This window comes from Macaca mulatta, chromosome 9 (assembly GCF_049350105.2).
Source record: "Macaca mulatta isolate MMU2019108-1 chromosome 9, T2T-MMU8v2.0, whole genome shotgun sequence".
Taxonomy (NCBI): domain Eukaryota; kingdom Metazoa; phylum Chordata; class Mammalia; order Primates; family Cercopithecidae; genus Macaca; species Macaca mulatta.
Window position 1 is genome coordinate 66,182,993 of NC_133414.1, and position 144,179 is coordinate 66,327,171.

The following is a 144,179-nucleotide window of genomic DNA, read 5'->3' on the forward strand; positions in this document are numbered from 1 at the left end:
CTGACAAGTGTAGACTAAAATACCTCTTACTAGGACTTGAACGAACTTTATTCAATCTTTGTTTCTTTCCCAACATCCCTGAACTTTGATTTACCCTTAATCTGAGCCAGCATACCGTCCCTCCTCCTGGCCCCTCCTGAGACTATGCTACTCTAGGTAAAACCTCTCTGATCACCTGTCAGATCATGACAGCTGCCACCTCAATCCATTCATCCTATTTCTTTCTATCTTTGTTTATTCCTCTGTATACAGGAAAAGCCCTTTTCTGCCTAACCTTTGAGGCACTTGCAGATCTCATGGTGGGACCCTTCTCCCTACTGCAGTAGTTGCTCTCCCCCAGTTGCAATAATATGTCTCCCCCAATTCAACAATCCTTTAAATAAAATCCTTCCTTACTTACGACTTGATTTGTTTTATTCTATGTAAGTGATAGAACAGTGATTTAACCATATGCTTGTCTGAATCAAGATATCATACACAACACTACATAGGAATTAAAACTCTGGAAAGCCTATGCAGACTTCTCTCATCCCCTAGAACTAGTTTTTCCAAGGCACTCAATCAATACGTACATCACATCTTAGTTGCTTTCTCTCTCCCCAACTGCACTGTGAGCTCCTCAATGGCAGGGTTTGGTTTTGAAACTATATCAAGAATCTATCAAAACAAGTGTTTTCTGAAAGAATATGTAGTAAATATTATTTAGAATTAAACGACAGCTATTGCAGAGAAGGGGAAAAAAAACCACTTTTTTTTCTACTTTTCTAAGTTTTCCAGCTATGAATTTGCAAATCAGACTCACAAAAGACAGATTAACAGCAGAAACTCCATGATGAGTCACTCAGAAGGGTGGTCAGAACCTGAACTAATGTATTAGTAGCATCTTAATTAAAAACAATACATTTGCAGAGAAATAATAAGACAAAACAAACAAACAAACAAAAAACAAAGATTTTGGGATTCCAAAGGTGGCAAACTGTGGGAAGGGACATATATGGAGGGACAAATGGAGTAAGACTTGTTTGCAAAGGTCCATCTCAAGGCTGACTTTCATCTTCTTCATGGTCATAAAACTTCCCCAGGAGAGAAGATTGGTGGCTGCCTTCATATTTCAAAAGTTTCTGCTTTCAATCAGAAAAGAGAAGCCCTAGGAAGGCTTTTTTATTACATCTATTGAATCTTAAATATTTTAGTTCAAAATAATCCTTATGCCAAAGTGGCAGGTTTGGGGGTGGCATATTTTAATCTCTTACACTATGCTGAGAATGTCTTTCTTTGATCCTCAGATTCTTATTCCTATAATAAACCCCAGACTCCAGGTGGCCAGTCCTCATTGTTCTCACAGTGCTGTGTAAGTCAGCCTTCAAAAGTGCCCTCTGGATACTGGCAAATCTGACCACATCTTCTAGATAAATAGGGGTGCGGAAGTGTGCCAACATGCAGCTGTTCCTGCCAGCAAATCCAAGAGACTATTACTGCTGCACTAGGCTGTCCAAAGAAATGCTTGTGATCATGTACCTGCCACCGGAGTCGGGAAATGCTGTGAATCACGTGCCATGCTCAAAGAACCAGGTTTGGTGATTCTTTTTCTTATAGTTAGAATACAGATCCCTGTGCTTACTTCTAGCTGGAGAATTCCTCAACTGACTGATTCATCCACAAATTGGCTCCAATGCCCAATGCTATGGTACTTTACTGTCACTATGGTACTTTAGTGCCACTGGCCAGGAGAGGCTTGGGATGGGTAAGGAGACCACAGAGTATCAGAGCATCATGGCTGAAGACAATGGCAATATCTGTAGTCATCAGAAGTGCACATAGCATGACATTCAACAGCTTGGAAAAACACAGATTGACCTGAGTATACACAAGTACAGAAAGCCTGGTCGTCAGGCAGAACAAGAGACTGAGAGGCCAGTGAGGACTTTGAGGGCAACTGGGGACAAGTCACTGAAGCGGAGTCATTTTCTGGGGTAAATACTGAAGGATTGTTGTCTCACACCAAGGGAATCAATGACGTGTACGCACAGGTAGTGGTTTTAAAAGCAGAAGCTTAATAGACGAAAGAAAGAGAACAAAGAATAGCTCTCTCTCCTGCAGAGAGAGAGGAGCTCCCAAGTGGGTCTTCTGGTTTCATGGTGAAACGCATGGGGTTTTATAGACAAGCTTGAGGAAGTAATGTCTGATTAATATAGGGCCTGAGAGATTGGTTGAACCAGTTGTGACATTTGCATAGCATGTGAAGAAGCTGGCCATCCTACCGTAATCTTTTATTATGCAGATGAGATCTCTACCTTCCCCGGACCATGTTGCCTGTTCCTTACTGTACACGTGGTTGACAAAGAAAAGGGAAGATGGAGCCATCATGTTGAACATGCTGGCCCCCAGGTAGCCTTCTATGGGCATAGATGCCGGTTTTAACCCGTAGAAGCTTCCAACTTGATTATCTATGTCTGCAGCTTGATTTTTAAGGCTGCTCTTAAACCCTGTCTCTACTAAAAATACAAAAATTAGCTGGGCATGGTGGCACATGCCTGTAATCCCAGCTACTCAGGAGGCTGAGGCAGGAGAATCATTTGAACCCGGTAAGCAGAGGTTGCAGTGAGCTGAGATCACGCTATTGAACTCCAGCCTGTGCAACAAGAGCGAAACTCTGTCTCAAGAAAAAAAAAAAAAAAAAGAAAAAAAATAATTTCATTAAAAGGAAAACCTTACCAAGGACTTTCTTCCACTCATTATCTGCCTAAATAATTTCTTTTTAACCTGATAACATCACCTTTCGGGTATCTTTGTTCCTTGGGGACATGTAAACCTTCTTCTACCTCTAAACACCTTATTAGGTAGAGGTCGGGGGAGGAGGGAATAAATTTAGGAGAGAAGAAAAAGACCTAATAAAAACGTATGTAATTTGAAAGTCATCCAAAAGAAGAGCGGGATGGGTAAATAGTAGAAAAGAGCTTAATTGATGATACCAGTTTGCAGGCTGGGAAGGGACAGTTTCCATTGTGTATCAAAGGTATTCCTTCTTCAAAGAAGGGAAGGACAGTTTGGGTTTCATGGCTCATGAGTTGGTATTATATGTATTCAATTGGTTTGGGGGAAAAGCTGTACATATTTATGAGGGGAGCAGAGCACATGCACAGTGGGTAAACATGCATGTAACATACATCCCATGTTCACTTTGGAGCAGGGTTTTAGCATTAAAATAGGGTGGAATTCTTTATGACACAAAGACCATTTGTGCACAGCCTCTATATGCTGGTGAAACTGGTTTAAAGTCTGCAATTGCTTATCAGAAAAGAATGTTTGTAAGGCTGGTCCTCTGTCCAGTTAGAATTGTAGTGACCTGGGTCTTAAGTCAGAGTTAGGAGGGGTGTGATAACTCCTATTGGTAGGGAATTTAAAGCCCTAAGAATGTAGAAATTTGCCTTGCCAGCTGGGCCCTGAACCCTCAACCTGTAGGTAATCTTGTTTTCTCAACCTTAGGGTCCATCTTAGTCGATAAAGAGTTATCTATTTTGGTCTTTCAGATCACGTGACTTTAAGTTTATTAGAAAGAGAATGTTCAAAACTTAAAGGAACCAAGATAATTTTAGTCACATTTTAAACTCCACCTTCAATCAGCTGGAGTGAGATCTTCAGCACAAGAAAATAAACAAGCTTACACACATAAAGAAGCTGTACAGATCTGAATATCAGTCCAGAAATTCTGATATCGTCACACCACAAATGAATGAGTTCTCGGCAGGAGGATGTATGCTAAAGAAATGTGCAGAGGTCAATAGTCAGCTAAGAAAGTAGAGAGAGGAGATCATTCCAGGCAGATAGAAGAGTGACAGCAAGGTCCCTGAGAAAGGAGGGTGCGGGACATATCTATGGAGTAAAAAAAAGACCAGTGTGGCCCAGAGCAGTGATAAGTGTGTGCCTGTGGGTGTGTGGGGTGGAGGCAAGGAGGAGAAAGAGGCAGGGACATGCAAGGATGCGTCTCCGAGAGCAGTTGTGGATAAGCTTACATTTATAATTGTCTGTGATCAGACATTTTATGTTTTCTCATTCCTTTTTATTTAAATAAAAGTATTTATACATTTAAATAGAGACAATTTCTTGTTTTCCAGATTCGTGAATTTTCAACTGATTTGATATTTTAGCTGAATTTTCCTGGAAATGTCCGTAGCTTTTTAATTTTAACATTTGTGATTAACAAAGAAAATCAGGATATGTCTTCAGGGTCTCTCTAAAATTTGAACTAGGGAAGTGAACTACAGTTGCTGCATCCACTGCCCCTTAAGTGACTCCAAACATGTGTCCAGAAAGAATTGAAATGAGTCCTGCTGAGGCACAGAGAGGACAGAAGCGTGTCTGAGAGGTTGCTTTCCCTTTATCCCCACATCCACCAGGGAGTGGGATAAAGTGCTGCCAAACAACTTGAAAAATATTTGTTTTTCACTCGCTGTCCCTTGGCGACTCCTGCAAATGCCAGGGTGCTGGTAATTTTCTAATCTCCCACCATCTCTTGAATCACCAGTAATTGCTTCTGATATGTTTCTTTCTGTCCGACAAGTACTTTCTGATCAGGAACATCCATAGCTGGCTGTCAGGCCTCCAGCCCTGGCCCTCCTTCCCTAGTCTCACCAGCTTCCTGCATTTTAGGTGTTGGTGCCACAAGCTTCCCAAGGAGCTTCTCCGAGATTGACCAAGTAATGCTGATGAAAAGTTGGTCAAGGATTCACCCACTCTCTCTGTCTTCCCTACCTCTGCACAGGGGCACACAAACACACTCTTATGTATGTGTGCACACATGTATGCACTCAGACACACATGTACACTTATACATGCACACACACGCAAGTATGCATCCATTTTACATACGCATGCATATTCACATGCTTGCATACATATACACATATACATGAACACACTGGTAGAATGACTGCCTTGAGGAGAGCCATAAAGGTCAGGAACCCTTGTTTCTATGACTGGACACACCATAGGGGTCCTTTTAGCGAGGTTGCTTCAGGGAAGTCAGTGCTTCTTACCAAAGGTTGGCAATCGATTATGCCCAAACACAAGTAGTGGGGGAGAAATCCATGGAGAACAGCATAGAAAGGAGGGAGCTGAGGGATGGGAAGTAAAGGGTCAGCCTCCTGCCTGTAGTGAGCTTGTCATAAAATAATGCTGGAAGGTCCAGCCATAGAAAGAAAGAAATGGTAACTTAAAGGCCCAGTCAGAAGGTGTTAGAGAGAAAAACAGGCAGCAAGGAGTCAGCATGGAATAGGTAGCTATGTAGACCTGAGGAGCCGAGGTCTTAGGAAGGACCTAGGTAAGGTGTAAAGGACCTAGACACTCCCCAGGCATGTCTTAGGGAACCAAGCATTCCTCAGGGTGATCTTAAGGTACAGTTGACAACTACTCTGGAAGAGAAGGGACATTACCAGATATTGTAAAGGTGAACAGAGGGCTCACAAGATCCTAGTTGGTCTGAATCAAGTTTGACATTCTCCTGTTTTTGCTTTTCTCTACAGGGATTCTCTTAGAAAAAGCATTCCATTCACAATACATATCCATTTACTACTCAGCCTTCTGTGGTCAATGGAGCCTCCACAGCTTATGAAATTGCAAAGACTGAGAAAACCCCCAAGCTTAATGGTCTGCACAATAATTCCAGAATAAATGCCTGCAAGAACTGAGAGTGTACACTAGCATTTCAGCCCGGAAGGAGGGATTTTAACCAGTCAGAGCACAATGACACAATTTTCCATTCATTTTTCAAGTTACCAGCCAGTCCCATTTCAGAGCAAGAAGTACAGTAATAAATAGCAAACCTAAACAGGTTTATCTGGAGATCTTAATAAATAAAAGTTGCCTGCTTCAAAATATATTAGTGCAGGGCTGGAGTTAGTTATCAGAGATTGTTTGTTTTCATGAATTATAAGATGTGCATTACAATCTTGAGGCTGTTGAAAACAGCAAAGAATAACCGTGGCTTAGTGCTCAAATGTATCTGGATTCAAATCCCAACTCTATCCTTTGTGAGATGTGTGACTTTGAAAAAATCTTTTAATCTATTTATTCCTCAGTGTATTGATTTGTAAAGTGCATACAGAAATGATGCTTATATCTCAGATTGGCTTTACAAGGGAAAGTCTATGTCCCTGGGTGAAGAGCAAGTCATGCCTGCAGAGAGAGCTCATTCAAAGAATGTGGGTCATGGGTCATGGCAAAAAGGCATGTCCTTACAACCAGAAGTGGGATTTGAGGGCGAGACTCTAAGGGTGAATTGGACATCAGGATTGGAATGTTCTTTTGGCTATGAGGGAAATCAGAATGCTAGGAAAACAATCTTATGTGTTAGCTGGGTGTCTGCTCATGCAAGTTAGGCTGGAAGCCAGAGGGAAAGAACACGGGAAGTACAAGTGATTCTGGGGGTCGAGGTTTATGTTTTAGAAGACAGAACAAAATCATCTACGACTGTGAGCCTCGGGTAGGAGCAAGATGAGACAGCACTGAGGAGCTTTGTCTGATGAACCAGAGGGATGGAGCACCTTGTCCTTTCTCCATTATTGATCACCTCCAGAATTCAAGAAAGCCTTGTGAAAACAACAGATCATCTCATCTATGCTAAGGAGTTCCTGAGTCCCTGAGTCAGAGCTCTGGAGACAAAGCACGTATTCAGGGAGCAAAGGGTGGTGGGGAGCCTTACTTTGTAAGAAGAGATCCCTCCTCACAAGCAGAAGATAAGAACCATAAGGATGGACAGAGATCATCCCTCACTTCTTCTTCTTCCCCAGAGATTCTCTTTCTAGGGCTCAGACATGGAAGTTCTGAAGCTTATTCACTGGATAACATTTACACAGAGCAGAAAATCAGGAAGTTTCTAATGAGGGCCTTCATCTCAAATCACATTGCATGCCTCCATTGAATCAACTCTGTTATTGCCCTTCAATTCCAGGATGCTCTTTAGAAAACCAAAACCAAACTTCCACCCAAAAAAACCCTTCAACCAAAAAAAAGGTTTGTTTGGAAGAAACAAACCTTTCTTCCAAAATAGGATTTGGACCAACTTCTTTACTGTTGCTCTAGATCTTGCAAATACTTCTAATAATAGACCGGTTAGGTAGTCCTCTAACAACTCTTTGATAAGGGTGATTTAAACAACTCAGTCAAGTAACTGGTTCCAAACTGGCATTTTTCACAATTAATCAGGACTGAATTTGCCAGGCAAACAAATAATGATTTCCAGTTCCAATTTTAAGATGTCATATTACCTCCAGTCTATTCCTCAGAAATGTTAAACTGTTTCATTATTCTCATTTTTTTTTCACATTCTTCTTTCTTGATTCTCAGATAATTGTTGAATCAGAGGAGTCTTAATTTCAGGAGATCCTAAGTCTCCCCAAGCCACCTGCCCATGAAAAATAAAATCTAGGGATTTCTAGTTGTTTTATTAGGGGATTAAAACATCATGGGCAAGTATTGGGAAAAACTGGTAACTACCAGAACTATCTAATGATCAAGGTGAGTTGTAAAAGGCACGTATTTAGGCACCCAATGCTTTGAGAAACCTTAGTAGGTATTCTAGGCAACCTGGGCTGAGATAAACTAGCTGAGGAGTGATGCTCTTCAGAAAACCAAACCAAAATTAAGAGATGAGGGGAAAGCTGAGGTGAGGGAAGAGAGAAGAAATTGAGAATGAACCATGAACCATAGAACATTCTGCCCTAGGAGAGAATTTTGGCTGAAGGATGCATGACAGAAGCAAAGCCACTCAGGTGTATTTATCATCCCACAGCTAAGGACTGGGCAGGGACAGCCTTTGGGGTGGCAAGAATATAAGCATGGCCTATGAAGTGGTCACTCTCCCCTGTCCAAGAAATTCTCCAAAATGGACAGTTTACAAAGATTTGGCAGATGCTAAATCATCTGTGATGGGATGATGCTGGGAAGTGTGGTCAAAAGATTCTGAGATTTGGAACCCAAACCAGTGTTAGCTCTGCCCCTACTCCTTGGGTTCATTCATGGATATGAATGCAGTCAAAATACAGATTTCTCCTCTCACATAGAAAAGAAGTTCAGAAAGTCATGAGGCCTGGACAGGGACACAGAGTGGCACAGAGGAAGGGCACCATGGGCTCTGATACAAGCCAGTGCTCCCTCTAGAGCAGATGCACTGATGTGAGGATGCTTCACTCCTCCTGCTGTCTGGGAGAGCCCTGGTACCTGAGTATCTTTCCTGCACGCAGAGCTAGCACTGCAGATGTTCTTATGCACCCAAGCATTCATTGTTGGGGCTTGGACACATTTGCTATCCATGATCTCAGCCGACCATGAACTGATTTGTTCTATTTGTTGTTCCTGCCTGCTGACCATGTTTGTCCACTTGCTGTCCCTTATGCCAGGTCTCCTTTCTGCTCCTCAGGTTACACTTGGTTCTGTGGTTCTCTGATAGTCTTTGCCTAGACCTCAGGGGTGAAGACTTGGCAGGTGCCTCATAGTCAGAAGAATGATAACAACAACAACAACAACAAAAACAGTTCACAGTGTGCTCTCAAACTCTGAGCACTGGAATCAGACTGCCTGTGTTAGGTCCTAGTTTTGACACGTGGACTCTGCAACTTAACTTTCCTGAATCGCAGTTTTCTCATCAATAAGATAAGGTGATAATAATGATACCTTTCCTTATAGTTGTGCTAATAATAAATATATCACCATGAGTGGCACACATTAAGTGAAAAAATGCTCACTGACTTTTATTAAGGTTACTATTATTTATGACATGCTTTTCCTTATTCTTTTCCTGCTTAAACTTAACTACAAAAATTAAGGTCTCAAAACACTTGCAGATGCCAGGTGGCCCAAGATCCATCTATAATCTTCTGGCCAACCATTGTTTCCCGAAAAAGATTTTCTGAGGAACATACATGTCTATATCTATTTGCATTTCCCTGGACAAGAGCCTGAAGGGATTTGCTCCACTACTAACTATTCTGCTGAGGTCAATGTAAATTTAGCTGCATCGATTCCCCCGTGAATGTGTAATTGCTGCCTGGCGGATCGATCTACATCACATCAGCACGGTTTGGGAGGCAAGTCTGCACATAATGTGCACACTTCCTCCACTGCTGTCTGGAATGCCCACAAAAGAGTCTCTGCTTCCTTCTGCCAAGGGAAAGTGGCCCAGAATGCTTGCTCTTTTGGGAATAAGAATTACTGGAAGATCTTCACAGTAAATATTAGAAAAATGACTTGGTGCTACTTTCTCTCCCCATCTGTAGCATAAGATGCAGTCAAGTGAAAGCATTAACAAATTGCAAGAAGATAAAAGTCAATGAGCCAAAAATTACAATTTTCAGCATCTTGAAGGACAATCATGAAACAAAACTAAATAACTGCCTTTGTCTCCTTTGGTCCCAGAGGCGAACTGCAAAACAGAGACGATAAACTAGTCTTAGCATTTTCATGTAAGAAAAAGAGGTCTTTGAGATGGGGAAAAAACTCTACTTGAACCTAAGCTATAGATTTAAAGGAGCAGATATTTTGAATCGGCATAGGTAATGCTCATGCTAAGAGTACCTACCCACTTGTTTTTCAGTGTGATAATATTTCTATTTATTTACTCTCTTTCATAATAAATAAAAACATCTCACATTACCTCAATCAGCATAAATGAGAGAATTTCTTCTAATAATGAAAGAGGGGTGTCTCTTGAAGTCCAAGGGCAGGAATATAGTACTAGAATTGAGGCTTGCAGTTTTTCTGTATATATATTTCTTATTTATCTCCTTCTCTGCAGAGCAAGTTTCTTCACTTGCAAGTCTACATCATTAAAAAAAAAAGAGTGGCCCACACTTTCTGCATTTTAAATATCAGTATTATCTAAACATAGAGGCATGACATCTCACTCAGTCTTAAATTTCAATACTCACAGACAAGCTTCTGATTGGCCTATCTTGGTTATGAGGACTCTAAACTAAAAATAAAATCCTAAGCCCTCATCGACTGAATGGATGCCCTGTGGCCAAGGGGACCCCGGAAAAACCTAAAAACTGAGTTTCTAACTATGACAGGATGGGAGGTCAGACACAGCTCATTATACCCCCTCCCTTTATGGTTTAGACACAAAAACTGACCAGCATTAATGTTAAACTAGAGATCATAAGACTGACAAAATGGACTCATTGTTGCATTAAGACACCAAAATTAGAAATAGGACGTAAGGCCATGGCAGGCAAGGGTTAAGTCACTCACTCCTGCACTTAAAGGATAAACTGTGTTCTAACTGCCACACATTTTTTTCTTTCTTTTTTTTTTTTTTTTCCCTAGCAGCTAAATAAGCATTGGCCTTGAGATAGGCAATTACAACTCATCCAGCTCATAGACGCTGACTAACTGATGCCCTGGCCCACCAGCCATAGCTGCAGCTTTGATTGGAGAAGAGATTGATTTTAGTAAGTTTCTCCAGGTAAGAAGACTACTAACCATGGCTGGTTGTGGTTAATTTACAGAGGTTGTACATTGCATGCCTTCTTGTCCTGAAAATGCCTTTGGATGTAGAGTGCCTAATTGTAATACATTTAAATATTAAGTCTCCACCCCAAAATGAACATGAGTTTTGTTATATGCATGTTTGTTCAATACACATGTGTCAGGACTACTTCCGTGATTATTCACAGTTCCTCTTGTTACCTGTTGAATATGTATGTTCAGTCAACCCGTTCAGAATAAAGCTGTAAGCCCTCATCTTTTGAACCCAACTCCTCCTCTTTTGAAGTGCTTGTCTCTGGTCTTGGCTGGAGGCTGTGCTTCCAGGCCTGGGAGATGGCCAACTTGCAGGTTGTAACCCCTTATATGAAATAAAGCCTCCTTTCCTTTTCTACCTTTATACGTCTCTCTTTTTTAAGTTGACAAGCCCAATTAACAGCAGACGGGGCAGGACTGGGGCATGGTTACATTGCACAAAATGCCCCAGTAATTCATTATTGTGACCTAGAAATGGAGGAATGGAGGATACAGCTAACATGGTAACACTCTGCACTGGGAAGATGCTATGATAGCTATCCATGATAACTCCACTGCAGAGCCAAGACATTCAAGGAGGGGCATTTTTCATACAATCTTTTGGTTAAATCAAGCAACGTATGAGTCAAAATTGATCAGGTCAAGAAGAGCATTTATTAGTACTTGCAACACTTTAGATTGACCTGTGGTTCATTTTACGCTAACATGAGAAAAATGAGACTCAGGAATGAGTCTCCAGATGTTGACATTTAGGTCTCCAGGCCACCTGGAGAAGTGACTCAGATCCCTGAAGGCATCTACACAGAAAATTACAACCTGGTCAGGTCAACGTCTCTGTAGGTATTCTTTCTATAGTTCTTACAGTCTTCCTGTGGAAATCTCTCCTCCTCACCTGGATTTGCTGCTTTCCAAGTGGTCACACTTAACCCTTTGGGAATCAAGAGTTTATGACTGTGGGAGGCTGCACCTCTCTACTTTCCGGCCCTAGGAAACTGAGATGGACACAGCACAAGCAATCTCATGATGGAAGTAAATCCCAGTGGCAGAGTCTCCCTGCAGTTAGCCTTATTCCCTTTCCTCAGGGCTCGTCTTAGGCTTCCTTTAATTATTAAAGAGAGAATAGATCACCCAAGTAAAAGGTGCCCCGGGCCAGTGAAGCCCTCCTCAAGTCTGACTACCCAAGTTGTTACTGCAGAAGGAGGAGGGTAACGTCTAGAGTTCCTTCACCCCCATAGCTCCACTCTGTAATCCTATAAAATGTTTCCCTACAGAAAGAGGCCAAGAGCTGACTGGTGGAGAGTAATCATGGAGAGTAGGACATTGCAGTTTTGCATGTGGAGCTTGACACTCAACAGGGCAAAACCAAGAGGAAAGGGAAGAGTGGGGAGAAGGGTGGTTTTAAGGTGGTCCCCAAATCCCCAGATCTCCCGTCATTTATCAGAACATGACTTGAAGAAAGAATTTAGAAATACATAAAAGTTACTGACAAAATTTTATCAAATCACTTACATTTTGGCCCAAGTGTTTTTCCTTTATAAACTTTTAAATTATACACACAGAAAAACAAAACATGAATGTATAGCTAAATTAATTTTCAAAAATAAAATCACGGATGCCTCTCTCAGTAGCTTCCTGCCAAAGGTCATTACTATTCTAACACTATTAGGTAGTTCTGTCTGTTAACTGAAATTTGTATAGTATGTACTCTCTTAGGTCTGGTTTTTTTACTCAGAATTTTCCAAGGCCAATTTGTGTTGTTCGTATGTTTGTTATGTAAGTTTAATTGATTTGCAATTCTGTATAGGATCACAGTATGAATAAGACACAATATATTTATTCATTCAAACATTGATGGACATTTGTGTTGTTACCATTACAACTTAGCGTTACAAATAATGCTGCTAAAACGTACATAGATTTATATTGACAATATACTAAAGAGTAGACTTTCTGTGTCAGGAATATATATGTGAAATGAACTTTAAGATACTGCCAACGTACCTAAGTGATTGCACGGATATGACATACACTTCTAACAGAAAACTATGAAACTTTCCATTTTTCCACACTTCCCCAACAAATATTATTGTTATTTTTAAAAATCTGACAATTATATTTTCTATTGGTTTTTATTTGCCTGTCTGATAATTGATAGGATAAGCACCTTTTCAAATGTTTATTGGACTTTTGGATATGTTAACTGTGATATGCCAGTTCAGGCATTTTACCATTTTCTATTTGGTTCTTACTGTTTGGGGGAGACCTTCTTACATAAAATATTTTGTTAGCTGGGTATACAGCAAGTATCTTTCATACTGTAACTTGGCTTAATGGTGTCTGTTGATGAACATAAGTGTTAATTTAACATAGTTCAAATTATTAATCAGCTATTTATATTTATTAATTTTTTGCATTATTTTTAATATGTCTTTTTTTTTTTTTGAGACAGAGTTTCAAGTGCAGTGGCATGACCTCAGTTCATTTCAACCTCCACCTTGTAGCTGGGATTATAGTCACATGCCACCACTGGCTAATTTTTGTAAAGGCATCATTCCTACCATAAGTTTATGGAAATATTTTCCTATGTTATTGTGTAAAAGCTTTACTATTTGCCTTTCACATTTTGATTATAACCCACCTGCACTGAATTTTTGCGTATTTGTGAATTAAGGATAAAGATTAATTTTTACATGGCTATCTAAATGCCTCATGTTGATTTAAAAAAAACCTTTCTCCATTGCTCTGAAGTCTCCTTTATCATAAAGCAAGTTATCACCTATATGTGGATCTATTTCTGAGCTTTCCATTCTGTTTCCATTTTTTCTGCTTGGTACATGTACAACACTAGCTTTAGCATTATAAAAATCTTGGTACTCAGTAGAACATTTTGTCCAACTTTGTTCTTCATGGTTAATTTTAAGATGTATGAAATTTCCACTGTCCATTTGTTATCACTCTCTAGCTAAATTCTACTGTTCTCAGGGAATATATAAGATTTTAATTCTTTTGAATTTCTTTATGATATAGTATTAATACATACCACTGAATACTCATAATTAAAAAGGATGCTTACTCTGGTAGAGTTTTTATGCAATATTGTATACATATCATTTAAGTCAAGTTTGAAAAGGTATTCCATCTAGATCCTTTTTGATATTTTGTCTTCTTGCTCTATCAGTTTCTGAGGGAGATGTGTTACTGTCTTCCACAATAATTGGATATTGTTTATTGCTCCATTATAGTTTTTGCTTTGTGTAATCTTGAGGATGTACTATTAGGCATATGCATTTAGAACTGGGAAATTGTCTTTGTGGATTTTATCCTTTAGTCATTTTGAAACATTCCTCTTTAACTCTTGTAAAGCTTCCTGTTTTAATAACTACTTTTAAATAACATTAGTGTAGTTATGCCTGATATTTTTTAGTTAGCTTGTGCATTGCACACCTTTTCTATTCAATTGCTCTCAGAAATTTTTGTTCTAACATTTAAGATTTATCTCTTTTGGCTGGATGTGGTGGCTCATGCCTGTAATCCCAGCACTTTGGGAGGCCAAGGTGGGCAGATCACGAGGTCAGGAGATCGAGACCATCCTGGTTAACATGGTGAAACCCCATCTCTCCAAAAAAAAAAAAAAAAAAAAAAAATTAGCCGGACGTGGTGGCGGGCGCCTGTACTCCCAGCTACTCAGGAGGCTGAGGCAGGAGAATGGCGTGAACCCGGGAGGCGGAGGTTGCAGTGAGCTGAGATCGCGCCACTGCATTCCAGCCTGGGCTACAGAGCAGGACTCAGTCACAAAAAAAAAAAAAAAAAAGAAAAAGAAAAAATTATCCCTCTTAAGATAATACAGTTTTAATGGTCTAATATTTTTTCTTTTAATTAAAATGGTTAGTTCACTTCAATTTAGATTAATTCATGATATGTTAGAGTTTAAATATATCATTAAGCCGGGCGCAGTGGCTCACGCCTGTAATCCCAGCACTTTGGGAGGCCGAGGCGGGCAGATCACAAGGTCGGGAGATCAAGACCATCCTGGCTAACAGGTGAAACCTTGTCTCTACTAAAACCACAAAAAATTAGCCGGGCATGGTGGTGGGCACCTGCAGTCCCAGCTACTCGGGAGACTGAGGCAGGAGATTCCATGAACCTGGGAGGCAGAGCTTGCAGTCAGCCGAGATCCCGCCACTGCACTCTAGCCTGGGCGACAGAGCTAGACTTAGTCTCAAAAAAAAAAAAAAAAGAAAAAAAAATATATATATACATATATATATATAATTATATGTTCTTTCAGTGTGTCACAACTGATGTACTTGTTGTTAGCATTCCTTTCTAGTATTTTCTTAGTAATCAAGTTTTTAAAAATTGTATAGTCTCTTCCTTTAGACATTATTTTGTTAAACATGCTTTTACTATCTCGTTGGTGGTTAGCTGAGAGAACACAATGTCTCTTTAAAAAAATTTACTTGTGCCTAATTAAAATGATTACTTTTACCACTTTCCAGATAGTGGAAACATTAGAGCATTTTTCTATATTTATAGGCCACCATATTCTTTGCTATTTTTGTCATATATTTTAGTTTTACATATTTTTAAAAAATGTTTCAGATATTATTATAGTTTTATAATATTAAAATGTTAGTATTCGTTGAGAGTTACTAACATGCAAACCCATTGACTTGTTCTTCATTTCTTTCTGTATTTGTATGTGTTATTCTGAGATTATTTTCCTTCTTTGATAACTTTATTTTCTTTTTTAAATGATGGTTTTCTAGAAATTTTCATTCTCTCCCTCTGGATGTGTGTGTGTGGCAAATATTTCTATCTCTTCTTCTTCTTCTTCTTCTTTTTTTTTTTTTTTTGAGATGGAGTTTTGTTTTTGTTGCTCAGGCTTGAGTGTAGTGGTGTGATCTCTGCTGACTGCAACCTCCCCTTCCTGGGTTCAAGTGACTCTCTTGCCACAGCTTCCCGGGTAGCTGGGATTACAGGAACTCACCACCACATCCAGCTAATTTTTGTATTTTTAGTAGAGACGGGGTTTCACCATGTTGTCCAGGCTGGTCTCAAATTCCTGACCTCAGGTGTTCCACCCGCCTCATCCTCCCAAAGTGCTGGGGTTACAGATGTGAGCCACCATGCAGGCATCATCATGCAGCCACCATGCAGGCTTTCATCTTCTCTTTCAAAGGATGAGTCCAATGTGAATTGAATTCTAGTTTGACAGTTATATTATTCCGTTCTTTATAGATACCTTTTCAATATCTTCTGCCTTCCATCACTTCTTTTGAGGAGTCAGTCATCTGTTTTATTTTTGCTCTTTTGAATTTAATGTGTCTTTTGAATTGACTGATTTTAAGTGTTTCCCATTCTCAAAATGTTTTGGATTCACTTTTGGGTGTACACTTGGTCCATACTTTCTAGCCTCCACCTTTCTAGACTTCAACTACCGGACAAGCCAATTAAATAATTCTATATACTGCAGATGACCTTCTAGAAGCAGTTTCAAGTGATAACTTCTTGTCGCATGATCGCTTAATTCTGATCAAACACATAGTTGACTTCTGCTCATTCTTGTGTAATAGGCTCAAAGCTTTTCTCTGACACTCTTGGGAAAAGTAGAAGTGAGGAATCATGTACTTAGACAAATGAATCTGGGTTCCAATTCTGACCAGTGTGTAACACAAATGTTTTAACTGAGTCCTTGTGGAAACACAAAGGAAGGATCTTGTCTGAATCATGATTCAGAGGAATGAATGTCACTAAAGAAATGATAAATAGCCAGACTTTTAAATATCAGGTGCTGCATTTTGTGTTTTACTTTCATTATTTATTTTATTTTTAGAAGATTTTTGTAAAGTTGCTTATATTGCAGATGACAAAACATTCTCAAAATCATAAAGTAGTTTATAATTTTATAAGGATAACTAAGCATCAAGTGATGAAATTAGGATGTCATCACCATAGTTTTTATTTTATTTTGTAAAGTGTACAGAACCTAGTAGAGCAGATCGTTCATGGATAAACAAGAAATATACATGAGGTACAAACCCATCATGACAAGATGTTATTTGGAAATATTAACCAATGCCTTTTAAAAAATTTGTTCCTTAAAACTCCCATCTCCAACTTCCCTTCTAATATTTTAATATCTTAAATTATCTTGAGCCCTGTCCGTTGTTTCCACTACCTCAGAGATGGGCTGTTACAGTGGACACAGGAGACACCTGATTCTATTTTTTATTTGATAATTTTTTGATAATTAGACATCTAGTTCCTGAGGAGAAAGGAAGGTATTTATGACTTACTCAAAAGATTTAGGTGGATATATTGAGAATAAAATTTCCCTCAGTGTGTAACAGGTTATTCCAAGTGTAATCAAAGAAGAAATGATTATACTATAGGTATCAGTAAATCCCAACCACAAACGATCCCAATCTTCCATTCACAGCCAATCAGGCCAGAAAGGGAACAAAATCCCCAGAAAAGCTGGTGAGGTATAGAGTAAGGGACAAAGTTAAACAAGTGTGAGGAGTAAACAGTCCTCCTAAGAGATAATGTCTGTACTACTGTGTCTAAGCATTTAGGACCTTAGAAAGCCTCAATATGCTCTTTATTGCCGAGAAGTAGCATGGGAGTTTTAGAATGTTTATATGCTCAATAGGGTTAAAAACTACTAGAGAATGCTACTGAACTAAAGGAAGCTTGATATCAAAACAGTAGTAAACTTTGTCTGGATCTGCTTGGCTTTTCAATGAAAGACATCATGAGAGATGTCATGGCACATTATGGGATAAATGACTTCCCTATTATCCCCCAACCTAAGGCACAATAACACTACTCAAGGGAATGCAGGTAAAAACCTCAAAGATTTTTATTAACCCAGCCAGTATCTGTATATATGCACCCCCCCACCCCCCCCACACATACACTCATATCATATATACACACACACAATGTAGAGAGAAAAACTTTTTAGAAAATGGTTTACTATAAAAAATTGTTTATAATCCTGGTATGCAAAAATATTTTTCTAGATAACTATGAATATAAACTATACACATATATATGCATTTAAATATGTAAATGTGTATACATTTATATGGACATATATATACACATACACATATGTGTATACTATTTTCCCAAAGGTTATTCTGCCTATTGTGTGGAGCTTCTGTCAACAGAATTGATTAGAACTAGATAATCTTAAACTGTATACATTTCATTAGTATAAAAAGCTGCTTTAAACACAAAATCAAATAATTTAGTGTTTCTCAATAGTTTGCACGTGTTTTTTCACGTTTGTCATTCTTTAGATAAGGGAAAGAATTGCCCCTCCAGAAAAAGGGGTCAGAGACTGTCAGAAGAACCACTAACCTCTCAAGGATTAAGTGGAGGCTCTCTCTAATTTAAGGTTACAGACATTCTATCTCAGGGCAGAGTCCAGAGCCATTTCTGTTGTTGGATGTCCAAACAGCACTTAATAACTCATTCTTTGTTACAGGTTCTGCAGGTATTTTTCATAAGATGCCTTCATGATTTTGAGTGGTTAAGCAAATGCCAAGTGAACCAACGATAGGCCACCCCTTCTTTCCAACTCTTCCAAACTGCAGATTAGTGAGCAAAATGAATGTGGCAGTTACTTTAAGCCATTAAGCTTGGGAATGGTTTGTTACTCTCTACTGGATAACCAAAACACTCTCCTATTTTTGACTATTTAAACTTACACTCTGACTCCCTGTCCTCATCTGTTAATAAGGTGAGCATGTCAGAGTTAGAATAATTTGTAGATTTCGTTTTGTCTGTATTTAGTGCATACATAAGGTTGGATGTGGCTGCTTAAATGAGTTGGGCAGGTTTGGCCAAGAGCAAGGCATGGACAGTGAGACAGTGGTGTCATTATGTTTGTGCTGTCCTCAAGGCATGACCCAATTCTGAGGTATGGAGCATTTCTCAGCATAATTTCCCAACACTGACCTACATTTGTGCTCCATCAGCTGTTTAAAAAACTGCCAGTCTCTGAAATAAACAATGTTATTAACAGGGTTTGCAGGCATTTGAACTCTTCAATGACACTGAAGTTGTGCCTTTAAGAGCAATATGCATTCCTTTCTGACAGTCTATTTGCTTAAAATCTTAATTGTATTTCTTCGTGGTGGACAGCAAATGGTGTATATGACCTGTTGAGTAATATTAACCTTGCATTTCATGACATCACAATAAAATACTCTCCTGAACACTAGGGGCAAATGAAAGACGGACCTAATACTTACCAGCCACCACATATGAATCATGAGTAGAAACAACACATACGAATATAAGGAAAATTTTCTATAGAATTAAACTGTAGGAAAAGACTTAATCTTCCTTTGGCAATTTAATACTGCCTGAAGTGTATGATCCCATAACAATCCTATATATTTTGGAGGTAATGACTGGAAGTGTCATTCAACAAACTGATGTCTTAAGCAATAAATAACTCTAAAAATATATTAAAAAGATAAAGAGAGAATAGAAGAAAGCTAATGATGCTTGTAATTTGATGGTTAGGCATATATAATGTTTGTTTCTAACTTTTCAGTGAAAGCTTTCCCCCTAGATAGGAATTTGACTTTATTGGAAAATGATGTGCAGTGAGAAATATAAACCAATGTCAACAAGCACGACCTCTATGCCACACAAATATCATCAAGAGCGAGGGTAAGAAATGAAATACAAAGGAGGTAGAGAAAACAAAGAAAGATAGAGAAGGAGATAAAAAAGGAAGGTAAGAGAAACAAAGAGAGGAACTGCTAATCTTGTCGTTTCAGGAGGTGCAATGTGGTAGAATAAAAAAATCTTGTAAGTTTTTTTTCAGTCATGAGTTTGAATCGGATCTCCACCCTTTACCAGCTCAGTAACCTTGGGAAAGTCACTTTAACTCCGTGATTCTAATCTCTGCAGCTGCTCAGTAGAGTTAATGGTGTCTAGCACAGTTGGAGATAAGCACACAGAACAGTGTCTGACCCCAAATGTGGGCTGAATGAATGTTTACTCCTTTTTTTTTTGTTTTGTTTTCCAATGTTTGTTTTCTCTAAACTTCAGACAGTGGAGAGGAAACACAAACTAGCCAAGATACCTCATATTTTCAGCAGGATTCCTAAGGGAAGACGTTGCCTGGGTCTCTCTAGTAGCACAGAACTTCCCTTATTGAGGAAGGCTCTGGAAGTGAAGGTGAATCGTCCTTTCCTCTAACAGTTGGTGTAGACTGTTGGGGCAGCCTGCTCAGCCCAATACTTGAAAGTTGGCTTGGTTTCTCAAATGACTCAGAGATTTGTCTAATTTCTGTCTTAAACTGGACGTTGTCAATGCAGCTTAAGAGTATAGATGAAGCTTCTCTGCTCCCATGTATTACACAGAGATCCTAATGCTCACATCTAATACTGAACTAAAATTCACTAGGAACTAATATTTTTAATCAGCTAACTCCTGGAAATGGTTGTCTTTGGTTGCAGCCTCTAGAGAGCAAGGTGATTGCTGCCAGGCTTCCCTGGTAAAGATTTGGTCCTATCTTTAGGGGTGGAGGGTTTATATCATCTTGAAACCTGGAAGAACTACTGGTCTTTAACGCTTGTGGAGAGTTCAATTCCATCATCATCTCTTCACTTGACTGCGGTTAGAGAGACTTCCCACACTCTTTATGACTCTGTGGTTCTAATCTGGAGTCCCCCAGTTAGATGCAGCATTTCTTATCCCACAGTCACCACTCTTTCTTGGGTCATTCTGTCCCCAGCCAGGCTGTGAGTTTTTCAAAGTCCAACTCCCTGATTTGTTCTATTTGCTCCCTTTCATATATGGTGGGTATTTGTAAGCTTATTAAATAATTAAACCCCACAGGGAAATGATATCAGAGTGCCATTTTGTTGAGTAAATGCTGATTTTCCTGAACTTCTCACAGACCTGTTGCCTGTGGATAATGGATTTGTCAAAAAACAAGAGTAGCCTGTACCCAAACCAGAGAAGTGGGTTGTTCTCCTTTTTGAAATGGAAAAGGACAAGGACAAGGAAATTCATTCTGTTGAGCATCTACTCTGTGCCAGATAAATTACTAGGAACTTTAAATATGCATTTTCACTGAATTGTTTAAATAGTAATAGGGTTATATGGTTGGAAATAGGGATTAGACTGAAAATAGAGACAAAAATACTAGAAAAATGAATTTGTGCTTGAGACTCCAGAACATAATTATTGCCTGTTTGGATAAGCCTGATATTACAGAGAACATATCACGTAGGGCAGTCCTGATACGCACAGACATCACATCACAAGCATGACTTCCACCCTTGCAAGGAGAGAGCCATGGCCACCTCTTATAAAGATAAATAATTGCATGAGGTTGCTGAAAGTATCTAGGATTCATACCCTGATTATTCATGATCTAAAGGTCATTTTCTTTCTATCATGCCTTTGCCTCCTTATTTCATAATGGAAAAGTAGAGCAATAGATTGGAAAAGGATAACATGTACATTTTCTTAGTTATGTGAATAGTGACCAAACCTTCTAAGAAGTGAGAAAAAGATAGGAATTCATTTTCTGGGAGCTGAGGGGTACAGTACTATGCATTAGACATGAAATGCCATAGGCAACATCAGTTCTTTGCTTTCCTCTGCTTCCCTAGATATATATTTTCCAAAGACTAGTAATTCTGAAAATAGGTTACATTGATGAATACTGTACTGACTTAAAAAAAATTTCAGAAACATTACTGGTCAGTTATAACTGGTAGCTTTTAATGCTGTGTATACTTTTACATAGGTGTAATATTTTGTGCTGAATGTACTATGTCTATGTCACTATAAGGCAACTAAACAGAAAGAATGAGGACTGACTTTGCAATTATAGAGTATTAGGCACTATATCAGTATATAGTGACTCAGATACTTACTTACTCTGTGACCTCAGGCAAAGTACTTATCTCTGTAAAATGAGGAAATGTCAGCTATTTTGTAGAATAGTTAGGAAGATGAAATGATGTGTATGTTAAATGACAAGTCCAAAGCTTGGAGAAGTAATTCATGCATAATTTTTGACTTTGATGTTGAGGATTTTGACTGGACTGATAAATACATTCTGTTCAAACTGTAGACTGATGTGGTCTCAGGTTAGAATGACAATGGCAATGGCCACGCTAACAGGTATGAGGTAATATCTCAATGTAGTTTTGAATTGCATTTCCCCAAAGATGCAGAGAAAAGGAACCCTTATATGTTGTTGGTGGGAATGTAAATTAGTATGGCCATTATGGAAAATGGTACAGAGGTTCCTCAAAAAATTAAAAATAGAATTATCATATGATCCAGTCATTCACCTTCTAGGCATGTATCCAAGGGAAGTGGAATCAGTATCTTGAGGAGACATCTGCACTCCTAAGTTCATTGCAGCATTACTTACAACAGCCAAGATTTGAAAATAGCCTAAGTGTCCACTGACAGATAAATGGATAAATAAACTTTGGTGTGCATAGGCCAGGCGAGGTGGCTCATGCCTGTAATGCCAGCACTTTGGGAGACCAAGGCAGGTGGATCACGAGGTCAGGAGATCGAGACCATCCTGGCTAACACAGTGAAACCCCGTCTCTACTAAAAATGCAAAAAAAAAAAAAAAAATTAGCTGGGCGTGGTGGCGGGCACCTGTACTCCCAGCTACTCAGGAGGCTGAGGCAGGAGAATGGCGTGAACCCAGGAGGCAGAGCTTGCAGTGAGCCCAGATCAGACCACTGCACTCCAGCTTGGGAGACAGAGCAAGACTCCGTCTCAAAAAAAACAAACAAGCAAACAAACAAACAAAAAAACAACTTTGGTGTGTGTATTCACAATAGAATACTATTCAATATTCAAAAAGAAGGAAGTACTGCCATTTGTGACAGCATAGATGAACCCGGAAGACATTAGCTTAAGTGAAATAAGTTGGACACAGAAAGACAAATACTGCATGATATCACTTATATGGGGAATGTAAAAAAGCTGAACTCATAGGAACAGTAAACCAGCGGTTTTCAGGGGTCGAGGACTGATGTTGGTTAAAGAGTACAAACTTTTAGTTCTAAGATAAATTCTGGAGACCTAATGTATAGCATGGTGACTACAGCTAATACTAATGTTTTGTATACTTGAAATTTACTAAGAGAGTAGCTCTTGAGTATTCTCATCATACATGCAAAAAATGGTAACTATGTGAGGTGACAGATATGCTAATTAGCTCAATTGTGGAAATCATTTCACAATGTGTATATATATACACATCAAAACATCACATTGTACACCTCAAATATGCACACTGTTTATTTGTCAATTATACCTTAGTAAAGCTAAAAAAAGAAAAAATGCCAAAGATATCTAGACAAAAAGGGAGGGATCAATACCTCATGATGGTGTGGGAGAATGGCAATGTGCCTGGATGTTGTTGCCTTCTGTAAACTGAATCAATTCAATAAGCAAGTTTAGTTAAAGGAAAAAGGGCATTTACCTTTTTTTTTTCTTTTTTTTTTCTGGGAGTAAAATCAGGGAGAATCTGTTTTAAAGGAAGGAAGAAAGGATATCTAGTTGGAAATAGAAAAGAGATTGACAAAAGAGACAAAAGATCAGGGAAATGGGAATTTGTGTTTGAGTCTGGAATGAGGCACTTGCTCATTCGCAGGGGCCTGGTGTTGCAGGGAGGATGTTGTCTGTGTCTGACATGCCCAGAACCTCACATCGCAGGTGTGACTCCAACTCTTGCCCACTGCCTATCTAGAATTTCATACCAAGCACCTTCACAAGGCTCACCCTTCTTTCTTTGCAGTTTTGAGGACATCTGCATGAAAGCACAGACTCTGCCTCCTGCAGCTTTCTCACCACCTAAAGTGGCAGTATAGCGGTAGCCATAGCAACACCTTCGGTATTGCTAACCTGGAGTTACAAACTCTCAGGTAGGAAATGGGAGGCAGACACATATTGAACTAAAAAAAAAGAAAAAAAAAACTGAGGAAAAAAATGATTTCAAAAGTAACCTTTCCTCAACGCCAGACCCCACTAGATTATAAATCAGCAGCAAGGGAGAAGAGACACGAGAACAGTGCTTATCAAGTATCTCCTGTGTTTCAGCACCAGGGGTTGCCTAGATTTTTAATAATGAGTAGTAGTTCTGAAAATAATCCATGAGGAACGTATGCTTAACAAACTTCATCACTTATGCACAAACAAAGGTAACAAGTTGTTAGGTAACTTGCTCAGGTGTACAAGGCTGATCAGTGGTGAAGCAGGAATTTGTGCCAGCTGTGACAGATTGTCTGGCCCCATAAAAGTTTGGTCTCCAGACCATGAACACGTTTCTGATGGCATTTTGTTTCATTAACTGCTATTCCTCTATTCTGCAGTGTAGTCCTCCTTCACTGAGCCTTTTGTCTGTGCCTGCCTGCTTCCTTATCAAGAACCTCATCTGGAAAACTCGCTTCGTGGCCATTTTGCTTCAATGCCCTGGAGGAAATCAAAGGCCCTTACTTTGTCCTGCAATGAATATCTAAAGACATCTTCATCCAACAAGCATATGAAAAAAAATTCAACTCATCCCTTATATATGCAGAAAAGACATGGAGATTCAGATGTTAAGACAGAAGTTAAAAATTAAGAGATGAGATTTTAAATTATTAAATCTTGGCTTAAACTTGGGAAGAGTTGAATGCATTACAGAGAAGTGAGAAAGATCAAAGGACACAAAAACATGGAGATATGTATGACCCTCATCTCCTTTTCCTGTTTCTCATCAAAATTGTGAATTTCCGTACTTGGAGACCTCTCAAATGAAATTCTGTTCAAGGTGGGACTTTAATCTTCTCTTTTTGTTGTTCTATATTTCTTTAAGTGTTTATGATCATGATACGCTATCTTTATAATTGTAGAAAAAAGTTATATTTAAAAAGAACAAAATCCTAAATTTCTAATAAAATTGGGCACACACACACATAGATAAATGCTTAGCAAACCAGCCCCATGATTGGCTTCAGTTTAAAGAGGCAGCAGAAAGGGGCTTGACTGGCATTTTAATTAGTTATCCCTGAGATCCTTATCAACATTTGACAGGTCGATATGATTTCAATGTGATTTATTTTCAAGACATGTAGAGAGGAAGGCTAACTCTGGAACTTGGCACATTCAAGATTTTCTTCACTCGTAGGACCCTCTGTGGGGCAGCTGAGATTTCTCCATTCATCACTTGATAACACCTGTTCCTATGCAGAACAAAGCTTGAGACTGATGTTACTTCCTGCTTCTAGGGCCCTTGGTAGCTCCAACCAGAACATCATCTGCAATACGCAGGTGACAATATGGAGTTCTAGCAGAGGAAGAAAAAAATGCATTCAATATACACTGCTTCCATTTATCGTGTCTGTGCTTCTCTGTCCTCTAAAGTCAAATCGCCAAAATACTAGGCATCATTTTCCCTATCCTTGTGAAACAAGGGACTGTGGCACTGATGATACTTTTCTCTGCCTCAGCTAATCTGTTTAAGGAAGGTGACTGAACAACTAACATGGAAAGCAGGAAATTTTTCATGAGAAGCAATGAGGAAATACACTCAATTATTTTCAGTTCGGCTTGGTGTCAGCTATTGTTTCTAACTTTGAAACTAACTTCTCAATGTTCCAGCTTTTCCCCTTCTATTCTCTGTCCATGTCATTTTTTATCCTTCCTCCTTATCTTGATAATGAGTTTATTTAAAAATTAAAGTCATAAACAAGAATTTAAAGAAAAAAATATCTAAACCCTTTGCACATTTGTCTTCACTGGCTTTGTGGGGCCCTCTAGAGTTTCTTTCTCAGGTGTCTGGGGCCTTAGTTCTTTCTCAGACTTGCAGAGCCCCACAATGTTTGCAAATAACACTGGCCCAATGGAACTGCAGCCTGGAGACTATCATGCTTTGCCTAACTTCTCCAGTCAGCACCTGCTCAGTGTCCGTCCACACTGGATATTATGATGAATTCCAGTTTACCTAAAGTAAACATGGTTCAGTGAATTTCTCCCCATTTTAGAGTCTGTGGAATCAAAGAATACAAAGGAAGTGTCTGGAGAAAACTCTTCCAAGGTCAGAGACCCACAGCTGGAGTCCAGTTCCAGTGGTAAGACAGGAACACAAGGGGAAGTCGGAGTACAGGTTGGAAATCAGAGGAAAACCCAGATGCTTGGCCAGTCTCGCACAGTGGGGACTCTGGGGACAACACACAAAGAACAATTGATGTGTACAGTAATGGCGGGTTCCACAAACATTCTGCAATCCCTTTGTTCCCCAGACAGAAGAACATAGGAACAGTCAGACATGCTGTCTCCCTCAAAGAGCTTAAATGTTATCTATTTATGGTATCTCAGCTTCTAATTCACTCTTTTAGCTTGCTCTATGAAAGTGGATCTGAGGTCTTTAAGTACTTTTTCTCTACTAGCAAACAAAATGCTAAATTTTGATAGTAGAGAGTGCTTGAGAGATATTTCAGAAGAAAGGGAAGAGTTTTGCTTCCTGCTTCCAGTGTGCTCCTTGTGCAGACTCCTGCTGAGTTATGCAGCTTCTCTAGGTTGAGCTCCTGTCGCACACAGGACTTCCCCAGCAGGGCCTGCACTTTCTCCGGTGTCCAGGTTCTGCGGTGCACAGCAGCCACAACTCCTGGTGGCCAGCAACTTCCTCTAACAACCTCCTCAAGCCGTTTTGTAGCAGAGTGCTTCTGATGAGACATTTCTCTGTGAACAGCTTTCTGGCAACTTCTGTAATTCCAGCAAGTCCTTTGGGTGTGTCAACAAAGAGATCTCGCTGTCCTTCAGTGAACTATGGCCATGCATCCCCAACAAAAGAAGCAATAAGGTACTCTAATTCTTTGCCATCTCTGCTTTTAAGATAAAAACCAGGCACTTGAGTTGTTTCATTTTTTTAAAAAAATCAAAATTTAATGAATGAAAATATATTAAAAATTAAAGTCATTTTTCCATCTTGGAATCGAGACATGACATTTCCTTCTTGGGGAAAAAATGTGGAAGAGAACAGAATTATAGAACATCTGAGCTAAAAGGAAGCTTTGAGATCATATATTCCAGTGACTTCATTTTGTAATAAGAAACTGGAATGAAGTGGCTTACACAAGGGCACACCGTGGAGAAGGTCAAGGCCTCCAGACTCACCACAGTGCTCTTTGGGTGGTTATATAAAACTCCTAGGTGTTTCTAATATGCACCCAGGATTAGAAACCATAGGTCTAGGTGGAAAAATGAAACCATATATGCAAGTGCACAGAAGAGGGAATGTTCACAGGATTCCACGTATCTCATTAACTTTAAGTCTAGTGTCCAATTTCTTTGGGCTTTAAAAAAAATCCACCTTTCTTGGGCTTCACAGACCAGGAGATACTCACTTGGAATAAGGCTGTAGTCATGGTAATAAACAGAATTGTTTGAGAACTACCCTTTTAGCAAAATCACTGAAACTCTGGCCCCCAGATTCCTCCTTCTGTTTGTGAGCTCCTAAGGTGACCGTTTGGCTCCTGAGCAACCGTGACACCCTTGGCCACACCAAAGCTCATTGTAGGGCCTGTGATCATTCTTTCTTGGCCTTACCTGTGGCTTCTGTATGGCTTCCTGGTTCAGCACATGGTTATTTTTCCAGCAGGTCTTGATTCTACTTCAGTAGTCTCTATGCTGATTTTTTTAGTAAAATTTAAAATGTATGTTTGGATTAACATATGGTGGCCAGTATTTTACCAGGCCAAGATGAGATCTTGAGAAAGAAACACTATTTAATATTATCTTCTGACAGAAGAAAGGATATTTGAATATATCCTTTCTCCAGTGAGATACTCCAGAATATAGAAAGGAGGAGATGTTTACATGAAGAACATATTTTTAAATTTAATAAATATTTTATATAAAAGTAACTACAGAATTTTTTTTTTTCATTTGTAGAAAAATCATTACAGGTGGACTCTGGTCCATGAACCAGTGTTTAGAATGCACTGCTATACGTTTTTAGGAATATGTAGGCATTTGGTAGGAAGGTTACATAAGTACATCTGTGCCATAGTGCTTTATCATCCACTCCCTTCTGATCCTCAGCCAGGTCAGGTGAGGGTCTCCCACAAACAAGAGAATTCCATACACTCCTGTCAATGTTAAAGATATTCAGGATTTCTCAATTTACTAGGGCATGTTTTAGTTTAATTCTTTGGTTGTGAGAAACAAGTCATCTGCATTTTTTTTCCCAAAAGAGGATGTTGATTTTGAGGAAACATGTGAGCTAAAATTCTGTTTATTTTTTGGGCCCTTACTCATGATCTTTGTACTAAAAAAAGTAAACAAAAAAAATTTGGAGCAGGAAAAAAATTAAAATATGTTTACTTGAAATGTTTGCTATGGAAAGAGTCCATCCATAAGATGAACTTGGCTTTCAGAATAAAAAGTACACTGTGATTCTAATGAAGAAGAAAGTTATAAATGGCCTGATCACTGGTAGAAAAACAGAAGTTGTGATTTATAATTATAATTATTATATCTATAAGGATTGCTATGTGTTATATTTCTGATTAAGGACTCAGAAATGTATAGAAAAGGGGCTCAAGACACTATTTATTTGGGAGGATAGTATTAGATAGGGTGTCCTTGTATTTTGAGGTTTATTCCTGAATTCAAATTATATCTTTTATGATTACATGAAATAATAAACATACTTATTCATATGGAAGAGGGCAGGGTGTCAGTTTTGTATTTTCATATGTTTGTTGATCTCCCCACATGCGAACTAATTCTTTCAAAATTTTTTACTTCAAATTTCTGGAAGAAAACTGTGATTAACCATATTTGCTTCTTCATGTCAAGTCAAAAATCACCATTCAGGCTTTATTTTACTTCTTTTGCATGAAGTGCTCATCTTTGGTTCAAATAGCTGTAAAAAGTGAAGAACATGGGTTATATAGTAAAAGAAAGGCCATCTGCTGGCTGAAGGACTGGTAGATTCCTTAGAAGCAGGTGTGATGAGAAAAGCAGCTTAAATATGACAGTCTAGTACAATGGTCTTGGCCTTTGTTTTCAGTCATTGGCTTAAACTCATTCAGCCATTAAGTATTCATGAAACCCATTATACCCTTAGGCAAATAAAAAATCTGTTAACCTACCCGTCAGTCTGCCCAGGCATATTCGGAGCCTCATGGAGGTATCTGTGAAGAAGATGAGCCCAAGAAAGCCTAAGTTCGGTACACACAGTAGGACTGAATCAGGTATGCTTGACAGATTACATCAGAAAGACTTTTAACTGATCAATTTCCTTAAAGCAATTTTGATTAATCTAGGCTAATCAAGGTAGTGATTGGTAAATGAAGACATAAAGAAACTCAGTAAATGAGATTTTCAAAGAATATGTAAATTGAGAAGGATGTGCTAATGATGCGATGTCTGTTCATTTATGTGTCAGTAGTTGTGGAAAATATACTTTCATGCTTTTTAAAATTAGGATAGTAATTATTTTATGAGGCATCACAATAGTATTTCTCCCTTGTAAATGTTGAAACTAGTTGCCATAACATCCCATCAGTGAAATTTGTGTGAGCTCCTCTGAGCTCCTCTTTTAAAATCTTAGAAGTTTGAAGAAGCAAGTTCTAAAGACTTTTATGAGTTTATGTAGGTATTGAAGAAAGAACAGTGCTGTCATGCTACCAATAATATGAAGGTCATGGTCCACTAATGTTAACTATATTGAAAGAAAATGGGCTGGGCGTGGTAGGCAGCTCAAGCCTGTAATCCCAACACTTTAGGAGGCTGAGGTGGATAGATTGCTTGAGCCCAGGAGTTCAAGATCAGCCTGGGCAACAAGGCAAACCGCAGTCTCTACAAAAAATACAAAAATTAGCTGCGCATGGTGGCATACGAATGTATTCCCAGCTTCTTGGGAGGCTGAAGTGGAAAGATTTGTTGAACTGGGAAGGTTGAAGCTGCTGTGAGCCACAGTCACACCACTGCACTCCAGCCTGGGCGACAGAGCCAGACTCTGTCTCAAAAACAAAAATAAACAAACAAAAAACCAGAAAAGAACAAGAAAGAAAATTATTAAATTATGAATTGAATTGGATAATAAAGAAATGAAAGAGGAACAAAAACAAAAGGAAAGGAGAGAAAAATAGAGAACTGGTACTTTATATGTGTTTGACTTTTACCAGACACAAGAGTGGGGAAGCTCAAGTCCAGGCATCATGGGGCAGATCCAGGCTTCTGTACTCGTCAGCTTTGTGACCACAACCAAGTTCCACTGGTGCCCCTGAGACATCAGTCATCTCATTTACAAAAATAGTAGATGAGATGATTTGCAAGGTACCTTCCCAATTTAGAACTTAGCTTTATATAATTGTAAAAGGAAAGGATTTCATTTTGCTTGCTTTAAACCGCCAGATACCAACCGTGCCTCTGCAGTACTGAGAGACAAATAAACCCAAAATGCTTTCATGACATAAATATGCATGTGCTCATGGATTGCCTTCAATATCTCGTGCAAGCTCATTCATTAATAAAATATCAAAATGGTAAATTATGTAATTACCCAGAATTTGCTTAACTGAAAAACACATTTGCCATGAAGGTAGTGCCTAGACCTAGACATCAGGTGGACTATGTAGGCAGTCCCTAAGTTCATCCTGACCAAAGCTAGACCCTTGCCCCAGCAGCGTGTGGCTTACGTGTTAAAGCAACTTCAGTGGAGTCACATGGCTGTGCCTCCTAGGGCTTTGGGGACTTTTGTGCCATATGGAAGGTCCTCCCTGTTGCTCCTAGTGCCTGGGGCAGGCGAGCAGACTATGCATCAGCAGCAGCGCTGAGACAGCAATTTGGCACTCATAGACAGATCTGGCTCAGCCTCCGGCAAACAACATCTGTCCTGCTGTTCAGTTTTATGGGGGTTACCACCTCCATGTTTGAATATCTAACATGTTCCTTATATAGCACGTGGCAGAATGGAATGGGAGTTCATTTAGGGAAAATGACTGGGTTTAAACCTTAGTCATCACTCATGAGCTAGGGGACTATGAACTAATCTCTAGATATCTCCAAACCTCTCTCCTCATCTATCAAGTGGAAGTAACAATTTTAATGGCTTGATTTGTCTTTCAAAATTCTTACGGTCACAAAAGCCTCTCCTGCGGGCAAGAAATCAGCAAAAACTCCAAATCAGCAAAGGAAACAGACTTAAAATACATGCTCATTTCCAAAAGGTTTATACAGAATCAACAATCCAGCCATGGCTGACCCTGTGAACACGAACATAATGTTTATGCATTATGTTCCTTTTCTCTCTATACTTCCAGTTTTTCATTCCCGTGCTTCTTTTAGTGTCTTCAAATCCACATTTACTCTTTTGTAATTTATATTGCCTTAAGGCCTGTGCCAGGTATGGCTGAATGTTAACTGTGTGGAAGGTGTCCATAACCTACCCAACACCATCATCATAATATAATAATAGCTGACCTTGGCCAGGTCTACTCTCTGTCTGCCATTGTGGTGAATGTTCATGTGGCTGGTTCCTTATTTAATCTTACTGTCATTCCCAGGAGCAGTGTTTTATTAATCAGATTTATTCATTTATAGATGAGGAAACTTGCCTATAATCACAAGTGCCTGACAATTTCCTCAGACCTTTATCTATTCCTCCCTTCCTGTTCACTATTATTCTTTTATCTCCATGGTTCCCAGACTCCTCATTCTATTCCAGCTCTATTACTTTTTCTTCTTTTCTTTGGGTTGGTTAATATCCGCAATCTTCTTTGCTTCTTGGCTTTGCTTTCAGGTCTGACTCCATTTTTTTTCTCACCGATTTCTGGATCCCATATAATCTTGGATAGAAAAATGATCTATACTGCATCAGAATCATGGGACCTATTAGCAAAGCTTTTGCATTCTATCCCTTCAATTGCAGCTTCAACCTCATTGTCTAATAAATAATAACCACCACTTTTTGAGGGATCAATGTATATCAGGCAATTTGCTGAGAGGACTTAAACCTGCACCATTTCATTCAGACATTATAATAGCAATTAAACATTGCTGGCTCTAATAGCAAGGTACTAGCATTTTAATGAAGCCCTAACTCCAGTACACTCAGTATATGACAGAGCCAGAACCTCAGTCAAGGTCCATTTGTTGACACCAGATTCTACTGATAACCCTTATAATATGTTAACTTTAACTGTGCTCATTCTGACTGCTTATTTTATACCATCCCATGGTTCCTTGATTTTATTCTAGATCCCATCTAGAATTGAAGCCCATCTAGAATTATTACCTTCATACTAATCCTTCCACCTATGCATATTAAAACCCTAAGAAGTGCAGCTCCAAAAAGTGCCTAGTAACAAAAACAATTATTTCCTAATATTCTGCAATATGAATGACGTCCCCTTGAGTTGTGCAGCAACTCGACAGGGCAGACCTGAGAGCGTAAGCTGTGTGTCTGAAGTGACACATTATAATACAGTGCTATCCTAGTGTACTAGGAATAGGGGAAAACTACATAAAAAGCTTTCATTAGGAAAATTCTCAAGGTTAGGCAGCTGCCTTTCTTCATAGAATGAAGGAACCATCTGCTACTGCTCATGCTGCCATGTTGCCTGATGAATTCTTATTGCCCACTGGTTGAGACCTCTGGTGTTTCTGTCATGATAGACCAAGTAAGTGTGATATATAATTTATAAAGTCTTTTAATTTGGGATAAATCCAATGGATTTTGTATTACAATGTTGCCAAAATCAAAAATTTAACTTTTTGAACTTTTGAACTTTGATTGTTGAAGGTTTGATAAAAATTTTACAACCACCTATTAAAAAAGATCAACAAACCCAAGACATAGAACATATGAACTAACCTGTACCCAGAAACATAATAATTAAAGTGCTTAAAACCAGTGGTAAAGATAAAATCTTAAGATAAGCTAGAAAAAAAAAGACATTTGTACACAGAGAAACAGATATAAGGATTACTGCAGATTTCTTGCCAGAAAAAAAATGCAAGTGAGAAGACTGTGTAACATTATCTTTAAATTATCTTTATTATCCTTTTTAGCATCGTCTTTTAAAAACATCACTTTTTAAATGTCATCTTTCAAAACATCCTTAAATGAACATAGAATTCTATCCCCAGTGAAGATAGAATTCTGTCTTCTAGGCTGTCGCCCAGGCTGGAGTGTAGTGGCGTGATCTCGGTTCACTGCAAGCTCCACCTCCCAGGTTCATGCCATTCTCCTGCATCAGCCTCCCAAGTAGCTGGGACTACAGGTGCCTGCCAACATGTCTGGCTAATTTTTTGTATTTTTAGTAGAGACGGGGTTGCACCGTGTTAGCCAGGATGGTCTCAATCTCCTGACCTCGTGATCCGCCTGCCTCGGCCTCCTAAAGTGCTGGGATTACCAGGAAGATGACTTTTAAAAACAAAGATGATTATTCACACCTATTAGAATGACTGAAATCCAAAATACTTACAATACCAATTTTGGGTCACAATGTGGAGCAGTGGATGAGACCTTCATTCATTGCTGGTGCAAGTGCAAATAGAGTTTGCCAGTCTTTTACAAAGCTAAACATACTCTTGCAATATGATCCAACATCTAGATATACTCAACTGATTTGAACACTCAAGTTTACCAAAAAATCTTCTTGGAGATGTTGAATTTTTGTAGCCCTCAAAACTGGAAACAACCAAAACTGGAAACAACCAAGATGTCCTTCATTAGGTGAATGGATAAACAGTTTCACATGCCTACAATATAATACGATTCAGTGATAAATAGAAATAAGTTTTCTAGCCACACAGAGACATAGATGAATCTTAAATGCATGTTGCTGGCTGGGCATGGTGGCTTCTGCCTGTTAATCTCAGCATTTTGGGAGTCTGAAGCAGGAGAATCTCTTGATGCCAAGAGTTTGAGACCAGCATGGAAAACATAGTGAGATCACGTTCCTCTAAAACAATTAAATGAAAAAGCATATTCCTAAGTGAAATAAACCAGTATGAGAAGGCTACGTACTATATGATTGAATTTGTATGACATTCTGGAAGAAGCGTAATTATACAGATGGCAAAGAGCCAGGGGTATGAGGGAAAAGTTGAACAGGCAGAACACAGGATTTTAGGAAAGTAAAACTACTGTGTATAATACTGTAATGGTATATACATGATGATACACATTTGTCAAAACCCATAGATCTTTAAAACAAAAAATTTAATGTATGTCATTACAACATTAATGTGAAAAGAATTGTTATTTCTAAATAAAATTTTGTTTTTTATTTTTGATGGAATTAACAACAAAGAAATGCATGTTTCTGCAAAAACCATGATCTCATTCCTTTTTATGGCAGCATAGTGTTCCATGGTGTATATGTACCACATTTTATTTATCCAGTCTGTGACTGATGGGCATTTAGTTTGATTCCATGTCTTTGCTATTGTGATAGTGCTGCAGTGAACACACACGTCCATGTATCTTTATAATAGAATGATTTATATTCCTTTCAGTATCTACTTAGCAATGGGATTGCTGGGTCAAATGGTATTTCTGCCTCTTGGTCTTGAGGAATCACCACACTGTTTTCCACAATGGTTGAATTTATACCTCGAGCAACAGTGCAAAGCGTTCCTCTTTCTCTGCAACCTCGCCAGCATCTGTTGTCCTCAGCAAACTAAAACAAGAACAGAAAACCAAATACTGCATGTTTTCACTTATAAATGGGAGCCGAATGATGAGAATGTATGGATACATGGATGGAGGGGAACAACACACACTGGGATCGGAGGAGGGAGAACATCAGGAAGAATAGCTGATGGATGCTGGGCTTAATGGTGATGGGATGATCGGTGCAGCAAACCACCATGGCACATGTTTACCTATGTAACAAACCTGCACATTCTGCACTTGTACCACTGAACTTAAAACAAAAGTTGGAAAAAAATCCAACAACAACAGCAACAAGGACATATCTTTTGAGAGCTTATTCTAAGAATATCCCTGACCTAAGACTATCCCTTATGTCAAGCACTACATCAGAATTTGATTTGGCATGCAGCATTTTCTTTTTATGAGCTCATTACAAACTTATCAGTTGACTTTAAGTTCAACGAACAAAGATGATCCTGGGTGGGTCTGGCCTAATTAGGTGAGTCATTTCTTCTGTATCTACCACAGCACTTAGCAAATTGATAAATCTAAATGGTTTGCAATATGAATAAAAAATGAATGAGCATAATTCATTATTTATTAAGGATGAATTAGGTGAGTCCTTTAAAAGAAGACGAAGCCTCAGAAAGAAATTCCCATGTTTGCATGAAGGATGAAGTAATTACCCTGTTGTGAACAGAGGGTACCACATGGCAAGGGCCTTAGGACAGCCTGTAGGCCCCAAGAGCAGGCCCTGGTGGACAGTTAGCATGAAAATAAGAACAGCAGTCATACAGACACAATTATGTTCTGGATTATTTAAGAGGCCTTAAATAGTCACCTTGCTATGTATATGATAATTAATGTATAGTATTCCTTCTAAGCCAGATCCAGTTCAAAATCTTCTTACTCCCAGAAAGTATTATTGATTCTGCCAATTTGAAAAGTACTTTTTTTCCCTCTGAAACACCAAAGCATTATCTATTCTTTTATTATTAAAATAATAGCTAACAAAGGATAAATGCTTGAGGTGATGGATAGCCCATTAACCCTGATGTGATTATTAGACATTGAATGCCTATATCAAAATATCTCAGATACCCCATAATTATATACACCTACTATGTACCCCCCAAAATTAAAAATTAAAAAAATTTTTTAAAGTTGCTAAGTTACTTTAGGTAAAGTCACTTAAACTTCAGTTCAAATGACAATTCCTCCATTGTGTGAATTTATTCAATTTACTAGCCTCTTTGAGCCTACTTTACTCAAAGAGTGGAAGGAGTGGAAGGGTGCAGTGAGGTAATATATGAACCATGTGACAACCATGTTTTTCTTAGTCAGCTCGGGCCACTATAACAAAATACCATAAAATGGGTGGCTTATAAAGAACAGAAATTTATTTCTGATAGCTCTGGAAGCTGGGAAGATCAAGATCAAGGTGCTGGCAGATGCAGTGTCCAGTGAGGGCCAACTGGTTCATAGATGGTCACCTTCTCGCTACTATCTCACATGGTGGAAGGCAGGAGGGAGCTCTCTGAGATCTTTTTGTTTGGGCACTTAAGAAAAAGTGCCCTTATAAATAAATAAAAATCCTATTTATGAGGGCTCCCTCCCATGACATAATCTCTTATCAAAGGCCTCACCTCCTAATACCATCACATAGAGAGTTAGAATTTCAACATACAAATTTTGGGAGGGGGCACAATCATTCAGTCTATAGCACATGACTATCAGAGCAAGTGTTCAGTAAACATTAGTTGTTATTATCTCTCCAAAGTGGATTTCAAATGCCTGTGGGCCAGCATATTATCTTCTACCTCTTCTGTTTCTACCACAGTGCTTAGCAAATTGAGGAACTTAAATGATTCTCAATATGAATAAAATAATGAATGAACATAAGTGTATTAGTTTCCTTTCAGAGCTGTTAATAATTATCACACAGTAACTTAATACAACACAAACCTTTTATCTTACAGTTCTGGAAGTCAGAAGTCTAAAATGGATCACACAGGGTTAAAAACCAAGACATTGGCGGGGGTATATTCTTTCTGGAGTCCCTAAGAAAGACTCCATTTTCTCGCCTTTTCAGCTTCTGGAGGCTGCTCATATTCTTGGGCTCATGGCCTCTTTCATCTTCAAAGCCACAATGACCAATTGTGAGTTTTCACATTTTATCACTGACCTTCTGCCTCCCTCTTCCATGTTAAAGGACTTTTGTGATTACATAAGGCCCTCTGGATAATCCAGGATAAGATTAAGGGCAACTGTATTCCTGAGCAACTTTAATTCCTTCTGCAACCTTAATTCTCTCTCACCAAAGATTATGTTTATTCTACCTACCACAATAACTAATGGGGCTGGGGTTTAAAGGCATTGGAGACAGGAAAGTTTAGGAAGGCCACTACTGCGAGAGGGAATGCCGAAGATTCATTTAGCAATGGTGGGTAGTATAATTATGGAGCTTGCCCGGGAGTCAGAGAGGGTGTTGACCAGAGATGAAGCTGGAGCAACAAATCAGGACTGGAGCATAGTCAGATGGTAAGGTGGCCATCAACTGTTTTTGTAGAATTATCAGATCCATGAAATAAATGCATTGTTGGTATTGTGGAAAAACCATGAGTCATGGACATGTGGGCAGGGAATGCTGAAATATTTTCACAGTAAGAAATGATGAGACACAGCCTTTGGATGATGATAGCTAAAAGGGAGACAAGAAAAAGAATTAGAAATCCTTTTTGTTGATGAATGAGCAGACACTGCTGATCCTCTCTTTATGCTTTTCATGTATCTAGCTGCCAAGTAACATGTCTGAGATTTCCAGGATAAGTCATTAAAGGCAGGAGCTTAGGGATGAGAAGGCTGGGACACTGAGCAAGCAGTAGGATAGCTAGCTGGTGGTTGTAACAATCAGGGCTATTCTCAACTCCCACCACATCACACCTCTCCAAGCTCCACAGACAGTTCCAGAGACAACTGTCTGTTTCTTTGATTAAACCTTTGAAGTAAGGTGCTTGTTTTTTAACATATCAGAATATTTTGCTAAATGTCCATTGCATTCTGTATTCAACAGCTTTATGCCACTGTCAGATAAAAACTAAAATTAATTTTTCAGAGGGAAGAACCTAGAACGAAGATTTTAGACATAGTTCTAATGGTTGCTTTCTTAGTCTGCCCAGGCTGCCATAACAAAATACCACAATAGAAATTTATTTCTCAGAATTCTGGAGGGTGAAAGACCAAGGTCAAGGTCCTGGTAGGGTAAATTTCAATCTGATGCCTCATCTCTTGATTTGTAGGTGACTGCCATCCCACTCTGTGCTCGCATGACCTCTTCTCTATGTGTGCATGGGGGCAGAGAGAGAATCTCTGGTGTCTCTTCTTGTAAGGGTACTAATCCCATCATAAGAACCCCACCCTCATAACCTCATCTAACCTTAACTACCTTCTAAAGACTCCATCTCCAAATACAATCATATTGGGAGTTAAGGCTTCAATAGAAGAATTTTGGGGGGAACACAAGCATTCAGTTCATAAGTCACATTATTTTCTCATGGAGCTCAAAAATTCAGAAAATGTCTTTATTATCCTCACTCCCTTCCCATATACATTCACAATTTATTGCCTTGATAATACATCATGACTAGCTAATTGGCAGTGGAGAGTGTACATAGACAATTTCTTTATTTGCAAGACTCTTTCATAGTGAATCCAGAGCTTTGATTAGGCCTCTCTGCATCCTCAGTTTTCTTTGTGATCAACTGATCCATCAGTTATCCCAGCAGAGGCAGAATATTTCTGGTCTTAGTGACCTCGTGAGGCCTTTCATAAAGACATCAACTTTCTTGCAACAAGATGCAACTGAAGTTTAAATACTACAAGGCTCTCCTTTGTTGGAATGCCTGCTCAAATTTCTGGTATAATGTTAGGAAGATAAACCACTCTGTTTCTCAAAAATTATTATCTCAAAACTTTATGATGTCCCTGGATAGAGAATAGAATGTATCCAGAAGAGGCACAGTTTAGCATCTTTCTATGACCATAATAATCACATTTCTTTTTAAAGTTATTTTGTAGTTAATTAATTTTTAGAGATAGGGTCTTACTCTGTCACCCAGGCTAGAGTGCAGTGGCGATCGTAGTTCACTACAGCCTCAAACTCCTGGACTCAAGCCACCTTCCTGACTCAGCCTCCCAAGTAGCTGGGACTGTAGGCAGGCACCACCATGCCCAGCTAATTTTTAAAAAATTTTTTAGAGACAGGGTCTTGCTATGTTGCCCAGGCTGACCTTGAACCCCTGAGTAAAGGAGGAGAATTGCTGGGATTACAGGTGTGAGCTGCTGCAACTGGTTCCAATAACCACATCCCTTAATGGACAACTGTGGCGCTATTAGGCAAGACAAAGTTATGAGCCAACCATCGCAGCTTTACTCACAGCCAGAGAGATTGATCTGTGTTCATCTCTTTTTCTGGCATACTTTGGACATTTTATGGCCTCTAGCTCTCTAATTACTCCTGTTTGATGCATCTATGGTCCACATTGCATGATCTCAAATGGATTTCCTACCATACATTTTCTTCCAACACCCAGAATTTCTGCATCAAATTTGTGACGTTATGTAAATATCTTGTGACTTATAGGTAGAATATATTTTTATGTAACCTGCTTGCCAATAATGTTATTAAAACAATCCAGAAGTTTCATGTTTGGTTGAGGAAAATGAAGGATAATGAAGGTCATTTACATGTGGTAATGGTCCTAGACAGTGACTGAAAACTAGCAGGTGTGCGGTTCATGCTGGTCTCCTTTTTCTCTGGTATTATCTTCCATGTTTTCTTCAGCTAGACTTGCTTGTCAATTACTATGTGAAAAATAAAGTTGCACACTCTCTTGGTAAAGAATCTATTCCTATTTTTCTGGTGTTTTGATTGATTCATTAGTATGGATTCACTTTTACATCACTTCTTACCTAACCACTCTGGCCAAATAATGCTAACTACATAGTAGTAAACACAAAATGAGCAATTCTCCCAGTGTACAGAACAAAGCCAAATTCTGCTATAGATATTTTTGTCTGCATTTGTCATATAAGAAATTTACTTAGAGAGGCCAACTAAATTGTCAAGGTCACACAGCTCCTAAGTGTTGAAGCCTCCAGAATTCAGTTTTTCAGGTGAAATAGTTACAATTAAAATTTCTCTCCAACTTACCATTTTAATAGCCACCCCTTCAAGGTGGCCCAAATGACTCAGATGACACCTAGAGAAATCAAAAAGTGCCTCAGTGCTGAGCTGCAAGGAAGAAGGCGGGTATAGATTAAAGTCATTGATCAACATCATAGAATAAGTCTGCTGGTTGCCTCCACAATGAGGGAAGAGAAATTTGCATTTCTTATTTCTAGGACAATAATTGTCCTGCTGTCAGAATGCTGTCGCATGCCTGGTACTGATTTATAATGCTGAAGCAACGTGACTCTTCGGCAGCTTCTCTGCAGAGCAGAGGGTAGCCTGCCATGTGTCCACCTTTGGAGGGAAGCGAATGCCACCAAGTTGGCCATGATTTATGGCCCAGAGTCAATCCTGTGTTTCTGAAAAACTACATATTGGAAACAGCAAGGAGGGAGAGGTCAAAGAAGCTGGTGTTCAGTGAGGGGATGTGGCCACTGTTACACTTGGAATGCATGGTCTGCACATCTAGTAAGGACTATCGAAAGCATAGCAGTTAGGGAGAGGCTTCAGGCCACATGTGGGCTACCCAAATGCAATGTACAGTGAGAAAACACTTCAAACATAGGGCTACTGAGAACCATGCAATTGAAAAGACCGGAGCATCAACTGATCCTTTAATTGCTGCAGATGTGTTCTATGCAGGAATCCACACCCCTTATGAAATGGTCATGCTACAGATGCATTTGTCATCATGCTACTTTCTGTGTACATCTCTGACCAGCTTTGCCTTTAGACCTGGTTTCACTATTAACTGGGAAAAAATGAGGTGTTACTCATACCTAAGAGTAGAGACACAGTAGAAGGTGAACAGAGCCTTCCAGTGTCTGAATCCTAGCCACATGGCTTCCTCAGCTCTGTAACCTTGGGCACATTCAAAACGTCTCGGTGCTCCCATTTATCTGTACAGCAAAGATTGGTGTAATTATTAGAAAAGAAAGTAAAGGAAAGAGCACATTCCAACTACTTTCCTTTCAGGAATAGCAGTTATTTCAACCATTTCACTCCTCAAGTGCCAGGGACGTATCTCATTTCTCTGTTGTTTCTTCTGGAACCCTTATCCCAGCAGAATGACCACTAAAGAGTGGACATGCCATCGGTATTAGCATGGAGGGTGACCAGAAAGCAGGCGGCAGAAGGGGCGCACAGCCACACCTATTCGGCAGATCACTGCCAGCTTTTCTGTGACCATCATGGATCTTACCATGAAGCTGGGATGGGATTCTTTGTTTCACCTGTTCTATGATTCAGAAAATTAGTTGATTCAAAGAAATTGATTATGCTGTTTATCAGACTAAGATTGACAACCTGAATCATCCTAGTAAAGCAGGACTAGAAGAAGACAAGAAAGGAGTAATCACTTAATAAGCACGTGGCAGCATTACTTAGTCAAAGAAGAATACATTCGAACTCCAGCTTCAATAATCTGTGAAATTTTGAGTAAGCCCAGGTAACTTCTCTCCAAGTCTGTGTCCTACCTAAAAATATGATAGCCCTTTTACAATCATGTAATAATATAGGTAACAAAAGTAGATGCTAAATATAGGGTAGTATTGTTATCTGTTGTTATTGTTAATATCATTATTATTATCTTAACGACTAATTGTCAAGAATATATCTAAACATTTTGTATACATTAGACTTCCACCTGACTGTCACTGACTCTCACCTATGATATGTTATTCTCTGTCAGCAACGTTTCTGAAATCTTCATGGCAATCACCCAACCATCCATTCATCTACCCACCCATTGATCAGATAATCATTAAACTCCTACAATATCCTGGGGATGTTATCAGATCTGGATGCCATGACATCCAACACTAATGATAATATCAGACTTCCTCAAATGCTTACTACGTGCCAGGCACAGTGCTGAGTGCTTTGTACCTGCTAACTCATTTAGTCATAAAGCAACCCTATGAGTTCTATTCTATTTTTATTTAAACTTTATAAATAAGGCAACCAAAGTCCAGTAAGTTAAATAGCATTCCCAGTGTCACAGAGCTGACCAGTGTTGGTGCCGGAATTAAAATGCAGGAGGCACTTGGACTAACACATCTGTGTTCTTAACCACTACACTTATTCTCATGAAGCTATAGTCTGGAGAAGATAAGCAATAAACAAATTAACAAATGCATACCTAATACAATTTCAGTGACCATTAAATCTTAGTAGAAAATAATGGAGGAGAATAGTCTATGAATAAGGAGTAGTTGCCTAAAAATCTGAATAACAAAATGTAAAACCGTGTGTGGATCAAACGGAAGAGTTCCCCAGGCAGCATAAACCATCAGTGCATCAGTGTATTTGACACAATGAGAGGGCCAGTGTGAATATCATGGTTCAATTAGCTTTGCTGCAGAGGTAAAAACAACGCCAAATCTCAGAGGCTTACAAAATGTAACGTGGACTCCCTGCTAATGTTACATTTTGTTGGCTGCCCCGTATTGTGGGAGAAGGAAATAGGCACACATTACCAGGACCATAAAACATCTCATGAAACCTCTGCTGTGACATGGTTGTCATCACATCTGCTCCCTTTCTGCTGGTCCAAGAATGTCTAGTGGCCAAACCTAATGATGGGGTGGGCTGAGGCTCCTGGCTAAGTCATGTGGCCACAAATAGAGGCGAGGTTCTAGTGGATCAGTTCCTATTCTCAGACACAGCAGAGACTGTCTCCAGGTTTGGAAAGAACAGATCCTAGTGTAATGGACAAGTCTTCCTCAAGCATTGAAAAGGCAGAGGCCTGACACTAGGCTGTGTTGTTACCTGTGTGTAGGATTTTTCAAACCTGGGTCCCCAAACAAAGGGCACTCCTTAGTTTTCTCTGGTGTCCAAAGACTGAGAGGTGGTTCTCTGATAAAGAGAGTTCTAGCTACCTGTGAATTGTGGAGAAAGCAGGGTGGGAGTGGGTAAGAATATGCTGTGAATACAAGGCTACCCTTTTCTGCACTTGAATTCTAGCCCGGTATTGCAGAAAAATTACTTAACATTGGTGAGGTTCATACTTTTTATCCGTAGAATGGGGACATCAAAGCAACCTCAATGATGATTGTTTTAACAGGCACTGGGACTGACAATACAATTTGCATTAGTTTGGCAGAGCTGTAATAACAAAATACCACAGACTGCATGGCTTCAGCAACAGACCTTTATTCATTCACAGTTCTGGAGGCTGGAAGTCCAAGATCAAGTTGCCGGCAGAGTTCGTTTCTTCTCTTGGCTTGCAGATGGCCGCCTTTCTCTGTGTTCTCATATGAGCTTTTCTTTCTGCCCATTCTTAGTGTCTCTTTCTGGGTACGCATTTTCTTTCTTATAAGAAAACCCATCAGGTTCAATTAGAGTCCCCATTTTAATGGCCTCATATAGTCACATTCTGAGATACTGGGGGTTAGGACTTCAACTTGTGAATTTTGGGGAGACACAGTCCAGTTCATAACATTAGGTGCACAAAAATTGGTCAGTAGATTTTCCTTTCTGATTGTAGGACTCTCCTTTCTCTGATGTCAGAGTTTTTTTCTTTCTCTAAGAGAGGTAGAGCATTAGGGTGTGTGATTTGATCTTACAGAAGTTTAAGGAAGTATAAAGATAAATGATTTAGGGTAAGTTGCATTTTTCCCATGCTGTTTCCAGGGGTACCCACCAGTCTAGACTTTATCACAAGTGGTATTGGCTGTGTGGTAGACCACCATGAAGAAAATGGGTCTCCTGCCTTTCCACTATCAGTGAATCCTGGGGTTAGCATAGCCTTCATGTAAATCAAAACAGTGAAAAAGAGGCCCAGAGAAAGACAGAACTCTTCTTGCAATAAAATGCAGGATTCTGTAATAGAAACCTCAGAGGATGCCGGCAGTGATCACATTAGAAACTCACCAGGCTGACCGTCTAATATGAACTTTAAATTTTCTTAACATCCTAGCATTTGGCCAAGGGTTGTCGAAGCCCCTGCAGATACAGAAACTTCAGCAGAAAGGGCATCAGAAAGGACAAAATTGCCACCGCAGTAAAGAAAACTGTTCTGTTTTGGAGAAAGACAAAATGTTATAAAAGGAAGAGGTTCAAAAGGATTTCTCCCCTAAGGCTTTAAGAGACTTGAAAATGAAAGCTAATAGAATTATCAGGTGAGGGGGACAGCGACTATTGATCTAGAGAAGAGAGAAGTAGATAAAAACACCCAATGAAGTTACATTAAAGAAAAAACAACAATAACAACGACGACACTGGTATAAAACAAGAGAGCAGGCAATTTTAGAAGTCCGGAGAAAGAAGGAATATAATAAAAGATAATGAATGTCTTTTGCATCACAGAGAAGAGGAATATTGAAAAAAACAGTAGAGGAAAAAGTGGTGAAGAAAAATGTAGATGCTTACAGCAGAACAGTCTTCCTTACTCATGGTGATACAGCTGGCCAGAGAGAGCTTTCCACGTGCTGATGAATCCTAGTCATCAACAGTAAAACCGACAGCCATCAAAACTCTGGTCTATACTATGTGACACAGGCTGAATTACCTGTCTACATTCAGTTTTATTTCCTTACTTAAATATTGATAATTCTGTTATCTTTCAACACATTTTTGGGGAAGAGTCTATTTTGTGCTAGGCAATGTGTGAAGGAACAATAACAGTATGTAAGTTACATTATTACAATTACCTTTTAGTATAATCTGACTTTTACACAAAAGCACATGAAATAGGTAAATATTTTTACCCCATTATACAGATGAGAAAAGAAGAGGCTAAGTAATTTGCCCAAGGTCGTATGGTTAATATCAGAACTAGGATTTGAAATAATGCAGTTTTTCTCCTGAATCCACACTCCAATCTGTACTCTGCAATCACCCATGCCACACCATCTATGACAGGACACAGAGGTAGAACTTTAGACTCAGAATCCTCAATAATAGCATAACAAATGTTAGTTACTTTATTTACTATTCTTCATGACTTGAAGGTACATGTGGCATTCAATATAGGCTAGATCTTAACATCAGATAGCCCAACCTGGAATTCAAAGCAAAAGCACTTTTTCTCAATGACGAGGTTAAGTAGATGAAAAAAATCTGACTTCATTCTAAATACATAAAAAAATGAATGAAAAACAATTACTTAAAACAATGTATCTGAGCACAAAAGCAAAAAATAAATAAATAAATAAAAGGAAATGCTCAATGCTACATGAAATGGAAACTCAAATCTAAAATAATGATCAGAAAGTGGAACTTAGCTGTGCACAGAAGTAAGAGGACCAAATATATCCTAGAAGCTGAGGTTTTGATGCCTAATAAATAGCAACCACGTATAAGCAAGAGATGGAACCAAGTTCCCTTCTTAAAGGTAGGAACCTGGATACGACATTTAATTATTGAAGGGGGACACAAAAAACCTACCCTGGGCAAGTGCAGGGGCTCACGCTTATAATCCAAGCTCTTTAGGGGCCTCAGGTAAAAGAATTACTTGAGCTTAGGAGTTGGAGACCAGCGTGGGCAATGACGTGAGACTCCATCTTTATAAAACAAAACAAAAACATATTAGATGGATATTTTGATGCAGGCCTATAGTCCCAGCTATTTTGGAGGCTGAGGCAGGAGAATTGCTTGAGCCCAGGAGTGGGAGGCTGCAGTGAGCTGTGACGGCACCACTGCACACTAGCCTGGGTGACAGAGTAAGAAGCTCTGTTTTTAAAGGAAACAAACAAACAAAAAACTCAACACACACAAAAACACCCACAACTTGGGAACTCAGCAGGAAAATAAGCAGCCTACCCATAGCAAATATTAGAACATGAACAATGCACTATATGTGTGTTTACCAGAAGAAGAAAAGTCAAGTTTGCATCCTGTTAGGAGGAGAAATTGGCATAAAAATTGTCCCCACATTTGCCAAACATTTAGGGTCCTAGCACAGGCAAATATGGAATCTTAGAGTCATTTCTCTAAACCTTCCACTCAAAGAGCAGTGAGTGCACTTTCTTTTCAAGAATAAATGAAACATTTTCAAAACTAAACACACACTAAGTCATAAAGCAATAAAAACAAAAATTAATAGCAAAAATCATCATGTATTAAGAAAACACACATCTAGATTATAACAGGTTAAACCAAAAATGAAAACGAAGCTTTTAAAGATGTTCTTTGGCAAAAACATGTGGAATAGGACTTTCTAGTGTCTATCTCCTTGCAGAAACATCAATTTGAACAACTGTCCACATCCAAAAATACCTTTGCAAAAGGTAAGGAATCCAGGTGAGTGGTTAAAGCACCTGGGTGGAGCACAGGAATAAGAAGACTCATTGAAAAGGAAAGACAGTTTCATATGGCCTGTATCACCAGCTTCCCAATCCTAGTGTGAAGAGAGACAATCTGCTTAGGGGAAAAAGGGGGAAGTAAGGATTACACTTCTCCAGGGATCCCAGCTCCAGGACTGCCCCAGTGAACCCTGGTACCAGGCCAGCCCCAGTGGTCCCAAGCTCCAGGCAATCATCTGTGGACTCAGCCTCCAGGCCCACACCAGCACCAGGCCAGCCCCTGGAGACTTAGACCCCAGGCCTGCACCAGTGCCGGGCTGCCCCAGTAGCAAGTTGACCCTCAAATCCCCAGGCTCCAGGCACACCAAAGCCAGAATAGCCCCTGTCGCCCCAGGACCTAGGCTTGCCTGTGCAGATCCAAGCTCCAGGCTCAGTTCTGTGAACCCAGGCTCCATGTCCGTCTTAGCACCAGGCCAGATGCTGTGGTTTCAGGCACAAGATCAGCACCCATAAAACCAGGCATCAGGCCAGCCCCTGTGGCCCCAGGGTCCAGTGGGCCCAGAGTTCAGGCCCACTCCAACAGATTCAAGGTAAAGACCTATTTCAGTATATCTCAGCGCTGGGCTAGTCCCTGTGAATCAGGCTTCAGAACCACTCTAGGGATCTAGGCCAGCACCTGCGAACCCAGGACACAAGGATCTGTTCCTGTGGACTCAGGTTTCTGGCCCATCCCAGCACCAGCTGGCTTTGCAGACCCAGAATTCAGGACCATGCCCCAGACCTAGGTGCCAAACCCACCCTGGCACAAGGTAAGCCCCTGCAGAACCAGGATCCAGGACTGACTTTAACAGCCCAAGATCTAGGCCCACCACTTTGGACTCAGGCTCCAGTCCTATCTCGGTGGACCCAGGCACAAGGCCCACCCACCTGCTTACCCAGGAACCAGGGCAGCCTGCTCAAAGACTCCAGCAGCAACCACCAGCCAGCCCACCCAAAATCTCTGGATGAGTTGACCAATAAAGTGCTTTCCTTGCCAAATCCAGTCTACAAAGGCTAGAAGAGATGCCTACTTCTTCCTCACTGGCCAGTAACAAGCATACACCTGTGCCCTTAATGGTGTAGTAGAAACCACATGAGGAGTCTGTCCTTTCACCCCAACCAGAAATATACTCCATCCCATTTCTGTTATTGAGCTTTCGGAAGAGTCCTGGTAGAGAGTCAGGACTTTCATCATTGCTAGCAGTAAGAAGCTAGCAATAAGAAGCTCCCACCCCTTATAGTGTCAGTAGAGACCATGTGGGGAGCTAGAACTCCCATCTCTATCTAGCAGTAAGGAAAAGTCCCCTTGGAGACTGAATGGGGTGCCTGGACTTCAGCTTCCACCTCGAATTAATGAAGTGACCTACTTTCTTTTCCTGTTGGACTGACATCAAGGAAATGCAGCTAAAGCAGAAATCTTAAATATGATTAACAGTCTCATATAACATAAAACAAAAATGTCCAGGTTTCAATCAAGTGTCATTCATTATATTAAGTATCAGCAAGATCTTAGACTTAACGAAAAAAATAAATACAGAGATGTCAACAATGTCAAGTGTAAGAACAATCTGGTGATGATTTTTGAAGAAACCGTAATAAAATTGCTTAAGTGAGCAATATAAACACATTTGAAACAAACAAAAAACAGAAAGCCTAACATAGAAACAGAGTAGAAGGTGGTTACCAGGGGTAGGAAAATAAGAGAAATGGGGAGATGTATATCAAAGGGCACAAAGTTGCAGTTATGTGGGACAAAGAAGTCTGGAGAGTCAATGAACAGTATAAAGACTAAAGTTAATAATATTGTATTGTATACTGAAAATTTGCTAAAAGAGTAGATTTAAGATGTTTTCACCACACACACACACATGCATACACAAACACACACACACAGGTAATTGTGTGAGATGACGGATATGTTAATCTGCATGACTGTGGTAATCATATTTCTAGGTATATAAAAAATCACTTGTACACCTCAAATGTATTTAATAAAAGCCACTGAATTACCAAAAGTTATAGTTACATCAAAATGGAATTTTAAAAAGTTCCAGTAACCCGCAGAAAACAAGAAAATAAGATGGAGAAATAAAGAGAGAATAAAGAGGAAGCAAAAAAATTAAAAAGCAAACTTCTGGTTTTCAGTCCAGTATGTAAGGAGTTCAAAAGTGGTTACCAGAGACTGGGAAGGATGGGGAAAGAGGGAGATGAAGAAAGGCTGATTATAAATATGCAGTTAGATAAAAGTAATAAGATCCAGTGTTCAACAGATCAGTAGGGTGACTATAGCTTACTATAATCTATTTTACATTTTGAAATAGCTAGAAGAGAATAATTTGAATGTTTCTAGCATAAAAAAGACAAATATTCAAGGCAATGGGTATTTCAATTACATTGACTTACAAATTATATGAATATATGAAATTTTCACTTGTACCCTCCAAATATGTACATCCATTATATATCAATTTTTAAAAATTTAAAAACTGAAAAATCATCAACTCTTCTTAGGTCCAGAAAAAAAGTGAAACCAATAAAATCAATAAGCCTATAGCCAGACTAAGAAAAAAAGAGAAGACAAATTAAAATAATCAGAAATGAAAGAGGAGCCATTATTACAGACACAATGAACATTAAAATAATAATAAAGGAATATTTTATACAATTATATGCTCACCAATTAGATAAACTAAATGAAATGAACCAGCTCCTTGCAAGATACAATCTGCCAAAACTCAGATAAGAACAAATAAACAATTCTAATAGGCCTATAACTATTAATAACCTTCAGCCACAGACTGTACCAGGCTCACATGGGGTTCCTGGGAATTCTACAAAACATTTAAGCTCTTCACTATTTTAATGATATTAAATGGTACAAATATATAATCCTAGTTGTTCATTTGCCTTTTAAGTTTGTTACAATATCCTTTGTTGAAGAGGAATATTGTTTAATATAATAAATTATACAAGCAAAAGTTATTTTATGGTCAATATTGGTAGATATGTGCCTTTACAAATGAAACAAAAGGCAGTAATTTAAATTTTCTGGTAATTAGAATTAAGGATATAAATAAAATAAAAAATAATACAGAGTATTATTACTGTACACCAGGAAAATTCAAAAGGATTAATTGAAAATAATTTGTTAATGTAAAGATGTTTTCGTTGACATAAAAAATACATAAGTATACAAGACTGCTATGTCCAGGTTTTACCCATGAAGACTTTCAAATATCCAACAGCCAGAGCACCACTCCAGAAGTTTCCTTCCTGGTAACTTCCCAGTAAATGCCCTTCCCAGTAAATGCCACCCTCTTTTTGATTTTATCGCCATTATATTAGTTCTGCAGGCTGTGTGTATGTGTTTTAATTAGGTATAATTTTCATATAGCAAAATTGATAAAAATGTATAGCTCATATGTATACACCCATGTAAACATTATTCAACTGAAGATACAGAACATTTCCATCAACCCAGAAATCTCCTTTTGTCCCTTTTCAGTCAACAACTCTTTACAGATAACCAATATTTTGATTTCTATCGGCCTAGATTAGTTTTGCCTGTTTTTGACTTTCATGTGAGTAGACTCATAAAGGATCTTTTATTATTCAGCATCCTTCACTTAACATGTAGTTGAGTCATAACTAATTACTTCTCTTTGTCAACTGCATTATTCCATTGTATGAATATGCTAGTTAATTATTTCTCTTTTGATTTACATTTGAATGATTTCCAGTTTTGTACTATTACAAATACTGCTGCTATGAACATTTGTAATAGTAAGTTCATGGAGTTGTATTCCACCAATCTAGTAAGGATTTAGCTTAATTAAAGTGTTTGATTTGCATTCAAGTTTATGATTTTAATAAAGGAGCCAAAATAAAATAGATATAACAAAGATAAAATCATCCCATTAAACCAACAATAATAATGAAGATTTCATTTATAATAAAACTAAGTTATCTAAAATAATTAAGGCTAAACCTAATATGAGGTACACTAGATCTTTGTAAAGGGAACTATAACATTTTATTGGGATAAATAAAGAGGTAGAATTGATGGAGACAAACCATATACTTGAATATTTCAGCTAAATATTATATAAATGTTTAATATTTCTAATTTACCTTATAAACTTAACACAACTGCAACTTAAATCCAAATATAGTTTTGAATTAAATAATTCTAAAATGAATTTGAGACAAAAGTAATGACAGATAAAAAAAGGGTATTTCATCAATAATAGTGACAATTTAAGGAGGCTGATGTTACTGAATCTGAAATGTGTAAAACAGTGGCAGAAAACTGAGAGTTGATAAAAAACAAACTAAAATTCCTGATACATGTTAAGGTAAGCCTTTCCAAAATTGATTAAGAAAGGGATACTTAACAAACAACATTGCTTATACCTTTGGAAATTGACCAGGTTGGTCCTCAGTTTTAGCTGATAATTGGTCTCTATTTGATAAACAAATGGCATTTACAAAGATCCACCAAGATGGTGAGGCTGATGGGGTTTACATGATGAAATTATGTATTTTTGCTTCACTATTCTGAAGTACCAACTGTGAAAGGCAGATCCATTGGATAGATTCATTAGAAGCAGGAGAATGTTGATAGATGTAGCACCATGAAGCTGCTACGTATATTAATCAGGATAGATTAGTTGATGCCACAGGAACAAAACCACATATTTGGGTGGCTTGATGCAATAACAGCTTACTTCCCTTGCACTCAAACTCTGCTGCAGGTCTCAGAGGCATTCCAGAGTTTCTGTCTTTCACGTGGTACATACATTTCAAGATGCTTTGATCTTGCATCGTCTCCATCTAAACACAAGCGTCTGCAATCCCTGCAGCAGAGAAAAGGAACATGAATAAAAATACAACAGTTAGTACATGCCTAGGCTCACATTTCATTGGCCAGAAGTACTTATGTGACTTTGCTTCATTTTGTTTGTTTCTATCATCCTATCACCTGGCATGTGGCCAGGAGAAGATAATTGAGTATTGATGAAAATTCCAGCACAGTGGCCTACCAAATAAAGGGATACTGGACTAAAGGCATGCTTCTTGACTTTGTTCTCTCCAGACTTTGCGTTGTAATGCCAGAGCTAAGATGGAGCCCTGCGGCTTCAATGGGAAGATCTTCCATCTCTGTCTATAGCTCCGCAGAGTCTCCTCAGGGATTTGTAAAACCATTCATCTTCTCTCCACTGAGGAAGAGAAAAGCCTTCCATGGCTTACAGAAATCTTCTGATGATATTCTAATCTGCAGCAAGAGGTCGATCGCAGATTTTTACGAGCACTTGATAAAAGTTTTCCTGAGTAAGTGCCTCAGTGCAGGCTTAGAGATCAGAAAGAATCAGCCATAGAGGGTGGATGGATGTACATTCCCGAGAGGAATTGGCTGTCAGTCTCTGGGCCATAAACTTTTATGGTGCTTAGCATGAGTTAGATGTATCACAAAAACAGAGCCCAAAAGAACACTGATTCCTGCAGACTATGCCAACTCAAAACAACATTATCTTTCAGGGTGTCTTCTATGCCTCCAAGTAAATGCATATGAAACAACTCTCTTTTTCTGTCACTCACCAAGAATACACACACATACAGAGGTCCTCTGATCCTCGGGGATGTGTTCCAAAGTCCCAGTTGATGCCTGAAATCACAGATAGCACCAAGCCCTATATATATTACACTTTTTTTCTATACATACATACTTATGATAAAGTTTAATTTATTAATTAGGCACAGTAAGAGATTAACAATATCTGTTAATAAAATGGAACAACTATAACAATATGTTATAATAAAAGTTATGAGAATGTGGTCTGTGTCTCTCTGAAATTATCTTATTATACAGTACTTATCCTTCTTCTTGTAATGATGTGAGATTATATAATGCCTATGTGATGAGATGAAGGGAGGCGAATGATGTAGGCATTATGATGTAAATAAAAGAATTCTGGAAATAGAGAATTTATAGGTTTTAAATTGTGCACCCTTCTGAGTAGCATAATGAAATATTATCCTCTCTGTCTTGCCTGGATTGCTGTTAGTCACTTAGTAACTATCTCAGTTATCAGACCGATGGTGGCAGTATCACAGTGCTCGTGTTCAAGCAACACTTATTTTACCTAATAATGGCCCCAAAGTTCGATAGGATTAATGTAATATTTTCCATTCTTTGTTGACCACTGGTAATCAAAACTGTAGAAAATAAAACTATGAATAAGGGAGGCTAACGTATATCTTATTTATTTGCTGAAATTTTTAAATTTTGTTCATAAATTCTGAAGACAAATTAGCTCATGAATGAAATCTAATAGTATCTAAACTTTTAGATCCCTTATTACATAAAAATGTATTACATATAAATGTACCTATTAAATACAGTGCAGCTGAAAATTAGCCAAATAGAGACATAAGACAGTTATGTGCAGAAGGAATTAAACCTTAATGCCAGTTATATCATGCTCTGATTCTAAGGAACTCTCAGTGTCTCACTTCCTTCCTCCGTAAAACAGGAAAAGTGAGAAAGATACTTTAGCTGAAGTGATTTTATTTAAGATCCACTTCAGCTAATCCTTAAAGACATAGACTTTAGAATTTGGTAGATAGAACTAAGTTTGAATTCAAGCTCGGCTTATTACTAATCAAGGAATAATTATGGGACCTTGAGAAAATTATTTGACTTGTCCAAATGAGCTTCATTATTAGTAAAACAGGGATAACAATACCTCCTTCATAAGACTGTTTTAAAGAGAAATAAAATAATGCATGCCATGGTACCACAGAGATCCTGGAATATGGGAGGTTTTTAATATATATTTGTTCCTTTCCTTTTAATAAAATATATATAATGGGGGCTTTTATGTATTGCTGTTCTGTTTCTGTTGGGTATTTGATCTTCTATGTTTAAGCCAATAAAGATATTACAAGAATTCGTATGAAATGTACTTTGTGTATGAATGTATACAAATAAACACATGCACACACTCACAGACAGACATATGTGATTCCTTGCTTCTCATTTTTCTCCTAATTTTCCAAATTCAGCTTTGTACAATTTATTTAACTGGTTAGCACTATGTAACAGATCACTGTAAAACTTAGTGGCCTGAAACAGGACATAGTAAACTCTAGCTCATGGGCCAAAGCCAGTCTACATCCTGTTTTTGTGTGTCAATATGCTAGGAATATTTTGTTGTTTTTTTACTATTCTTGAACTTTTGTGGGGGAAAAAAAATAAGCAGAGACAACATGTGGCCTGCAAAGCTTGGAAAATTTGCTATTTGGCCTTTGCAGGGGAAGTTTGTCAATCCTTGGCTTAAAATAACAATGAACATTTATTTTGTTCACCAATTGGCAACTTGGGTATGGCTTGGTGGGGAAAGCGTGTTGCTTCTCCACTTAATGTCAGCGGGGAAGGTTTGACTGAAAGCTAGAGGATCTGCTTCCAGGATGGCTCATGCACATGACTGGTAAGTTGGTGCTGGCTATTGACTGGGATCTCTGCTGTGCCAGAGGGCCAGAGACTTTAGTTGGTCTCCATATGATCGGGACTTTATAGCATGGTGTCTGGATTCTAAGGGCAAGCGTGCTAAGAGAGAGCCGGGCAGGAGCTGTATTGAATTTATGATCTAGCTTCAGTGGTCACACAGGTTCAGTTTCTCCATAAGCTCTAAGTCAAGCAGGCACAAAGGCCCACCAGCAGATGGTCCCAGTCTATTACCAGATGCTTAGTTGCAGATGCATACAGGCAATAGTTACATAGGAACTCACTTCCCATCAACATCCGTACACATCAACCCCTCATCATCCCCCACTGGCAGCTGGTCACATGTGGCTTCTTTGATTCTCTCAAGCTCTAACTTACCTCCTCACATCAATGCTTCAGGAGGACTGATTCATGTCTTATTCCTCTGATCCCTCAACTCTGCCTTCTAGACTACCATTTCCCCACCTCCTCTCAAAATTTGGTAAGATCTAATTCCCACAATAGTTCTCTTATCCCATAGCACTTATAGTGGCTTTGATTCTCTGATCTCTAGTCAATTCAGTTATTAGTAGCAGAAGGAGTTTGAGAGAGACAGAACCTTTGTAAACCAAAAATAAAATTCTACGCCCCCCAACTGACTGAATGTAACCCACCCCCTCAGCCAAAGAGGGGATTTCTTTCAGGATTCCAAAGAAACCTGAAAAATCAATTCAGGCCATGATAGGAAGACGGTCTGAGACAAGTTTCACTATACCCTCTCCCTTTTGTTTTTTAGATGCAACTGACCAGCATTAACATTGAACCTAAGACCGATAGAACAGACTCTTTGTAGCAATAAGATACCAATTCCAACCTAACCCTGGAATAACATCACATGACAGGCAACAGGCTCTAAAGGAAATCAAAATATTTTACCCCAAAATATATTTATTTAATATATTTTAGAATAATCTTGCAAAGCCGTGCCTTGTGGGGAAAATGTAAATTCTATAGAGAATCCCTTTCTCTTTCCAGATCATTTCCTGATCCAGGAAAGATTTAACTAAAAGTCTGACACCTTTTAGGGTCTGATAAGGGACATTTACAATCTATTCTCTCTGAAGCCTGCTACCTGTAGGCTTCATCTGCATAACAAGAATCTTGGCTACCACAACCCCCCTTATCTTAATCCCAAACATTTCTTTCTGCTGACTTCAACTCTTTTGGCAAAGCGTAATTCTTTCAACCAATTGTCAGTGAGGAAATTTTTGCATCCACATATAACCTGGAAGCTCCTATTTTGAGATATCCTGTCTTTCTGGGCTGAACCAATGTATACCTTACATGTATTAGTTTGTGCCTTTGCCTGTAACTTCAGTCTCCCTAAAATGTATAAAATCAAGCTATAACCTAACCATCTTGAGCACATGCTCTTAGGACCTCCTGAGGCTGTACCACAGGTCATGGTCCTCACATTTGGCTCAGAAAACCTCTTGAAATGTTTTACAATGTTTGAGTTTTTTCATTAATATCTTAGAGATACAAATCTGGATTGGTTCTCTTTTCTGACTAGATCTAGAGGCATTAATAACGCTGATGCTGGTAGTAAACGCATTGGCAGCCTGCACCATGCTGTGGCAAACACTTATTTAAACTGTCATCTGTGGTCACCAGGAATTAAGTGTCAATAAAGCTTTGAATGGCCTAATATTTAATACCATAGGACATTTTATGGAAATGGAATATTGGAACTGTGGATTGTTCATGTGCCTCTACATTACTGAAAAATGTGCAGAAAGAAAATTTTGAGCTCAAGACTTTTTAACTCAAGCTCTAGGCAACAAACCAGAAAAAAAAATGCCATATCTTTATTAGCCACAAGATAGAGTTTCTAAAAAGCACACATAAATGTTAAACCTGTGGGTGGGCAGATTGCAATGTAAATGAATTCAAAATCTTTGAAGGTCTCTTTTGGTAAAGTTAGGGCATTGATTTATAAAGTATTGGGGCTCTGTCACCCAGGCTAGAGTGCAGTGTGCAATCACAGCTCACTGCAGCCTCAACTTCCTGGGCTTAAGCAGGCCTCCCACCTTAGCCTCCTAAATATCTGAAACTACAGGTGTGTACCTCCACCCCCAGGTAATTTTATTTTATGTAGAATCAGGGTCTCTCTTTGTCACCCAGGCTGGTTTCAAACTCCTGGGCTCAAGCAATCTTCCTGCCTCAGCCTTCCAAAGTGCTGGGATTACAGGTGTGAACCACTGCACACAGCCTCTGGGCAGGTTTTTATGCTAAGAACTTTGATTTTCCAAATATTGCTCAGCTGTCTTTGTCAATAGAAACAGCAGCCCCTCACCCTATCAACACTCCTTTGACAAGAAAGCAAATGGTCTCTTCTAAGTTTGTCTTAAAGGAAACTACTGATATTTCTTAACACCTCCACCAAAGACTTCTACCAGAGGTCTTGCTCTTAGATTTATAAACAGGTTTAATTCCAAACAGATCCCGAGAGTCAAGTACAAAGTGTGACTCGTAGGTGTATGCCGTAATTTCCTCTGCCCAGTGTTTTGCAAAATTTATCTAATTTATATTTATAGAAATCTAAAGAAGGTGTCTGGAAAACAATTCTAAGGACATAGAGTAAAGGTAGAAGAAATGTAGTTATCATGGAATAAATTTGTTGACTTGGGTACTGTAAGCAGAGATTCTTAATTGATTGTACAAATTGATACTGGGTTTAAAAGTGTGCTTTGTTAGTTGGCTGATACATGAACTTAAAGGTGGCCTACAATTATTGAAGAGAAAATGCCAAAATTTGCTTAGTATAGTACAGACAAGTATCCAGCTTAAAGGAAGTTGAAATGCTAGACTGCAATACTACGTTAGACCTGCTTATTTACTCCCTGTGTGTCACATGATAGTGTAGAGGACACTTTTTTCATCTAGCCTTTAAAAGTACATTAGTGAGGCGAGTACTGTCGAGTTCTTTTATTTAATTTTTGTGGGTCTATCGTGGCTATTACTTAGGCCAAAAATGACAGTGGGGGATGTTGCTATTGAATTTGGCTTCCTGAATTCAGTGAGGATGATGATAACTCAGAGTGGCAGGGGCCAAATGGTTTCACATAAACAGAGGTTTTACCTACAAAAGTATTAAACAAACAAGTAGCAAAATTATGGACCTAGACTAAACATATATATAATTACATTAAGTGTAAATATACTAAAAAGGCAAATAGAATTTTTCAGATAAGATACAAAAAAAAAGCAAAGTCCTTCAACAACATGTTCTCAACAGGATACATGGTTTAATGATACAGGCCAGAAAAGTTCAAAAATGAGAGGAAAAAGATGTGCTATAAAAATGTATGCATAATAAAATTCAAGTGGCTAGATTAATATTAAATGAAATAAACTTCAGAAAAGAAGCACTTCCAGATTTTAAAAAGATACTACACAATGGTAAAAGAGGCAAGCTTCAGTCTGAGCACAGTGGCTCACACCTGTAATCCCAGCATTTTGGGAAGTTGAGGTGGAAGGAGCACTTGAACCCAGGAGTTTGAGTCTATAGTGAGTTATGATTGTACCACTGAACTCCAGCCTGGGTGACAGAGTGAGAATTTTCTCTTAAAAAAAAAAAAAAAAAGAGACAAACTTTAAATGCCCAGAGCAAAAATAGCAAAAGGGAAGAGAGACATAGACAGGTCTATACTTATTGTTGTTGATATTAAATATCCTCTTTGAATAATTGATATAAATGTTACATAAAAAACATTAGGAATATATAAAATCTGTAAAAGAATATGAACAGCAACATCCCTTTCAAATACACATGGAACCTTAACAAAGAAAGTGACATAATGATGACTGAATTGGTCTCAATAATTTTTAGAATTCAACGTCTTATGATTTCTTTTCTTATTCTAATATAATAAAACTTTTTAAAAAGTAAGAAACCCAGAAAAATTACATATTCTATCATATTAGTATTACCCTTCTAAATAACATGTGTGTCAGAAAAGAAATATAAGAAAATTAAAACATATTTTGAACTCACTAAAAATAACAACACAATATTTAAAAATTGGTGGATATGACTAAAACAATGTTTAGAAGAAAATTTATAGACTAAAATGCTTATATTGGAGAAATAGAAAGGTTTAAAATTAGCAAACTAAGTTTTGCCTTAAGAATATAGAAAAACGGGACAACTTAATCGTAAAATACAGAAAATGAAGTAAATAAGATAAAAGCAAAAAGATAAAATAGAAAATGCATAGCAATAGAGAAAATTAAGAAAGTCCAAGTTGGTCTCTAGAAGAATTAATGCAATTGATATAACCCTAGCAAGACTAGTCAGAGGAGACAGACATGCATGCCAGAACACACACACACACACACACACACACACACACACACTTAGACACATACACAGAGAGCAACAGAGAGACAGAGAGGAAGAGAAAGAGACAAAGACAGAATTATCAATATCAGAAATGAAAAAAGGGGCTATCATTAGAGATCCTACAGATATTACAAGTACAATAAGTGACTCCCACAAACAATTTTATGTTAAGATCCTAAAAATTTAGATGAAATAGCCAAATTCTGAAAACAAAAACAAAGCACAGTCTATTCAGTATGCTAATCCTAGGAAGTTCAACTGAGTGGTTGCCCATCAATAAATGTATTTCCTCTTTGCAAAGATTACAACAGTAATAGATAATTGAAAAGACCTACAAAGCCATAGAACGTATCTTTATGAAGCAAAAATTAGGGTACAGCAGAATAAAGAGGAGAAAAAGTGGGCGGAAGGAAAGAACAGGAGAAAGACTGTGCAGGCAAGCAAGAGATTTCCAGGCACAGCTCCCGCGGGTATTTCTTATTTGCACAAGGTTGTCCTTCACTTCTGGATTCAACCACTAAAATTTGAGCAGTAACACTTTGCTTCAGGAGAGTTCCCTAAATTTTCCAGCAGAGTTTTGGTGCCCCTCTGGCTATACGGCCAAAGAAGACTATCTATATGATTATGCCAAGTATACATCATTCATGCATGCTGCCAGGGAAGTTTCAAATATTAAACATCACACAATAAACATTGTTTATCACACTGTCTATATCTGAGTCAAGAGTCAGTGCCAAACTTCCAAGCGTCCGTGCATGTAATTATAGTATCCTAATCCAGCTGTAAAATCACTTTATCCTTTATATCCATATTAACATAATGAAGAAAAACAACATTATCTTATTAATGGAGGCATAGAAAGCATTTGGAGAATGACTTTTTATCCAAAATATATAAAGAATGTCTACAAATCAATACTTGGAAAACATGCAAAAAAATTGCAGTGGACGTGAACATAAGCTTTCACAAAATATGAATAAATGACCCAAATCACATTAAAAGGGATCAATACTGTTAGCTACCAGAAAAATCCAAATTAAAACCACTGTAAGATAACACTTCCTACCACTATAATTTCTAAAATTTAATAAGCTGACAATCCCCAGTGTTGAGTAATATGTGGAACAAATTGAACACCCATACACGTCAGTGATTTAGGTCAGTAAAGTGGTCCGATCACTTTAAAAACTATCTGTTTTTTATAAGGGTAAATCTATATCTATCTGTTTACCTAGTAATTCTAGAAATTTATTCAAGAGAAATGAAGACCCACATCCACAAATAGACTTACATAAAAATGTTTAAAGTAACTTTATTCATAATGATCAACTACTAAAGAGAAAATCCTAATGTCCATTAATGGTAGCTAAATAATAAACATAATTTTGCATAAATATTTTGCATAAACACTTTTTGCACAAAGAAATTATGATATATTGATACTTGGAATACTTCTTAACACTATGAAAGATTACACCCTTGATACATGAATCTACAAAATATTATGCCAAGTGAAAGAGGCTATACACTAAAAAATACACACTGTACAATTCCATTTATGTGAAGCTAAAGAAGAGGCAAAAGTAATCTGCATAATGTGATTGAGAGAAGTAGTTGCCTAATGTTGCATTAGGGACCTTCCTGGTGCGATAGATTATTCTATGTCTTGATTGAGAAGATTGGTTACACATTTGACAAAATTTATTGAAATTATACATTTAAGATCTGTGTATTTCACTGGTTGCAAAATTTATCTCAATATTAAGGAGCAAACATTTTAAAATATAATAAATTGTAACATGTTAAAAGAAATAAGACAGATACAAATAATACCTCTATGATTCTATTTATGTAAAGAAATACAGGGAAAGATAATGAGGAAACTTTCTGAAATGATAGAAAAAATGTTCTATATTTTGATTGTTATGGTGGCTATATGGGTAAATATATCTGCCAATATTCATTATAATGTCCATTTAATATATGTAGCTTTTACTTTTGTTAATTTTACCACAATGAAAGAAGAAAATCTTAACCTTAAATGTATATTAGAAAAGAGAGACTTAAAAACACTGTTTTGTGTATTGATACCAAGAAGTTGAAGAGCAGCAAATTAAATTCAAATGATATAGAAGGAAGTAAAGGAGATAAGAACAGAAATTAATGATGTAAAAAGCAACTTGTGGTACAGAGAATGAAGAAAATCAATACTATTTTTTTTTTTTTTTTTTTTTTTTAGTGAAAAAAGCCGTTAAAATGACAAACCCCTGCCAAAAGTAATCAAGAAATAACAAGAAAAAGAAAACGATAAGTATCAGGAAAAAAGAGGTATATTGATATTGATCCTTCAGACATAAAAGAGGATCATAACAGCATTATTCCAATACATTTTAAATGACTTGGTGTGCTATGTCCATAGTGTCTTGAAAACCAAACAACTAAACTGCAGGTTCAGTATACTCTTTCCTGTTATGGCAGCAGATGTTTAAAAAAGTACATTCTGGCTAGAGTAGACTGAATACAACTGTGGACTTATAATTCACTGGTACTTTTGTGTAGTTTTTATTTGTAAAACTGTTTCATTGAAATATAGCATGTACATAGAAAAAGGGCACATTTTATCATCATATTACAAGATGAATTTTTACAAAATGATCACACCCACCTTGCTGGAGATACAATAATGAATAAGTAATGAATATTATTCTCCTGTCTGTGATACATTATTTAAATCTGGTTTTCCCCACAAATACTTTCTTGTTCCAGTGTCCTCAAGGCTTGTACTTTGGTCTTTCCTTCTAATTCTTGTAAACCCATCTACTCTAAATAAAACACAATTTTCTAGCTATCTTTCTTTTTCTGTGCAATTGAAAATCAGTTGGTACCACTACATTCATGACCATTTTTCTCTACTCAGTGATCTCTCATAAGATTATTTCAAGTCTTCATATTTCTCAAAATCTTGACTCTCCTGTGTTCTCCTTAATTCTCAGATGGAGGCTTGAGGTGGGAGATCTTTAAATAGGACCCTCGTTAATGTAAGCCATCAATCTATAAACCGACCTCTACTTGTCATCTGCACCTGTTTCTCTCTCTCTCTCTTTCTCTCTCTCTCTGTATGTGTGTCTCTCTTCAGCCTCTCTCTCTCTCAGGAAATATCCATCCTTCTACCTATGGCTAGTTCATTATGCATCTTTGTTCTGAGTCTTATCACTTTCTTCTCAGGAAACTTGTACCTATATTGTCGCTTCTCTTTCTTTATTTTCACTTTGCCACACCATGTCAGATTGTAACGTAAAACCAAATCAAAGCAAATATCTCTAGACTCCACTCCTTACTTTAGCTGCAGTTCTATCTCTCTGCTTCAATTCACAGATTTCTTAAAAGACAGAGGAATGCATTTTCTGTTTCCTCTCATGCTTAAACAGCTTGTGTTTTATTGAAACAAATATATGCCTGCACTTCACCAACTTTTTACTTACTAAGGACATCAGTGACCTCTGTGCCTTGATGCCAGTATATATATTTTAGCTCTCATCTTACTTAACCACTCATAGAATTTCATCAATTGAATATGACCCATTTATTTAAACTTGTTTCCCTTAACTTGAATAACTATTTTTTTAGTTTTTCTTGAATTACTGTGGACCCTTCCCAGACACTTAAACCAGCAGATAGGAGTTTTGAAGATTAGAGTTATTCAGGGTTTTTGTTAGGGTCTATTTTCTTGTCAGTCTACGTCCTTTCCCCAAGATTAAAGGCTTCAATTGGTAACTTACATGCTGTTATTTCCAAGTTTTTATCACTAGACTAAGTTTCTTGTGCTCTGAACCACTAACTCATATACTCAAATACTTTCTTGACATCTTCACTTAGAGATTTAACAAGAATCTCAAAATCAACATGTTCAAAGCTGAACTCATGATCTCATGCCCCAACTTTGGTCCATCTCCTGCATCTCCTTTCTTAGTGAATTCCATCAGTCGATACTCCTTTCTCTCACCTCCAATGTACTAAATCTGAACAACCTTACCTCCTAAGTATCTTTGGTAGTCGCTGAATAAATGACTCCAGTGATACATGGCACTAAAAGAGCCTGTAAGATGTTCGGGGCTGAGACAGGCAAATAGAGTGTTGTAAAATCTGGCTTGAAATAAGTAAACATAGATGTTTTAAACTTTATTTTAAAAATCAGCTTTGGAAATACTTACGTTTTTGTCAGTTGTTTTGGTTGTTGGTTTTGTTTTCTTACTGGCAATGAGTTGGTTTAGTTCCTGAATCATGATCCAGTCTTCTGAATTTCTTGGCAGCTCTGGGGGTCAGTTCTGTCGTATTGTCTTTGATTGCACTTACCGAACTTTTAGATTTTCTCATCCTGTGGAAATACATGATATTTGACCCATATATAGAATTCTGGTTCAGAAATTTCATGAACTCAAAGATAGATTGTGGTTTCCAGGCAACCGCAGCATATGCTTACTTTAAAAAGTAATGGTTCAATGACAACTTGAATCATCTGATAGTTGAGTAACTTATAGAGTTCTAAAGCTCTATACTTCTAAAAGTTCCCTCAAAAGAACTATGCTCTTTGATCTAAATGCTTATACAGTTGAATCCTGCTTAATGAGGTTTTCAGGGACATCAAAATTGCTGTTATATTTAAATCTTAAAATGGAAACAAATTGTAACAGTTTACTAAATATGTGCACCATGACTATTTTTATTCCAACTTCAAGTAACATATGTGAGTCATTATGTTTGTACACTTGTGAGTGTGTATATATATACGTATACATATACATATATGACATATATGACAAGATAGTTAGAATTATATTTAAAGCTACGTACAAGGTTATAAAACTCCTGCTTCTGTTCTTCTCTTCATAATAAAATGTCTCAAAGGCTTATTAATATTAATGGCTTTAATAGAAATAATAATAGCTAGGATTTTTAAAAATCCTACTACATACAAGGTACTGTGCTAAGGGATTTCCATAGACTGCTTCATTTAGTTTTCACAAAAACACCTGTGAAATAAGTACTATTAGTAACTGTATTTTCCAGATGAGAAAACTGAGGCTTAGCAAGGTGAAATAATGCTTGCAACATTCAAAAGCTAATACATAAGTAGAGCTGTGATTTAAGTTTAGGAAAATACTCTGACTTCACAGTTTACAATCTTTACCTTCAGCTTATCTTACATGCAAAGAATTGTCCATTCGAGGTGTTGTTTCCTCATCTTGCTTTCTTTCTTTCTCTCCTCTCTGGTTCATATTCATATAACTCCAGTAAATCTACTGCTTTAATGTTATCAATGAACCTGGTGTTGCCGAATGCAATGTCTTCCTCAAATTCCTCAACTTTAAGGTAAATTATAATTAGATTCAAGATCTCTATTTTTAAAAAGTACTCTTGCTTGACTTCTGTGATACAGCATACTATTTTGTTGTTCTTTCTTCTTTGCTTACATTTCTTCCTCCTTTACCTAAATTCTAAATGTTGTAATGGCTTTCTTCTTTTTAAGTCGACTCTCTCTTTTGGTGACTTTAATTCATATTGCTTACATAACATCTATATTCTGATAGATCTCAATCTATAACTCCAAACTTTACCTCATCTAGACTTTCTATGGAAGTCTAAATGTGTATATCCAAGTGCCTACGTGAACTTTCCACTCAGAAAAGATAAAGATCTCAAACGTGACATACCTAAGCAGAACTTTGAATTCTGCTCCCAATCTCACCCTCGCATCTGCTTCACCTGCAGCCTTCTCCATCTCAACTAGTGGTAACATTTTCTTTTAAGTTTCTTAGGCGAAAACCTAGAAACTTCCTTGACTGCTATCTTTCATTTACACCCCACATACAACGTGTCAAGGAATCTTACTGGATTTACATTCAGAATGTATTCAGCATCTGACAACTTATTAGCACCTCCTCTGCTATCACTCTGACCCAAGCCTACATTATCGTTGGCCTGAATTTCTGCCGTTAGTGTGTAAATTGGTTTCATGCCTCCAACCTTTCCATCACAAGATCTGTTCTAAACATAGCGACTGGAGTGATTCTTGTAAAAAGTCAGTCAAATAAAGTCATTCCCTGCTCAAATTCTCCTGACATTTTTCTGTCTCATTCAGAGTATGTGACAAAGTCTTTACAATAACCCTGTAGACTTGCAACCCTCAGACTTCCCTGAACTTATCATTATTCTCTCCTTCTGACTCTCTTCAGCCACATACACGTGCTTCCATGCTATTTATTGAATATGTCAAGCATGCTCGTGCCTTATGGTCTTTGCACGGACTGTTCACTCTTCCCAGAACTCTCCTCCAAATCCAAATGGTCTTCTCTGTCTTCCTTAGAGTATTCGCTCAGAGTTCATCCTCTCAAAGAGGCCTACCCAGCCACCCTAATTAAAAGTGAAAGTTGCACCCCCACTTATATCTCTTCAGCCCCATGCTGCCCTATATTCCATAACACTTCAACTCCTAACGTATCTATAATTTATTATTTTTATTATTTATTTTCTAAAGCCTTCTGCAAAAAAGTAAGCAGAAAATTACATCTGTTTTGTTCACTAACATACTCCAAGTGCCTGGAATAGTGCCTGGCATATAGTAGTGTGATATACTGACCCTTAAACAACACAAGCTTGAGCTGGGCAGGTCCACTTACATGTCAATTTTTTTGTGCCCTTGCCATCACTGAGATAGCAAGACCAACCACTCCTCTTCCTCCTCTCAGTCTACTCAAAGTGAGGGTGGCTGGGATGAATACCATTATTATGATCCACTTAATTAACAGTAAATACATTTTTTCTTCTTATGGTTTTCATAATTATACTTTCTTTTGTCTAGCTTGCTTTATTGTAGAAACACAGTATATAATACATATAACATATAAAATATGTTAACAACTATGTTATCAGTAAGGCTTCTGGTCAACAGTACTTCATGTTGTTCAAGGGCCAACGGTATTCACACACACATACACATATATATAAATGTACATGTATATATGCAAAAATTATATATAATTTACACCCTTGTTTCCTTATGCTCTTCCAATCATGTACAAATATATAATATATAAGAATATATATACACACTAAATAATGGAATGAACTCATAAAGTAGAAGGAGAAAAAGTCAGGGCCAAGAAAATTAAAAGAAAAATACAAATGTATCAATATTATAGGCTCAAAGAACATATTTTACCAGTTCTAAAGCAGTAGCACTGAAGATCTCAGGTATTCATGTGTGCATTTATCCTTTGGCTATTATCAAGATGTAGCTAAAGGACCACTGGAGCTTTGGTTTGAGTAACAGTCTACCACAGTGCTGATGCAGAGTTTAGCCTAAGAGTAGGTGGATCCAGTGTGTGAACATGCTGGTAGTATTAATAAATAAGTCACCTGCTGGGAAACACACACACACACACACACACACACACACACACACACACTGCACAGATTCCTACTCATATTCATAGTTCAAATAAAGTCTCATAGCACACACCTAGTGAGTAGTAAGTCATGTCCAGGACAAAGTCTGGCTTTGAAGTCACATTTGACTTGGCAATAAACTAGCACAAGCAAGTTCACTGTTAGAAGAGAATTTGGATAACATTTTAACTATCTTGAGCTTCAGTTTTCTCAGTATTACTATATAAGGGCAATAACAGTGATACCCAAACCTTTAGAGGTTATGAAGATGAAAGTAAATAATACATAGGAAACAATATTTATGATATCTTAATATGAGGAATTCTTTTTAGGTTTAGGGTATCAGGCCAGTTAAAGGCTGAAAATACATGCCTCGCTTGCATTCTCATCTTCCAAGTCACCCCGAATCTCTAGAGCCCAATCCTGTTCTTACAATGCTTCTTAATACAGTGGAGATAAACTCTGGAAACACTTTACTATTTAGTTTACAATGTTTTCAAAAGCTGATTCTGATACAGGTATGTAATTATGAACAGTAAATAGCAATTTATGCTCTCCTTTCCTCATGCTCTAGCAATAGATCAAATCATTTACTGTCCCATCAAATTAGGGGAAAAAATGAGAACATTAAGTCCAGTCAAGTAAAATGGGAGGTTTTTAAGATCCTGTCTTTTGTGGGAAAATGGATGGAGCTGGAGGCTATTTTCCTCAGCAAGTTAATGCGGGAACAGAAAACCAAATACCACATGTTCTCACTTATAAGCAGGAGGTAAATGATGAGAACTTATGAACATGAAGAAGGAAATAACAGACACTGAGGTTTATTGGAGGGTGGGAGGAGAGAGAGGAGCAGAAAAAATAACTATTGGGTACCAGGTTTAATTCCTGGGGGATGAAATAATTTGTACTACAAACCCCCATGACATGAGTTTACCTATGTAACACACCTTCACATATATCCTTGAACCTAAAATAAAAGTTAAAAAAATGGAAGATTTTTTATGTAAAGTTCCACATTGTTCTGCTATGACGATAAAGCTAGTGAAGGTGAACCATGAATCTCCTGGTACCAGAGAGATGAGGGGTCTATTCCTGGGTCTCTGGTTATCATCTGTCTGATTTATGTAGGCTGTTTCACTTCTCAGATTTTCAGCAATTTGTTGTCCTTTCTCAAAATGAGTTTTTAATAATATCTATTTCACACAAATTGTTGTGGATATGAAATGAACTATTGTATGTGAAAGTGCTCAGCACCTCCCGTGAGACTGTGAAGGGTTGAGTGTTTCCTTCCTGTCTTCATCGCTATTCTTTTGTCACTGCCTAATCCTTCGTATTTTAATGTACCTATGCCTATGATTGTGTTTCCTATTCAGAACTTGCTTTGGAGTATTTGGCTTCTGGTTTGATTCTCTGTTACAGTTCTAGCCTCCGCTTTGTTGTGCGGATTGAGGAAAGCTCAGCCTTCCAGCCACCCTGAATGTTAGGCTCCCTTGGTTGTCTTCAACACTGCTGAGACAGAGACCCCTCAGATACAAATCCAGCTATTCTGCCTTCTTTCGCCCCAGGCTTTAATTGGGTCTCAGTTTTATTGTCCAGTCTTTGTAAGTAAATGTCTAGCATCAAAGTACACCTTTATCTGGCAAATGGGAAAAGATGAAGTCTTAATTTCCCACTCTTTTGTTTTCTAGGTTCCATGGAGACAATTATTTCATAGTGATCTGTATCTATCCTCTGAGCAGGTGAATTTCTGTGCTACCTTGAGCTGCACTATTGATGTATAGTTAATTTTGAAAGAACACAAATGTGGAAGGAGGATATGAAACTGAAAATTGTGTGTGAATGTTAAGGCCCACCAAGCAGGAGGTTGAGAGATTGAACAGAATCATACAGGTTCAGAGAAAAATCTTGAAGTTGGCAAAGAAAACCAGAATTTAGGGGCCAGGTATTAATATTTCATGTATGAAAAGGTACGGAGAAATAATCTCGAAAAACTGTTTTATCCTTTAGGTTACTTTCACTAGCTGCCGGGGTTGTGCTGTAAGCCTGGCTTAGTGGGCCAGATATGATTTAAATAGCAATGGGATTAGCAAACTCTTGTGAAGACAAAGATCATGTGCATTCACTCATTCACTCCTTTGTTCATTCAGTGAAAGGAACATAATCTAAGCCCCAAAGATCAAGGACTTGCTCTGCTTTGTTTTCTCCAATTTCCCAAGCTTCTACAAGAGTGCTGGGCACATTATAAATATGTGTTTAAGAAAAGAATATTTGTCCCAGGGGATTGATATTTTGGGGTTTTATCCTAAGTACAGGGAGAACCTTCTGTTTAGGACTTTACCCTCCCTACTATATTCCAAAATCACACATCCTGACAAGGTTGTGCCCCTGTCAGCACCTGCCATTTCTTAGACAAAAGTCTTGACCGGGAAGACAAGCACATCATCCTCATTGAAAAGGGCTGGATGCTCTGATTAAGTACGGTTTTGTGACATTCTGGGGATAATGAAAGGCCAGGACCTCATGGCCACTGCTCAGCCAAAGGAAAAAGGCCTTGCAGACCCTTTATGTGTCATTGACAGTGCGGTTGAACGTTACAAATCAGAATGAAGGGTTGCAAAGCACAGCTCAGAAATTTACAGGGTCTGCCTGGAAATGAGACAGACTTTCAACAATTTATCATGGCACTCACTATGCTTGCTTCAAGGCAGAAGGAACCATAAATACAGAGGATGAGAGTGAATCTGAAGTTTGAGCATTTTAATTCACAACAAATAAGCCTGTGGGCCTTATAGAGGCCATTGTCTCCTGGTGATTTCTTTGATTGTCATTTGTCATCTCTCCGGCAGCTGGTGTGGAGGCACAGCATCGAGTCTGTATAGAGGTATGGAAGCAACCTTGCTCATAAATTTCAGTTGTACAAGACCCAGGAAAAAAGATATTTGAGATCAACTTGCCTAGCCCCTGTTTTATTCAGGTAAAATTAAATCATCAAGGATATTTGGGTTTCTGCTACTCACATGACTCAAAATTCTCCTTCATTTTTTATTCCACTGTACTTTTGTTATGCTGTGCAGCAAGTTGAATTTCATATTTAATCATGGTTTCTCTTGTTTCATTATAAAGATGGTTTTTGAAGGACATCAAATAAATTGCTTAACATCTTCCTGGGAATAGAGGTAGAAAGCGTATACTTTTAAAGTTAGCAGTGATACCATCTCTTATTTTTTGGCTTTTTAAAAATTCTATTCAGTAAACATAAAACATTACCATTTTCCAGCTTGTATTTAGAAGACGAAGTTCCATAATGAATCCATATGGTCTGTGGGTTCATAGTTCAGTGAGTCTAACCTTTTAGGAGAAATATACAGAAAATCCAATAATACCACAACATAAAAGAGTTATAAACAGGGATCTATGGAAAGTCAGAGAAGTAAACCATTGACCACTAATCCCTAGGGGGCTAGGAAGAGGTGGAAAAGTAGCACCTTTATACACAGCCACTTTGATATAGTTGAATTAATGGGGTTGTTTTGACTTTGCGACTATTTGGCCAGCCTGATGCTTCAAAATGTAAAATATTATTAAAATGTTTCCAAGACTAGTTACAATAGATGTCCCTAAATCTCATATTTCCTGAGTCTATCCATGACCATATCTTCACATTCCTCCTTCAGTGGTGGATAGTGGCAAGGCTATGGGGTAGAGTGTGGGGATGGGCTGCCACTCCCATGAAGAGTAAGGATTTTTGTGTCTCACGCCTGTAATCCCAGCACTTTGGGAGGCCGAGGCGAGCGGATCACGAGGTCAGGAGATCGAGACCATCCTGGCTAACATGGTGAAACCCCGTCTCTACTAAAAATACAAAAAATTAGCCAGGCATGGTGGCGGGCGCCTGTAGTCCCAGCTACTCGGGAGGCTGAGCCAGGAGAATGGCGTGAACCTGGGAGGCAGAGCTTGCAGTGAGCTGAGACCGCGCCACTGCACTCCAGCCCGGGCGACAGAGCGAGACTCTGTCTCAAAAAAAAAAAAAAAAAAAAAAAAGGAAAGAAAAGAAAAAGAAAAAAGTGAGTAAGGATTTTTGTGTTTCAAGCTGTATATATATATATATATATATATATATGTCTATCTGTGTATATATAGTTTTTTGAGAAATAATTTACCTACCATAAAGTTCACCCACTTAAAGTGTTTAATTCAGTTGTATTTAATACATTTATAAAGGTGTAAAACCAACACCATAGTCTTTTACCATAATTATATCACCATAATTTTAGAACATTTTTATCACTCCAAAAAAATTGTACCCATTAATAGTCACTCCCCTATCCCTCCCACCCTACACACACACACACACACACACACACACACACACACACACACACCCACCCCTATCCCTCACTAGCCAGTAATCTCCTTTCTGCCTCTATAGGTTTGCTCATTCTGGACATATTATATAACGTGATCTTTTTCAACTGGGTTCTTTTTCACCTAGCAGAATGTTTTTGAAGTTTATCTATATTGCTGCATGTATTGGTATGTTATTTCTTTTTATTAGCAAATAATATTCCATTTTATGAATATATGACATTCATTTATCCATTATTTGATTAGTGGATGATTTGAGTTGTTTCTAGTGTTTGTCTATTATGAATATGAATAATAATGAGTAATGCTGCTAACTAACATTTATATGCAAGTTTTTGTAAAGATAGTTTTTATTTCTATTGGACATATATCTAAGAGTCAAACTTGTAGATCATATGTTAACTCTATGTTTAACATTTGAGGAAATAAAGTTACTATAGATATATATTTTGAATGCTGAAAGTGTATGTTTTTGTTTTTTGAGTTTACTGAAAAGTACATGTAATGCAGCCAAGTAAAGAAGCTATATGTCTCATTGTATTGGGTCTTACAAATGAGTAAGAATCATGTTATTCGAAAGATGAATGAGATACAGTGCTTCCAACAGAACGTTCGTGGCTCAGAAGGGGAGGCAGATCTTGAGTTGCAAGGTGTGAGGAAGCAGAAGAGAGAAGGCAGAGGGGACATAGGCAGGAAGGCCAAGAAAAATATCTTGAGATGGAATATTGTCAGCAGTCAGAAATTGGTGGGGAAGGGGAAGGAAGGAAGTGATCATCATATGCCAAGGCATGAATTGGGTGTAAAGGTGTGGTGTACTCACAGGAAATCAAAAAGCACAACACGAATGGGAGACTAGTGTTGAAAGAGGTGGCAGGCAACAAGTCTGACTAATCCCAGACCTAGAAACATGCCTCAAGGGAACTATTTTCCACTTTGTTTTTCCTTTTATCCATGAAAGGAATAAGAAATGAAAACAACTATGAAGCACTTTGAAAAAAAGAACTGCCTATGAAAAAGTGTATTATTATTAAAGTGTTAATGGGAAAAGCAATACCTTATTTTCAATTCAAATGACATTCCTTTACTTTTTATTCTTAAAAGTCATAAATGCCTATTGTAGGAAAATTGGAAAATACTAAAGAGTATAAAATAAAAATCAATAGTAATCTTACAATCCAGAAACAACTAATTTTAACATTTTAGAATCTACCTATATTTATTTTTATATTACAGCAGCTTATACAGTTAGAACTTTAAATGCAGTTACATTTATAGAGATTAAATTATAAAAATTGTTTTAGTTGCTGTTTACAGTTAATACTAGTTTATAAGCATTTTTCTGATTTACATATTCTCCAAGAATAAGATTATTAAGACAACATAGAATTTCACTACAAGAAAATTAATTCATCAAATCTCTTACATATAGTCATTTATGACATTCTTTTATCTCAGCATAATCTATAAATGCTTTGATATCAGAAATAATTTCTTGACATAGTAAATTGTTCAGTAAAGTAATTTCCAACTATATTAATTGAAATAAGTGTTAAAAAATAAAACTATTCTTTTAAAAGAGAAAAACATTTGCTATATTTATCTGGACCTTGCAGGAAAGAGACTTTCTAAGTATACATAAAAACAGTGAAGGTAATTGCAAAGTCAATAAATAATGGCTTTGATTACATTTAAAAAATACAAAAATAAAACATTCACAGAAAAATTAAAAATAAAGAAAACCCAAGGAGAGTATTCACAAACTATTCTGAAGAAGTATTGGTATGAAGTGTTGCTATTCTTAGTGTATACAGAACTCATATGTATTACAAGCAGTGGTAGAGAGTTACTAATACAGTAATAAAGTGGGCAAAGGGTATGAATCGTCATTTCTCAAAGAAAGTCAAATAACTGATAAATATTTTAAAAATTGTTTTTTACTTGGTATCAAAGCAAGCATAGCAATAGAAATGGGATCTTATTATTTTGCATATGTAATTAGCAAATTTAAAACCCAATGATTTTTGACTCAACAAGGTGTAGCTAAAATGTGCATTTCCTGCTCTCTTAGTGTAATTGCAACGGTCCAGACTCTCTTGAAAGCAGTTTGACGACATGAAGTACATGTCTTTAAATTGTTTATGCTCGTTGATGCAATCTAAGGATGTTCTGAAACAAAGACTGATGACCAAAGATATTCATGTCTGGCATTTGTATACTGTATCATGTATTTTCATTATCGCAAAATAATTACTATAAAGAATGTTAAACAAATCATGGAGGGTATACATACATACATGTAATGCTATGTTGTTTTTCTATTAAAAATGATACTTGAAAGAATATTTTCTAACATGGATTAATTCATATTATATATGTGAAAAGACAGAATACAAAACTACTTATAAAGTGTTATACCAATTTTAGAAACATAAGCAGAGAAAAAGACTTAAATGAAACATATTTGTGATGTTAATATTGGTTTCTTCAAGGAAGTAAGCTACTGTTAACTAAGCTTTCTTTTCTCTATTTCTTAAATCCTGTTCTTCATCCTGGAAAGGTAAGAAGAGCATATACCTTGGGAGCCTTGTGCGAGGAGATGCCCATAGAATATGTCTGGGAATATATCAGGAATGTCTCCTTAATTCTTTGCTTTTCAGTGTTTGGCAGGTCCTGAATTTGCCATGCATCCTAAATGTGAGGATTATACTTTTGTCCTGTGTTGATTCCTGCTTGGTGGGGCATCCTGTCAACTTCATGGCAGCCTATCACCAAGGGTCAGAGCTTGTCCCCATAGTTTCAGTTGACACAATCCTGTCTAATATGGATAAGTTCCTTAAGACTGGGGATAGCCCCACAAAGTAGTCTGCTCTCTTCATTTCCTGCTCGACAGTGAGTGTATAATTGGGGGATGGGAGTTGTTGTGTCATATATCTTCCTGGATTTTAATTTTCATACATCTAAAGTGAATATTTTGGGAGACGTTTCAGGGCATTGAAAAGTGTAGTGAATTGTGAGGTAATAAAAGTGGGGGGGACTGTATCACAAAAAAACTTCTTTGTGTCAGACACAGTACTAAGACTTTTTAATTTGCGGTGATAATCCTGCTAACAGGTATTGTGTCCATATAGAACACTGCACTTTTCATATGAGCTGTCATTCAAAGATCATTGTAACCCTGGAGGTAAATGCTAGTTTCCCAAATTGCTTCTCAGTCCCCTAATGGCTGAATCTATTTCGTAATTATCTGTATTTCTATCACCTGGCTAATGCTTAGCCCTAAGTATCTGTGAAAAGTCCTAGGATAGTAAGTGACAGGCTGTAACTTTAATGGTAGTCTATATAATTTCGAAGGTAGAACGTTTAGTCTTTTCTGTTTGGCCAAGGGGAGGTCATTTCTCAAAAACTGCCTCCTCAATGAAGAGCAAAGGACACTGGCTTTCTAACCTAATTGTGAAATAAAATCTGAAATCTCGTCACCAGCTGGATGAGTTGGAGTCCTTAGGGGATGGAATGAAGACAAGCAGAGGAAAGGGATCAAAGGTCTGAACTTTTAAAACCTTCCCTGGTGAGGTGGGAGCAGCTGATGGAACCACTGGCAGGCAAACCTCCTTGCACTTAACTGCAAAGTGCTCTGATTTGGTGATCTAAAGGAAGACCTTCTGTTATAATTGACACATAACCAGATGGAAAATAGTATCTATTTTCAGTGATTTCAGGAAAATGTAGGGATACATTTTACCTTTAGAATTGTGCTGTCTAATACAAATAGAATATGTGCCACATATGTAATTGTAAATTTTCCAGTAGGCACATTAAAAAGGTGAAAATGAAAAAGCAGGGGAAATAATTATTTTTAATAACATTTTATTTAACTCAATGCATCTAAAATTTTATCATTTCAATAGGTAGTTGATATAAAAATTATTAATGAATAATTTTACATTTTTTTTCAAAGGAAGTCTTTGGAATCTGGTGTGTGTTTTACACTTATGGTACATCTCACTTTGAACTAGGCACATTTCGGTGCTCCCATGTGGCAAGTGCCTCCTAGATTGTATGGTACAGATCCAGATTCTGTGCTTTGCTCTTGAAATCTAAAACCTGGGGCTCAGACTTGCTTGGGAACACAATATAATTTGGGCTGTGCAAAAGACCTCTATGGATGATGTACATTTTTGTGCTTTTAAACTTTGAAGTTCGAAAAGCTTTTTCATATACACTATGTCATTTAATCATCAGTCATTTAATCCTCTGTCAACTAAGTTGTATTAGTTTCTTGGGGATGCTGTAAAAAAGTTCCACAAACTGAATTGCTTAAACAACAGCAATATAGTATCTCATAGTTCTGGAGGTCAGGAGTCTAAGATCAAGGTGTTCGCAGAGCCATGCTTCTTCTGAAGGCATAAATTCCATCCCACGCTCCAATCACACACTCGCTCTGGAGTAGGAAATAGAGACTGGCTTCGGGTCTCTCTCCTAGCTTCTGGTAGTTTCTTGGCTTGTGGCAGCATGACTTTTATCTACACATGGTGTTTTTGCTGTATGTGTGTCTGTGTCCAACTTTTCCTGTGATATAAGGACAGTAGTCATATTGGATTAGGGGCCTACCCCACCCCTGTATCATCTCATCTTAACTTAACTAATTAAGTCTGCTGAAAAGCTATTACCAAACAAGGCACATTCTGAGGTACTGGGGTCAGAACTTAAACACGTGAATTTTGAAGGGACACATTCAACCCATACCACAGGCTTGAAGAAGCGATCACCAATGACTGCCTTAGACTGACTGATTTTGCACTACTAGCTGCACATAGTGTATGCATCCGTGTACATCTGGGTCTGAATTTGTGCGTATATATTTCTTCTCATTTTCTCAGGGACCTTCTCATGACCGCAGCTTCTATGCATTCTTCAGCACATAGTAGGCACTGATACATGTTTGCTGAAAAACAGAGTGAAAAAGCAGATTTGTGGCAAACTAAGACCCACGTTTGTGGTGTTATTACCACATTAGGGAGGTGTGTACCTTTTATGACTTGTCTTTGCTTTGGCTGGAATCCCCTGTTTTCAGGGGAATTATAACACTTATTATCAATTCCATCTGGATGGAAACTTGGCTAAGCTTCTTGACCTTGAGTTTTTAATTGATAGTATGCTTATTGGAGAATGAAAAATATGAGTTCTAGTCTTTGTGATGCTCTTTTATGCCTGTATAATTTACAAATAGTGATGCCACAAAAGGCTCTTTCTGACTTCATTACCAGTTTTTACAGAAATAAAATATAGATGCCCTAACGACAGACCTATAAAGTAAGAACCAGACAGAGTAAAGCTGTGTGGTTGCAGTGTCTTGAACAACCAGTTGTCTTATGCGTTTTTCAGGTACTCCTAATGAGAGCTTGCCTCCTGCCACAGGCTGAACTAAAGACAGTTCACATCTACCTTCACGGGGCCTCTTTCTCATAAAGGGGATGCAGGCCACCCTCGAGCCGAGCACTACCTGTTTGTCCACATATATACTTTCAAATCTCAATCCAGCTGCTTGGATTTTATTTCAGATTCTACAGTACACATTACGCATTACTGGTGTTAGAGATGCTAATGTGTGTTTTGTGAGTTTGTGATATGTATCTAAATTCATCTGTTTATTGAACTAATGTTTGTTGAGTACATATTGTGTGATTAGCGCTGGGGATGTACACACATAAATGAGACTATATGTCTGCCCTCGAAGACTCACGGTCTAATCAGTGAGAGATAGTGGACATAAACAATTCATACTGCAATGAGGAGAGGTCAATAGTACAGTTAGGAAAGGACACTTAGAGGACACAGGGAAGGAATTTTTCATTGTGAGCATTAAGTGAGGTGGAAGGCAACTCATCACAGCTCTACATGAATTTCATACAGAGTAAGCTCACTGCTTTTGGCAAATGTTGGAAAATTAGTAAAGATCAACATGTTCTGTAAAGAGGGAGTCGCAACAACAACAACAATAACAAAACAGAAAAGGAAAAACATGAAGTGAAGAGTACCACAGAAAAATAATAATGACTCTTCTTGGATCTAACGGTGCACATTGAGAAGGCATTCTCTAAACCACATGTAATGGCTTCCCAGTAACTGAGCCAGACCTTGTGTGGGTCAAACAGCTCCCATGTTGACATCTGGAAGTCCCTCCTGCTTTCTCTCTTCTTCATCGTGAAAATGATAACCAATATGTGCATGCTGTACACTGAACTTTAAAGCAATTCTCTGATTTTCTCATGTAATCATCATGACCCTATGATGTTGTTTTTCCATATTCATCCTATAGACCAGAAAACTGAAGCTTGGGGAGATTACACGACTTAGACAATATCACATGGTGTTTTGTGGTTATATTGGCCATCTTTCCTGCTTTTGAAAATGATAGAAATCAAAAGTGTTATTACCCTAAACAGACTAGACAATTTATCAGTCAATGATCTAGAGAGTGCAAGGGTAGATGTGGTGGTAGGATTGGAAACAGGGAGGACAACGGCATTGGAATTTTCTCTATACTGAATCTGTCACTTTGTAAATGTTGGCTTCATTTTCTCAAGCAAGTTTCTGTATGTGGTAGTGTACCCTTTCCCTGGCAATTTCAAGGACACATTCTAGTAGATTTACTACTAGAAAGTCACAGGAGTCTTTCCAACCACTGTCAGATACAAAATCCCACAGGAGGACTCTGATTGGCTCATTTTGGTTAAGCCCACAGGTAACCTCTCACTACAATTGGGCGAAGGGGTCACCATCAACAAAACCATGTATTTTGAAGCATTTCTTGGAGGAAAGATGATGTTGTTTAAGGTAGTAAGAGTAACCAAAGTTTACCACAATGGTGAAGTTGGAACTGAAATCCACACTTTATGACTCCATACGTTTTGACATTGAGAATGCCATAGTAATTTTCAAGTCGTATATCTGAAGGACTTTCTGTCACTTGCACTTGGATGTTTCGCAGGTACCTTGAACTCAACTGATGTTAGAGCCAACTTGCCCTGTGCTGCCATAGCCTCCAGCCCCACGCCCACCTGGTCTTCATCCAGTTTTGTTATATCAGTGACAGTTGCTCCAGGGCTGCATTATAACTTCCGTGGGCCCTGGGCACTCTTGTTTCCTCCATAAGAATATTAAAAGTTATATTTTATTGCATTGGTATAAAGAAGAATATATTAATGTTATATGTTTAAGTATTGTCTTTCCTAAAGCTCATTTTGCTCTTTGGATTAAAAGAAAATCAAAAAATTTCTTGACAGCCCCTGTAAAAATTTTGTGGGCCCCAGGCACTGTGCCTGCTGAGCCTAATGAATAAGATGGCCCTGAATTGGTCTGAATGTGTCTGAATCAAGCAAGATACAAATTAGAGATTTATCCTTAACATTTTCTTACCCCATCTCCACATCTTAATCATCATCTGTCATCAAATTTACAACATAATTTTCTTCCCAATTCCAAATCCTCTTTATTATTTTTTTTAATCTTCACTTTCACCTCCATGGCCTTGCCTCTTGACTGGTTTCCTCATATACACTGTTATATTTCTCTAAGCTATTATCATTAGTGCAGCCACAGTGATCTTTTAAAAACAAATCTATGGCTAAAACCCTTCAAGTGCTTCCTCTTCTTCTTGGGACAATGAAAAAAAAATAACCTTAACATAACCTGTAAGTTCTTGGAATAGCCAATCCCTGCCTGCCTCATTAAACTGATCCCACAGGACTCTGGTTCACCCTTCCTTGGTCACACTGAGCTGCTCTCAGTCCTTGAATGCAGCTTTAGCATTTCCATCTCAGGACCTTGAAGCATATTCTTTCCTCTGGAATGTCCTTTCTTCTTGGAGACATGTCACATTAATTACCAAGTATTCCTTACATCTTGCCTCAAAGTGTCACTTTGTCAGGGAATCCTTCACTAAACTATCTCACACAGCTTAGATCAAATAATATGTTTCCTTGGCAAATTGCATTTCTTATTTGTAGTGCTTTTCAAAATTGTAATTAAATATCTAATTATATAAATAATAATTTAATGTCCATCTTACCTACCAGAGGGTAAGTTCCATATCTAATTTCTTCATCTGTGCGTCTCCATTGTGCTTGATACACAAGACCTCAAAATCTGTTGATTGAATGAATGAATGAAAAATGTGCTGTTATGCCCACAAATATTTCATATTTTTAAATTCATGGCAAAGGTTTTTCGAGGTCTACCCAATACCAGGGACTCTAGTGGGCTCTGAAGACATAAGACATTGAAATCATTCTGCTTATGGAGTTCTCTTCTACATGGTGAGACACATAAAAATTAGGTCAATAACAAATTAGTTATGTTCTCTCTAGTATTTAGTGTTCTAAAGGAACGAACAGGATGCTGACTTAGCCTTTGAAAACTGCCTAATCTTAGATGCTAGAACAACATGGTTCTTAACTTGGTAAACAGTTTTTTTTTTCTCTCTGCTTTGAATTCACTGTGAGATGTACAGAGCACAGAAGGGTTGAGGATTCTGTGGGCTCAATCCATTGCCTACATTGACTCATATCTACTGACCTTAGTTGCACTGAACAAAAGGCCAGGTGGGAGTTTGAAGCTTTTTAATATTTATACTGGTATTCTTCTGTTTTTTGTTTTAGATTTTACACTGATGGTAGATTTAGCACTGATCGGGTTAGGTGGTTATTGAGAATGAGGCTCTGGAAAAGATAAATTGGATCCCTAAAAACAAATACAAGTATTGATAAATATATTACACAGTAAAACTAGTACGAAAAGTCAACAACTGACTAGCATGGGCTAGTTTTTTAAATTTTTTATTACTTTATTACTGCTAGCATGGGCCTGTCATCTCGCAGAACTTATGAACCAGAAAGTATCTATGTATACTATACACATGTTTGGAAAATTGGATACAATCATAGGAACATGAGCTGGTCCAAAAACTTTTCATGGTGAATGAACTAGTACACAGGGAAATTTGTTAATACTGGCCTCTCATGTAATAGTGACCATTCTCCATTTTATATACTGATTTATGACATAAAGCATTGAATTAAAACCTTATTTTGTGGTTAATGCATCAGAGATTCAATGAAATGGAATTTGCCTAATATTGCAAAATTTCTTAGTGACTCTACTCAGTCTAGGGGTTGACTAGATATTGTAATGTTCCTGCTTTAACACATTGCTTTGCCTCTTCCTTTATCAACTGACTCACAATCAACTCTTACTAATTTGCACATGTGCTGAGCACATTGTAGTCTGTGTAGACCAAATCATTTATAACAAAATTATGTTATACTTACATACTAGCCTACCTCCTTTTCCTCCCTGTCAATTCCTCTGTGTTCAGAACTTTACATAATAATAACAGTCTGAGACAAACAAGAAGAGGAAAGTAAGTAGTGAAAAATAATCTCCACTCAAATACAGTGGCAGACCTACCATGTGCCGTAAGATGGAGAGCCAAACATAATCAGTGAACATCCTTAAAACTATCACAGAGAAGTAGGGTTTTTGCAGTGAAGAGTTTGTTCTTTAGAGTTAGAAAGAATTAGAAATGTAACCACTACTTATTTTGTTTGATGACCTTGGACAATTTAATTTACTACTTTAAGTCTTGGGTGTTTCTCCTTTAAACGTGAGATAATAAAAGCTACTAGCATAGTCATTGTGTGAGTTTCTTCTTCTCTATCTAAAAGCTGCTTGGAAGGGAAATGGGAGTCTGCAGCATTGCCTCTTTACTCATCCATCCCCTCCTAATTCCCTTTGCAAAAACGTAGCTGTTTATAAAATGATCACTTAGCTTGTGAGATAATTATTGGGTCAGGAAGAAATCAGTGTGCACTGAAATGCCCTCAAGTATGTTTCAGCATATTTGCCACAGCACAGAGCTCGTTGGAGAATGGTACCATTCCAAGATATAGATACAGGGTTCACAGACGTGGGACTCAGAAGCTTAGGCTCAGAACCTAAATCCCGGGCTCCAATCCAGATTCAGTAAATTGTCCTGCATTGCAGCATTAGTCACTGCCCAGCTGTTAATAATGTGGTTCTTTTTCACATTTTTCCATCTGCAAAATATGAATAATGATAGTACAATAGTTTCCTCTTATCTGCAGTTTTACTTTCCACGATTTCAGTTACCTGTGGTCAACAGTGTTCCACAAATATTAAATATAAAATTCCAGAAATGAGCAATTCAAAAGTTTTACATTGCATGCCATTCTGATGAACTCTCATGCCATCCAGAAGCACATGAATCCTCCATTTTTCCAGCATATCCACGTAGCACATTCCACCCACCCGAGTCATTTAGTAACCTTCTTTGGTTATCCGATCAACTGTCACAGTGTTGCAGTACTTAAATTCAAGTAACCTTTATTTTATTTTAAAATGATCCTAAAGTACAAGAGTAGTTATACTGGCATACTTTTGTAATTGTTCTATTTTATTATTAGTTATTGTTATTCATCTCTCACTGTGCTTAATTTATAAATTAAGCTTTATTATAGGTATGTATGTACAGGAAGAAAAAAAAATCTGGTATCCTTGATTTCAGGTACTCACTAACTCACTAGGGGTCTTGGAATGTATCCCGTGTGGATAAAGGGGGAGTATTGTACCTATATCAAAAGTAGTTGTTGGATAAATTGAGTTAAAGCAGGAAAAAGGCTTAAAGGAATGCCTGACATAGAGTCAGTGCTCAATAAGCATAGACTGAATCAACTATCGTATGAAGCGGATTATTACAATTCCTGTATTAAAGATGAGGACACTGGAGGCCAGAGAGATTATGTCACAAGTAGAAGGTACTAGAACCAGCATTTGAACCAGGCCAAGTGACTATAAATTGCATTAGCAAATGTTATGCACTTTTGAATAGGGAGGGTATAGAAAAAATAGGCTTTTGAACATTTCCTTCCTCAATTCTCTGTTGCGCAAATAAAAGGGAAGAGAAGGGGTGGGTTAACTTTCAGTAACACAGCGTGGCACATACAGATTCATTTCTACATTCCGGTGAAATCAGTTGTCAAAAGAATTGAATGGGGTTTAGAGTGAAAACTGAGCCTGAAAGACTGGTAATGTTTACCTCTTATCTAGATAGTCACTGGCTGTTTCTCTCAAATTCCAGTTATATCAATAAAACAGGTAATTTGCCCTTCTTTGAAAGTGAGGAGGAGGAAATGAGTTTGGGAGCTTAAGAATTATGAAAGCAGCTACTAAGCCACTGTGGAGAGAAATCAAAGATTGCTTGGAATTTTGCAAAACATCCATGTCATCATTCATGGTGCAGACTCCAGTGAAAGGAAAAACATATAAAGAGGGACAAGAGAGAAAAGATGAGGATGTGTGTGTGGGGGTGGAGAGAGAGAGAGAGAGAGATTATGCAAAAAAGCCGTAAAATTTCCTTATGAAAACCTGCTTCCATTTCAGCAGAATGCATCAGATAAAAGATAAGCACTGAAGAGAATCTAAGTTCCGTGTTTTCATTTTGTATCCAGGGTTATACTTTAACCACTGATTGACAGTTTGCCATGAGCTCAGACACAGAATGCAGGTCAGCCTTCAGAGAGGCATTTTCTCCTAACTCCCCCAACTGAGGGATGCACCCACTTTCCCTGTCTCCTGGCTAATATTGTGATTATTTAGCCCAGCCAAGGCAGCACTGTACCTGACATTTTTCTAAAAGCCAGTTCCTGTACAACTCGGTTATTCTTTTCTACAATTTAAAAGTAAAATGTGGCCATGCCAGGGGAGAATTTTTAATTCCAACGATATTACTTGATTCACATATAACACATGATTTTTTTGTGCACATGAGTCAGGACTTTTGACTTAAAATAAGACCATCTTCCTCACCACCCTTCCACCAGAAAATTCCAGTGTCTTGAAATACGGTGTTAGTGGGAAAGAGATGCAAGTGTGACCTATACCATGAAGCTATCTTCAGGACCTATAGTAGCGAAGCTCATACAGGCTTTCATTTAAAGACAGTATGAGAAAATTTATGTACATAATGTTAAACAGGCTCTGCTTATTCTGCCAGATGGAAGGGTAGTTCAAAGTAAATTCCAAGTTCCATCCTGTAGATTTTACAGGAGACTTCTGGTATAAGCCATTACACTTTTCCATTCTTTGTTCTTGCATGGTATATTGCAGCAGCAGCATATAGCACCTAAGAAACACACATGAATGCTGAAGAAAAAAAGAGAAAGAAAGAAAGAAAGAAAGAAAGAAAGAAAGAAAGAAAGAAAGAAAGAAAGAAAGAAAGAAAGAGAAAGAGAGAGAGAAAGAAAGGAAGGAAGGAAAGAAGGAAGGAAGGAAGGAGGAAAGAAAGAAGGAAAGAAAGAAAGAAAAAGAAAGAAAGAAAGAAAGAAAGAAAGAAAGAAAGAAAGAAAGAAAGAAAGAAAGAGAGAGAGAGAGAATACTGTTTTTCTTTGGTTCCATGAATGAAAAACTAAACACTTAAAACATATTTGTGATGCTGAATTAAGCAAGATTCCAGATAACAGTAGTAGAAAGGTACTGGCTGAAGTCCTTATCAGAGAGGTGCCAAAATGTGACAACTGTGGTTTATGGTCAGGGCCTTACATTTTTGGTTCCGAAATTCATTTTTTGTCAGCACACAGAGATCAGCATCGTTAATGACTTGAGACACACTCACCAAACTCATGTGGGGCTTCTGTATAAATTGGTTACTGACTTCACTGAAAAATAGAATGGTATGAAAAGTTTATGCCCATATTAGCATGTTTGCCTGGTAGAAAACTACATGTGAAATCGATTCATTCATTTTCTGCTTGGGGAACACCTAAAGAAAGCAAGAAAGGTGAATTTTCCTTACAACCTCTATCACAAAATAATAGTAGCATACACATTCATGATAATTAGCTATTAATAATACTATGGATAACAAGAATAATGATAGTGATTATTACTATATACTATATAATAATGGTTATTCTTGTTAATTTTAGTATTATTCCTAGATAATTATAGTATGAAATAAGACTCCTTGCTTATTTCATTAACGTTTTAAGGAAAGGACTGTGAAATATCTGTGTCAGTTGATGGAGTGTTTTCTTCCTTGGACATTCCCGAAGATAGTCACAAATCTTTGTTCTCTGGACATCCCTTTATCTGGATCTCTAATTTTATTCTTCCCTTATATGTGTTAATTTTGTCAATAATGCAAAACTTTGCTATATTTCCTTGGTTTGATCCCAAATCTTCTTTATTACTTTGACCATAGAGGTGACCTATCCCTGAAAAAGAAGGTTGACTATTAAATTCACCTTTGGTATTTTACTTTCTAGCTTTACTCTCAGAAAGCATCTAGTTTTCTGGGCCCCTAGTTATTGACTTCATCTGACTAAAAGATTTTCATCAAAAAAATTTAAAACCTAGTTGCTCCACAGAAAATACACAGACTGGAAAAAAAAGGATAAAATATTAGTTATTTATAATCTTAAATACTTTGAAAATGAAAAATAGATACAATGTTCTTTTTTTGTCAAGTATATAATGAGAAAGGTTACATTAGTTATGCATACTGTTAATTCTTACACTGTTAATTCTTCACCACTGTAAAATGCAAAAGGCTGTAAAATGTAAATAAGTTTTGTCTTTATAACGAGTATTGGTAATAAATTTTTAATTCCTAAGGAGAGTAACATCAGCAAGATGGTAGAATAGGAGCTTTCTACCTTATTCCCTTGCAAAAGCATCAATTTTGACAAACACCCAGGAATAAGAGTACCTTGGCAGGAATCTATGAGTCAATGGAGGAGTCCCAGTACACACTGAAGTAAAAAATCTAAGAATAGATTCATTGAAGGGGGTGCAAAGGACATTTTCACTTGACCCATGTCACCCTATCTCCTAATGTGGCACAGCTCTGTGCCAAGATAGACTCCGCTTGGCCCATGATTTCTCACTCAGGGGAGAATAAAAATGTGGTGAATAAGTGTCTGGTTTTCCCATCCATGCAAGATGCTGCCAATAGGCCCACTTCTTTCTTGCTCCACCCAGGAGACTGAAGTGCTGGACATAGCTAAGTAGTTGGAAGAAGCTGGGAACAGAAGAGAGGCCATGGGCCGTACTAACTGCTCAGTGGACTCAATCAGGCAGCTCATCCATGAGTGGCTTAAAATATCTCACCTGTGGACTCCCCCACAACTGGCCCATAGGCAACTCGAATTCTGCATGCACCTCACCACTCTCCTCAGGCCAGCTCTCCAAGCATGCCCTTGCAAATGATGAGCACAAGACAGCTCTGGTACAGACAGTTGGTTTGACTCTGTGGGACTGGGACAAAGCACATAAACTTGAACATTTCAGGGCACTGTCCTAGGGAAAACACATGGGAGGCTTTCAGCACCTGACCTGGCTTTGCAGGATGGAGGGAAGGCAAATGATCTTAAGAAACGCCACACCCCAAGAGGGAACAAGAGGTGTGGAGTGGGTATACCCATAGAAAAGGTCTCAGAATTCCTAGCTGAGATATTTGGTGAAGGCGTTTCTCTCCTGAAGCCAGTCAGTACAAACTAGAGGAAGTTACTGCTTCTTCAAATATAAAGACAGCAACACAAGACTTCAAGAAACTGAAATGCTCAAAGAAACATGACATGACAAAAGGAATACAACAATATTTCAAGAACTAGCCCTGAATAAATGAAGATCTGTGAACAGCCTGATAAGAAATTTAAAATAATTGTTTCAAAAATCAGTGAGCTGTAAGAGAACACAGACAACAAGATCAAATAAAACATACATGAAGAAAATAAAATGTTCAGTGAAGAGACAGGAAAAAAGAATTATTGGAGCTAAATAATACAATGAGTGAAATGCAAAAATACAACACAGAGAGAGAATCAACAGCAGACTTGATCAACAAAATAAAGAATCTGTGAACTCAAAGACAGGACATTTGAAAATACGCAAAGAAAAAAAGAAAAAAAGTACGTGAAGAAATGCTTACAAGATTTATTGGACACCAGCATAGAGCTAACTTTCACATTATGAGATTTCTAGAAGCAGGAGAGGGAGAGAAAGAGGCAGAAAGCTTATTTAAATAAATAATAGCTGAAAACTCTCCAAATCTGGGAAGAGATATGGACCTCAAGGTACCTAAGCCTGAAAGTCTCTAATAACATTCAACCCAAAGAAGACTTCACTAAGTCCTAAGTAATAAGACCAATTGTTCTTAAATTCTAAATTCAAATCCCAGCCCTGATACTTAATAGCCATGTAACAATGGTCAAGTAACTTATTCTTTTTTCCTGTTATTTATTTTTATTTTTAATTGTGACAAAATATACATGACATAAAATTTAACTTTTTTTTAAAATTTTTCTGAGATGGAGTCTCGCTCTGTCACCCAGGCTGGAGTGCAGTGGTGTGATCTCTGCTCACGGCAAGCTCTGCCTCCTGGGTTTACGCCATTCTCCTGCCTCAGCCTCCCGAGTAGCTGGGACTACAGGTGCCCGCCACCACGCCCAGCTAATTTTTTGTATTTTTAGTAGAGATGCGGTTTCACCGAGTTAGCGAGCATGGGATCAATCTCCTGACCCCGTGATCTGCCCGCCTCAGCCTCCCAAAGTGCTGGGATTACAGGTGTAAGTTACAGCGCCCGGCCAAAATTTAACATTTTAACCATTTTTAAGTGTACAATTCTATATTGTTAATTATATTTACGTTGTAACATTATTCTCTTTGCCTTGGTTTTATTATTTAAGATAGCTGGCATACTAATGATATCCTACTTCCTTTGTGCTGCCATAACATAATATATGAAACTGGGCAATTTGTAAAGAACAGAAATTTATTTTCTCACAATTCTGGAGGCTGGGAAGCCCAGGGTCAAGGCACCAGCAGGTTCATTGGTGAGTGCTGCTTTCTCCGCTTCTAATATGGTGCTTTGTTGCTACCAGAGGATGAAAGTTGTGTCTTCATACGGCAGAAAAAATGGAAGGGCAACAAAGGGGCCTAGCTAGTGTTCTCCAGCCCTTTTCTAAGGTCACTAATCTCATCTATGAAAGTGGAGCCCTCATGGTCTAACCATCTCCAAAAGGCCCCCCCTCTTAATATTATCACATTGGCAAATATGTTAACAAATAAATTTTGGAGGACATTCGGGTTAGAGCAAATGATGATTTATTGTACTTGGTTGAACTTGGACATTTGATTTGTGGCCTAGAGAATAAGGGAGATTCAGAACTAACTGTTCCCTTCATTATACTTATGAACCCTCTTGCAGATGCTTTCTGTTATCACAACTTTGCCGTCTGCTAGTTAGTTTAGTACTGAAAAGAAGAAAATTCTCATTCAACAAGAAGTTGCCCAGAAAAGGATTCTGGGATTACTTTCACTTGGAGATCATACCATGATTCTTGGGAATTTGAATTGCTTATTTTGGCAGAGAAGGTGAGAGTGTCTTTTATTTGGTTGAATGATATCTGCAACTTGTTAAGCATAAAAGTGTTAATGTTTTAGTGCGGAAGTTTACACATATTTACAGAGGTATAAATGGATGCTGAGTAGGAAAATGTTGGACCATAACAGTGATTAATTTGTCTCTCAGTCCCAAATCTTCTAATATATATTTTCTTTCATGATGTTGAATCTAAGACTCTGGAAACTGTTTCCCTTTTGCCATCTGTGTTAGTTATATATTGTTGTGTAATAAATTATCCTCAAATTTATGACTTATAACAGATTTATTTTCTGACAGTGTCTGTGGGTCATGAACATGGATGCAGCTTAGCAAGATGCTTCTGCCTCAAGGTCTTTCAAAGTTTTAATCAACATTTCAGCCAAGCCGCATTCTTATCTGAATGCTTGACTGAAAGAGAATCTCTTTCAAGCTCACATGGTTGTTGGCAATTTTTCACAGGCTGTCTGATACGACCCTCTCTATAGGCTGCTTGCATTGTCTTCTGACATGGGAGGTAACTTTCTCCAGAATGTTTGCTTCAAGAGGGAGAGCAAGGAAAAAACTATAGTACCTTTTATGACCTCGTCTTTGAGGTTGCACACTGTTCCTTATAGTTTTTTCTATTTGTAAGACATGAGTCACTAAGTCCAGCCCACCACAAGGGGAGTAATCTTAGACCCCACTTCGTGAAGAAATGTATATTTAAAAATTTGAGGTCCAAGAATAAAACTACCATAGTGTACACTCTGGCTAATTATTTACATTCCCCTCATGTGCAAAATACACACACCCCCTTCTCAGGTCCCCAATATTCTGATATCATAATCTCATTATCTAAATCAGATCCAGGTATGCTTGAGCCTCTTTTTTGCTTGAGAGGTCATTTTTAAAATAGAGCTCCTTGAGTGCACTTTCTCCAAGCCTGAAGACCTCTGAGATAGATAAATTTTCTACCTCACATATTCAACATGCAACAGTGATGCAGGCAAGGAATAGCTGCTTTACACATTCTTGTTCAAGAAGGGGAAGAATGCAGGATTCAAAAGAATCATTGGCCCATAGAAAATCTGAAGTTCAGCTGGGCTAATAATAAAAGTTTTTCTTAGCCTGATCTTGCCCAAGAATACTTTTCCATGACTTTTGGTTCTGCGCTCTGAGTCACCCTTTCTTCTCTATGAAAAGTATTCAAAGTTGCACAGCATCATTTTCAGTTTACTTTATTTGTTAGAAGTGAGTCACTAAGCTCGGTCTACAGTGAAAGAGAGTAGAATTAGCCTCCACTTTTTGAAGTGATTTCTGGGTATATTTACAAATCACCACACTTCTTGTTTCTATTCCACCAATAAGGAGCACTGGAGGACAATTGGAAGGCAGAGGAAAAACAAGGGTTTCGTTTGCTTCTAGTTTGATTTCTATGCCTGTTAGCATTGTCCCAGTAGCAGCAGTTGGTTCCAGCCCCCAGCTACTTTCAGTACTTCCAGAATCAGCTTCATTTTTCTCTTTAATTTTACCAGCAACAAATGATTAAAATTCTCTCCACAGTGATCAGCGGCGTGGGTCTGCAGGGCTCCTCCATCATGCTCCTGGAGTACCAACACCAGTTTGGGGAAGAGGTTCTGAGAATCCTAGCCCCTACTCTTTGCCCTACTTCCCTGGGTCATAAATGGCTTCCTGGAATTATTATCTCCTTCAGTTCCTCAACACCTGTACAACCAATTTTGTATTTATTTATTACACTCTGTTGAAACACCTAGTGTGGTTTCTTTTGGGACACCAAGAAATGTATCTTGTGTCTTTTTCTTACTTGTTATTTGAAAAATGTCTCTAATAGCTCAGATAATAGGTGTGGCTTGGCTGCTTCCCATTGACTGGCTATTGGATGGGTCATTTTTTATCTACTCCCAGAAAGGACACTGGGCTAGGTTTGGGTTAGGTGTCCTAAAATTATACAAAAGTACATGTGAATGTCATATAATAAAAGAGGATCATAGTATTATGCCGTTTTCAAAGATATCTGTAATTCCAAGATTAAGAGCCCTTAGTTTAAGTTCCCCAAACTAGCTATCATGAGAAATATTTGGGGATCTTTAGAAAACATTGGTTTCCTGAGCCCATCCTGAACCAGAATGAGTCTGTGAATCTTTATTTTTAAAAAAGTTCCCCAGGTGGTTCTGATGAATTGAATCTATGGAACACTAGACAAGCATATTGCTGACACTGCTTCTCTCTATTCCTGTGATAACACTACTGCTTATCTTCACAGGCAGTCATGAGGATGGCTGCACAAGGCCCTTTTGGTTCAAAAGAACAGGAGCTTATTCCAGATAACTCATGAAATAACTGCCTTAGTGGTTAATAGAAGGATGCTAGTGACATTTTACCGAATTCCAAAGACAGGAACGGCTTTATAAGACACAGCAGTTGGGAAGTTGCCTTACTGCTGTCTCCCATTCAGGGTCCTCACTGACTCATCTTTGCTTTTCTCTGAGCACCTGTTGTGATTTCCTTTTCCTGCTCCTGCTTGCTTTCTGTCTCCCAGACATATCAACTTTATAGCCCATTCTAATTTGTTCTTTTACTTCTCAGCTAAAATTCTGTATGAGGAGTATGATTGGCTCAAATAATAGCTATCATTTGACCAGAGATTATTTTGCAGTCCATGTTCAGCATAAAGCTTACCTGAATTTATAATATATGCTCAAGTGATCTTGGTCTCTACGGAGGTGGTCGCATGAAAGTGAACACAAAGTTGAGGCTTGCTACAAGGGTGACTCAGCAGAGCAGATAGATGAATAAATTGTCCTGAGTAAACAAGATACAATAAAGCTTAGGAAAGTATAATAAAAACTTTAAAATCATATATAACTGATTTTTTTTTTTTTTACTTCTAACTCACCCTAGAATTGTGAGTGTTGCAAAAGGTCCATCTCATCTTTGACTTCTGTAAGAGCTAAGATGAGCTCTGATAATCATTATTTATTCTATCCATGAAACATTATATTTATTCTTACATAAATGTAAAGAACTGTTTTTTATTACATTAGGGAAATTGCCTTCTGTTCTTTCATTCCCTTGGGCTTCTGTTGTAGGAGCACAGGGCTTTAGGGTACTCCGACTGGTTGATAATCCTCGCTGGGTGGTAGCATTGGTCAATCCATCTAGCAGTTATGTCCATCTCTTCTCCATCTGAATTATGCATGACTCAAGAAAAAATCCTTCGCAACTTATAAAATCAATGGTTCTCTTATGAAAAGGTCTTCAAACTGTGAAAAACAATTCTCTACAGTGATATGCTGGCTTTTTCTTTCATTAAAAAATATCACCTGACATGAGTAGATTTTATAAATGAGGGTAAAATTTCAATCAACAAAAAGTTTTAGTAAATGGCATAGTTTGGGTAACAGAATTTTCAGTAAAATTGGATTTAACAAGAAAAGCATGTTTTCCCCTTGTTAAAATGTTTTTGGAGGAGGAATAAAGGCTCCAATTCCCAGGCATTTGGTTACCCTAACATTCAGTCTTCTCTAAAATAAGGCTCGTAGACCTAACCATTCTTTTCTCCCTTCTACTAGCCATAGTGGTCAATACGAGCAAAGATTGAGAAGGAGTTTTTTTGAAATAGAGAAGTAATCAGTTCATCCCTTCTTCATTCTTTCATTCCCAGTACAGCCTCACCCTACTTATCTAAGTTGAGAGTTTTTATCTCTGAGCCTTTTGACCCCCTCTGGATTTTACTTTCTGGCTTTTACAAAAGTGTATGGTTTGGGTTCAGGCAAGAAACTCTAACCCTATTTCATGAAGTATACCCTTTGCATTGCCAAGGACTAATGTTTTTTCAAGTATTTGGGTGATTCGTCATAGTTAATTGGCTTATGTTCATTTACTTATTTATCTTTAAAATCGCTCCATAATTAGGTAGGCTGAGAGGGAGAAGATTTTTCATTTGGGGGCCAGCTGGGAATCCAAAGTCCTAGTTGAAAAAAAAAAAAAAAAAAAACAGAAAAATCATCAATCTGAAAAGTGATTATGATGGAAATGGTGGAAATTAAGGAGCTGTAGACAAAAATAAACGAGTGTTCAAAATACTATCTTTGTTCCTTTGTCAAATATCATTTGACCGTATTTGTGGGAGTCCATTTCTGTGCTCTCTATTCTGTTCTCTTGTTTTATTTGTCTGTTCTTTTGCTATACTTGACTGTCTTCATTACTTCATTACTTCATTCTTTTCTATAAAAATTTATTTTCATAGGTTTTTTGGGGTACAGGTAATATTTTAAACAAATGGTACCAGAACCATGGGACTTTGCATGTAAAAATAATGAATCTAGACCCAGATATTACACCCTCACAAAAATTAACTCTAATGGACCACAGACCTAAATGTGTAAAATACAAAATTATAAAACTCTTGGAAGATAACACAGGAGAAAATTTAGGTGACCCTGGGTTTGGGGATGACTTTTTGTACACAATGCCCCATACAGGATCTATGAAAAAAAATTAAGTTGGACTTTGTTAAAATTAAAACTTCTATCCTGCAAAGGATAGTTAAGAGAGTGAAAAGACAAACCACCAGCTGGGAAAAAAATATTTATAAAACTCTTATCTGATAAATGACTCGTATCCAAAATATACAAAGAACTCCAAAATTCAAAAATAAAGAAACAACTCAATTTCAAAATGAGCAAAAGATCTGAACAGATATCTCACCCCCTCCAAAAAAAAAAATGTTAGCTAGATAGATGCAATTAAGCATATGAAAAGATGATCAACATGGTACGTCATCAAAGAATTGCAAATTGAAACAGTTAAAACAAAAATACTATGGCACACCTATTAGAATGGACAAAATCCAAAGCACTAACACCACCAAATGCTGACAAGGATGTCGAACAACAGGAACTCTGATTCATTGCTGGTGGGAATGCATCATGATACAGCCACTTTGGAAGACAAGAGTTTCTTACAAAACTAAATGTGCTCTTACCATATGAACCACAATCACACTCCTTGGTATTTACACAAATGAGTTGAAAACATATTTACACAAAAACCTGTGCATGAATATTTAAAAGAGCTTTATTCCTAATTATCAAAACTTGGAAGAAAACATGTTCTTTACTAGGTGAATGGATAAATAAATAGTAATGCATTCAGAGAATGGACTATTATTCAGCACTAAAAAGCAATGATCTATCAAGCCGTAGAAAGATAGAGAGGAACCTTAAATGCATATTATTAAGTGAAAAAAGCCACATGCTGTATTACTCCAAACATGACATTCTGGAAAGGCAAAACTATGCAGCATAAGAAATTTTTGGGGCAGTGAAAAATTCTGTATGATTCTGTAATGGAGGATATATGTCATTATGCATTTGCAAAACCCATAAAACATGCGACCCAAGGAGTGAACCCTAACATAAATAATGGATTTTGGTGAATGATGATGTACCAATATTGGCTCATTAATTCTAACATGTACCACACTAATGAAAGGTGTTCATGACAGAGAAATCTATGAGGGGGAGGTATGTGGAAACTGTACTTTCATCTCAATTTTTCTATAAACCTAAAACTTGTCAAAAAAGACATTAATTTTTTTTTTTTATATCCTAACAGAGGGTCAGAGGATGGGCAAACAAACCCCGGACAAAACATTGCAGAAAAAGAATAAAGTACAACAAAAAAAATGATTCTTTTTTAAAAGAAGAAACAAGTGATTAGGAGAGTCTTGTTCTGTTATGACTTGAACATGTTTATACACTGAAGGAGGCACAAGCCGATAAGTTGCTAAGAGAGAAGATCGGAATATAGTAAGATTTCCAAGGAGGATGTGAACTAAGGAAAGATGAAGGGGTTCACCTTGAACAAAAGGAGAGACAGCTAATTTCCTGAAGCTACGGGGTGAAAGGAGAGAAAGTTGGCAGTATAAATGCATGGAAGTGTGTAGGGGCAGGAAATTGGAGATGTTCAACTGGATGGACCCACTTTTCTCAGAGGAAAATTGGGGCAGAATAAGAGTCGTGGAAGACAAAATGTTTTTATGCCCATCCTGCCTGGAGTTGCTCAGTTTTCAATGGCCAGGTGAAAAAGAAAGACAAGAAAATGATTGCACTCAAAAAATATTTGTTATGTAATAAATTCTTGTTCAGGACACTGTTTGAAGCAATTTACAAATAGTATCTCATTTAATACTTGTAACTACTCTAGGTTGTATGGTACTGTTGTTAACTCCACTTCACAGGTGAAGAAGCTAAGGCACAAAGAGAATAAGTAACTGGCTCAAAGTCACACAGCCAGTAGATGTAGAGCCAGAATTCCAACCCAAGCAGACTGATTTTATAGTTCCATTATGTTGTGTAGTAGTAAAGTAAAAATAATGCTGCAGTATGTTATCTGAGGTTTTACTAGGACAAGGGGCAAGGTTTGGACCTTTATGTGAGTTGCATCTTAAAACTCTTTTTTCCATTCTTTACATAAGCCAGCCCCTTTTTAGTTGATGTTACATGGAACAGAAAGAAACAAAATATGCCGGACACTCCCAGAGTTGTCATTCAAAGCACTTAGTAATGTATTCACTTCTTGAATGATGCCTTAATCTGCTACTGCATTTTAATAAATAAATTCATCTTTATATATACAAAGCTATAAATCAGCTTTTTAAAATCTCACTTGCCCTCCTATACACTCTTTCCATCCACCTCCAAATATTAGGATTTTACAGAGCCATCAATTTCAGGAGTGTGCTGATGGGCTCCTGCAGCTGGAAACCTGGAAAAACCAGTTCCTTTCCTTTGCTAAAAGCACAGAGTAACTTGACACATTTTCTTCTCCCTGAAATGAAATCCCAGAAATTGGAGAAGGCTCTGGTGGTGATTGTATCTTGGATGGGTTTTAAAGGGCCTTTTGCCCAAGTTCTTTCCTGATCCCCATCTGATTCACAGCAAGGCTGAGCCTGAACCCCTGGCCGGACATTGCTGGCCCTCAGGCTCCATAACACACTGCTGGGCAGTAGTATCAGCTGCAATCTTTGGGAAGCATGAAAGAGAAAACAGGACTGAGTGGTATTTAGGGAACTAATCTCCTCCAGCCTAATTGTGCTTGTTAATTAAAATTGCTCAAACTGTCACTATGGGCAGATCCAAGAAGGTCCTGGTTGCCAAGGAGGGGGAAATATTGCAGCAGGATTGACTGATGTGCTGAGACGTATTTGACAGGAACAATCTTCTGAAGTGGTTGTGGTTAAAAAAAAAAAAGATTTTGGATTATGTTTTGTAATTAGCAAGAGCCAAATTACTTTGAGCCCTTTGTCTCTCTTCTGCCAAAGTGGCCTGTATAAATATTCTGAGTTGTACAAGTGATGAAAGATGGCACACACAGTTTGGAATTGTCATTCTACTTCTGTTGAAACCAGTTGTTGCCTGCTACGGTGTAAAACATGGACTGGGAATCTGATACTACTGGGTTAAAAAGTCTGTCTATGAAGATTCCTAGACACATGGCATAGAACCACCTATTTAGACTTTTCAAAATGTTGCATTTGAAATGCTAAAAATTGGGGGCATAATATTGCATATCTCAGAATTTCTAGGACTCGATAAGATAAGGTATATTATAAGCTTGTTTTGTAGTAGATATTTGATAATTTTTGCTTCTTTTTATCCTTCTTTTTTAGAGTAGGTTATATTTTGGAGAAAGATAAAGCACTTAAAGTCAAGACTGATAAATTAGAAAAATTTTCTTTTCACTTCAAAAACAAATAGTAGCTATAGTAGGCATAAGTAAGCACATACAATTTGACACATTCATATAACAAAATATTTTGAAACCATTAAAAAGCACATTTTACTAAAATTTAATTAAAAAACATGCTTATATGAAAGTGTTGTAAGAAATTTAAACTATCGAATTGTATGTTTTTATTTTTAAAAGCCTATAATTACTATAAACAGGGTTAATACTTCTTAATCCTTGCTGATGGGTTTGTAGAAAAGTTGTTGACTGGGTACAGTGGCTGTAATCCCAGCACTTTGGGAGGATGAGGCGGGCAGATTACCTGACGTCAGGAGTTCGAGACCAGCAGCCACATGCTATGCTCTGATGTATGGATGGTATAGGATCCCCATGTTTTGGCTCAGAAAAGCAATGGTAGCTTGTCTGGGACAGAATGAGCCACTCATAACACTTCTAGGTACCAGAGTCTAAATTAATTAATTAATATTAATTTTCTGAGTGAAACCTTACTGTTATAAGGCATAGTTTTGGGTCTTGATTCAAAGTAAATTTTCTCCTCTGAAAATCTGCTAGCAGAAGAACCATTTCATACTACATGCATACTGCCATTTTTCTAAAGCAGTGATACGAAGTTGGAGATAAGAGTTACCCCTTTAGGCCGGGCGCGGTGGCTCAAGCCTGTAATCCCAGCACTTTGGGAGGCCGAGACGGGCGGATCACGAGGTCAGGAGATCGAGACCATCCTGGTTACCACGGTGAAACCCCGTCTCTACTAAAAAATACAAAAAACTAGCCGGCCGAGGTGGCGGACGCCTGTAGTCCCAGCTACTCGGGAGGCGGAGGCAGGAGAATGGCGTGAACCCGGGAGGCGGAGCTTGCAGTGAGCTGAGATCCGGCCACTGCACTCCAGCCTGGGTGACAGCGCGAGACTCCGTCTCCCGTCTCAAAAAAAAAAAAAAAAAAAAAAAAAAAAAAAAAAAAAAAAGAGTTACCCCTTTATGAAAAGACATCTGCCTTTTGTTTTTCAGTTATGGCAATAGTTCATATTTTGATGTCTGATTCACTGCCTGGTATCATACCCCTGAGTCTCTGTAGTTTTGGGATGCTCAGCCTCAATCTCCTTTCTTAGAGGTAATTTTTTTCTTCTGAGGATTAATTATTTCTTTCTGAGGCAGGGCTGTTTTGCTTATAAAGTATTCCATAGAGTAAATACTCATCTGCCATGGAGAAGGATCCTAATAAAGCCTCGTTCTTCTTGTACAGAGAGCAAGAAGAGGCGGGCACATAAACCTCTCCCCCCGCACCCACATGTGCTCACAAAGTTTGAAGTCTCCATCTAACCAACTTACAAGGCAGCTAAATAAGATCAAATGAGGAACTTAATTGAAACTTTTTAAGAATAGTCACTTTTCCACTATGGCTAGATGGTATATGCATTGACATCTCACAGTCCAGGCATGCCATTCAGGACTGGAGGAAGGTCCCAGCCTTTCTAAAAGGAAATCTATCTGTTAAAATTGGCCCCACAATTGCTACAAGATGGTAACAGAAATGATCTTAATGGTGCATTAAGTCTCAAATTACTTAAGGTTACTTATCAGATCTCAGTTGTATGACTTTCACAGTGCGGGTTTCAGATTTCACACTCTCTGGGTTGGAGTGCCATTTAGAATTCAAATTGTCTTGCAGAAAATGCAAAAATCAAAGCAGATTCACACATGGCAATTTACCAGCTAACCCTTTTCATTTCAGATTTCTGATTTGCTTTCTGCTCAATTCTCTGACAAACAAAGCCACTTGGAATGGAACCTGTAGTGATAACATCATTATCACCACCACTACTGAATATTTTTATTATTGTCATCATTACTATTGTTATTTAGCCCAGGAATTAGCACTGCAAATGGTTCATTCCAAAATGATAACCAGTCCACGAGGCAGGTGGAAATGCCAGAACTGTGAAATGCAGTTTGAAGCACTGTATTATAGGTTAGGTCTTAGCAATCTACAGCTTAACCATAAGGCTATACCTAGGAACTTAAGCTATCTGAAGGCAGAGTACATTTTGCAGTGGGCATATAGAGGCCTGCATTCTTATTCCTGCTCAATAATAAAATGTGTGCATGCTCTACAAATCCTGATTTCCTCCTTTTATAGGCAGATGAATGTTGTGGTTAAAGGCACAGGCCTTAGACTCAGATTCAGAAGTTTGTGTCTTGCTCTACCATTGACTTAAATTTTCTAATGTTCACTTTTCTTATCTGTCAAATGTAAATAATAAATAACATTGTCAGGAAGCTTGAAGGAGGCAAAATATGCAAACGTACTTGACATATTTCAGAGTAAATGCTTAAAGTATGCTAGTTCTTGATTTTATTAAACTCATTGAGTGTGAGTGAGTGATATTGAACATTCTGTGATGATTGGATGTATATTTTTATTGAATGTACTTAGTGTGTATGTATCTCATAGATAGGATTTAACTTGTAGTCAGATAAATTAAGGCATAATATTCTCTTGATATTTAAAGCTGAGATCCTTAAAAATATATCAGCTGTAAATATCATGAGCCAACAGGAAACATACCAGGATTCTTGCCCATTCGTTTTCTTAAGATTTTGTGTGTGAGAAAACTGGAGTGAGTGGATTTTGAGAACTATGGCAGCCTGATATATTGGAGAGTCAGTCTGGTTCAGTGGTTTGAGGTAGGTCATACATTTATATTCTGTTCTGTTATTTACTAGCTCCATGACCCTGGGCAAATCACTTGGACTTTCTGAGCCCACGCATTCGCATGAAAAAAAAAAATACCTGGTTCGTAGGAACTGGGATGACAAATAAATTAGGTAATTGAATCCTGAGCCCGTGATACAATGCTACACATCTTGTAGATGTACAAAAATATTCATGAACGAAGTCAAGGTTATTAGGAAGTGGGATATGGGAAATAACCTTTAAAAAACATCCTTAAGACAAATGGGGTTTAGAATCAGAGTGTGGAAAGGTAATAAGACAGATGCAGAAAACAAAGCTGTGCTGTCATTTGTGATTTTCTACTCAGTTCTTAATCCCACTAAATTGCGTTTCTCAACAACATCAATAACAACTAAACAATTGCATCTTTGGTTTGCATAATATATTTTGCTTTAATCTTTCATTTTTATTTGTTTAAGTAAGCCTGGTTATTAAAGTTTTTTTAAATCTAAAACATGGTATTATTTTAATCCTCTGACTCTTTAAAAAATTTCAAAACAAACAAGTTTGAGACATTCCTTTAACTCCAAATATTACTTAGAGTAATTTCTTGAGATCAGATGAGATGGTTGCAGAGAGACAAACGATATAAGACAGAAAAATGAGAACGTGTGTGGAATATTATTGAGAGGAGAATTCTGGAGTTGAGAACTCTAGCTGTGTCTCAATTGAATCATAAGCAAAAATACCTACTGACCAATGGGAATTCAAACTCTCACCCACCGTGAAATTCTAGGGTGCAGAACTGGGAATCATCTATCACAGACATCACTTATAACATGCTTTCTGAACCATGAATATACCTCAAACCATGCCAGAAGTTCAGCATAGTCCCATGAATTTCTGTTTCCTCTGGAAGCCAGAAAGTTAAGATGCCCAACTCAGATCACCCACAGAAATTGTAAAAACTGGTGCTGAGATAGCTAAGGGGAAGGATGTGAGGAACCAGCCTTTGATCTGTCCCCTGAGCAAGACCTTAGAATTTGCCCATTATTTCAGAGGGTAATTCTATTAAATAGACTTTATTTTTTAGAGTAGTTTTAGGTCCAAAGCAAAATTGAGTGGAAGGTACAGAGATTTTTCATATATTCCCAGTGCCACACACATACAGCCTCCTCCATCGTCAACATTCCCCAGAAGAGTGGTTCATTTGTGATAATTGATGAGGCTACATTGATACATCATTAGAGCATGATGTGTTGATATTGGAAACTCATGGGACACTAGACCTAAGTCATTATGTTGCTGTGTGAGCTTGGGGAATCTATTTATCTTCTCTGAATGCTACTCTTCATCTGGAAAATGTAACGAAATATTATTTATACACAACATTGTTATTAAGTGGACTTGAATTATAAGTGATAACAGGACATATGTATTTGTTCTTTTTAAACAGCCCTATCAGTAGAGTGGGTGTATGTATAAGAGGGAATGGTGGTGGGTGTTTGTTGGTTTTGTGTTGTTTTGTTGGTTGCTGTGGATTCCGTGAGCATGGGTGTGTGGTACTAGGTAAGGTCAGCGCTCTTGCAGTGTGGGGACATACGTGAGTGGAAAGCTATCTGGTGTGGCTCCCTATCTGGTGTGGCTCCCTAGGAGCCCTAGTGTGTGATGGGGTTGAGGAGGAGCTTAGAGGAGCAATGGCCCATGATGCAAGCACCCATGATGATTAATTTTATGTGTCAATTCAGCACTCTGTGATAATTAATTGTATGTGTCAATGTCTAGCCAGATTTGACTAAACATTATTTCTGGGTGTCTTTGAGGGTGTCCTCAGTGAGCTTAGCATTGGAATTGGTGGCCTGAGTGAAGCAGAGGGCACTCCCTGGTGTGGGTAGGCATCATCCAGTTTGGTCAGGTCATAAATAGAACAAAAAGGCTGAAGAAGGGAGAATTTACTCCTTTCCTCTGCCTAACTGATTGAGGCAAGCTGTCAGTCTTCTGCTGTCCTTGGATTAGAACTCATACCATAGGATGTCGAGTTCTCAGGCATTTAGACCTAGACTGGAACTATAGCAACTACTCTCCTGAGTGTCCAGCCTGCCACCTGCAGATTATGGGACCTTTCAGTTTCCACAACTGTGTGAGCCAATTTATTTACACACACACACACACACACACACACACACACACACACACACACACCCTTGCTGTCAATATTTCTAGTACCACGGACTCTACTTTTAAAAATCAAGTAACTTCTTGAAGACTATATACCATAGTCTTTATACTATGACTATAAACCATCATTTTTACACTATAGTGTCTAGAATACACAATAGTGTAAAGCATAATACATTCTTATATAACTTCAAGTATCTCCCTATGGTAAGTAAGATGCTGCCATTTTACTGAAATATTCTGTACATTCATAATTCTCCATGCACATGTTTCTTTCTCTCTGTATCTGCTCTGTACCCTGAATAAGTTAGGGATAATGGCTCAGAAATTTCCTCTGACTGAACACTTACCACGATGCCATTTTCTTTTTTCTTCATGTATATATACACGTTTTTGAATTCAATCTTGATTTTACCTCTTTTAGGCCTGTTTCTTCTATTACTCTGATGTGTGTCTGCAATATGAGAACAGAAATCGTGTTTGTTTCCTGCCCTCTATCTCCATGGCCCCAGCGACCATATGGGACATAAGGAAGGCCCACAGGGAGTGTGTGTCATCTTGCTGTCCATAATGGGTGTATTAGAGTTCTCCAGAGGAACAGAACCAATTAAAAAATATATATAACATATAGTTATATATAACATTATATATGATATATGTCTCATATATACTATATATTATATTGTATATATGATAATATATTATTTATATATAAGAGGAGACTTATTACACTAATTGGCTCACATAATTATAGAATGAGAAGTCCCACAATCTGCCATCTGCAGGCTGCAGACCCAGAAAAGCTGGTGGTGTGATTCAGTCTGAGTCTCAAGGCTTAAGAACCAAAGGAGACAATCTGAGGGCAAGAGGAGACGATACGAGATGTTCCAGCTCAAGCAGAGAGGCAGAGAAAAAGGGGCGAACTCCTCCCTCCTCCACGTTTTGTTCTATGTAGGCCTTCAATGAATTGGATGATGCCATTCCACGCTGGGGAGGGCAATCTGCTTTCCTGGGTCTACCAATTCAAATGCTCATTCTCTTTGGGAAACACCATCACAGACACACTGAGAAAGGATATTTAATATGGGCACCATGTGATACCCGTGTAGACATGTAAAATTAACTATTGCAACTGTAGCCACTGCTTCTGAAGGTGAAGCATGGTTAAAGGCATCAGCCACAGTCCGTAGAGGACAGGCTATTCAGAACCATAAAGCACCAAGGGCCGATAATGACACCTCGGATAACACTTCCATTCCACAGCTGAAGAAGGATGTGAAGCAGGACTAATTTTTACTTACGTTTCCTGTTTTGGGAGTGCTTTTTTTGATGGGGCCACTGATAAGTACAATCTAGTGGCTAAAGCTGCCACCATCCCAAGGCAGCCTTAAGAACTGTCGCTGTTTACATCCTGCAGAGGCAATTGTAAGCAGCAAACAAATAAGTAAGATTTGATGTTCTGTGTTATTTACAGCTTCAAGGACAACCCCATTTTAGTGTTTGCTAACTTATGCAGTCTTAAGCTCAACATCCCAACATGATAATTTATATTTTATTTAAAACCCCATAACATATTATTTATGTATCTAATAGATGAACAAGAAAGATTTTAAATGAATATTGACTGGAATATCCAGACAAACTTTAAGTTGGAGGCTGAACTTGAGCAGTGAAAACTTTGGAATTTGGCTGAGAAGATATGAGGTGGATAGTTAACTTAAGTGAAAAACATAAATAACAGTATGCAAATTGGTGCAATGATACTGTTTTTAGGGAAATGTGCCCCATGTCTGGAGTATATCATCTGGTTGATTTTAATAAGATTTTAGTCATTTTCATATTAGAAAAAAGTGACATCTACTTCTAGCACTATGATAAAATAGATACCTTGACAGACTAGTCTAATAAAAACAATTTAAAATGCTGGGTTAGCGAATGTATTCTTGGGTAGACAAGAAAATAAAAAAAACTTCAGATTCCAAAAACTATTTAAAAGTGGGAACCCAGAACAGCACATAATTTTTGGATCCTAGTGACCTTGTGTTTGTTTTTTGTAACCTTATGATCTAGGATGTATGGCTTAAAAGAAAACAAACAAATAAACAGAAGCTTACTCCGAACTTTGAATGAGAGCCTAGTAAGGGAGTCTACATAATGTTGTCACAGTGGACCAGAAGTACATTACTTCCCTGTGTACCCTCAAAGACTTCAGGAATAAGTGTAGTTAGACACAAATATTCTTACTATGTTTAAATTAACTAATTAAAGAAATAATTTATGTCTAGGCCTTTGGTGCTGAGTAAAGAGGAAAATAATTTCCTTTTGGAATAAGTAAGTAGGCCATAAGCCAACACTAATGTGGGTTTACAGCTCACATTTATACTGGCAGGGTAGCAATTAAAACCATGGGGTAAGAATTTATGTTAAGTTGTTCTGAGTTGATATTGTTCTTAAGAACTTGGAAAAGGCAAGTATAAGTACTCTTAGAAGTAACCCACCTTTATCCAACACCTCAAAGAGTTCTCCCAAGTAAAGTTTCAAAGAAAATAAGCTTATAATTAAAAACCAACTTAAAAAAACAAAAAAACAGAGTAGAACCGTTCTCTTGACTTCAGAAATAAATGTACTTAGACACGATTTTTTTTTTTTTTTGAGACGGAGTCTCACTCTGTTGCCCAGGCTGGAGTGCAGTGGCAAGATCTCTGCTCACTGCAACCTCCACTTCCCGGGTTCAAGCAATTCTCCTGCCTCAGCCTCCAGAGTAGCTGGGATTATAGGCGTGAGACACCATCCCCAGGTAATTTTTTTGTATTTTTAGTAGAGACGGGGAACACAAATATTTTTTTAAAATAACTGAAGATGGGAGTGGAGTCTACAGATAAAAAAAGCAAAAGACTATGAAAAATTAGACTTTAAAAGTAACAAGCACAACTCCTGAAAAACAAACACTTGAAATAATAATATAACAGGAGATTAGGCATAACGCAAACCAAAATTATACAACTGGGAAAAGTTATTAAATAATTATTTAGAGGGCAACTCAGAGAGATAGTGTGGACTGAAGCATTAGTATACTAAAATTTGAGAAACAAATGATATTTTCAAAAGTGTTAAATAAATTTATAATTATAAAATATTAAACTACATATATGTACGTGTATTAAAATTACTTAGGCACTAATTTTAGTGCCTAAGTAATTTTAATTTAATTAGTCCAAGAAATATTTCATTCATTCAAAATTTATTAACTTCCAATGTGCTAGGTTTTGGTGGTTTCACAATGGGCAAAAAAAGGCAAGACTATGCAATGTTGTGAAAAAAATCACTCTACAATAATAAGTGGTTTATTAGCACACTTAAAATTGGCAGGTAGCACAGATAGAATCGACAAAAAGTTTTTAATATTAAATCTATGACAATCTTTGGAAGGGTACAGTGGAACAGAAAGTGTGACCTTAATACACCAGATATTGTGAGAATTCCTCAAGAAACGGTAGGCAGATAAGATTTTATTGAAAAAAAAAAGTAGCCTGTAACAGACTGAGGAAAGAATTAGCTTAAAAGAATACAAGGTAGTCAAGGTTTTTCAAGTGAAGAAATGGAAGGATCACAGGGGCCAGAAAGGAATCATGAAACTACTCAGGGCTGGGTGGTTGCAGTATCATATCTGCTTGTTGAGGCTATTTGATCTCTTGCTTTTCATGCCTTTTGTACAAAGCTCAGGGTATCAGAAACATCTGTACCAGACAATGACAGAAAATGAAGATGTGAGGCCTGAAAGACAGTGCAGTGCCCTGGAAGGCTGGAAATTCTAGGTGGTATGGTCATCACTATCTACTGAAAATGAGTATTTCTGTGCATTGCTGATTACTGCCTTCTACTGCTTCTCCATGGCTGGTGGCATAAAGTAAGGTGTCAATATTAAATTATAGCATTAACACACATGCTTACATGGATCTAAAAACAGAGATGACAACCCATAAAAAAGACTAGAAAACCCTGAGAAAAACTTATAGAATTAAGAAGAGGTATCATCAATCCTAACAAGCAGATTTAATACAATAATAAAGAGGCTTTCAATAACAAATCTTTAAGAAATGATATTGTGTCATAAAATATATCTGTCTTATCATTAACCCAATAGTCACTTAAAACTACTAATTGTATACATTAAAAAATTAATAGAATATATAGCAAAAACACCACTGAAGAGCAAATTGTTAAAACACAAGTATAAATGGTGAAATTCCTCTAAAGAATAAAAAGAAAATCTGAAACCTTAAATTTAAAAAATGGAAAAACATGGTGTTCCACAACCATTTCTTAGAAGTTCCAGAGGGAAAGACTAGAGACACAGGAAGGAAATAAATAACCAGTAAAATATTTCCTAGATCCCTCTCCCTCAAAAAAAGACCTTTAGGTTGACAGACCTCACTGAATGATAAGCAGGGCAAAGAAAAATATAACCTCACATTGAGAAATTTAAACAACTTCAGAATGAGCCTGAAGGAACTATTTAGACAACAATAATTAAAAATTAAATTAAACAACACATAAACCTCAAAGCAACACAAAACCATTTCACATACCACAACACTGATGCATGAAGCAAATGAAATAATAGTTTCATATTGCTGTTCTGACAGGTTTATAGGTGTGGTAGTTTTACCAGGGCCAGGAAAGCTGCGAAAAACAGCAGATATGTTTTTGAAGGTTGACTTCCTTTGGAGCAGAGTCAGCAATATGCTGTGTTTCTGCGTATGAAACAGTGGTGATCTCACTGGCAAAAGAAATAGGTGAGGCCAACATTGCAGCCTAAAGTTGCAATATTAGTTTAGTCAAGCAAGATTGACACACAAGCCATAAATTTGACAAGGAGATCTAAGGATTGAGATAGCCATAGTATGCGTTCTCAAGTTCTGACATAGTCCTGGCAGTCTAGAAGGCAGTATTCACTTGCAAGACTGTTTATATGCACAGGATAGAATGAGGAGAACCCTACCTGTCTATACTCCCTTGGATAAAATATGAGTTATTCCACACATGCAGAGGAGACATGATGAGGCCCAGGGGAAACAAAACAAAACAAAACTGCGGTATATTTGCAAACTTTTAAAACTTTGAATACATTGCATAACACACATTCATTCAAAAGCAAATGCTGAAAGACTGATCAGTTCAAGGTTCAGGGCAAAACACCTGGCCAGTCGGTGGCTCTTTACTAATATATACTGACTTAGGTGTGAGCTTTAGGAAGCTATGCTTAAAAATAAAAACAGGAACAAATTAGAATGAGCAGATATCTCAGGAGTTGTACACTGTGGAAGTAACAGGAGAATGAGACCAGGTAGGTCACAGAAAAAGAAACAAACAAAAAGAACAGAAAAGAACAGTAATAAAAACCTTGTAGGAAAACCAGAACCAATAATTTCTTTAATATATTATCTAACAACAAGCCTGGTCTTCCACAAAATAATGTGTGAGACATGTCAAGTAACAAGAAAGTAACAAGTGTAACTCATACATAGAAAAAATTCAATCAATAAAAACTATCTCAGATGGAGAGCAGATACTGTGCCTAGCAGATACAAATGGTTACTATATATGTTTCAAAAACTTAAGAAAATCATGACTAAAGAATTTTTTAAAATATAAAATAATGAGTGGGAGAATATCAATAAAGAGAGATTTTAGAAAAAGAATTCAGTGAAAATGTTGGAGTTAAAATATAACTTAAATTTTTAAAATTTATTAGAAGAATTTATCTGCCATCATGAGAAAAATATAGTGAAGAAACAATGAACTTAAAAATAGAGCAATAGAAATTACACAATCCAAAGAAGAGTAAGTAAAGAATATGAAGAAAAAAGAATTGAACCTCAGAGACCTGTGAAACAACATCAAATTTATTAGCATATGTGAAGGAGAGTCCTAGAAAAAGAAGAGTAGGAATGAGGCAGAAAAATTACTTGAAAATATAATGGTTTTAAACTTCCCAAATTAGTTGCAAAACATTGATCTTTTGCACTCAATAATTTCAAGGAAATGCAAGTTGGATAAATTAAGAGATCCACTCATAGACGTTATATTCAAACTACTGACAGACAAAGACAAAGATAAAGAATTAAATGAAGCAACAGAAGAAAAACAAAAGGCTCATCACACACAGACAACAACAGTGTGATTAACAGCTGACTTCTTAACATGACAATGGAGGGCAGAAAACAATGGATGACATATTCAAAGTGCCGAAAGAAAAAATCAACCAAGATACACACATACACATCCATAAAAACTATCATTCAAAAGTGAAGGTGAAACAAAGACATTTTCTGAAAAACAAAGACTGATAGCATGTATTCCTAGTAGACCTTCCTTAGGAGAAATAACAGCCTTTTAGGCTAAAAAGAAGTCAAAGCAGATAGTATCTCCAATTCACAAGAATAAATAAAGATCACTAGAAAACATAATTATATAGGCAAATATAAAAGCCTGTGTAAATATATATTTTCCCTTTTTCTTAACTGATTTAATAGATGTTTGCATGTAACAATAATTATGAAATTGTATAAAGACTTCATGTTATAAAATGTAAGTCATATATGCATGTATACATAGCACAAAAAAGGAATAAGAAATTGAGTTATATTGGAGCAAATATTTTGTATTTTAATGAAATTAAGTACCAATCTGAAATTAATTGTGACAAAAGAGAGTGTATATTGTAATTCCTAGAGCAGTACTAAGAAACTAACTTAAAAATGTGCAAAATTTTTTACCAACCTGATATTTTTGAAAACAACAAATAAATAAAGTATGCAACAAAATAAAACAAGAAACAAATTAAAGGGTACAATATAAAATATCTATTTAACATAAAATAAAATATCAAATATACTTTTGGTATAAGTATAAAAAGAAATGACAAACATATAATTAAAAATTATAAAAAGTATAAAATGTATAAAGTATAAAAGTGTACTTTAGAAAGTATAAAAGTATAAAAAGAAATGACAAATCTTTGGATATATTGGCCAAAAATTAAACTATGAAAACATACATTTGAAAAACAATTCATAAAATAGAGGACATGACTACTAATGCTATAAAAGTTAAAAGTATTATTGATGGACACTATGAAATTTATGCCAACAAGTTAGGCAATTTAGTTGAAATAGATAAATTCTGAGAAATATAGAAATGATCAAAAATGACTCAAGATAAAATACACAATCTGAATAGACATACAATGTGCAAATAATTTGAATTAATAATTACAAATCTTCCTGCATACAAAATTCCATGTTTGATGTATTTACTGGAAAAATTTATGAAATAGAGATGAAATAATAGTATTCCTTCACGAACTCATCCACAAAAAGTGTAAGTTGAAGATAAAGGAAAAAACGGAAGGAAAGGGAATCTGCCCGACTTATTCTAAGGGGACAGTATTTGTCTCATATACCAGAGTCAAAGACATTGTAAGAAAAGAAAACTATAGACCAGTATCCTTCAGGAATATAAATACAAAAATTCTCAACAAAGTATTAGCAACCAAATCCAGCTAAAGATAAATGGGATTATACACCATAAACAAATGAGGCTTATCCCAGGAATAGAAGCTTGATTTAATATTAAAATAGCAATTAACATAATTTACAATATTAATAAGCTAAAAGGCAGTATTACATAATTATCTCAATAGATTAAAAATTGAGATAAAGCTAAAATAGTAAAAGTTGTCAACAAATAACAATAGAATAGAATGGTACTCTTACAAAGTCATCTATGAAAAATCTACATCTAACTTAGTGAAAGACTGCATTTCCTCTAAGGATGGCAAAAAGGCAAGGATGTCCTTTCTTTCCATTTTGATTCAATCTTATACTAGAATTTTATGCTGTAAAATTCACTAGAGGTTGTAGCCTATGCAATAAAGAGAAGAAATGGAACTCAGGATGAAAGTAAGAAGTACAACTGTCTTTATTTGTAGATAGCATAATCCTGTAAGTAAAAAATCCTAAGGAATTCTTAATGCATTTACTAGAACTAGTAAATATATTCAGCAAAGTTGCAGGGTCAAAATACAAAACTCAGTAGTTTTTCTACATGCAATGAATAGTCAAAGATGAAATTATAAAAACAATTTTAACTATATAGCATCAATAAGATAAAAATATTTTAAAAATTTAAATTCAATGCAATCCCTATAAAATTCACTTCAGGTTTTTTTTTTTCTTTTTCTTTTCTTTCTTTCTTTCTTTTTTTTTTTTTTGCAGAAATTAACAAGGAGATGTTAAAATGTATGTGAGTATGTAAAGGACCTAGAATAGCCAAACAGTTTGAAAAAGATAAACTAAGTCATAGAACTTACAAGTTTTCATTTCAAAGGGTTTGGCCCATAATCCCAAAAGACACAATCCCTAATGCCATAATTCCAAAAGATCAAAATCTCTAGAGTTTAAAATCCTGAAAACCATAATCCTGAAAGATCAAAATCCTGAAAATATAATTCTAAAAATGTTTTAAAGATATTTACTTACATTTGTAAAGAGGTTTTAATTTGAGAAACATAAAAACATGATAGAACACTTCATAGGCCACTTTGCATGATAAAATAGGCAATAATTACATATTTTGTAAACATAACCACTCAGTTATACTAATTACAATTACATGGATATAACAGTTATGGGCAAATAAACTGTAATCATGAAGAAACAGGTCAAAAAGCAAAATGTATAAATGTAAATCACTATGGTTGGTAATTGTGTGCACCCAGCTTTATAACTGCAGTTATTTGAAATGCTGTGATGGACAACCTAAGTCTTGTTTTGTTTTGTTTTTGAGACAGAGTCTTGCTCTGTCTCCCAGGCAGGAGTGCAACGGTGCAATCCTGGCTCACTGCAACCTCTGTCCCCCACCGGGTTCAAGGGATTCTCCTGCCTAAGCCTCCCGAGTAGCTGGGATTACAGGCATGCACCACTGTGCCCGGCTAATTTTCATATTTTTAATAGAGATAGGGTTTCACCATGTTGGCCTGGCTGGTTTCTAACTGCTGACTTCAAGTGATCCACCTGCCTTGGCCTCCCAAAATGCTGGGATTACAGGCATGAGCCACTGCACCTGGCCGACAACCTGTCTTTTGATGAGATGGATCAAAAACACAACGGGTCACCACTATGTATGCAGTCACCCAAAGAGCTGAAATCTCAGGAAATATTGTCATTAACAAAAGTTATGCAGATGTATAAAAAGGACATCTCTTTATTTAGTGAGGAAGTGTCCACATTTTTACATGCATATACAATGCTTACACACAATGTCCATGTTGTGGTAATGCACTTTCGTTGAGTCAAATTTGTGAAAAGTGCATAAAATGAATTAGAGCTCTCTAAAAGTCTTTATACACTTTATATCTTCAGTACTGAAAATTATGTGAAGATAAAATGCATAGCATAGCAAATTGGTGCTATGGGTGAAGGGGCAGATGTCATATATGACTGAACAATTTGGTAGGGAAAATTTCTTGTATTTTTTGCATGTGTTTTCACTTCTATGATCTTTGAAACACTCATTGCACTTGTATTTGGGGAGTCATTGTGATGTACAAATTGTATAAGCATATGCTATCCTTTTAAAAGTTTGATTATTGCTGGGCCATTGCAAGTAAGCAATTTTCTGCCTTTGTAGAACCAATAATAATTAATTTTTAAACTTTTAACTTTCACCATTATGTAGCCTTGTACACTTAACTTATCAAAGCCATTTTGTGAGGGAACAATTTCACAGATCTCGTCCACTGTGTTGTAAGGAATACAGTAAGAGGAAATGATATTTAGCTTCCCCAGTACCAAACCTGTGCTAGTCAGGATTCTTCAGAGATACAGAGCAAATAGGATATGTAGATCGATATATCAGAGGAGGTTTATTAGGGGAATTGGCTTACACAGTTATGGAGACTGAGATGTCCCACAGCAGGCTGTCAGCAAACTGGAGACCTTGAGATGCCGGTTGAGTGGCTCAATCCAAGTCCAAAGGTCTCAGAACCAGGAAAGCTGATGATGTAACTCTAAGTTTGCACACCAAATCCTCAGGACCTGGAGAGTAGCTGGGGTGGAGGTCCTGGAATCCAAAGGCCAGCAAGCCTGGAGTTATGATGCCCAAGGCAGCAGAAGAAAAGTCTGTCTCAGCTCTGAAAGAGAGATCAAATTGGCTTATGTATTTGTTCTCTGCAGGACCCTGGCCCATTAGATGGAACTTGCCAACACTGAGGATAGATCTTCCCCACCTAGTCTTCTCAGACTTATACACTAGTCTTCTCTGAAAACACTGTCACAGACATACCTTAAATAATGCTTTACTAGGTTTCTAGGTATCCCTTAATCCAGTCAACACCTAAAATTAAGTCCACAAATCTATCCCTTGTCAACCTGTCACCCATTCACATCTTCTTAAGTTATACTTAATTTCCAAATAAAGACAATAGCAAGGTGATAGTTCCACTTAACATGATGCAACTATACTGTGCACAACCAAAAATGTACTAAACGTTCCCCAGAATTTGGCTTTAAGAATTTCAACATTCGGGATTTTAATCTTTCAGAATTATCATTTTTGGAATTTTAGATGTTAGGAATTTTTAGACTTTATGGAGTTTGATTTTTAGAGATTGTGATCTTCTGAGATTTCAGTATTTGAGACTTTGGTGTTTGGGATTGTATCTTATGAGATTATGATCTGTACCAACTTTCAAAATGTGCTATAAAGCTAGAGTAATAAAGACCCTGTAGCATGGCACAAGAACAGACATACAATCAATGGAACAGTATTAAAAGTTTAAAACTAAGCCCTAACATTTATGGTCAACTGATTTTTTAAAACATTTGCTAACACAATTCAAAGGGGAAAGGAAATTCTCTTTTTGAAATGGATATTCTCAAGAAAATAAAGCTGTTTTAAAGACTTTAGAAACTGAACAAGATGTATAAATACAAAGCTAACTAAAAATAGAAAAAGAGCAAATAGAGATATTTCCAAAACTAACCACAGGTAGATAAAAGAACCAAGAGAGACATTTTGTGGTGACAAAATATACCACCTATCAAGTCTACATTATAACCATAATATAACAATGATAAAATATATACTACAAAATCTGTTAGAAATGTAAAAGTAAGCTTACAAGTCATTAATCAGAGTAAGTTTTTAAACATATTTCTCTCACAATTAATAGGTTATATAAATAAAAATAAGGCAGAATATTGAGGACTGAATAATGTTAAGACTCATCTAATAGATAAAATAGTATTTTTACAGCTAAGACATAGAGAATAAACTTTTTCCAAAGATTTCAGAAATTCACTAAAATTCAGCATATTTTACATCACAAAGGAAGTCTTATAATTTCTAAAAATTATGTTTATATATGGCTGCAAGATATTATTATATCTAGCTGCATTTATTGCATAAAGTCAAAAAGGTTAAGAATTATAAAAGTATTATACTCAGGGCTGAGTGTGGTGGCACATATCTGTAATCCCAGCACTTTGGGAGACCGAGATGGGTGGATTACCTGAGGTCAGGAGTTCCAGACCAGCCTGATCAATATGGTGAAACCCTATCTCTACTAAAAATACAAAAATTAGCCGGGTGTCATGGAAGGTGCCTTGTAGTTCCAGCTACCGGGGAGGCTGAGACAGGACAATTGCTTGGAGCTGGTAGGTGGAGGTTGTAGTGAGCCGAGATCATGCCACTGCACTCCAGCCTGGGTAACAGAGTGAGACTCTGTTTCAAAAAAAAAAAAAAAACAAAAGTATCATACTCAAATCTACACACTTCAATATTAAACAACCAACCACAGACCGTCTATGCCCATTGCTTCTAACTAATTATTTTTCACAAATATATATAAGAGATGAAGAGCTGAATGACATGTTTGGCATCATTTTCTCAAAGAACCTTACCAAAATAACAATAAGGTGAGTTTTAATTTTATCATTTGAGAAATAAAGCCACAGGACAAAGATAGGTAGAAAGAACACACGGGGATGGAGGAGGAAATTGGAAAACACATGAACAAATCAGTACTGCTTCCACAGAATGTGCGGAAAGCCATAATACAATGTCTTCCTTACTGTAGTAATTATAACTAACCAGATAACATACAAAGTGACAGTTATTTTATGTCCATGAGAAAGCTGAGATCACAAAGCAGCCTAATGAAATAAAATCCAGAAATTACCAGTCTTTTCTTGCCAAGTTGGGATTCTGCTTTCACCTTTGGCAGAGTAACATGAGAAGGTAGAAGCCACCATAGACACAGGTGAAGGTGGCTGTTACTGAATTTTTAAATAAAAATGTAAAGGCTTATTGTGGTCTGGAATGGTTGGTATCTTGGGGGGCTCCAGACACAAAGGAATCTATAACTGTCTCTTTTCCAAGGACCTTATTAAGTAAGTGCTCTCTTGAAAGAGTGAAGGTAGGGACCCCTATCTGAGATACAGGTATGCTGGGCCTGCTGTTGTCTGAGGTCAGAGGAGAACTAGATAAACCCACTTGAGCTCTGGCACTTATATAGATTAGAAGGCAGACACAGTCTGTCATAGGCAGCTTCTAAGATGTTCTTAGTGATCCCTGCCTCATGATATTCATGCCTTTGAGCGATCTTCTCCCCTTGAGTTTGGCCTGGGCATATTAATTAGATTGTAATGAATGGAAGGTGGCAAAAGTGACATTACTTCTGAGGTTACATATGAAATTCTGTCTTCCTTCTTTGCCATCGCTCGCTCTCACTCTCTCTAGGTTGCTCATGAGTCTGCACTGTGGAGAGACCCATATAAGTGAACTTGGAAGTTATTTTGAGATTAGAAGTCTCTTTCCTCAGTCATATCCTGAGACGTCTCCCAACTCAGCCACATCTTGATTGCAGTCCTGTGAGAGACTCTAAAGCCAGACTGTCTAGCTAGGTGGCTCCCAGATTTCTGACTCAGAGAAATTCTCAGAAAATGAATCTTTGATGTTTTAAGCCATTAAGTTTTGGAGAGTGTTGTGCAGCAATAGCTAAGCATACATAGACCTTTGCTGGAGGGAAGACATCAGAGAGAAATCTATTTATCTGCCTAAGTATGGAGAAGAGATAGAGAACCAGTACTCTGGGTCTTATGCAAAAACCAAAAATAAAGAGAAAGCCTTGAAAGTAGCCAGGGAAAACAAAACATATTAAATAGAGAAAACAATAGTAAGAATGATGACTGACTTCTCATCAGAAAACAGCAATGGAGACTATAAGACAATGGAATAACATATTTAAAGCCCCCCCCTTTTTTTTTAAAGGAAAAAAGTCAAACTAGAATCCTATATCCTGCAAGTCTACACAGAAAATGAGACGAGAATGTGTGAGAAAAGATAAATTACAGAACCAGTCTAGGGGGTCCAGTAACCTAATGTTTAACCCTAGAAATGAGTTCCTGAGAGAAGAAAGAAAAGGGAGGAAAGGAAATTATCAATGAAATAATGGAAAATATTTTCCCAGAAATTAAAAGAAGTGTTTAAAAAGTGAACAGACTCTGTTCACCTAATATATTGAATGAAAAGAGACCTACATGAAAATACCTTATGTGATTATGGGGACAGAATATATATATTGTATATGTATATGTATATGTATATGTATATGTATAATGTACACACACACACAGGGAAAGAGAGAGAAAGAATCAAGAATCAGAGGTTCGATAGTCATTATAGACCTCAATCACACCCTTGGAAGCTAGAAAACAATGTAGAACTTCCTTCAAAATTAATTATTTCTAACTGAGAATCTATTCCCAATCAAATTAATTGTGGGAGTTAATTAAGAAATTATCAAAACCGAATACTTTAAAACTTTACCTATTACACACCCTCTTTCTCAGGAAACCACTAAAGGATATGTCCCGCCAAATCGGTGGAGTAAATCAAGAAGGAGAACGATAAGGAATCCAAGAAATAGAGGGATCCAATGCAACAGAAGCAAATGGAATCCTCAGGAAGATGGTAAGATTCTAAAAAGGCAGGTACCTAGCAGGACAGGGATCCCTTCTGTCCAGCCTGAGGCATCTAAGAAAATCTGTAAGGGTCTCTTCAAGCAGATAACAGTGGCAGCATACCTAATGTGTCTCAACTTCTTGTAATGAGAATTTCACTGCTGAAAAAGTTTGGTTGTGAAGTAATGATGAGCTCACAGAAAATAAACTATAGGAAAATAATATGCTGTTCAGGCAACAATATAATCAATGGTGGATAATATTTATGGACATACTGAAGTAGGCATGACTACCGATCTAGCCAAAATTAAAGTATATTGGGAAAAGTGTGGGGGTGTTAGGATGGGTGGGAGTGGTTTTGCAAAGAATCGGTAAAAAACAGCTAAGAATCCATATTATATTTGAAAAGTCAATATATAATTTTAAGATTAGAGGTTTTTAACAACCTAAGTATATTCTTTAGATGCATTAAGTCAAATAACAGAAGATGTGGCTCACTGACTTTAAATTAGTTACTTAAAAGGAATGAGAAATGTGGTGAGATTTCTTTAACAAACTTTGTAAAACTATTTGATCTTTTAAATTATGGAACATAAGGCTAGAACTATATGAGATCAAAAGGAACAAAGAATAAAAAACCAACATTTAAAATTCTTTAGAGTTAAATGACAATTATAGTACCACATGTGTTTTTAGTAAAAGCACATACACACATATGCAGGTATACAAACACAAACATGAATGCACATACACACATATTGAGACACAAGTGTACACATACCTATATTTGAATATACAAAGACACATGCACTCATACTGATAAACACAGAAAATCTTCTATATTTGTTCATGCCTTATGTACATGGCTTTATAAGAAAAGGAGGAGAGTCCTGAGCTAAAATTGGGCATGTACAAATATAGAAATGATTATATATATGTACATATAAAACATATATATACACATGCATATATGTACATATGACACACATACATGCACAGATGTACACACCTGTTTGAATGTATATGCACATATACTCACATATACACATGTTTACACATATATTTACACAGATGCACACAGAAACATATACAAACTTACATAAAATTCTAAACTTATAAAAATAAACATATTTAAATGTGTCTATATGTAGACAAATTACTGGATGGAAATAATAAAAATATTAGCAATAGTGTTACAAATAGCAATCTTGCCTAAGTGCTGTGAGACTGGGATGTATTTATTTTCTAAATTATTTGTTTGTATTTTCTATAATTGTATTTAGAAAAATATTTTGAGTAGAAATCATGTAGCAAATATAGTTTATTCTTGTAGCACAATGATTTGGTCTACATCACTGTTTCTTAATCTTAACCTTAATTAGAAAACCTTAGTTTTCTACAAATATTATTCTACAAATATAATTACATATAATGGCTTTCTATAGACTCTACATTCTCTGCCTTTCTCCATAGTGTCTTTGAACATTTCTGTCTTTGAAAGGAAATATACATTTTCTCTTTAATTTTTTTAATCTATTAAAGAATAAATTCAAAGAGTGTTGTAAAAAATGAAGCTAAGATATTAGGTACAAATAATTAAAATCATGATTTTTGCAATTTTGAACTTTTTTCTGTTAAAAAATTTTTGAATATAGTACTTGTAATTTAATTTTAAAATTGAACTTAACTGATTGAAAATCTTTGTCAATCATTCACAGAAGCATCTGAGGGAAGGGATCTTTAGGAAGAAAGGGAGTCAGAATAAAAAGAGAAAGTTTTGAGTGTGGTGTAGGCCCTTTGCCTTCTTCATCTCACTTGATTTAAATTATAAAGAGACCTCACTGAGTGGTGTAGAAAGAAATGTGGCTTATATACACATGTTTAACTTAGAGGCTGTTCTGCAAACTCTCTCCAAGGAATTATTTAACTTTAGAAAACTATTTTCTGTGTTCATTTACAAAACCCAAATACATTTTGAGAGAAAATCAATTTTAAAATGTGTTTTCTTAGTTAAATGAAACTTGAGTTCTATAAACAGTGGTGACTCAGACCCCCAGAGTGATAAGACCTTGAGCTTGTTGGTGTTTGTCTCTGGAGAGGGCAGCTTGACCCAAGTAATCACCTGTATGCCCTGGGTCTGGGTGACCTATTAAAGAGGGTGGCACACAGATCCACCATATGTGATGTATTAACCAGCCAAAGATAGGCAAGGCAGCAGGGTGTTTGTGGCTGCCTGCCTCCTTCTCTAAGTGTCTAAAAGGCTCTGCCAGCATATTAGTATCTGTATTTATTAGTCTGCTGTTGCTTATAACAGAATACCTGAAATTGGGCAATTTACTTGAAAAAATTATTTCGTACAGTTATGAAGAAAGAGAGGTTTTACATTGAGGGAGCTGCATCTTGTTAACTTCTTGCTGGGGGGGGACTCTCTGAAGAATCCAGAGGCAGCACGGTGTCTGTTGGTGAGGGGTCTGCACTTGTGAGCTCAGGACTCTCCTACTCTTTTTTATAAAGCCACCAGTCCCAATCCTGTGATAACTCATTAATCCATTAACCATTTAATCAATTAATCCATGACTGGATTAATCCATTCAAGAAGACAGAGCTTTCATGATCCAATCACCTCTTAAAGAGCCCACCTCTCAATACAGCCACATAGGGGATGAAGTTCCAACAGAGTTTTGGAGGGGACATTCAAGCCATAGCAGTATCTTGGAGGTAAAGTTAGAAATGGATTTAAAAGTGTGTGCCACTTCCTATCAATTGATTAGTGACTACTGAGACAGCTCTATGTTTGTGTTGCGTACTCAATGTGGAGAGGGAGTTCTTAAAGCATTCCAGCCTTGGCACAAGAGTCTATTGGTTAATTAACTGTTTTATAGATGCAAAGTACAGGGCGTCTGATATCAGAAGCGCTAATCATCATTAGTTCACTGAGTACTAGCTCAAGACATTTAACTTTCTTCTGCCCCAATTTCATCAAAAAAGCCTTACCTTATAAGGTTGCTCGAAAGATAGAATGAGGTAATGAATATAAAACAATGCTGTCTGATGATTGTTCAATAAGCATACTTTTTCCTTCATTGGATGTATTTATTTGTTTTTAAGTGATTTGCTATATACAATAGCCCCCCTTTATCCATGAGGAATATACCAAGACTCCAGTGGAAGCTGAAATTTGAATAGTACTCACTCCTATGTACACCATGTTTTGTCCTATACATACACACCTATGATAAAGTTTTATTTATAGATTAGGCACAGTAAGAGATTAACGATAATAACTAACAATAGAAAGAAGCACCAAGATGGCTGACCAGAAGCAGCTAGTGTGCGCTGCTCTGATAGAGAAGAGACAGGGTGTCAGGTAAACACTAGCTCTTGAAGTGGATTGTCTACGAAGGCAAATTGGGATTAATCAAGCAAGCAACAGCAATCCATGGAAGCAGAGAGGACTGAGGCAGGACAACAGCCCACCTGGGATTGGCCCAAGGCCAGGGGATGCTCTCTATCATGGGGAAAAAGTGAGTGAGTGAGAGCGCCTGGGACTCATACTTCTGCCACAAACCTTTGCAATGCTGGGGAACACAAGAGATAATCTCTGGATAGCCCCCCACCCCCGGGGCCTGCAGCCTGACACAGCGAGCTGCCTGGAGTCTGAGAAGAGCCACACTCAGGCCCATGGGGAACCCTATGGGTCTTGGATCCTTAAACACCCTGTTGTCAGCTGCTGTAGCCCCACCGGTAAGGGAAGCCAAGCTCTTTCATGAGCCCTCACAATAGGGGCTGCGTCCACAGTGCTAAGGAGCAGGATTGCAGACCCTGTGTCTGTTGCGTGTTACCAAGCAAAGCCCACTGGCCTGGGACCCCAGTGCAGCCACCCCACTTCTGCCTGAGCACTCTGGCAGGTCACAGAGCTCCCAGAGGTAATCCCCAGGCCCACAACAATTGCCACTGCTATTATCCTTGCTCCTGCTGCCTTCAGGATGGGAAGGGAGTAACGAGCCTGACCTGAGAACTGTCATGGGCCTCTAGCATGCTGCTGCTGCCATATGGAAAAGTAGCAAGACTGTTTTCCACATGGGTCCCTGACCCTGCTGCTATTCACTGGACAGAGCTTGCTGGCCTGGGCTCCCGCACAGTTGCCCTACCCCTGCCTAATCAGTTCAATCAGTGGCAGCCATGTGTTTCTCTGGGGTAGAGCTCCTGGAGACTGTCAGCAGGCTCTCTGCCACTGCCACCACAGCAGTATCCACCCTTGCTCCCCCAGGCTAGGGAGGAAACAAAGAATCTGATTGCTTGTCTGTCTGCTTCCACAGCTTACAGCAGCTATGCAATGGAGAGGAGGACAGGCTGTTTTCCCTGTGAGACCCTAACCCGCTGCTCTTTACCAGAAGCCCTCATACTCTCCAGCTTGGGCCTTCAGCACAGCTACCCGACTCCAAGTTGAACATTCTGATTGGAAGTGGCTCTGCATTTCTTTGGAGTGGTGCTCCCAAAGGCAACTGACAGCACCTCTGACACTGCCACCATTACAGGGTTAGGAAGGGAATGAAGAATCTGGTTGCTCTGTTCCTACCTCCAGCATGCCATGGCCACATTACAGAGAGGAGGCCAGACAGTCTTCCCTGTGACTGTCTTCCCAGTGAGCTCCACTCCCACTCTTCTCTAGGAAGCCCCCCTTCCCAACTCTGGCACAGAGTGCCAGGGCAGCTACTCCACCCCTCGCTAATCATTCCAATTGACAGGAGCTCTGTGTTTCTCTGGGGTGGAGCTCACAGACACAAGTGACAGGTCCTCTGCCATTACCACTGCCTAGGTCTGTGCCCCTGCTGCCCCTAAGCTGGGGAGGGAACAAAATGCCTGAGCACTCCCCGGGCCTGCAGTGCACACACAGCTCAGGAGTGCCAACCTGAGATTGGTGCCTGATACTCAAGCCGGAGCAAAGCCCACAATCTCTGATGTGGTTTGTTTCTGTGTTCCCACCCAAATATCATCTTGAATTATAATCTCCACGTGTTCAAGGAGGGACCTAGAGGGAGGTGATTGGAGCACAAGGGCAGTTTCCCCCATGCTGTTCTCATGGTAGTGAGTTCTCACAAGATCTGATGGTTTTATAAGAGGCTCTTCCCTCTTCACTCTTGTTCTCTTTCCTGTCACCTTGTGAAGAAGGTACTTGCCTCTCCATCACCTTCTGCCATGATTGTAAGTTTCCTGAGGCCTCCCCAGCCATGTGGAACTGTGAATCAATTAAACCTCCTTTAGCCTCAGGAAGTATCTTTATAGCAGTATGAGAAGGGACTAATACACTCCCAGAGCACTGAGTAGAGGGAGTTGCATGGTTTGTGGGCTGCTGCAGGGCTGCCTCCCTCCACAGGGCTAGCCAAGAAAAGGTGTGGCCTATCTCCCTGCCATGACCTCTGCCCAAGGGAGCCCTGCAGTCCAGAATACCTAACAAAAGAAACAAGGGTGCAGTGCCAGTGATCTGAGGGGTCTCCCTGAAAGCGCAGGAGTGGATCTGGTGAGGAAGTCACCTCTCTCTTGGTCTCACTGCAGAACATGGCTGCAAACAGGAGGAAATACAATGGAGCCATGTGGCACTCAGTCTATTTACCAGTCATTATTCTTAGGAGCCAGATACTGGGTTTCAGCCCACAATACAATGCCAAAAATACTTTGCTAATACATGCCCCTATAAAACCAATGGCAAGAATTCAGCCACAAATAAAGACTCTGCATTGGGGCCTTGGCCCTCTTGAAACATCTGTGAAGCCAACTGATTATACTTAAATTATACCACAGTGAAAGGAACACTAATCCTCCCAGATGAGAAAGAACAGCATAAGAACTCTGGCAATTCAAAAAGCCAGTGTCCCCTTACCACCAAATATGTCCACTAGCTCCCCAGCAATGGTTTTTAACCAATCTGAAATTACTAAAATGGCAGACATAGAATTCAGAATCTGGGTGGCAAAGAAACTCATTGAGAAAGTTGAAATTCAATCCAAAGAATTTAAGGAATCCAGTAAAATGATCCAAGAGCTTAAAGGAGCCACTTTAAGAAAGAACCAAATTGAACTTCTAGAGCTAACAAATTCACTACAAGAATCTCATAATACAGTCGAGAGTATTCACAGTAGAATATACCATGCTGAGGAATGAATCTCTGAGCTCAATGACTGGTTCTTCAAATCACCTCAGTCAGACAAAAATAAAGGAAAAAATGTAAACAAAATCTCTGAGAAATATGGAACAATGTAAATGGACTACATCTATGACTCAATGGCATTCCTGAGAGAGAAGGAGAGACAATAAAAAACTTGGAAAATATACTTGAGGATCTAGTCTATGAAAATTTTCCTAATCTTATTAGAGAGGTTAGCATGCAAATCCAAGAATTACAGACAACCCCAGTGAGATACTATACAAGATGACCACCCCCAAAGTAGCCATTCATCAAGATCAATACACACACACACACACACACACAAAATCTCAAAGGCACGCAGAGAGAGGGGTCAAGTCACATACAAAGGGAACCCCATTAGGCTAGCAGCAGACATATCAGAAGAAACTTTGCAAGGCAGGACAGACTAGGGGCCTATTTTCAGCATCTTTTAAAAAAAATTCCAACCAAAAATTTCACATCCCACCAAGCTAAGTTTCATAAGTAAAAGAGAAATAAAATCTTTATAAGATGTGCAAACACTGAAGAAATACAATTCCATTAGACCAGTTATAAGAGGTCATTAAGAGAGTGCTAAACATGGAACTGCTTAGCTACCACAAAAACACACTTAAGGACATAGCCCACAGGAATTATAAAGCAATCACACAATCAAGTCTATATAACAACCAGCTAGCAACACAATCACAGGATCAAAATCTCAGATATCAATAATAGTCCTGAATGTAAATGAGTTAAATTCCCCACTTAAAAGACATAGAATGGCAACCTGGATGAAAAGACAAGACCCAATCCTCTACTGTCTTCAAGGGACCCATTTAACATGTAATGAGACCCATAAGCTCAAAATAAAAGGATGAAGTAAGATTTACTATGCAAATTGGAAACAAAAAGAGCAGGAGTCACTATTCTTATGTCCGACAAAACAGATTTTAAACCAACAAAAAATAAGAAGAACAAAGAAAGACATTACATAATAATAAAGGGTACAATCCAACAAGAAGCCTTAACCATCCTAAATAAATATGTACCCAATATTGGAGCACATGGATTCATAAAACAAGTTGTTATTGACCTATAAAAAGGCTTAGACAACCAGACAATGATTGTGGGAGACTTCAACACTCCATTGACAGCATTAGACAGATCATTGAGTCAGAAAACTATTCTAAAATTCACATGGAACCTAAAAAGAACCCAAATAGCCAAAGCAATCTTATGCAAAAAGAACATTCTGGAGGCATCACACTACTTGACTTCAAACTATACTATAAGGCTATAGTAACCAAAACAGCATGGTACTGGTACAAGAATAGACACAGAGTCCAATGGCACAGAATAAAAAACTCAGAAATATAGCCACATACTTACAACCATCTGATCTTCAACAAAGCTTACAAAAAAGCAAGCAATGAAGAAAGAAATCCCTATTAAATAAATAGTGTTGGGATAATCGGCTAGCCATATGCAGAAGATTGAAAGTGGACCTTTACTTTTCACCATACAAAAATTAACTCAAGGTAGATTAAAAACTTAAACATAATACCCCAAACTATAAAAATCCTAGAAGAAAACCTGGGAAATACCCTTTGTGACATCAGCCTTGACAAATGATTTTTGGCTAAGGTTCAAAAAGCAATTACAACAAGAACAAAATGGGCAAGTGGGATCTAATTAAACTAAAGAGCTTCTGCACAGCAAAAGGAACAATCAACAGAGTAAATAGACAATCTACAGAATTGGAGAAAATATTCACAAGCTATTCATCTGATAAAGGTCTAATATCTAGAATTTATAAGGAACTTAAACAACCCAACAAGTGAAAAACAAATAGCCCCATTAAAAAATGGCAAAGGAGACCAGGTGTGGTGGCTCACACCTATAATCCCAGCACTTTGGGAGGTCAAGGTAGGTGGATCACCTGAGGTTAGGAGTTTGAGACCAGCGTAGCCAACATGGTGAAACCCCATCTGTACTAAAAATACAAAAATTAGGTGGGCATGGTGATACATGCCTGTAGTCCCAGCTACTCAGGAGGCTGAGGCAGGAGAATCTCTTGAACCCAGGGAGCAGAGGTTGCAGTGAGCTGAGATTGCACCACTGCACTCCAAGTCTGGGAGACACAGTGAGACATCATCTCAAAAAAAAAAAAAAAAAAAAAAAAAAAAAAGGGCAAAGGATATGAACAGATACTACTTCTCAAAAGAAGATTTACAAGTGACCAAGAAACATGTGAAAAAATGCTCAATATCACCAATCATCAGAGAAATGCAAATCAAACCACAATGAGATACCATCTCACACAAGTCAGAGTGGCTATTCTTAAAAAGACGAAAAACAGATGCTGGCTAGGATGCAGAGAAAAGGGAATGCTTATACACTGTTGAGGGGAATATAAATTAGTTCAGCCACTGTGGAAAGTAGTTTGGAGATTTCTCAAAGAATTTAAAGCAGAGCTACTATTTGACCCACCAATGTCATTACCAGATATATACTTTGAAAATAGATCATTATTCTAGAAAGACACATGCACCTGTATGTTCGTTGCTGCACTATTCACAATAGCAAAGACATGGACTTATCTTAGGTGCCCATATGTTGTTGGTTGGATCAAGAAAATGTAGTACATATATATCATGGAATACTACACAGCTATAAACAAGAATGAAATCATGTCCTTTGCAGCAACATGGATGCAGTCGGAGGCCATAATCCCAAGTGAATTACTGCAGCTACAGAAAACCAAATGCTGCATGTTCTTACTTATAAGTGAGAGCTAAACATTGAGCACCCATGGCCATAAACAAGGGAACAATAGATACTGCAGACTACTGGGGGTGGGGGAAGGAAGAGGGGAATGGGTGGAAATGTTATCTATTCGAGTACTATTCTCACTACCTTGGTGCAATATGCTCATGTAACAAACTTGCACATATATTCATTGTACCTAAAATAAAAGTTAAAAACAAAAACAAAACAAAATAATGATTAAAGAAATCAAATAAAATAACATTTTAAAATGTAACATTTTGATGCAAATGATAAAATATCTCATACTTTTCTAATCTCCATATCTGTGGCTTAATCACATTAATCATTCCTGCTATGTATTTATTATTATTCTTATTCTTTACACTTGATTAGATAATCTAGTGGTTTTTTAAACCAATTATTTAAAGACAAGGTACTTGAATTTATTATTAATTTTTTTCATTTTTAGTTCACTACTGTTTACTTTTATCTATATTAACATAAGTTATGTATATTAATATATTTATCCTACTTTGTTATTCTTCTTTGTCTTTTATGTATCATTTTAAGTTGAATGATTATCTCTTTTTAAATAAAAGCAAAGTCTGTGAATTTGCCTATTAATGGATAGAGATTAAAATGTATTAGAAAAAATAATAATATCGGACAACTATAACAATATACTGTTGTCAAATTTATGTGTCTGTGTCACATACACACTATCTCTTTCAAAATATCTTTTTGTACTATACTTACTTATTTCAGACCTTGATTGACCCCAGATAACTGAAACCAGAAAAGGCAAAACCACAGCTAAGGGGAAACAACTGAAAAATATTGCAGCTCGAGCCACCATTTAGATGTTTGTTTCCAAATATAGCATAGAATAATAGAAAAAGAAGTCACATTTTTCTAATCATCAGAATTTTTCTTGGAACAAAAATACAGGGAATGCTATAGAATGCTGAGAACAAAGAAATGCACATCCACGGCAATTACGTGCATGTGGAATTGACACTTCTAGACCTGTTATATCAGCTGGTGCACACAATTAATAGCAGAAATTCCAACATTGTTAAAAATTTATAACACATGGCCAAATGCACAGATAATTTTTGATCTTTAAATGGAGACCAGGCTCCATATAACCAACTTATTTTGTAGATCCACTAGACACAATATTCCAGCCATTCACATGAACAATCAGAAAAAGGACAAAACATTCAACTTTCTTGAACTGTGATAGATGTGACTTTAGTAGAATTTTACTCATCAGGAGTGGAGGAAAATAGCTAAGAGTTGTGGAAAATAATTTGGAGAATATGAAATTTGAGATTAAACAGATCTAAGTTTGAATCTCTCTTCTTTGCTTTTTTGGCCATGAGACATTGAAAAAATATTGAGCATCCCTAGGTCTTAGTTTCTCATTTGTAAAATGCAACTGATAATAGATATCTTTTAGGGTCACTGTGGAAAATATAGTAATGTATGTATAGCAGTTGGCACAATCCTGGCATACACTACTTGTTCACGAAATGGAGAAATACAAACCTGTATGGATCTAAGGTACTAGAGCATTTTGTGAGTTTCTCATTTTTATTTTGTGTAAACTTGAGTTTCATATTATGCATTATCATTCTTTGCAGCAAGCTTTTCATGCTGAAATTTCATTACGTATGTAAATCTGAGTTATTTTTCTCTACCTCCCAATATGATTAGTACTTTGCCAAGTCACTAATTACAGAATTAGCAAAAACAGCTGGTTTAAATCAAATCATCAATGAAGTTAAGGTGAGGAATAGCTGTGTCAGAACAGCATTGATTTGAACAACACACAAGCATTCTGTGTTTAACCTTCAAGCTCAGGTCACACCGTTAGAAAATCCACCATTGATGCTAATTGGGAAGAGGAGACAATCAAATAATCCATTTGCTGAGTGGAAAAAAATAGATCAGCATTATTGGGCAATGACCCTCTTCAAATAAATTGTGTTAACAGTATTTAGAGTCTATGAAGCCAAAAGCTCAAGGTCTTTAAGAGGTGAACAGTTACTCTCAAACAATCAAACTGGGCATATAACCAACAACCACTGAGTCTCTACTAATTGCAGGTCCTGTCCCTGTGTGATGGGAAGGCATCTGGGAGCCTGATCTCTTGAGATGCTAGGGTAGTGTCAAGCTTGTTATTTTATTGGCTGCAAAGAAGAAAGACACCATTTTTTTCTAGTTCATAGAAATATAGGAGAAAGGCTTGGGGCAATTAATTCTTAAATGACAAAAGATCTAGTTTTATTTTTAATATTGTTTCTCGTGAACCTTCGTTCCTCCTCCTATTTACCCTTAGATTGAAGAAGTCTTTCTTCTCCAAATGCCCATGAGCCTAGAAATAAATGACAAGAACTGTGCATTTAGCAGGATGTTGGGAAAGTAAACCAGAAGAATAACAGATTAAGAAGCTGTCCGTAATGACAGGGACTCAAGAATACACTGATATGACTACAGATGGGTAGTTGTCAGATGAATTCGGGGCTCAGTGCCAGAGACAGTTCATGGAGACTAGATCATTTGGTTGGAGATACACTCCAGAATTTCTTCTATGATGTAGACTACTGAGGAGTTGTAACACAATGCTTGAATCTGGAGTGAAAAGTGTGTGATGATGAATTTTACATGTCAACTTGACTGGACCATGGGATATCCAGGCATTTAGTCAAGCATTATTCTGGGTGTGTTTGTGAGGGTATTTCTGAATAAGATTAACATTTTAATTGATGGCCTGTGTAAAGGAGATTGCCCTCTCTAATATGGGTTGGTCTTATCCAGTCCATGGAGGGTGTGAATAGAACAAAAAGGCTGACCCTGTAAGAAAAGGAAAACTCCTCCCTTACTGCTTGAGGTAGGCCATTGGTTTTTTTCTTGCTTTCAGACTTAGATTGAAACTTGCCCTTCTTGGATCTCAAGCCCTAAAGCTTTCAGGCTGGGACTTATACCATTAGTTATCTTGGTTCTCAGGCCTTTGGACCCAGACAAAACTACATCATTTTCTCTCCTGGTTCTCCAGCTTGGCAACTGAGAATCTTGAGAATTGTTAGCCACCATATTCACTTGGGCAAATTCCTTATAATAAAATCTGTATGTGTGTGTGTGTGTGTGTGTGTGTGTGATATTTCTCTTCCTTTCCTTTCCTTTCTTTTTTCTTTTCTTTTCCTTTCCTTTCCTTTTCTCCCTTCCTTCCTTCCTTCCTTCCTTCCTTCCTTCCTTCCTTCCTTCCTTCCTTCCTTCCTTCCTTCCTTCCCTTCTTTCTTTCTTTCTTTCTCTTTCTTTCTTTCTTTCTCTTTCTTTCTTTCTTTCTTTCTTTCTTTCTTTCTTTCTTTCTTTCTTTCTTTCTTTCTCTTTCTTTCTTTTTTTCTTCTTTCATCTCTCTACCTACCTACCTATCATCTATGTGTCTATCTATCTATCTTATTTGGAGAACCCTGACTAACACAGTGACTCCCTTAGTTATCTATGTAAAAGCCAATCCTAAAATAATAATGATACCATTTTTTTCCATGCCATCTTTCCTTTACACCATGATGGGTTACACATACAATATCTCATAATCTTCATAACTATCATGTGAAATAGTTGCTATTGTCACTTGCAAATGGAAAAGTAGAAGTCCAAGGGGTTACTTGACTTCCCAGAACCACATAGCTATTAAGCAAGAGTCAAGATTCAAATCCTTGGCTATAGATTGTATTTTGCTGCCCTCAGCATTAGCCCACAAATGGCCTTCTGCCCTCTCTTTCTTCTCCACCCACCATTTCTTTATTTTTCAAAATTGATTATTTTAAAAAATAATCAAATATGTAACTGTTCTTGAAATTTTTTAACTTTCAGAAATCAATTCTTCCCAACTTTTCCCCCTAAATACTTTTGGCAGTACTGAGCTCTGTAAATGATGTAATTATAGTGGACATTATTATATTCCACCCATATCCTTTTTCAAGGCTGAAAGACTTATTTTTCCCTCTGCAGGAAAGGCAGCTTCTCATAGGCAATGCTCAGCATCTACACTTTTCTGGAACTGACTTACCTAAGGAGAGTTGACTTCCATGGTTGTACCTTCTTCTCGTGGTAACCCGTATGGAGTAACTGATTCATATAAAGGTATAAGGGTTTGAACCTTTTGTCCCAGTGCAGGACAATTCTGAAGCACCAGGCCATTTTTAGATGTCTGAGTAAAATAAGCTGAGACCTTGATTGAGACTTCACTGCAGCCCAACTTCTCTCTTCTCCCAGTTGGTTTCCTTCCCTTCCATAGGTATCAATCCCAAGAACACATTCTAGTGAACCTCCTATATTTTAATCTCTATTTCAGAGTTTGTTTTCCAGGGAACACAACCTGCAAGAGTCATGGTGATATGAATTGATCAAATAGGATAAGCTATTATCCTTGGGGGTTCCTCAGTTTAGTGCTCTGTATGGAGCATGTCATATGATATAAGAATTGAGAATCTTGAAAGAACAGAGAGCAGGTGAAGGGCACAGGGGTACATTTGTTGACAGACGTCTGTAGCAAGTGTTTGGGAACAAGGTAACTACTATTACTACATATTCAGAATTTTTATTTATGTTAGAATTATTTTTTTTATTTTGAGACACAGTCTTGCTGTGTTGCCCAGGCTGGAGTGCAGTGGCATGATCTTGGCTCACTGCAACCTCTGCTTCCCAGGTTAAAGCGATTCTCCTGTCTCAGCCTCCGAGGTAGGTAGGACTACAGCCATGCATCACCATGCCCAGCTAATTGTTTTGTACTTTTAGTAGAGATGGGGCTTCACCTTGTTGGTCAGGCTGGTTTTGAGCTCCTGACCTCAAATGATCCTCCCACCTCTCCCTCCTAAAGTGCTGGGATTACAGGCGTGAGCCACAGCACCGGCCTATGTTAGAATATTTAATTTCCAAAGTAACTCTGTATAGCAGTTATAAATCTACTTATATTACAGACAAAGAGACAGACACCTAAGGACAAAACATTTCATCTAAATCAGACATTGGTTATGCTGTGCATATTATGCAATTGATCACCCAACCCCCACTTTGAGTTTTGCACAGATAATGAAAGGGGAAAATGTAGTTACTCGTTAGTCTTCCATCATAGATTTTGGTTACTGGTTTTTCTGTGTGTGCCTCTGAATCCTTGATTAATACATAAGCCAGGTGATGACAGAAATAAAGACGGTGGAGAAAACATCTATCATCTAGTGAGAAGAGGGCTGAGACAAACAAGGAATCCCTTTTGTTTATCTTCCACAACAATAAACTAACTATAATCTATTTTAGATTGTTGAAAAACGGATTTATGTTTTGTTTCATTTTCTTTGTATCTTTTTAAGAGCCCACTTAGTAAGACAAAAGCCAGATTAGAACTCCAATTGTGTGTGGACACACACACACGCACACACACACAAACAAAAGAGAGATTTGGAATGTGTGTGTGTTTATGTGTGTGTGTGTACAAATGCAAATGCACAGTTTGGCAAACATACACACACACTTGTCAGAGAGGCACAGCTTTGGTAAACATTTGGAGCCATAGGCACTTCTAAGGGCAGTCAATGTGCTGATGACAAAACATGAAAAGGACAGAATCTGCTCCTAAACACAATGCTACGAGAAAGATGGCTAACCCCCATCACTACGGAAAAGTGTCTCAATTGCTCTATTAGAAGTATGCTCAGATTGTTGTGGGATGATTAAATCTAATTTGGAAAATTGAAAAGGCACTACTAAGAAGAAGACATTTAAATTGGATCTTAAGAGATGAGAAGGAGTTTCCCAGAGGAAGAATAAATAACACCATTTTGGAGAGGAAAAAGTCATGTAATAATTGCCTAGAGAAGGAGATGGGTCAGACTGTGACTTGCCACTCATAAATCAACAAGTTGGATTCTAGACTGAAGGCAACAGGGTTTCCTCAAAAGTAATCTTTCTCCACTATCTCACCCAAGACCTAGCATGGTAAGATCTTGTTTTAGAATGAGAGTTTTAGCAATAGAGTGGAGGAAAGGTTTTATATTGGGGATTATGGAGAAAAGGGATCATAGAGTTTTCTAAGAATTCTAATTTACTGCTCTTTGCTTTATGTTTTCCTAACACAACTCAAGTCTGCATCTGACAGTGGCACAAAAATTACAACAGCAACTTGTAAGGGTTGAAACAAATCAAATTCTTGTGCCACACAAAACTTGAGGCAGCTATCTCCTTTTATTCTCTGTATATTTTTAACATCAAAACTTGATGCTGTTTTGTTGCAATTGCAGTTAAGCATGCTAGAGTTTGAACATGCTGGGACATTTACTCTTAACGTAATCATTTAGCCTTGGTTATGGTGGAATTTCAGGGTAGGAATAGTCCCAGTGCTTCAGCATTTAAATTCTCTCTGTAGCATCCCTAACAAGTGTATTGTGCTGGATGAGATACAAGGAGGGCTCCTCCTTATTTCCCCAGAAAGCCCATTTATTCACAGAACTCCAAGTGTTGAAAATCGCTGTCTCACATTGAACCAGCATCTTTCAACATATAGTTTCTAGTTCTACATCTTGAAGACAAACAGTTCAGAGGAATTTCAAATTCTCATATAATAGCATCTGGGGTACCACTGTCTTTGGCTCTCTTCTCTTTCCACATGTTTTTTCCCTCCAGGCTTATGCACACTTATGGTCCTACATTCCGCACTATATTGATGAATACCAATCCACATCTCCAGCCAGGCTCTCTTTCTGATCTCCAACATACTATATCCAATTCTCCTCTGTAATCTTCTGCTTGAATGTCTTCAACATAAGTTCCAAATGTTCAAAAGTGGGCCGCTCTTTCCCCTTCCTCAATACGTTCCTGTACCTCTTTGCCTTACCTCAGTGGATGGTCACCCAAACTACACCCGGTCATCTACTTGGTGACCTGATCTACAAATCTGGCACATATCATTGATAGATGCTCTTTCAACTTTAATGTGCGTAAAAATTTGGGTGTGAATACTTTTAAAAATTTTAATTATGATTTAGTTGCTTTCATTTCTAATAACATTCCAGATGATGCCAATGTTCCTCAGACCATGCCTTGAGTAGCAAGGTCCTAGACATTTCCTTGTCATTTAGTTGTACATAGATCTTAGTAGCTGGTGAAGAAATCACAGGCTTTGGAATTAGACAGCTCTGAGTTTAAGTTATGAATCTGATCAATAATAGTTATGTGTCCATGAACAAACCATTTAACCTCTCTGCTGCAAACTTCCACTTAAAATGAGGATGACCTGTCTCATAGGGTTTTTAAATTATGTGAAGTAGGTAAAATGCAAAGCTCAGCATCTGTCATGCTGTAGAGACTCAAAAATGCAAATTTCCTGTGCTTTTCAAACCTGTAGCTTAATAAAAATAAATTGCTATTTATTAGGTGGCAAGATTCCCTTAAGGGAAAGAGGTTTAGTCTTTATTATAATGAACTCCAGGCTGTATGTACTGAATTGAGGTTTCAGTGATCCGATTAGAAGAGGAGCTCAGATCAGGTAGCATTCTGTGATCCAGGACACAAGTTGAGCTGCCCACAAGAGAAGCAGTTTCCCTCTGAGAAGGAGCAATGTGACCTCATTCTTGAATCAACTCCGTGTGTGCTCTTAAACGCTAATGGCCATTGTGTTAAATTTGTGGGTTTCTGTGGCCATTGTCCTGATTGGGAAGGAAGCTCTGAGGTCCCACCTGATGATATCTCCATGACGTCCACAAAGGCATGTGGTGCCCTGGTGGCTGGACTGTGAAGAAGGCCAATCAGGAGAGAAGAAACTGAAGCTAGTTGAAAGATTGAGTGAGGATCAAAATCTAAGCCTTCATAAGCAATGTAGATTAGTGTTTACAACCATGAAATCAATAGTCCATTGAAATAACTGGACAAGTAACAGATTTCAACATAGATAGAGCTGAAAGTAGGTAGCACATAGGAACCACATATAACACAATATTAGGTGATAAGAGAAAGTTTTCTGAAGGAAAGGATGGTATGTCATTTAGCAGTATTTCATTTAAAATGTGTTCATGTTAATATATAAATATCATCAACCTTCTTTATATCCATTGCAAAACATTCCACGATAAAGATATATTATAGTTTATTCAATGTTGTTCCATCAGTGGATTTTTATAAAAATTTCAAAATTTTTTTTATTGTGAACAATGCTGCTCCAAGCAATTTTACACTCCTCCATGTGGACCTGGGCAAGTGTTTCTTTAGGTGTATACAGTAGATTTGAAAGAAGTAAACTGTGAATTTCATTTTTAATTAACACAAAATAGAAATCTAAAATTCAAATATGAGTATTATTTTTACCATACTATCTCTTTATATTATAAATACTTTAAAAATATTTGATAATCTAATGAATAAATATATCTCTCCTTTTTATTTTCTTTTATAAATTCCTTGTTGATGTCCTTTGCCTATTTTCTGCAAGATTGTTTGGTATACTTTAGGCATTCAAGATAGTATTTTCTTGTCCATTATACATGTTGATTGGTTCTATCAAAGCTTTTTCTATTAAAATTTTTGTTTTTCAGAAAAGGAACTTTTGATATTATTGATCAATTCTACCTTTTATTTTCCATTTTATTATTTTTTGCTAACATTTTATCCCTAATTTCTGTCCTCTAATATTTGTCGTTCAATTTGTTGCTGCTTTTCTATCTTATTAAGCTATAAAATAGTTACTTCACTTCTAAATTTTTTTTCTAGTGAATATGTCATTTTTGCTGTTTCTATATAGTATAGTTATTTTTATCAATTTAAAACTAGTTTTAATTTCTATTTGATTTCAAATTTAACTTAATTATTTACAATGATTTAAAAATTTTCTAGGATAATAGATGTTTTGGCTCTTCTTTTTCACTTGCTTTTTAATTAACAACATCTTGACATTTTCTTCAGTAAACTGGTTTATATTATATCTACTTGGAAATTATCAGGCCTAATGCATGGTCAGTTCTTTTCAATAATTCAAGTTTTTAAAAAATTGTGTTCTTTGTAAAATAAAAAGATCAATATTTATTGAATCAAGCATATCTACTATAATATTCAAATCTTTTTTTTTTTTAAGGAAGCATGCTTAAATTTGCCATTTATTTTATTTTTTACTTGTATAGATTTAGGGGGTACAAATGCAGTTTTCTTACATGGATATATTGCATCATGGTAAAGTCTGGGCTTTTAGTATAGCCATCACTCAAAGAGTGCGTATTGTACCCATTAACTAATTTCTTATCCTTCATTTGCCTATATCTACCCATTATTTAGCTCCCACTTACAAGTGAGTACATGCAGTGCTTGACTTTTGGTTTCTAAGTTATGATATGGTGTGATAAAAATCATATCTATTATAAGTTTGCAAATGTCTTAATGTATTTCTCAGTTTTGCTATTTTTGAAGTACATTATCAATTGTAATTATGTAGTGATTTTTATTACCTATCTTTTAATTTTGACTTTTTCACTATGATAGATGTCCTTTTGGTCTTTTTATTTGTTTTGTACTATATTTTGTCTTAAATTCATATTACTGTACCTGCTGTATTTTGGTTGAGTTTACCTCTTACACTTTTCAGCATTTCCAAGTCCTTTCCTTTTAGGTACAATTCTTTTTAAATTACTATTTATGTAGCTTTAAAAAAAAAAAAAGAAAAGTAATTGGTTTGTTGATGTGTCTTTAGATGGATATTTAATACATTTAGATTGATTGCTATTACTGACACTTTTTGAAGTTTCTTGCCATTTTACTCAGCACTAACTGTTTCATTGTTATGAAATGTATAAGGATATGGATATCACAAGAAATTCATAAAAAAGAAGAAAAAGGAGAGATATATTTACTCATTAGATTATCAAATATTTTAAAGGGTTAAAGATATAAAGATGTATGGTATCACATAAGGAAAACATATGTTTTATGAAACAAATAAGGATAAGCTGTTGTTAGCCACAGCTAACCCAGTGTTGAGGTGGTAAATGTTTAACAATCACTTCTATGAAGTAAAACAAAAATCCCTGATTGTGGAGTTTGTCAGTTTATGTGGTATCTCACCATAGTGGGTTTCAAATTTCCAACACAATGAATGTGGATTTGGGTGGTGACCATTTCATAGTATTTTCACCACACAGTAAAATAGGCAAATGACCTCAAGAACATAAATAAACTTAAAATAATAAAAACATGATTAATTTGGAGTTTTTAATCATTATTTTAATATAGTTATTTATTTGTAAGCTTCTGAAATTGTATTTTAATAATGGCTGCATTTAACAACTGGTTGGCAAAAATTCCTGAAAATTTTAGGCTCTCATAAACTAGTTTATCACAGCTTCTGTATCCCGTTGACACAAATTGTGAACACTTTCTTACTGTCAGTAGATATGGAGGAGATAGATCCTTACAGAGGAAGCTAAAGTGAAAGACAGACTTTAGGTCAATAAAGAAATCCTCTCTTAATATTTAGGCTTCAGTCACTGGGGAAGCTAGATTTAGATTTCAGAGTGGTGGATGTTAAAACGATCTCAAGTATGTGGAATAAGGTGAGAAAGTGCTGAAAATCATGTCTTCCCCTAGGACCTCCGTTTAAGTAAGTTTGTCTAGATTCATGTTGCTCATATGTCTCAATTTTTAGTGGTTGCCTTAGAGTTTGCAATATGCATTTACAACTAATCCAAGTTCACTTTTAAATAACACTATACCACTTCACAGGTATCACAAGTAACTTATAAGAGTATTTCTAATTCCTCTCTTTTATTCCTTATAATACTGCTGTTATTCAGTATTGCCATTATTATTAATATTTTGAACAAATTCTTATCTGTTAGATCAATTGAGAGTAAAACAAAAAGTAAAATATTTTATTTTGCCTTTACTTACTCTTTTAGTTCTTTTTCTTTCTTTCTTTCTTTTTGAGACTCTGCTGCTCAAGCTGGAGTGCAGTGGTGTGATCTTGGCTCATTGCAACCTCCACCTCCTGGGTTCAAGCAATTCTCCTGCCTCAGCCTCTCGAGTAGCTGGGATTACAGCTACGCACTACCATGCCCAGCTAATTTTTGTATTTTCAGTAAAGACAGGGTTTCACTATTTTGGTCAGGTTGGTCTCGAACTCCTGACCTCGCGATCCACCCGCCTCGGCCTCCCAAAGTGCTGAGACTACAGGCATGAGACACCATGCCCAACCCCTTTCTTTCTTTATGTAGGCATGAGCTTCTGATCTATATCATGTTCTTTCTTTCTGAATAAGTTCTTTTAACATCTTTTTTGCAAGACATGACTGATCTCAACAAATTTCCCCAATTTTTGCTTCGTATGGTCTTTGTTTCTCTTTCACTTTTGAAGGATAGTTTGTTGGATACAAAATTCTATGTTGGTGGTTCTTTTCTTTCAACACTTTATATATTTCATTCTACTCTCTTCTTACATATGTGGTCTCTGAAGAAAAGTCTGACATAATTCTTATTTTTGCTTCACTATAGATTAGGTGTTTTATTCTCTAGCTTGTTTCCAGATTTTTTTCTTTGTCTTTGATTTTCTGCAGTTTGAATATGATATGCCTGGATGTGAATCTTTTAGTGTTTATCCTGCCTCATGTTCTCTGATCTTCCTGCATCTGTACTTTGATGTCTACCATTAATTTTGTGTAATTCTCAGTCTATTTCTTAAAATTCTTCTTCTCTTATTTTTCTCTCTTTTCTTTCTGGTGCTTCCAACAGACATGTTACATCTTTTATAATTGTCTCATGGTTCTTGGATATTCTTTTCTTTTTTATCCTTTTTAGTTCTCTTTGCATTTTAGATTTAGGAGTTTCTACTGATGCTTCTTCAAGTTTGCTGGATCTTTTCCAGTGATGCCCATTCTATTTATTGCGTTCATCGAAGGCATTCTTTATTTCTAATACAGTAGTTTTATTTTCTAGGGTTTTGATTCTTTCTTAGGGTTTTATCTCACTGTTTAACATTACCCATTTGTTCTGCCACGGTATCTGTTTTTTCATTGAAACCATTAGTATATTAATCATAAGTGTTTTAAATACCAAATGTGGTAATTCTACCACATCTGAGTGTGGTTCTGATGCTTTGCTCTCTTCAAACTTTGCTTTTTGTCTTTTAATTTGCCTTGTAATTTTTTGGAAAGTCTGATATGATGTACTGTGTAAAAGGGGCTGAAGTAAATAGGCCTTTATGTGAGGTTTCATGTGTATTAATCTAGGACTTAGGCCATGTTTCCTATTTTTTGTAGCTGTAGGTGTCATTGGCTCAAATTTCATCTTGTTAACTTGTTTTTCTCTCTTCTATTGTTATTTTTTTTTTTAGAGACCCATTCTTAAAAAAGCTGATTAATGTAGTTCTTTCAGTTGGATTGCCCTGTTATATAGGAGTCCTGTTGATGTGGTGGTAAGATGTGGGTGGAGAGAAGGTGTTTTATATTTATTTGGTTAGGTATTAGTCTTTTAGTGAGCTTATGCCCCTGGGTTGTGACCTTTGTTAGTGCTTCTCAGTTTTATTTTGTTAGTCTTTGGTGAAACAGAAAAGCAAGAGGGTGCTGGAATTGTGTATTTCCCTTCTCCCAAGTAGGTTATGCTGTGGTAAAACCCCAATCGGTTAGGATCTGGTAAAATAATTTCTCTTGAATATAGACCTGTTAACTTTTAAACTTGTCCACATTGAATCCCCAGCAATTTGTTAATTGTGGATTAAGTTTTTCTTCCAGTTATTGGTTACCACAGAGTTTTCTGCTCCAGTAAATTATGATTCTCTGACTCTGTCTCTCCAGTTTTGAAAAGCAGTGGTTTGTCCTATGACCTAGATTTTCTGTTAGATCTAAGAAGAGCTGTTAATTTTTAGTTTATTTAGCTTTTATTTTTTGTTGTGAGGATGGGAGTAAAGACTTCCAAGATCCTTACATGCCAAACTGGAAATCACACTTATAATGCTATTATTTATTTGTTTTAATGTTTGCTGCTTCTCACGTGTTTCTTAGATGCAAATGTAACTTAAGAGATAGCTGGAACTTTTCTGTCTCTTAATATATAAATTGCATTGGTTCAAACTCCCATTCTACAACTTGCAAAAATTCCAATCTCTATCCAATGACTGTTAACTTTTTAAGAGACTTCCGTTTCACGGCCTCTAGCTCATGCTTTGTGCTTCCTCTATTCAGTTACTGTACAAATCCACTCAAAGCTCTTTGTGTATGGTCCCACTTGTTACACTAAAACAAACTAACAAAAATCCCTACTAACCAAAGACCTTTTGATGTGTAGAAGATCTTAGTAGTGTTAAAGAGGAAACCTCAAGCGTCTAATCAACAACAGGATATGAGACATTTCTGGCCTTTCAAAAAATTCCTAAATTGTTTTCATGAACTAGGGTCCCAGTCTCCTACCAAGTGACTTATTCCACTTCCTTTCTTTTCTCTTACATCCTTTGAAGGAAGTAAAATAAACAAAACTAATGAAAATCATTTTATTTAACATGTGTGGCAATTCAATACCCTATTCATCTCCCACACCATCCCATGTCTCACTTGTTCTACCACATCAAAAGATGAGGTCTTCACATTCCTGGCTTTCCAGACCCTGTCTACTCCAAGTGTAATGTGTAGTAGCATTGGTATCTCCTGGTTGTTTGTCAGACAGGAGAAATATAAGGCTCCTCTCTAGACTTGATAAGTCAGAATCTGCAATTTAATAAAACCCTTAGGTAATTCCTATGTGTATTACATTTAAAGAAGCTTGGTTCAAAAGCACTTGCAAGTTTCACGAATCATACCCTTGGAATCAAAGGGCAAAACTGCCTCCACGGGAAAGATGTTATATATCTCTGGTGTCTCTGCTACTCACTTCCTACCTTACTCCCTGGTATTGACAGAAGGGAGGTGTTAAGAACTTTGCATCTTTCCTCCACCTTCATTTCTCCCTCATAGCCTATTTCTAGCATCAGAAGCATTTTATAACTTATTTTCCTGTCAAACGGTAATGTTCTTAAGCCTTGTTATCCTTTCCCCTGCTCAATCCACACTCTCTCTTCTGTGTGGCAAATATATGTTGTTGGGATATAAGGACGAGTGTTACAATGGCTCAAGGAAAATAGGGCTGAGGTTTGATGCTTCTTTTGCTCTTCCTTTCGTGGTCTTAGATTGGCTGTTCTAGCCTATTATTTCAACCATTTTCTAGGCAGGGCAAATCAGGTGGGAGATAGAGGATTAGGTGGTGACTGGGTGGGAAAAGCATAGCCTTTCTCATAAACTCCAGAGATTGTGTCTCATTGCCCAGAATCATGACACATGGCCAACTCTGCCTAAAAGGTGCATTATTAGGCCGGGCGCGGTGGCTCAAGCCTGTAATCCCAGCACTTTGGGAGGCCGAGGCGGGTGGATCACGAGGTCAGGAGATCGAGACTATCCTGGCTAACATGGTGAAACCCCGTCTCTACTAAAAATACAAAAAACTAGCCGGGCGTGGTGGCGGGCGCCTGTAGTCTCAGCTACTTGGGAGGCTGAGGCGGGAGAATGGCGTGAACCCGGGAGGCGGAGCTTGCAGTGAGCCGAGATCACGCCACTGCACTCCAGCCTGGGAGACACAGCGAGACTCCGTCTCAAAAAAAAAAAAAAAGGTGCATTATTGAAAGGTCTGGTTGTAGTTTTGGCTTTCTAGAAAACATGGTTGCAATGGCTAATATTACTTGTCAACTTGATTGGGGTAAGGAATCCCTAGGTTATTTCCAGGTGTGTCTTTGAGGGCGTGTCTGAAAGAGATTAGCATTTGAATCAGTAGACTGAGTAAAGAAGGTAACTCTTGGCCAGGCATAATGGCTCACTCCTGTAACACTAGGGTTTTGGGAAGCTGAGGCAAGATAATTGCTTGTGGCCAGTTTTTCAAGGTTACAGTGAGCTTTGATGGTTCCACTGAATTCCAGCCTGGTGACAGAATGTGATTCTGCCCCCCGCACCCCCACCAAAAAAAAAAAGTAAAGAAAAAGATCACTCTCATCAGTGTGGGTGAATATCATCAATCCATTGAAGGCTGGAATAGAACAAAAATGGAGAAAAGGCAAATTCACTACTCTCTCTGCTTGAGCTGAGACATCCATCTTCTCCTGCCCTTGAAAATTGGCACTTTTGGTTTGCAGGCCTTTGGACTCGGACTGGGACTTACACCATCTGCCCCCTGATTCTTAGGACTTTGGACTAAACTGAATTATAATTATACCACTGGCCTTCCTGGTTCTCTTGTGTGTATGTGTGGGGCGTGTGTGTGTGTGTGTGTGTGTGTGTGTGTGTGTGTGTGTGTGGTGTATATTCTCTCTCTCTCTACATTTATTCATTTTCTGTCTCTTCCCATATATATATTTATTCTATTTCTCTGGAAAACCATGACTAATACAATGGGCCAGTAGAGATATTTAGAATGGGGATGGAGTGAACCAAACTTATGAAATCTGCCACAGTTATTACATCCCTCTTTTGAAAATGATGAAATTAAATTAATAGAATTAGTGACTTTCCTAAATTTCGATGTTCAGAGTTTTAGAATCATAAATTGAATTCAAACTCAACATACTGCAACATCATAGCTGCCTCTGATTTTCTTAGATGTTAATAATAAAAACCACCTGTGAATGTTAGGATATGAAGACAAAAAAAATATAAAATAAAAACCTTACCAAAAAGAAAACCTTACGAAATTGCTTTTCTTTTTCATTGTCACCTCAAATTCAAACTCTTGTGAATAACTCTTTATAAGAAGAATGTTTATTTCTGTTACCCCTTCTCTCTCTGCTGTGCCTGCTCACCAGCTTTCTGTGCACTGAAATACAGAGGGTCAGATTAGAGAGCTCTTGGAAGCTGAACTGAGCTGGGGGAAATGCTGACTGACCTCAGATGAAGAAAGCGCTGACGAAGCCATCAACAGAGCTGTACCATGACCTTGTATTAACAAGAGTAGGGAATGGATTTTCTGTAATGCCATTAAAACATGAAAATTAGCTGCTTTTGGGAATAACTGGCAGGGTGCTGTCCTCACAAAACAGATAACTCTTTGGAAGCTCATTACTTTATTGCATGTTATGGTGGGGCAGAGTGAGGAGGGTGTGTGTGTGTGTGTGTGTGTGTGTGTGTGCGTGCGTGCGTGCACATGTATATGTTTAGTTGTACAGCAGAAGACAGCTCACTGTCTCTACAAATAGGACGAACTAAGTTGTCTTAAGGTGTCGGAGACAAAAGAAACGCTTGTTTCTAAAAATGTCTGTCACACTTGTTTTTCTGTGAGGCAGGAATTTCCAGTATATTCTCTGTCTTCGGCTCACTTGGCGCCTAGCAAGGTCTGTTGAAGAAAGTAAAGGTGACTTAATACTGACCTCAAGTTCTAGATAGCTTGTCAAACAGAGAATGGTGGCCAGCTGTCATCTATCATCACATTAGTCACAATGTTTTTTCTCTCACAAGAGACAAGGAAAAATGAATAAGTTTAAAATACTTTCTTCTTATATGCAGAGACAATTTATTTTAAAATTCATTCAACCCCCAAAGATACTGATGGTATTTATATTGGAATTTCCCATAATGTCATACTAGACACTAGTCTCAGAGACACTTTATACAAAAAGATGACATGAGTAAAAGACATGTCACATGTCATATCTTTCTTTAGAAAATTCATGGCGTATATCTAGGCCCCTGGCCTAGTCTTTCTTATTTACTGAAGCAAAGACTAATGGCCAATCTAGGGCTTTGTATGTGCTAAAGTTGTATAGACTCTCAGGGTTCCTGAAAACAAATTCTGTGTTCTCTGGTCAACTAAGGTTTAATTAGTACTAAATTTAAAATATTGAAGTTTTTATTTTTCACATCTTTATTTCATTTGATTTTTTTTTTACCTATGGTATAAAATGCCAGACATCTTAACCTATAAAATAAAATAAGGGTTCATTTGATTTTAATCACCATCATCATTTGTGGCATGAAGGTCTGAAGCCAATTGTCTGAATACAACTCTGACACCAAAATTTAAAAAAAAAAACTTCCATTTCCCCAAAGATTTAAATGTCTACTTTTACTACTGTTAAAGAAAAAAAATCCTAATTTTTATCAAAAATAACAAGTTTTACACAACACTATCACAATAGGGGAGAAACTATTGCAGTAGGGTAGAAAGAATGAACTCAACTCCAAATATAAGAAGGATCAATGGAGATTTATAGCTCATGGGCAGGGTGAGGGAGAAGAGGAACTTGATTAGATATCAATCCTTAATTTATTTTATAGGTTAAGATGTCTGTCATTTTATACCATAGGTAAAGGGTTATATCTAATTCTGAATAAACTAGAATAGCAATATTCTTTGCTAAAACTAGGCTCAACTGGTCAAGAATGAAGGTGAATAGGGAAAGGAACTTGGAGGAGCCTGACTAAAGTTTCGTCAAGAAGACAGGCTTTGTCACCATCACCAAATTTCCACATATCTATGCAAAATTTCTAGGCATACTTTATTGCATTGCTCAATTTTTTCATTTGCTGTGGCAATGCTCCACTGTCTAAATTACCATAATAATATTTATAAGGGAAGATCCTTTTTTTTTTCTTTTTAGAGAAAAATAGATTATCTATTTTTGGTTCTCATTAATAAATTAACTTTAGAATCAGTTTGTTTAATTCTATAGAAATACCATTCAAAGTTTTTTTTTTTTTTTTTTTTTTTGAGACGGAGTCTTGCTCTGTCGCCCAGGCTGGAGTGCAGTGGCCGGATCTCAGCTCACTGCAAGCTCTGCCTCCCGGGTTTACGCCATTCTCCTGCCTCGGCCTCCCGAGTAGCTGGGACTACAGGCACCCGCCACCTCGCCTGGCTAGTTTTTTTTTTTTTTTTTTTTTTTTTGTATTTTTTAGTAGAGACGGGGTTTCACCGTGTTCGCCAGGATGGTCTCGATCTCCTGACCTCGTGATCCGCCCGCCTCGGCCTCCCAAAGTGCTGGGATTACAGGCTTGAGCCACCGCGCCCGGCCCCATTCAAAGTTTTATTAGAATCCTATTGGTGTTAGAGATTGCTTTGGGAAGAATTGGATTTTTTAGGATATTAAATCTATACGTGAAAACAGTAAATCTATCTATTTCTTTAGCTATTCTTTGCTAATTCTAGGACATTTTATAACACTTATACATTTATTCCTTGGTATCTTAGAGTGTGTTGCAATTGTAAATGGTATGTTTTTCTCTATTACACTTTCTACTTAGTATTTGATAATACACTGTTGATATGTTGCTCCAATTCCTTAAACACTTAAATGTATAATTTCTTTAAAAAAAGACATTTTCTTTCATACTACAGTGTAATTTAAAGTTTAGAAAATTCATATTGATGAATTAAATTATTGGTTCCTATTGATCTTACTCAAACATTGTCAATTGCCTTAATAATGTGTTCTATACACAAACCTGCAGGAAGGGGAGCATTAAATAACTTTTTTTTTTCCCAGGTTCTAGTGCCACTCCAAGATCATACATTGCATTTAGTTGTTATGTTCCTTTAGACCCATTTAATCTAGAGTAGATCCTTAGTTTTCCCTAATTTTCACGAAGTTGACATTTAAAAAATTAATTTAAAATATTTAATTGTCAAATAAATGTACATATTTAAGGTGTACAGTGTGATGGTTAGATATACATTGTGTAGCAATTATCATAAATAAATTAATTAACCCATTCATCATCACCCATACTCTACATTACATCCAACAAATTCACCCATTCCCAGAATTTGTTAATCTTATGGAAGCAGCTTCGTTGTCTGGGGAAATACCTGTGGTTCATCTTCTTGTGCTGTGAAGAGTAACGACATGAACTCACACACACGGAGTGGGTTAAGGAGAGGAAAATTTTCTTTTTAGAGAAAAAATAGATGATCTATTTTTGGCTTCTTATTAATAAATTAATAATTATTATAATATAAAATATATCAATAATATACTATTATATAATATATACTCTATAAATATATAATATATAATCTTTAAAATATATAATACATTATATAAAATACATATCTCATAATATATAATAGCAATATGTTATATATTATATTGTTATATATAAATATATAATTATATTTATATATATTATAATATATAATTAATAATAATAGGCACGAAAGAAGAGAACAGCTCCCCCACAAAGAGGGAGGAGGAATCTCAGTGGAAAGCTCCGCTTGAACGGAGAGCTGTAGGTTATATTGGGAAACTTGAGAAGACGTGTCGGTTTGCATAGGCCCCAGGGGATTGGTTTGACCAGGTGTGCCATTTACATAGCCCCCAAAAAGACTGGCCCTCACACCCTGATCTTTTATTATGCAAATGCAGCCTCTGTCTGGCTGCACCATGACACCTGTACACATGGCTTTACCTGGCCAGTGCCATGAAACCTGCACAAGTGGTGACACAGAAAAGGGAGTGGGAATCACCATATTGGGTGAACCTGGCTTTTAGTACAGCTGCCTGCATTTACATATGCAGGCTTCCAGCTAATCTATGCTTGCAGCTCGACTTTTCAGGCTGCTTTTTGTTAGAAAAGAAATGGTTTGGGGGCTGCTTTTTATTAAAAGAAAAAAACTTACTGAGGACCTTTTACCTTTGCTAACTACTAAAATAATTTCTTAATACCTCCTATATTATTTGTGAAAGTTTGTGCCCTATGATCACAGTCTTCCCGTCAACCCATCCCCAGCCCATAGCAACCATCATTCTACTCTCTAGGTTCTTTTTTACATTCTAAATATAAATAAGATCAGTGTTTGTTTGTTCTGTGTTTGGCTTATTTCACTTAGCATAATGTCCTCTAGATTTATCCATATTGTCACAAATGGCAGGATTTTCTTCTTTTCTTCTTTTTTATGGCTGAATAATATTCTATTGTACATATGCACATTTTCTTTATCCAGTCATTCCTTCAGACCATGTGTTTTGTGAAACATACCTCATTTTCATTTTGTTGTTTCTTCATGACTAAATTAAAATTATTTATTTTTGGCAGGAGTATCATAGCAGTGATGTAGTAAATACAGATGATCCTCTACATATGATAGTTACATCTTGATAAACCCATTGTAAGTTGAAAATATCGTAAGTCAAAAATGCATTTAATACACCTAACATTCCAAACATCATAGCTGAGCCTAGCCTACCTTAAACATGCTCTGAACACCTACATATGGGCAACATCATCTATCACAAAGACTATTTGATGATAAGATGCTGCATATTTCATATAATTTATTGAATATTGAAAGTATGGTTTCTTCTGAATGTGTGTCAGTTTTGTGCTATTGTAGAGTCAAAAATAATTGTTAAACCAAACCATCTTAAGTTGGGGATTGTCTGTACACTTTTCACTGTGTCACACCAGTAAGAACATGCTGTCAACTCATCCTATTACTGCTGATAACTTTGATATTTGGCTAACGTGTGTCTCCCAGATTTCTCACCATAAAATCATTATTTTGCCATTTGTAAATAATAAACTTATTTTATAGAGTTTACTAATTACAAATGGAAAAAGATCATGTAAGTATTTAAGACAATGTAAATATTCTAATTCTCATCACACTTTCACCCACAAGTTTTAGAACCTATTGATGATTTGTGCTTTGCTAAATTAATTATGATTGTTATAAAAAGATGAATTTGTAATTTCATTATTCCTTCTACATTTATTAATTGGCATTCCAGTGAACGGAATAGATTCCCTTTATATCTAAGTTATTTCTATATATATGTATTTGTTCATTTACATCACCACAAATCTCATGGGTTTTTATTTCATTCTATAAATCATAATCTGTTATCATTATTTTATGCTCAGATTTTTCCTCATTTGGTCAGCGGGAGGCCCTCCTATGTGGCTTCTGTGTTGTACTGACATTGCCCCACTGTTCTTTGACCATTTTCTTATTCTTTAGTATGAGGTATCTCAGATTCATCTGAAAATTTTCAATCCAGTCTGAAGTCAGCAATTTTTGGAAAGATTCCAGGTTTCTTGTATTATAGAATGGTATTTAGGAAACTAAGAACTAGGTGCTAGCTGTGCTCATTACTACCGGAGTGTCCTCAAGGCTAGGTACCCTCTTTAACAGACTGAATCATTAAACATACCCATACACAAACCCACATATTTTTATACTTATGAACTGCTATGTACTGAATTGTGTCACCTCCCAAATTCATATGTTGACGCCCTAACCTCCACCACGATGGTATTTGAAGATTGGGTCTTTGGAGGGTAATTAGGTTTAGATGAGGTGATGAGGGTAGGGACTTCATGATGAAATGAGTGCCTTTATAAGAACAGAGCTCGCTCTCCCTCTCCCCCAATTGAAGATACAGTGAGAAGGTAGCTATCTATAAGCTAGGAAGGGAGCCCTCACCAGCAACCTGCCATGCTAAGACCCTTATCTCAGACTTCCAGTTTTCAGAAATGTGAGAAAATAAATTTCTGTTGTTTAAGCCACCTAGTCTATGGCATTTTGTTATGACAGCCTGAACTAAGACATGAATGAATCATCTATATTAAAATTCTAATTTTTTTACTGATTCCTTCATTTCTAATACAATACTATAGTATTCACTTTAGCTTTCCACTTTTCCATATTGGTAACTCCCTCATTTTCCTTCCTTTGGCCATTAATGGCTTGAATATTAGATTTTTTAATATTTTCCCATAGGTTCCTGAGTCTCTGTTATTTTTTCTGTTTTATCTCCCTAATGTTTTACCGGGTCTCTTTTATATCTTTTTTTTTTTTTTTTTTTTTTTTTTGCTATCATTTTGCCATTGAGCAACTATGCAGAATTTTTAATTCACTGTATTACAATTTTCAGTTCTTGTATGTGATTTTCTTTTTTACAACTGCGATTTCTCTTTTTTTTTTTTTTTTTTGGACAATATTCAAAAACCACCTTTATAAAAACTGGACCATCCAAAGTAAAAAGAAAAGTTTCACCATTCTTTTGAAAAAAATATTTTGCATTACTTGGAAACTTGAGTATTATTTTATGGAAGAGATTTAAGTCAATGTCCTAATTTCCTTAAGACTTTATATATCTAATAGATGTCGATATTGATCACACTTATATATGCAGAGGAAAAATTTACAAATGTCAATTTTAATGTTATCTCCAGAGCAACAGTTTATCAAGTTGGAACAGGTTAAATTGCTATAACAAAGAAATCCCAAGATATGCAACCGTTCAACGACAATAGAATGAGACTTCTTATCTGTGTAATTTTCCTGGCCAATGGGATGCAGGTGTTTGTTCTCCAGACAGTGGCTCTGGAACCCAGGCTCTTCCATATTGTGGCTCTAAATTCAGGTCTCATTGTCTTCAACCAGATGGCAAAAGTGGAAAAAGGGGATGCAGGGTATATATTTATTTCTGTAAAGTCACTTCCACTCAAGCCATCAGTTAAATTCAGTTGCATGGTCACATCTAACTGTAAGGAAGACTAGAAAATGGAGTGTAATTGTGCCATTAAGCAGGAGAAAATAAACTATGAATTATAGCCATTAATACTATTTCTTCATTGGGAAGTTTTATTTTTCCATTTTTCTAACAATTATCATCCTTACATCTTGGAACATAGTTATGGTAGCTTCTGTATTTGTTTTTATTTCTTCACCAGCTTGCTTTATCAAATATGATAGCGTCTCTA

The 144,179-nt window shown here is 37.3% G+C and overlaps 1 long non-coding RNA gene across 1 annotated transcript; it reads right to left on the reverse strand.

The window, feature by feature from the left end:
* Positions 1-49,719: 49,719 nt before the first annotated feature.
* LOC144331397 (uncharacterized) lies at positions 49,720-112,442 on the reverse strand. The gene is made up of 4 exons (XR_013398496.1): positions 112,361-112,442; positions 99,212-99,323; positions 68,055-68,201; positions 49,720-51,365 (listed from the first exon to the last, which is right to left on the reverse strand). It is a non-coding gene; the product is annotated as an uncharacterized LOC144331397 (long non-coding RNA).
* Positions 112,443-144,179: the final 31,737 nt, after the last annotated feature.